Source organism: Cervus elaphus, chromosome 22, assembly GCF_910594005.1.
Source record: "Cervus elaphus chromosome 22, mCerEla1.1, whole genome shotgun sequence".
In the NCBI taxonomy this organism is placed as follows: Eukaryota; Metazoa; Chordata; class Mammalia; order Artiodactyla; family Cervidae; genus Cervus; species Cervus elaphus.
This window is the reverse complement of record NC_057836.1, coordinates 40071521-40189440: the sequence shown is the minus strand read 5'-3', so window position 1 is coordinate 40189440 and position 117920 is coordinate 40071521. Positions and strand designations below refer to the sequence as shown.

The 117920-nt window shown below is 39.4% G+C and overlaps 1 protein-coding gene and 1 pseudogene across 22 annotated transcripts; one reads left to right on the top strand and one right to left on the bottom strand.

The window, feature by feature from the left end:
- Positions 1 to 47050: 47050 nt before the first annotated feature.
- Positions 47051 to 74964, bottom strand: LOC122679968 (annotated as a pseudogene).
- A 365-nt stretch (positions 74965 to 75329) lies between these two features.
- CAPRIN2 (caprin family member 2) lies at positions 75330 to 117681 on the top strand. Of its 22 annotated transcripts, none has more exons than XM_043880726.1 (19): positions 75330 to 75351; positions 76747 to 77012; positions 79017 to 79079; positions 85977 to 86063; positions 92098 to 92336; positions 93543 to 93625; positions 95639 to 95806; positions 96707 to 96750; positions 97634 to 98311; positions 100913 to 101035; positions 102207 to 102288; positions 104548 to 104603; positions 106843 to 106947; positions 108227 to 108373; positions 110864 to 111032; positions 112369 to 112551; positions 113290 to 113390; positions 115560 to 115623; positions 116760 to 117681. In XM_043880726.1, exons 2-19 carry the CDS (start codon positions 76761 to 76763, stop codon positions 117326 to 117328), a joined length of 3213 nt encoding a protein of 1070 aa, XP_043736661.1. In that variant the 5' UTR covers positions 75330 to 75351; positions 76747 to 76760; the 3' UTR covers positions 117329 to 117681. The 22 variants fall into 22 exon arrangements, with proteins under 22 accessions (XP_043736661.1, XP_043736673.1, XP_043736674.1 ...); XM_043880738.1 differs by lacking the exon at positions 75330 to 75351 and adding an exon at positions 75407 to 75633; XM_043880739.1 differs by lacking the exon at positions 75330 to 75351 and adding an exon at positions 75431 to 75673 and having other exon boundaries at positions 112429 to 112551.
- The last annotated feature ends 239 nt before the right edge of the window (positions 117682 to 117920 follow it).

Here is a 117920-nt window from a genome sequence, read left to right as displayed (position 1 = left end):
ATGCAAAGAACTGACTCATTGGAAAAGACCCTGATGCTGGGAAAGATTGAAGGCGGGGGGAGTTCAGTTCAGTTCAGTTCAGCTCAGTTGCTCAGTCATGTCCGACTCTGCGACCCCTTAAATCACAGCACGCCAGGCCTCCCTGTCCATCACCAACTCCCAGAGTTTACTCAAATTCATGTCCATCGAGTCGGTGAAGCCATCCAACCATCTCATCCTCTGTTGTCACCTTCTCCTCCTGGCCTCAATCTTTCCCAGCATCAGGGTCTTTTCCAATGAGTCAACTCTTCGCATGAGGTGGCCAAAGTATTGGAGTTTCAGCTTCAGCATCAGTCCTTCCAATGAACACCCAGGAATGATCTCCTTTAGGCTGTTGGATATCCTTGCAGTCCAAGGGACTCTCAACAGCCTTCTCCAACACCAGAGTTCAAAAGCATCAATTTTTCAGTGCTCAGCTTTCTTCACAGTCCAACTCTCACATCCATACATGACCACTGGAAAAACCATAGCCTTGACTAGACAGACCTTTGTTGGCAATGTAATGTCTCTGCTTTTTAATATGCTATTTAGGTTGGTCATAACTTTCCTTCCAAGGAGTAAGAGTCTTTTAATTTCATGGCTACAGTCACCATCTGCAGTGATTTGGGAGCCCCCAAAAATAAAGTCTAACATTGTTTCCACTGTTTCCCCATCTATTTCCCATGAAGTGATGGGACCAGATGCCATGATCTTAGTTTTCTGAATGTTGAGCTTTAAGCCAATTTTTTCACTCTCTTCTTTCACTTTCATTAAGAGGCTTTTTAGTTCTCTTCACTTTTTCCAAAAGGGTGGTGTCATCTGCGTATCTGAGGTTACTAGTATTTCTCCTGGCAATCTTGATTCCAGTTTGTGCTTCATCCAGCCTAGCATTTCTCATGATGTACTCTGCATATAAGTTAAACAAGCAGGGTGACAATATACAGCCTTGAAGTCTTCCTTTTCCAGTTTGGAACCAGTCTGTTGTTCCATGCCCAGTTCTAACTGTTGTTTCCTGACCTGCATACAGGTTTCTCAAGAGGCAGGTCAGGTGGTCTGGTATGCCCATCTCTTTCAGAATTTTCCACAGTTTATTGTGATCCACACAGTCGAAGGCTTTGGCATAGTCAATAAAGCAGAAATAGATGTTTTTCTGAAACTCTCTTGCTTTTTCAATGATCCAGCAGATGTTTGCAATCTGATCTCTGGTTCCTCTGCCTTTTCTAAAACCAGCTTGAACATCTGGAAGTTCACAGTTACTGTATTGCTGAACCCTGGCTTGGAGAATTTTGAGCATTACTTTACTAGCATGTGAGGTAAGTGTAATTGTGCGATAGTTTGAGCATTCTTTGGGATTGCCTTTGGGATTGTAATGAAAACTGACCTTTTCCATTTCTGTGACCACTGCTGAGTTTTCCAAATTTGCTGGCATATTGAGTGCAGCACTTTCACAGCATCATCTTTCAGGATTTGAAATAGCTCAACTGGAATTCCATCACCTCCACTAGCTTTGTTCGTAGTGATGCTTTCTAAGGCCCACTTGACTTCACATTCCAGGATGTCTGGCTCTATGTGAGTGATCACACCATTGTGATTATCTGGGTCATGAAGATTTTTTTTTTTTTTTTTTTTTGTGAAGATTTTTTTTATACAGTTCTTCTGTGTATTCTTGCCACCTCTTCTTAATATCTTCTGCTTCTGTTAGGTCCATACCATTTCTGTCCTTCATCGAACCCATCTTTGCATGGAATGGTCCCTTGGTATCCCTAATTTTCTTGAAGAGATCTCTAGTCTTTCCCATTCTGGTGCTTTCCTCTATTTCTTTGCATTGATTGCTCAGGAAGGCTTTCTTATCTCTCCTGGCTATTCTTTGGAACTCTGCATTCAAATGGGAATATCGTTCCTTTTCTCCTTTGCTTTGTGCTTCTCTCCTTTTCACAGCTATTTGTAAGGCCTCCTCAGACAGCCATTTTGCCTTTTTGCCTTTCTTTTCCATGGGGATGGTCTTGATCCCCGTCTCCTGTACAATGTCACAAAATCCGTCCATAGTTCATCAGGCTCTCTGTATCAGATCTGGTCTCTTAAATCTATTTCTCACTTCCACTGTATAGTCATAAGGGATTTGGTTTAGGTCATACCTGAATGGTCTAGTGGTTTTCCCCACTTTCTTCAATTTAAGTCTGAACTTGGCAGTAAGGAGTTCATGATCTGAGCCACAGTCAGCTCCTGGTCTTGTTTTTGCTGACTGCATAGAGCTTCTCCATCTTTGGCTGCAAAGAAGATAATCAATCTGATTTCAGTGTCGACCATCTGGTGATGTCCATGTGTAGAGTCTTCTCTTGTGTTGTTGAAAGAGGGTGTTTGCTATGACCAGTGCGTTCTCTTGGCAAAAATCTATTAGCTTTTGCCCTGCTTCATTCCATACTCCAAGGCCAAATTTGCCTTTTACTCCAGGTATCTCTTGACTTCCTACTTTTGCATTCCAGTCCCCTTTAATGAAAAGGGCCTTTTTTTTGGGGTCTTAGTTCTAAAAGGTCTTGTAGGTCATCATAGAACTGTTCAACTTCAGCTTCTTCTGCGTTACTGGTTGGGGCATAGACTTGGATTACTGTGATATTGAATGGTTTGCCTTGGAAATGAACAGAGATCATATTATGTTTTTGAGATTGCATCCAAGTACTGCATTTTGGACTCTCATGTTGACCATGATGGCTACTCCATTTCTTTAAGGGATTCCTGCCCACAGTAGTAGATATAATGGTCATCTGAGTTAAACTCACCCATTCCTGTCCATTTTAGTTCACTGATTCCTAGAATGTCGACTTTCACTCTTGCCATCTCCTGTTTGACCACTTCCAATTTGCCTTGATTCATGGACCTAACTTTCCAGGTTCCTATACAATATTGCTCTTTACAGCATTGGACCTTGCTTCTATCACCAGTCACATCCACAACTGGGTATTGTTTTTGCTTTGGCTCTATCTCTCATTCTTTGTGGAGTTATTTCTCCACTGATCTCCAGTAGCGTATCGGGCACCTACCGACCTGGGGAGCTCCTCTTTCAGTTCCTATCATTTTGCCTTCTCATACTGTTCATGGGGTTCTCAAGGCAAGAATACTGAGGTGGTTTGCCATTCCCTTCTCCGGTAGACCACATTCTGTCAGACCTCTCTACCATGACCCGACCGTCTTGGGTGGCCCCACATGGTGTGGCTTAGTTTCATTGAGTTAGACAAGGCTGTGGTCCTGTGATCAGATTGGCTAGTTTTCTATGATTATGGTTTCAGTGTGCCTGCCCTCTGATGCCCTCCTGCAACACCTACAGTCTTCCTTGGGTTTCTCTTACCTTGGACGTGGGGTATCTCCTCGTAGCTGCCCCTCCTGAACTTGAACGTGGAGTAGCTCCTCTCAGCCCTCCCGCGCCCGCGCAGCTGCCCCTCCTTGGGGGTGGGGTTGCTCCTCTCGGCCGTTGCCCCTGGCCTCAGGATAGCATCACCTACTCAATGAACATGAGTTTGGGTAAACTCCAGGAGTTGGTGATGGACAGGGAGGCCTGGTATGCTGCAGTCCATGGGGTCGCAAAGAGTCAGACATGACTGGACGACTGAACTGAACGGAATGAAGCAGAAAATAGATTTTTTTTTGGAATTCCATTGCTTTTTCTTTGATCCAACAGATGTTGGCGGTTCCTCAAAAGAGTGAAATAAAAAGTTACCACCTAACCTGGCAATTCCACTTCTGGGTATAAACCCGAGAACTGAAAACATATGCCCACACAAAAGCTTGTACAGTAATATTCATAGTATCACTATTCATAACATGTCAAAATGTAGGAACAACCTAAATGTCCATTATCTGATGAATGGATAAATAAAATGTGGTGTATTCATGTGATTGAATATTATTCAGTCATAAAAAAGAATGAAATATTGATTCCTGCTATAACATGGATGAATCTTGAAAACGTTTTGCTAAGTGAAAGAAGTCAGACAGAAAATGTCACATGTAGTGTAATTCCATTTATATAAAATGTCCAGGATAGGTAAATACATACAGACAGAAAATGAACTGTTAATTTTCATGGGGTTTGGGGTGGCAGTTGGGAGTGATTGCTAATAGTATGGGGTTTCTTCTTGGGGTGATAGAAATGTTTAGAATTAGATACTTGTACAACCCTGTGACTATACTAGAAACTTCTGAATTGTACACTTTAAAATTGTACAGAAGTTCTGTTTTGTTAATTTTATCTTGAAAAATTACAAAAAGCAAGGGTATTCAATGCATGGGTATTCACCAAATTGTGACCTTTCACATAAAAAAAAAGGAAGGAAAAAATGAAAGAAAGACATTAAATATTCAACTATGGGCTGTTCTTTGAATGAATTGGACTAGAGCCATATGTACAAATTTGTAGAAATTTATTAATATGAAAAGGTGTTCATGATATTGAGTAAAGAAAAAAGGTACAGAATAATATTTAAGGAATGATTAGATATTTTGAAAAAATAATGAAATCAAAACCAAAATACGGTAGGGAATGAGAGACTGGAAGGGTACATACACAGTTTTCTTCTTCTTGCCTCCTAGTGTTCTTGGATTTTTCCACAAATCCCTTCACTCCCATAACAGATTATGGGGGAAATAATTGGCTAAGATGGAGGAGTTTAGGAATTCTGAAGCCTGGGACCACCTTGACACTCTGACTTGCCCAAAGCTGTGCTTTGCTCACAGTCAGAAAGACATGACTATTGAAGGGGAAGGAATAAGGTCCCTAGGTAATAAAGAAAGAGTTTTAGAAAATGTCATTAGGCAAATGATACCTATAACTGCTAGACTGCCTGCTGCTTGACAGTTTCCTCTTACCCTTCACATTCTCCTAGTGAAGGAGGTAAAAAGACCAGTGTGTTGGCAATAAAATCATTATGGCAGCACTGGGGAGTGCCACCTTAATTATGGGGCTCTGAGTACTTTCCTGCAATTCCAGCTTTCAGATGTTTAAAACTAAGTTGTAAATTCTTTATCCACATTGAAACTTAGCACATTTGACTACTAGCTGCCCAGAGATTTAATTTAGAATCAACAATGCCTTTTAACTGGAGAGAAAAAAAAATAAGCTAAATATTTCTGGAACTTGGAAGGTATTCTCCCACATCATTTTATTTTTTGAAATGAAAACTTTTCTATGACAGTCTTTTTGTATACTTAGGAGGCTTAAAAACAATATGAACATCTTAATATTTAAAAAAGCATTTTAAGATGCATTGATGAAAGTTGTACATTTCTAAAACCTCCAGTAAATTACAAAATAATTTTTACTTATTGACCACAAGGAAAATAGAGGAACTTTTACCAGCTGTTTACTAGCTGGTTTGCAACTTTGGGAAATTTACATAAACTCTGAGCTTTATTTTTCTTACTGAAAAATGGGGATGACTATAAAATCCACCTCTTTGTGAGAATCATGATGTACAGCACTCAGATCTCGCTTCAAGAAAGGACTTGCTCTTGAATTCTAAGGATTGTTAGCACCTTCAGGATCAACCTCAAGTTCTGGGGTGAGATCGCGATGTTCTGGAGTAGCCCCTAGCCAGTGGCTGAGCTCAGTGGTGTACAGGGTAATCATTTCAGCCCAAGATGAGACTCCTCTAAAGGGGAACATTGCTCCAGAGTTCCTGATGGCCAAGACTTTGTCAGACTGCCGTGTGGTCAGAGGCTGGCCCGGCCCAGCCTGCTTACTCTTTAACATGTCAGATCTGCAGTGTGGTCTGAAGACTCCCTGCCAATCTTGCTCTTCCTTTCTTTTATCAATATCTTTCCTAACTCTATCTGCTTCTTAGAAAACCCAGCTAACATATTTGAATTTGTTGTAAGACTTAAGTGTGATAGTACATGATAAAACCTAGTCAAAGCCTGGTGCACAGTAAGCCCTAATGTTTGACATTACTAGCGTTATGTAATTGATTTTAAAATTAGTTTGTTAAAAAAGTAAATAAATAAAATTAGTTTGTATTTTTGTTCACCACTATTTTCTCATTTATTCTTGGTTGAGTTTCCACCAGCCTTTTCTATTGGCATATAAATACAAGATTGCATATATACTGATTTTTTTAAATAAAAATTTTATCATTTGATGTCCTATGAAGAGAAAATTTGAAATGAATATTGACTAGTATTGGGCAGAAAAACTTAAAGAAATTAAAGAGAAGAAAATAAGATGTGCACGAAGTGAAGATAACAAATTTTGAGGACATAATTTTATTTAATATTTAAACAATGCTACATATCATATTCTTTAACCACTCACCTGCTCCACCCCTGCCTCATAGGAATTCTTTGTCAGTATTTAAAAGTTCTGTTTTTAAGGAAATTCTTTTTTAAAAATTTATATTGGACTATAGTTGATTAACAATGTTGTGTTAGTTTCAAGTGTACAGCTAAGTGATTCAGTTATGTATATTCATGTATCTATTCTTTTTCAAATTCTTTCCCAATTTAGGTTATTACAGAGTATTAAGAAAAGTTCCCTGTGCTATAAGTAGGTCTTTGTTGGTTACCTGTTTTAAATATAGTAGTATGTACATGTCAATCCCAAATTCCCAATCTATCCCTCCCCACTACCCTTCTCCCATAGTAACTATAAATTCGTTCTCTAAGTCTGTGAGTCTGTTTCTGTTTTGTAACTCCATTTGTATCATTTTTTTTAGATTCTACATATAGTAATATCATATGATATCTATCTTTCTCTGTCTGACTTACTTAGAATGATAATCTCTAGGTTCATTCATGGTGCTGCAAAAAGCACTGTTTCATTCTTTTTAATGGCTGAGTAATATTCCTTTGTATGTATGTACTATATCTTCTTTATCCAGTCATCTGTCGATGGACATTTAGATTGCTTCCATGTCTTGGCTATTGTAAACAGCACTTCAATGAACATTGGGGTGCATGTATTTTTTTGGACCATGTTTTTCTTCGGATAATATGCCCAGGACTGGGACTGCTAGATCATATGGTTGTTCTAGTTTTGGTTTTTTATTTTTGTTGCCACTGGTTTTTCATAGTGTACCAATTTATATTCCCATGAACAGTATAGGAGGGTGCCCTTTTCTCCACATCTTCTCCAGCATTTACTGTTTGTCGACCTTTTGGTGATAGTCATTCTGACCAGTGTGAGGTGATACCTCATTGTAGGTTTGATTTGCATTTCTCTGATAATTAGTGATGCTGAGCATCTTTGCTTGTGTCTACTGGCCATCACTGTGTCTTCTTTGGAGATATGCCTTCTTAGATCTTCTGCCTAAGTCGTCTGCCTTTTGTTTTTGTTTTTTGATATTGAGTTGTATAAGCTGTTTGTATATTTTGGAAATTAATCCCCTGTTGGTTACATTGTTTGCAAATATTTTCTCCCATACTTTGGATTGTCTTTTTGTTTTGATGATGGCTCCTTTTGCTTGCACAAGCTTTTAAATTTAATTAGGTTCCACTTATTTACTTTACCCTTATTTCTTTTGCCTTGGGAGACTGATCTAAGAAAGTATTGCTACAGTTTATGTCTGAGAATGTTTTGGCTATATTATCTATCTTCCAGGAGTTTTATGGCGTCATGTCTTATATTTAGATTTTTCAGCCATTATGAGTTTGTTGCTGTATATTGTGTGAGAGTGTTCCGTGTTCCTATATCATTGATTTACATGTAGCTCTCCAGTTTTTCCAATGCCACTTACTAGACTGTGTTACCTCCATTGTATATTCTTGCCTCCTTTGTTGTAAATTGTCTGTAGGTGTGTGGGTTTATTTCTGGGCTCTCTATTCTTTTCCATTGATCTATATGTCTCTTTTTGTGCCAATACCATGCTATTTTGATTATTTTAGCTTTGCAGCATAGTTAGAAGTCAGGAAGGGTTATGCCTCCAACTTTGTTCTTTTACCTCATGATTGTTTTGGAAATTCTGGGTCTTTTATGGTTTTATATAAATTTGAGGATAATCTGCTCTGGTGGTGGTGGTTTAGTCACTCAGTTGTGTCCGACTCTTGCAACCCCATGAACTGTAGCCTGCCAAGCTCCTCTGTCCATGGTATTCTCCAGGCAAGAATACTGAAGTGGGTTGCCATTTCCTTCTCCAGGGAATCTTCCTGACCCAGGGATAGAGCCTGGGTCTCCTCCATTGCAGGCAGATTCTTTACAAACTGAGCTAGGAGGGAATTTTGTAAAAAGTGTTACAGGTACTTTGACAAGGATCTATTAAATTAAATCTTAAAACTTAGATTAAATTTGTAGATTGCTTTTGGCAGTATGGTCATTTTAATGGTCCTAATTCTTCCAGTTGAAAGAGCATGGCATATCTTTCCATTTCTTTGCATGTGTACTTAATTGATAAGGTGTGTCTGCCTCTTTGTAACCCACAGAAAAGAGACTCTATAACAAAGTTCATAAGAAAGACAGAGAAGGCCACTAGATAATAAATGAGGACCAATACAAGGGGATATTACATTTATATTCATTAACATATATTCACCAAATATAGGAGTACCTAAGCATATAACACAAATACTAACAGACATAAAGAGAAAAGTTGACAGGAATATAATAATAGTAGGAGACTTTGACACTCTGCTAACAGCAATGGACGAATCTTTCAGACAGAAAATCAATCAATCAACAGAGATTCTAAATGACACAATAGACCTGTTGGACTTAATTGATATCTGTAGGATACTACATCCAAATAAACCCAGAATACACATTCTTTCGAAGTGCATGTGGACCATTCTCTAGGTTAAACCACATTCTAAGTCACAAATAAGCCTCAACAAATATAAGAGGATAGAAATTATTTCAAGTATATTTTCTGACCACAATGGTATAAAACTAGAAATTAACCTTAGGAAGAAAAATGGCAAACTAACAAACAGATGGAGACTAAACAACATGCTACCAGAAGAACAGTGGGTCAATGATGAAATCAAAGAAGAAATAAGAAAATACCTTGAAAAGATAGATTTAAAAAATAAAGAAAATACCTCAAGACAAACAACAAAATGAAAACACAGCCTTATAAAATCTATGGAATGCAGCAAAAGAAGTTCTAAGAAAGAAGTTAGTAGTGATACAGGTCTTCCTCAAGAAAAAAGAAAAACTCAGAAAAATAATCTAATCTATCACTTGAAATAATTTAAAAAAAAAAGAAAAAACAAAGTTCAAAGTCAACAGAAGGGAGGGAATCATAAAGATCGGAGAGGAAATACATAAAATAGAGATAAAAAACAAAAGAAAAGATCAAGAAAATCAACAGCTGGTTTTTGAAAGGAAAGACAAAATTGAGAAACCTCTAGCTAGACTCACCAAGAAGAAGAGAGAGAGGGCCCAAATAAACAAAATAAGAAATGAAAGAGGATAATTACAACTTATACAACATAAATAAAAAAAAATAGAATACCGCAAACAATTGTTATTGTTATTCAGTTGCTTAGTTGTGTCCGACTCTTTGTGACCCCCATAGACGGCAGCACATCAGGTCTTCCTGTCCTTCACCACCTCCCAGAGTTTGCCCAAGTTCATGTCCATTGAATCAGTGATGCCATCTAACAGTCTCATCCTCTGCTGCCTTCTTCTCCTTTTGCCTTCAGTCTTCCCCAGCATCAAGGTCTTTTCCAACGAGTCTGCTCTTCGCATTAGGTGGCCAAAGTATTGGTGCTTCAGCTTCAGCATCTGTCCTTCCAATGAGTATTCAGGGTTGATTTCCCTTAGGACTGACTAGTTTGATTTCTTTGCAGTCCAAGGAATTCTCAACAGTCTTCTCCAGCACCACAATTCGAAAATATCAGTTCTTCAGCATTCAGCCTTCCTTATGGTCCAGCTCTCATGTCTGTACCTGACTACTGGAAAAACCATAGCTCTAACTATACGGATCCTTGTCGGCAAAGTGATATCTTTGCTTTTCAATATACTGTCTAGGTTTGTCATAGTCTTCCTTCCAAGGAGCAAGAGCCTTCTAATTTCATGGCTGCAGTCATCATCCATAGTGATTTTGGAGCCCAAGAAAATAAAATCTGTCACTGCTGCCACTTTTCCCCCTTCTATTTGCCATGCAGTGATGGGACCAGATGCCATGATCTTAGTTTTCTTAATATTGAGTTTTAAGCCAGCTTTTTCACTCTCCTCCTTCACCCTCAGCAAGAGGCTCTTTAGTTCCTCTTCACTTTCTGCCATTAGAGTGGTATCATCTGCATACCTGAGGTTGTTGGTATTTCTCCTGGCAATCTTGATTCCAGCTTATAACTCATCCAGCATTTTTCATGATGTACTCTGCCTGGAGAATTCCCGTGGACAGGGGATCCTGGTGGACTACAGTCCATGGGGTTGCAAAGAGTTGGACATGACTGAGCAACTAAGCATAGCACAGCACTCTGCATGTAAGTTAAATAAGCAGGGTGACAATACACAGCCTTGCCATACTCTGTTCCCAGTTTTGAACCAGTCCATTGTTCCATGTCCAGCTCTAACTGTTGCTTCTTGACCCATATACAGGTTTCTCAGGAGACAGGTAAGATGGTCTGGTATTCCCATCTCTTGAAGAATTTCCCACAGTTTGTTGTGATTCACAGAGTCAAAGGCTTTCACATAGTCAATGAAACAGAAGTAGATGTTTTTCTCAAATCCCTTGCTTTCTCTATGATCCAATGAATGTTGTTGATCTCTGCTTCCTCTGCCTTTTCTAAATCCTGCTTGTACATCTGGAAGATCTCAATTCAAGTACTTCTGAAGCCTAGCTTAAAGGATATTGAGCATAACCTTATTAGCATGGGAAGTGAGCACAACTGTCCGATAGTCTGAACATTCTTTAGCACTGCCCTTCTTTGGAATTGGGGTGAAAACTGACTTTTTCCAGTACTGTGGCCACTGCTGAATTTTCCAACTTTGCTGACATACTGAGTGCAGCACTTTAACAGTATCATATTTTAGGATTTGAAACAGCTCAGCTGGAATTCCATCACTTCTACTAAGGTGGTAATGCTTCCTAAGACCCGCTTGACTTCACACTCCAGGATGTCTGGCTTTAGGTTAGTGACCACACAATCGTGGTTATCTGGGCAAAGACCTTTTTCGTACAGTTCTTCTGTGTATTCTTGCTACCTTTTCTTAATCAGTTAGATGCCAACAAATTGGACAAACTATAAGAAATGGACAAGTATCTAAAAATAAACATCCTGCCAAAATTAAATCAAGAAGAAAGAGATAATTTGAACAAACCAATCAGTAGAAGTGAAATAGAATCCATAATTAAAAAAAAATCTCTACAAACTAAAGTCCAGGACCAGATGGCTTCACGGGAATTCTACCAAACATACAAAGAACTTATCCTGCTCAAACCATACCAAAATATTGAAGAGGAGGGAACACTTACAAATTCATTCTATGAAGCCACCATCACCATGATACCAAAACCAGAAAAAGACACTAACCAAAAAAAAAAGAAAAGAAAATTACAGGGCAATATATTTGAAGTTATTTAAAAACTATTTTCTGTGTCATGATTCCTAACATTATCCAGATTGGAAGCATCTGCTGGATACTGATGTATGGAGTTGGCTATCAGATATTTTAGAAATCTTTTGTTCTTTCAGGTAAACCTAACAGAAAATGAGCAAGGCAAAGTCCACTGCATGAACGTAGGCATTTAAGTTTGTTCCTTTTTATGGTGGATCACACTTTATGAGTAAGATCCATCAGAGAACATGGTTAGGCAGGTTTTTGCCCTGAACATCTTTGGTACTTAGTTGGATGAAATTTTGTCAAAAATATCTTTCCAAAAATATAACCTTAGAGACTACCATGTACAGTTTTGGCTTCTTGAGTCTTGTGACTAATATCAAACATTGCTGGCATTTTCCCATCGTGTCAGTCTAAACAGTATCATCTGTTTTATTCTTGCCCCTTTTTTGTTTGAATGCTTTTCTGTAATATGCTAGCTTTTCCTTGCCATGATTGTTACTGATCAGAAAATCAAAATCAGTCTATTTCTTAGTCAAAGGGCAATGGGAGAGTAAAAGTTACCATTAATCTACAGAAAAGGCATAGCACCCTAAGCTTCTTAAGGACAGTTATTGTTGTATATCTAATTGTATTTTTTACAATTCTTACCCTTATTGATATGCATGTTATAGTTTCTGAAAATAAATGTAGGGAGTGTGTTAAAATATATGTGCATGTGAAACAGTGTCAGACTTCATATTTTTGGGCTCCAAAATCACTGTGGATGGTGACTGCAGCCATGAAATTAAGATGCTTACTCCTTGGAAGGAAAGTTATGACCAACCTAGATAGCATATTAAAAAGCAGAGATATTACTTTGCCAACAAAGGTCCGTCTGGTCAAGGCCATGGTTTTTCCAGTGGTCATGTATGGATGTGAGAGTTGGACTGTGAAGAAAGCTGAGCGCCGAAAAATTGATGCTTTTGAGCTGTGGTGTTGGAGAAGACTCTTGAGAGTCCCTTGGACTGCAAGGAGATTCAACCAGTCCATCCTAAAGGAGATCATTCCTAGGTGTTCATTGGAAGGACTGATGCTGAAGCTGAAACTCCAGTACTTTGGCCACCTGATGGGAAGAGCCGACTCATTGGAAAAGACCCTGATGCTGGGAGGGATTGGGGGCAGGAGGAGAAGGGGACGACAGAGGATGAGATGGCTGGATGGCATCACTGACTCGATGGGCATGAGTTTGAGTAAACTCCAGGAGTTTGTGATGGACAGGGAGGCCTGGCGTGCTGCGATTCATGGAGTCGCAAAGAGTCGGACACGACTGAGCAACTGAACTGAACTGAACTGTAAATTGTGGAGTGAGCCATAGTAGTTTATGGATTTTTGTGTGGCTCTTATAAGGTTAACTGAAATACACACACACAAAACATGAATTTGATTATTTTAAACACAGTACCGAAAGGTTGTTGCTGAACCTCAAAAAGACGCCGGGATTCTTGGCCTCCAGAGGAGAATTCAATCCCAGGCCAGAGACAAGGCTTGATCACTCAGAGCTTTTGTGTAAAAAAGTTTTATTAAAGTATAAAGGAGATAGAGAAAGTTTCTGACATAGACATTGGAAGGGGGTAGAAAGAGTACCCTCTTGCTAGTGTTAGCAATGGAGTTATATACGCTTCAATGAATCCAAAGAATGTCTGGAGGTTGTAAAGACCTCACCAGACCTACTCCCATACTTTACATTTCAAGATAACAGAATTAGCCAGAAGGTTTAATCCAGAGACAGTCCTCAGGCAGGATACATCATTGTTATATAATCCTTGTAAAGACCAGACCTACTCCCATAATTTACACCTTAAGATAACAGAATTAGCCAGAAGGTGTTTTTGTTTTTGTTTTTAAGGTTTTTTCCTCTTTTTAAAAATTTTTTATTTATTTTTTAATTAAAAAAATTTTTTTTCATTTATTTTTATTAGTTGAAGGCTAATTACTTTACAATATTGTAGTGGTTTTTGCTATACATTGACATGAATCAGCCATGGATTTACATGTATTCCCCATCCCGATCCCCCCTCCCGCCTCCCTCCCCATCCCATCCCTCTGGGTCTTCCCAGTGCACCAGCCCTGAGCACTTGTCTCATGCATCCAACCTGGGCTGGTGATCTGTTTCACCATAGATAATATACATGTTTCAATGCTGTTCTCTCAGAACATCCCACCCTCGCCTTCTCCCACAGAGTCCCAAAGTCTGTTCTGTACATCTGTGTCTCTTTTTCTGTTTTGCATATAGGGTTACTGTTACCATCTTTTAAAATGCCATATATATGTGTTAGTATACTGTATTGGTCTTTATCTTTCAGCCAGAAGGTTTAATCCAGAGACTGTCCTCAGGAAAGATACATTATTGTTATATAATCCTAAGGAATGTAGAGGGAAAAAAGTCTGTCCTTTCTTCCTCCTTGAGAATTCCAGACCCCTCTCTCCTTGGGGACCCCTAGACTTCTTATCAACCTGTCTAGGAAATGACTCTCTTAGTACACTCCTTGCTCTTTCAATATTATCTGGTTTACAACTGTTAGGAAATCTTCAGCTGTGTTAATCAAAGTCATTTAAAATGTTGCCAAAATGTTGCCCAATCAAAGGTGCACAGTTTGCTTTGCAGAGAGATGAGCCTCTATTCTCTGGGGGAACTAGAGAGGCTGGTCAAGGACAGGACAATAGGAGCTGATGGCCTCTCAATAAGCTCTGTTATAAGGAATGCATTCTTCATCCCTTGCAACATTCAAGCCAAAATTAATTGACCACTTCTTAGAATCCTGAAGTGGTGATTTGTATATGAGAGTAGGACAGGAGGAGAAGACTGCTAAGATTTTTTCTGTATGAAAAAAAACTGTCTTTGAGAATTAGATTTATAAAATTAGCAATGTTTAATGCTTTATCAAGGACATTCTTAAATGGAACTTTTGTGTGTGTGTGTGTGAGTACATGTCAGTGAAGAAAACAATAGTTATTAGTACAGTTTAGTGTCCCTGCCTTGACTTGGGCTATGGTTCCAGCTGATTTGCCCACCATTGCTTTTTCCACCATAGTGCAAATGTCAACAGAGACATTTTCTGGTAAATGTCATACTTTCATTATGAACACAGAATCATTTTAAAATCCAGTCTGACAACCATTCTCTTTTAGTCTTTTTACATTTACTATAAGTACTGTGTGTTTGGATTTAGATCTATCATTTTACCCTTTACTTTCTTATTTTATTCCATGTATGCTATCCTCCTTATTCCCTCACTTTCTCTGCTTTCTTTTGAAGTAATTATTTTTTACTAATCCATTACTGCCCCTACTTGCCCTGTTAGGTTGTTACTTGCTTGCATTAGCTTGTTAGTTATTCTTTTACTATTCTTTTTTGTTAAAGAATCCACCTGCCAAGATCCCTGGATTGGGAAGGCTCCTTGGAGATGCAAAGAGCAACTCACTCCAATATTCTTGTCTGGAAAAATCACATGGACAGAGGAACATGGCAGGCTACAGTCTGTGCGGTCGCAAAAGAATGAGACGAGACTAAGGGACTGAACAACAACAACTCTTTTAGTGGTTACTCAAGAGATTAAACATGAATCCTTGATCAATCAAACTTTTAGTATAAATAAGTACTTTTGCTACTTCCCAGACAATACGAGAACTTTGACCATTTTTACTCCATTTACCATCCTTCAGCCTTTAAACAATCTTTTTCTGAAAAAATTTTTACACCTTCAAAAAGTTGCAGTAATAGTATAATAAACTTCTATGTACACAAATATATATATTCTTATAGATTCACCAGTTGTGGATGTCTGTCTCTTTCTGTCTTAGTTTTGCTCATAAGGACTTTATATTGATTAGATGAGGCCCACCCAGATTATCAAGGATAATCTCTAGTATTTAAAATCAACTAGTTGTAAATGTTACTTATCTAAAAAATACTTTTACTTAGATCAGTGTTTAATTGAATAAATGGGTACAATGGCTTAGCCAATTTGCACATAAAATGAATCATCACAAAGCGCATCAAATTTCTTTCTTGTTCCAGGTCAGAGGATATAATAGCCATTTACACTTACCATCTGTACATTCATGTCTTCATTCATTCATTCATTCATTCATTTATTCAAGAACTATTTCTTGAGCACCAGCTATGTTCCAAACACTGTGATAGATACATGGATACATTTTCTAAGATCCAGACAACTGACAATAGTTATAAATAACTGTTACAATACAACCTAATTTTTGTTAAGCTAGGCCCCTACTGTGTATTTTTAAGGCTATTGTCTTATTAATTGTCCTAAGGACATAGACAAGAATATATTCATTTTCATGACTTTCCTAAATCTCCTTGCATAATTGCTTATCAGGTTATATATAAAAATACTTCCTGTCAAAAAATAGCCTTTTAATTAAATCAATAGTTTTAAGAAAGGTTGAAAGGTTGAACTCAATGGTTATTAAAATGGAGGGGAAATCTCAGCTCTATTTAGAAGCTTATTTCCAAAAGCTACAATAGAGGATCAGCCCCAGTGCATAATTGCTTCTCAAACTTCTGCTTGCACCTCATTTGTTTATGTCCCATGTTACAAAGCAAGTCACAAGACCAGTCCAGGTTCAGGATGTGGGGAAATAGACCCTATATCTTGATGGACATTGCTGCAAAGAATTCACGACCATTTTTCCCCTCCATGGTTTGAAGGTAAGGTGAAGCATATGACAGTTTTTTTTGCAGAGGTCACAATGGTGTAGCCCAACTGGACATATTCTGGGATACATGGTACCTTCCCTACCATACTATCATACCTGGTCACTTTTAAAGTTGAAGTATAAATGAAATGACTTACAACGTTATATTAGTTTCAGGTGTACAACCTAGTGAATTTAATACGTCACAAAATGATCACCATGACATATCTAGCTACCACGTATCACCACACAAAGTTATTACATTATGGACTATATCCACTGTGGTATACATTATATCTCTGAGGCTCATTTATTTTGTAATTGGAAGTCTGTATCTCTTAATCTCTTTCACTTATTTGCCCACCTCAACCCTCCTCCCCTCTGGCAACCATCTATTCCCTATATCTACAAATCTGTTTCTGTTTAATATGTTTGCTAATTAAAAAAAATTCCACATATAAATGAAATTATATGACATTTGTCTTTGTCTGAATTATTTAACTTAGCATAATACCCCCCAGGTCCAGCCATGTTGTGGCAAGCAGCAAGATTTTATTCATATTTTATGGTTGAGTAATAGTCTGTATGTAATGGAATGATATGCCTGCAATGCAGGAGAAGAGATGGCAACCCACTCCAGTACTCTTGGCTTGAAAATCCTATGGACGGAGAATCTTGGTAGGTTATAGTCCGTGGGGTCGCAAAGAGTTGGACACGATTGAGTGACTTCACTTTCACTTTCAATGCAGGAGACCCAGGTTCAATCCCTGGGTCAGGAAGATTACCTGGAGAAAGAAATGGCAACCCACTCCAGTATTCTTGCCTGGAGAATCCCATTGACAGAGGAGTCTGGCAGGCTACAGTCCATGGGATCACAAGAGTCGGACATGACTTAGTGACTAAACCCAAATATTCCATTGTGTATATACCACAATTTTTTTGTCTATTGATCTATTGATGGACATTGACTTTGCATCCATATCTTGACTATTATGATTAATGCTGTTATGAACATAGGAGTGCATATATTTTTTCAAATTAACATTTTGAAAAAAAAATGTTTTTGTTTTCTTCAGAAGAATACCGGTAAGTGGGATTGCTGGATCATATGACATCACCGACACAACGGATGTGAATTTGAGCAAGCTCTGGCAGTTGGTGATGGACAGAGAAGCCTGGCATGCTGCAGTCCGTGGGGTTGCAAAGAGTCAGACACGACTGAGCGACTGAACTGAACTGATGGCTGTTCTGGGCTTCCCTGCTGGCTTAGGCGGTAAAGAATCTGCCTGCAGTGTGGGAGACCTGGGTTCTATCCCTGAGTCAGGAAGATACCCTGGAGAAGGAAATGGCTAAACACTCCAGTATTCTTGCCTGGAAAACCCCAGGGACAGAGGAGCCTGGAGGGCTACAGTCTATGGGGTCACAGAGTTAGACACGACTGAGCAAGTAGCACTTTCACTTTCACTTCATGGCAGTTCTATTTTTATTTTTTTGAGGAAACTTTATGTTGTTTTCATTGTGGCTGGACCAATTTATATTCCTACCAACAGTGCGTGAGGGTTCCCTCTTTTCCACATCCTCACTAACATTTATTATTCCTTGCCTTTTTGATAATAGCCATTCTGACAGGTGTGAGGCAATATCCCATGGCTGTTTTGATTTGCATTTCCCTGATAATTAGTGATGTGTACCTTTTCATGTACCTGTTAGCCATCTGTATGTCTTCTCTGGAAAAATGTCACTTCGGATCCTCTGCCCTTTTTAAGTCAGATTGTTTGTTTGTATTTTTTTGCTATTAAATTGTGAGTTCTTTATATTTTGATTATTAATTCCTTATCATTTGTAAATATCTTCTCTCTGACCATAGACTGATTTTTTTTTTTGACCAGAATCGACTCAATGTGGTTCAGAAATCATAACGAAATTCTAGATAAAATAAGCAACCAAGGACATAGACTGATTGTTAAAAATTTTCTTGGTCATGTCCTTCACTGTGCAAAAGTTTGACGTAATCAGTCCTATTTTTAAATTTTTGCTTTTGTTTTCCTTACCTGAGAAGACATATTTACCTGGGCACTTTTTAACATAAAGGGTAAAAGCTGGTGATTTTTTTATGTACTTAAATAAGACAAACTAGACAGTTCAAGCATGAAAACAAAAATCTCCTTTGAAACCTGAATTATTGGTTTTTCCATTACATCAGCCAGGCACCTTGTCAGCTGTTCCCTTTGTTTTGAAGACATTAGATCTGCAATCTAAATCACTGCCTCTTTCCTTTATTCCTATGCACATAACCATTCCTTCAACCCTTGGAAAGATGTCAAAATTTCCTTTTTTTCCTTGATTATATACTTTCTAAACGATGCTTGGTCATTTAGATTCAAAATAAAACATTTTACTTACCTGGAGATACCTTTTAATTTTTTTTTTTTTTAAATAAGTAGAGTAGAAGATATGTAATAGGTGCTATGGTAGTTGTTTTCCTCTCATGGGAAAATTATTTAGTTTTTGCAATAAGATGCTATGCTTTAAAATTTGGCAAGAAATAATGAAAGTATACCCTTCAACAAAGTTCCAGTGTGGACAACTGAGTAGCTAAGATACTTAGTGAGGGAAATTCAACCATAAGCTGTCTAATTCAACTGAGCATGAAAGCTCAGAATCTTGCAGTGTGACCCTATTGACCTGAAAGTATGTGTGTACCTTTAAAGATTGAGCAGATTACTTGCTTCCCATCAGCAGGTTTAAACTTGGTATTTTCATGGTTGTGTAATAAAGCTTTAAAAGCAACACAGTTAAAAAAAAAAAATAAATAAATAAATAAAAGCAACACAGTTAAAATGATAACCACTAGTTGGGGAAGGAAAAGATTAAAATTCAAACATATTTCACTTCTCTTAAACAAATTCTGCCTGGGGTGTGCACATATACAATTGGTTGCTTTCCTCAGTGAATGTTGTACAATCACACACCCTAGAAGAATTTGGCTGTGTTCAGTTCCAATTAACAAAGAGCCTTTTTTTCAAACATCTCAAGAGTGATATAAATAGCTGGGAAGGGTGTTAATTGCAGAAGTACAATGGTTTATCAAATGAATAGCTATGTGAATGAGCTCTGTAAACTCTACAAAACACTCTAAAACTTTGTTGTCATTCTTTTATACTTGTGTACATAATACAAGAACACAGTCTAACATTTCACCTTCCACAAATTGGCTTTGCAGTGTGTTGGACTGAAAATGAAATTACTTTGGTAGTGCTCTTCCTAGACGAATGAATTTTTAAATTTTGCTTTCTTGTCACTAGAATCTAGACACAGTTCCCAACAGTATGAGTAGTTTCTTAAAAGGATTATTTCTGATGATCTGCATAATATGTACCCATTTTAGAAAAATTTGAAAATGGAGGAAAGTATGAAAAATAAAGTGAACAATCATTCACAATTTCATAATCTAGAGGTGCCCTCTGTAATCAGTCACTCAGTTGTGTTCAACTCTTGGCAACCCTTTGGAATGTAGCCTGACAGGCTCCTCTGTCCATGGGGTTTCCCAGGCCAGAATACTGGAGTGAGTTGCCATTTCTTCCTCTAAGGGATCTTCTCCAACTCAGGAACTAAACTTGGGTCTCGTGTGACTCTTGCTTCACAGGTAAATTCTTTACCACTGAGCCACTGAGGAGGCAGTAGTCATTAATATTTTAGCATTTTCTTCTCATTTTTTAATATACATATAATATACACAGAAATATGAAAACTATTTCTATTTACTATAATATATGGGGCTTCCCCAGTAGCTTAGCAGTAAAGAATCTGCCTGAAATGCAGGAGCCGCAGGAGACATGGGTTCAATTCCTGGGTCGGGAAGATCCCCTGGAGAAGAGCATGGCAACCCACTCCAGTAACATTGCCTGGAGAATCCCATGGACAGAGGAGCCTGGCGGGCTACTGTCCACAGGGTCGCAAAGAGTCAAACAAGACTGAAACAACTTGGCATGCACACACGCACTATAATACTATGATATTATGTATGAGGCAATATAGTATAGTGGTTAACACTGTCAGAATATTGGGTTTGAATTCTGGATCCTCTACTTTCTAGTTGGGTAATCTGAGCAATTTATTTTCACTGTAACTCACTGTGTGTGTTAATTACTCAGTTGTGTCCGACTCTTTGCAACCCTATGGATTATAGCCCACCAGGCTTTTCTGTCCATGGAATTCTCCGGGCAAGAATACTGGAGCAGTTTGCCATTTCCTCCTTCAGGGTATCTTCCCTACCCAGGAATCGAACCCTGTTCTCCTGCACTGCAGCCAGATTCTTTACCATCTGAGCCACCAGGGAAGCTGTTTCCTTAGCTGTAATATGGAATAATATTAGTGACCTATTTTGTAGGGGTATTTTGAGTATTAAGTGAATTGATGCACTCAAAGCACTTAGAACATTGTCTGCTGTCACGACTGCTAAGTCGCTTCAGTCGTGTCCGGCTCTGTGTGACCCCGTAGACGGCAGCCCACCAGGCTCCCCCATCCCTGGGATTCTCCAGGCAAGAGTACGGAAGTGGGTTGCCATTTCCTTCTCCAATGCATGAAAGTGAAAAGTGGAAGTGAAGTCACTCAGTCGTGTCCGACTCTTAGCGACCCCATGGACTGCAGCCCACCAGGCTCCTCCGTCCACGGGGTTTTCCAGGCAAGAGTACTGGAGTGGGGTGCCATTGCCTTCTCTGAGAACAGTGTCTAGTACATTATAATTGCTCTTTTTTTTTTTTTTTTGGCGATGCCACATGGCTTGTGGGATCTTACTTCTCAGACTAGGGATCAAAACCCATAGTGTGAAAGTGCCAAGTCCTAATCACTGGACCACCAGGGATTTCCCTAAGTGCTGAATACTGTAAACCATTTTTATCATATAACACCAGGGCATAAGCACTTTCCAAAATAATTTAAACATTTAAAGATCGTGCTTGCTTGCTGTTGCTTCCGTCATGTTCAACGGTTTGTGACCCTGTGGACTGTGGCCCACCAGGCTCCTCTGTTCACGGTTATTCTCCAGGCAAGAATACTAGAGTGGGTTGCCATGCCCTCTTCCAGAGGATCTTTCCGACCCAGGGATTGAACCCATGTCTCATGTCTCCTGCATTGGCAGGTAGGCTCTCTACCACTAACGCCACCTGGGAAGCCCATTTAAAGAACATATGATTGAATATATTCCACTGGATAGATATGTCATAGTATACTTATCCAGTTTCATTGTTGAATGTTGTTTCCAAATTGTTACAATTATAAATATCGTTTCAATGACCATATTAATACATACAACTTTATTGCATTTCAGGTGATTTGATTAAACTGGATTCCTACAAGTAGACTCTGGTGACCAGCCCCCATTATGGTCCCCAGTGATCTCCCTCTTCTGGTATTCTGGCCCTTGCTTAAGACCTCCCCATTCCCAACCTCACAGTAAATACACAGAGCAAAATATTGCAAACATGATGAAGTGTGACTTCTGAGGCTAGATCACAGAAGTCGTCATGGGTTCTTCCCTGTCTCTCTCTGTTTGATCAGGCTCTCTGGCAAAGGATAACTGACACTGTAAAGACACTTCAGCATCTCCTTGAAGAAGAGCATTATGAAGAAGTCCGCATGTTGAGGAACCGATGCCTCATGCCAACTGCTATGTGAATGAGTTGTCCTGGAAGCAGATCATGCAGCCCCAGATGACCAAAGCTGTGGCCAACAGCTTGAAAACCTTGACCCAGAACCATCTAGCCCAAGCTGTTCCCAGATTCCTGACCTGCAGAAACTGTGTGAGATGATAAATGTATTGTCTATAGTGAATACAGACAACACTAGTCTATTATAATCATCAAACCTGCTAAAAGGCTAGAACCTAATTATTCCAAGCACTAAAAAAAAAAAAAAAAATGATAAGTATTTCATGTGATGGACACGTTTATTGCTTCAATAGCAGTCACACTACAATATGTAAATGCATGAAATTAATATGTTGTACACCTTAAATTTGGGGCTTCCCAGGTGGCACTAGTGGTAAAGAACACTCCTGCCAATGCAGGAGCTGTAAGAGACATGGGTTCAATGCCTGGGTGGGGAAGATCCCTGGGCGGAGGGCATGGCAACCCACTCCAGTATCTTGCTGGAGAATCCCGTGGACAGAGGAGCCTGGAGGGTTAACGTCCATGGGTGGCACAGAGTTGGACATGACTGAAGTGACTTAGCACACACACACACACATCTTAAATTTACACAATATTATATGTCAAATACATTTCAATACAGGAAAGTTATTGTCCTATAAGCTATTAAATTTGGGGGTACTTTGTTATGTAGCAGTAGATTAGTAATATACAGACAAACTGGATTAAAAGGTAGAATATTTAAACATGTTTGATAGGGTTAAATGGCTTTCCAGAAATGGTGTATTGATCAACTCCCATCAGAAGTATGTGAGAATAATTACATAATGGTACCTTCATCACCACTGAATATTCAACTTTGTAATCACTGAGTAATCTATCTTTTTTAATTTCATAGAAAAAGCAGGTATTTTTCCACTGAAAAATTTTGCTTTCATTTACTCTCTAGTGAGGTTAATATTTTTTTCTTACAGTCTTCTTTTTAAGACAAATTTTTTTTTGAGCAGTTTTAGGTTCACAGCAAAATGAGAAAAAGATACAGAGATTTCTCATATATCCTCTGCTCCCACACACACATAACTTAGCCCATTATCAACAAATCTCATCAGAGTGTTACAGTTTTTACAACTGATAAACCTATATTGATACTTCATAACCACCCAAATTTCACAGCTCACTTAGCTGAAGCATGCGGGATCTTCACTGAGTCATGCAGGAACTTTTGTGAGATCGCCTGGACCCCCTCTTCTGGTGGGAGGGCTCAGTAGTTGGGGCATGTGGGCTTAGTGGCTTGGCATGTGGGATCTTAGTTCCCTGACTAGGGATTGAACCTGCATCTCCTGCAATGCAAGGTGGATTCTTAGCCACTGGACCACTAGGGAAGTCCCTCATGTCTCTTTTCTATTTGTATTTCCTCTTCTTGGAAACCTCTTCATATATAATTTGATCAATTTCCTATTGAGGTCTTAGTGTATTTCTAACAATTTGTGTGAACTCTATAAAGGATATTAACCAGTTTATGCTTGTCACATTTTCAGCTGGCTATTCTTTTTATGGTTTTATGTTTAATGATATGTTGATGTTTTAAATTTTTATACAGTCATTGGACTGTGATATTTTCTTCAGTGTTTAAGCCTAGAAAGTCCTATTCTATTCAAAGAGAAGACAAACATTTATGTTAGTTTTTTAAAATCTGCAATTCCCAACTTTTTTGGCACCAGGGATCAGTTTCATGGAAGACAATTTTTCCATGGACCAGAAGGAGGGGAATGGTTTCAGGATAATTCAGGCTTATTACACTTATTGTGCACTTTATTTCTACTGTTATTACATCAGCTCCATCTCAGACCATCAGGAATTCGATCCCAGAGGTTGGGGACCCCTGACCCACATCGCTCCTGCCCCCACTATGTGCAATAGCCTCCCCTATGTTATAGTTTTTGATTTTGTTTTATATTTGGGTCTTCAGTTCATTTGAAATTTATAGTTTTTTTTGTATCACTAAATAGCTAATTTTAAAACAATTTATGAAATAAATAGAACAGTTTTCCTCATTTCTATCAATCAATGATTATGATAAATTAAGTTTTTTAAAGATCTTGTGCCTGTTTCTATGTTCTCTATTTCACTGAAAAGCCCTTCCTGTGTCACTATCACTCTGTTTTAATTAATGTGGTCTATAATGTTTTAATAACTGGAAGGACTAGTTAGTAGAATGACCTTAGTAGCATGACCTCATGGTCTATCAAAGCCACAGAACTTTCCAGAATGCAATCAGATACCATTCAAAATTGTTTAAAAGTTGGGTGACATTTCACAGAACAATATGAAAGAAGGCGAAATTTCATCAAGGTCAGAAGTCCGTGGAGCTGGGCAGAAAAAACATTTTAACTTTCTAAGAACCAAAGAAATAAAAAGTCCAATCAGGAGTTTTAGCAATCTGGTGAGAGTTGTAGACTTCCAGGAGTCAGCAAAGAAAGAGGGCAGATGGATTCACACACAGGAATGTGAATGAATTCCGCTGCACAAACTAAGCTTGGCCAATAAATTCATTTCATATTTTTGTGTATCTTTGTCAAACTCTGGAAAGTTTGAAATAATTCAACTGCAAAAAAAAAAAAAAAACCCGAGCTCAAAAAAAAACCTGATCTTGGAAAGCTTGAAATAATTCACCTGCAAAAAAAAAACCGAGCTCAAAAAAAACCTGATCTTGGAAAGCTTGAAATAATTCACCTGCAAAAAAAAAAAAAACCGAGCTCAAAAAAAACCTGATCTTGGAAAGCTTCTTGAGACATTCAGCTTTGATAACCGAATATTTTCTTCAGCTTTCTATTATTTTGAAAATAGTTTGATGTTATATTTGTTTTCTTCTCTTCTTCTCAACATTGTTTTACTTAAAAAATGAAACCCTGGGTAAGCAAACCACAGTTCTCTTTCTCTCTTCATTTATGTTTCCAAAAGTGGAGCAACTCTTTTTTGTTCTTTTCCTCCCTGAAAATAATTTTTCAAAATTATGCCATTGAAGAATTTTAGGAAAAGTAATAGAAATCATTGATTTTGAGACATTCATTTCATTTACTTGATACTTCTCCCTCTTGACTGACATTAAACCAACTGGTTTTGAGAATAAAAGTTCTAAGCCGTCATGGCTGAATGAAATGTGTTAAGTGAAAGCCTCAGGTAAACGGATATTTTTTGGCATCAGCTAATTTGTGCTACAGCTAATATCTTGGATCCATGATTCAAAGCAGAAATGTAACTGAAACAGCTGTTTAATTTACCTAGAGCACAAAGTAAGCAGCGTATCTGGTGACAGGAGAAAGGTACAGGTGAAGGTCATAGAATCTATGAGAAGGAGGCGGCCAGGTGATCGTCATCTGAGAGAAAAGAGGAGGCATGACCCCATTTGTTGAGCCCTTCAGTCTCCACAGCGGCAGTGCCTGGGGGTGCACGTCACTTATTGCTGCCAGGGATTCACTGTAGCCAGTTACTGCGGTGGCCTGTACATGCCTCCCACCATCTATGTGAACTCTGGGCCCACTTAGATGGAGGCACAGCCTGGAGCATTAATATGTACTCTGCTTCCTCTCCTGTATGGCTGAACCATGGCATGTGGACTCTTTTAAGTTGTGGCTTGGGGATCATGTGGGATCTTTTTTTTTTTGACCTTTAAGGACAACGACAGGTGGTATGAATTTATTTTGTGTATTTGTGCTCACTCAGTCATGTCCAGTCTTAGCGACCCCATGGAATATAACCCACCAGGCTCCTCTGTCCATGGGATTCTCCAGGCAAGAGTACTGGAGTGGGTTGCCATTTCCTCCTCCAGCATGTGGGATCTTTAGTTGTGGCATAAGGGATCTAGTTCCCTGTCCAGGGATGGAACCCAGGCACCCTTCAGTGGGAGCATGGAGTCTTAGCCACCGGACCACTAAGGGAAGGGAAGGCCCTTCACTTTACAATTGTAAGGTCTAATCTTCTATTTTCAATAGAAACTATCTGAGCTTTAAAAACCCATATTGACCAGAAAGATTTAGATACACAGCAAAGTATGTGTGTGTGCTAAGCCATGTCTGACTCTTTGCGACCCTATGGACTGTAGCCCACCAGGCTCCTCTGTCCATGGGATTCTCCAGGCAAGAAAACTGGAGTGGGTTGCCATGCCCTGCCCCCAGGGATCTTCCCCACCCAGGAATTGAACTCACGTCTCTTACGGCTCCTGCATTGGCAGGGGTGTTCTTTACCGCTAGCACCACCTAGGAAGCCCTTCACAATTAAATATTGTTGTTGTTCAGTCAACAGGTTGTGTCTGACACTGTGACTCCATGAACTGCAGCACTCTAGGCTTCCCTGTCCTTTACTACCTTCCAGAGTTTGCTCAAACTTATGTCAGCTGAGGCAGTGATGCTATCTAATCATCTCCTCCTCTGCTGTCCTCTTCTTCTCTTGATCATATTGGACACCTACCAATCTAGGGGACTCATCTTCTGGTGTCGTATCTTTTTGCCTTTCATACTGCTTATGGGGTTCTGAAGACAAGAATACTGCAGTGGTTTGCCATTCCCTTCTCCAGATAAGTACACATCTGGAATATTATTTAAACTCAGAAATTGAAGCTGTGTAAAAGTATTTATTTGTAACTAGCTCCCCCTAGTGATAATTATTTTAAATAGCATAATTCATTTCGGAATTTCTCTGGTAAAATATTTTGAGTGATTTCAAATTTTTAAATTTTATTCTGTATCGAATCCCAGATTGTAAACTAGTAGATTTTTATTATTACAGGGTCTATTTTATAAATTTATGATGGAAAATAATCCAAAGACACACAAAATTAATTGTCCATGTCTCAACACCATAATCGCAACTTTTTGGATAAACAATAAAATTGACTTTCAAAGATAAAATTCTTGGTAGGAAAGTATAATACTGACTGCCCTTGAGATAGAAAGTGAGTGAGGGACACAGCAGAAAGATGGTGATGAGATTGCTACAGAATTCAGACTAAAAATAATAACCTTGTTAACAGTTCCAAATTGCTTGTATTAATACTTGTTTTTTCATTTGCTCTTTTGGGTATCCTGTGAGGTAGGTATCATTCCCCTGTTTTGCAGATCAGAAAACAGTCTCAACAAGTGAAGTGCTGTGCCCAAGTTCACAAAGTACCGTGGATGCCGTGCGTGTGCTCAGATTCCCAGACTCTCCTTCAGGGCAGGGGTAATTCTTATTTCTCCGGTTGCTGGGAGAGTTTTGGCTAACGCCTCTCAGCTAGAACCTTTTCTCAACCAAAGAAAGACACTTTGCCCAAGGTTATGCTCTCTTCCCGGGGACAGTGCACATCTAATGACTGGTTCATGTGGGGGACAAAGACTTGTTCACTTTGCCTCAATTTGGAATATCACAGAAGGGCCATCCCAGCTTCAGAACTCCCCATGGGATCTTCTGTGGCCTCAGTTGCAGCCACACTGCAGTTCGACTTTTCTTCTCTGTCCCATCTTTCTACCCTCACCACTCACAGGTGCAACTTCTGCCAGGGTTCTCCATTCACCTCTGCTCAAAAACCTCAGTCCTTCAGTCTGCTTCCTGGGAAACCCAACCAATGACAGTTGGTTCTGGATGTGCTCCCAAAGTGGGATTTTGTTGCTGGCCCTGGCTGGCTGTGATTAAGACCCCATTGCTGTTAGTGAGAGGAACATTAATAGCCCCAGGCAGGCAGTTCCAGTGCTAGTGCTAAAATTTTACAAGTGGTAAACGGAAATGGATACCGATGGGAAGCAATCCACTGGCAGATGCAATATCTCAGGGGTTTGAGAGTTTCAGGGGAAATTAAGTAAATATAAGAATTTTGAAAATTAGCTGACTTGTTTGGAAGTAGATGGCCATGGATGTTTTAGAGAGAGGCAATGAAAGACTGAGGATGATTACTCACCAGTACATGGTGCAGTGTGAAGCCAGAGTGCTTCCTTTCTGTATATAAATGGATTCCCATCTCCTGCAGCCTGGGAGGAGTAAACTGAAGACGTCTACATTTTAAGAGTAGCAGAATTCCCGAGAATGTTAAATTCTCAGCTCGAGCTGGTCTGCTGTTTCTAGATTAGGGCCCTGATTTGGAAGGCGTGAGAGCCTGAGGTTTTGGGTGGGGACATTTGCGTTGCGCACTAAAAACTCCATGACTCCTCTGGACCATCTGGACCTGCAGAAATGATTCACTCCTCCCTACTTAAGGCTACTGCCTCTTATTTATTTGCAGATAATGCAAGCTCTAAACAGGGGCTCTAGAGGGGTGGGATGGGGAGGGAGAATGGGAGGGAGGTTCAAAAGGGAGGGGATATATGTATACCTATGGCTGATTCATGTTGAGGTTTGATAGAAAACAACAAAATTCTGTAAAGCAATTATCCTTCAATTAAAAAATAAATAAATTAAAAAAATAACCTCATGCCCTGCTCAGGATATATCTCTACCTCCTCTGGTGGCCATCAGACCCATAACTAGGGTCAAGTTAATCCTAACTCAGCCAGAGAAGTGCTGGGCCTGCTAAGGGGGAAAGGGACTGTCCCCTGAAGTGAAGTGACTACGGGAGCTGGTCAGCATGTACTTTCAGAAATCGGGACTTGTATGTGTGGGGCTGGATTCTGAGGGTACTGAATCAAGGGGCACAGAATATAATATTGGAAAAGGGAGTTTGTTCTGAGTGTTCTCTAATGGTATAGGACTTACACCTTGGCAAGGATGCCAGGAGATGGTGCTAATATGTTGCAAGTTTGCCTCAGACACTTGGTGGGGGAAAAAGTATGCATTAGCTTAAATGAAGTAAGGTATTAGAACTGGAAGCACTGCTGTGGAAAATAGTGAAAGAAGAAATCAAAATGTCCAGAGATGTGGGCGAGCTAGACTGAATACACCACATAGGCCTGAAACCTCACCAGCCACAACTCTCTGCGGGAACCCAGAGGACACTCCATTTACCTTAGAAATAAAGCAGGTCCTTGGGGAGAAGCTCTGGGCTGCTGGTAGGAGATGCTGTTACAGAATGGGCTCACTGATTGTAATGCGGACAATGGGGAGCTGAAATAATGGAGGCCAGGTGGCAAGCCTAACTGCTGTAAGCCAGTTGGAGGCAGCTGAGAGCCTGTTGGCTGTAAAAAGCAGAAAGACAGGCAGTCAGCCAGGACAAGGTCCCAGCCCCACCCCGATTCTCCACCCAGGACTCATAACACTTAAGTGATTAAAGTTCGGAACTCCACTTTTTGTTTTAAATGTTAGGCTCCAATTCTTGTTTTTTGTTATTGTTAGTTGTCTTTTTTTTTTTTTCAAATGCTTCGCTTTACCAGAGGCCTTTGTCAACCAGATCCAAGAGCAATTCAGCTGCAGCGCTGCTGGCATCTCTTGCAGGGCGGCATCTCAGGCTTACAAGCCCAAGCTGGAGGGGAAATCCTGACTCTAACTTTTTACATTTTCTTGCCCTGTCTTTCTGGCGGCTCAAGCTAAACACCTATGAGCCATCCTCAGTGCCTCTGATTTCTTCATTCAGTAAATTCAGTAAATTCTTTGGTTCAGCCTCCAAAGTGCATTTCTGTACTCCAATTTTTTTCACTTAACTACAGCTTTCACACTGTAGTCTAAAGTTTTGTGTCTATTATTAGCTTACATTTATCGAGTGCTTGAGTATTGTATTAATTACTTATTGTGGCATAACAAATTACCCCCAAACATAGGGCCTAAAATACTATTTTCTTGCAGTATCTGTGGGCCAGCAATCTGGAGTGGTATAGCTGGCTTTTCTGGCTCTGGGACCCACAGAGTTACAAGTGTCTCAGGACTCATTTGGGAAGGATCTTCTTCCCTGGGCCCTGGTGGTTGCTGGCAGAGTTCATTTAATTGCAAGTTGTTGGACTGAGCCTTTAGCTCCTCACAAGCTCCTAGCTAGAGGCCTCCTTCAGCTCCTTGCTGCCTGGGCCTCTCCACAGAGCATCATCTCACAAGATGAGATCTGACTTCATCAGTGAGAGTGTCAGAAGAGGGAGTGCTAGCAAGACAGAAGTCAATCTTTTGTAACTTAATCACAGAAGTGATAATTCATCATTGTGATCATATTCTGTTTGGTTCTAGAAGCAAGTCATTAGGTCCAACCCACTCAACGGGAAGGAATTAACACAAGGGTTGAATACCAAGAGTTGGGGACCATTGGGAGCGATGTCAGAAGCTGCCTACCACAGACATGTAGGTACTCTTCTAAATGCTTTACACATCTTAATTCATTTAGTCCTCATAAGAGACCTTAAGATAAATATGCTATTACTGTGTTCATTTCACAGGCAAGTAAGTGCCAAGCAGTCAAGTAACTTTTCCAGGGTCAGATAGCTAAAGTCAGTAGGATACAGAAATTTGAACATAACTGTCTGGCTTTTGCATGTGTATTCTTTTTTCTCATGCTGCTTTTTAAAAAGTTGAGATATAATTAACATGTAAAATTATATGTGCATATTGTGGAATGATTACTGCAGTAAATCTAGTTAATATCCATCACTATACATAGTTGCCCCTGGAGAAAGAAATGGCAACCCACCCCATTATCCTTGCCTGGAAAATTCCATGGACAGAGTAGCCTGGCAGGCTATAGTCCATGGAGTCGCAAACAGTTGGACACAACTGAGCCACTAACACAGAGATACATAGTTGCTAGTTTTTTTCTTATGGTGAGAATTTTGAAGATCTCAATCAGTAACTTCCAAATATACAATACAGTATTGTTAACTATAGTCATCATGCTGTACATTACATCCCCAAGACTTTACGGGATTTTGTAACTTTTGATCACTTTTGCCCATTTGACGCCCCCTGCCCCCACTCCTGAGAAGGCAATGGCACCCCACTCCAGGGCTCTTGCCTGGAAAATCCCAAGGACGGAGGAGCCTGGTAGGCCGCAGTCCATGGGGTCGCTAAGAGTTGGACACGACTGAGTGACTTCACTTTCACTTTTCACTTTCATGCATTGGAGAAGGAAATGGCAACCCACTCCAGTGTTCTTGCCTGGAGAATCCCAGGGATGGGGGAGCCTTGGTGGGCTGCCGTCTATGGGGTCGCACAGAGTCAGACACGACTGAAGTGACTTAGCAGCAGCAGCAACCCCCACTCCTCAGCTCTGGCAAAAGAAACCTGTTTTTTTATTTTTGTTTTTAGATTTCACATGTAAATGAGATTTATTTTTCTCTGACTTATTTCACTTAGCATAATGTCCTTAAGGTTCATCCATGTTGTCACAAATGGCAGGATTTCCTTCTTTGTTATTGCTGAATAATATTCCACCTTGTGTACGTATGTATGTATGTATATACATATATGTATATGTATACACACACACACATACATACAGCACACCAATGTCAGCATTCAAGTGACAGGTGGCATCTGGACTTCTTGGAAGAAGATTGGTCTGGCAAAAGATATTTAGAAGATGAAATTGACTAATTTGAGAAAAAGAATCACTACTGATTCCCAGCTTGTTTCTGTATAGTACCCAGACTCCTCCAGTGCCAAGGAGTTAAGGAAAAATAGATTTAAAGCTCTTCTTCTGTATTTTTTCCTTCCTTTCTCTGTCCCCCCTCCCCCTTCCTTCCACAAATACTCACTGCCAACTATGTGCTGGGGAAAATACTAGATCTTGGGAATGTATTTTTTTAGCTCTCCAGATGCAAAACATATATTATTTTGAGCAGTTTATGAACAACCTGTAGTCTTCCCTGAATCATCTACTTAACGGTCACATATTTCAACTTAAACGGTCTTCCTGTTAAATGTACCAAAATTAAGTGTTGTGACAGTACTAGAAAATAAGCAATTTGTAAAGCATATGCACAAATTCTAACCAGGCTAACTATTCTGGCTTTCTCTAATAATTTTAGCAATTCCTTAATTTAACATATGCTGATGAAAATAATTTTACAATATTTCCAATTAAGTTAATCTTCACATCGCTTTTGTGTCCTTTGTCATAACATGTAGAATGATAAAATTCTGTTTTGCATATTATTAATGAATATGGGGCATGTTTTTCCATCTGGGTCATTAATAGCTCGCTTTTATCTAATTTCAGAAATGAGTTCAGTACTCAGTCTACAGATTATACAGTAACCAACTTCTCCCAATGAACCACAGTTCTGTTTATCTCCCAACCCACTTTTTTCTACACTTGTGCCAATCTATAACAAGCCAAATCCTGATGTTCTACTTCAGCTAAGTTGGTTGCACAAAATTTAGAAGTCATTAGCAAGAAATCTGACCCAGAACCAATATAGGCTCTCACACACATGAAGAAAAGATGAAAATAACAAGATCCTATTGTATAGCAAAGGGAACTATATTCAATATTCTGTGATAAAACCATAATGGAAAAGAATATAAAAAGATAATATATACATATAACTGAATCTTTTTGCTGTACAGAGAAATTAACACAACATCATAAAGCAAATATACTTCAGTAGAACTAAAAAAAAGTGGGTTACAAAAAAAGAAAAGATGAAATTGCACAATCCACATTAACCAATCCACATTAGATTGGGTAGATCTAATCCACATTGGTTAGATCCACATTAACCATTCCCTAGTTTATGACTTGAGAAGATCATTGAAGTGGCAATCCTGCTTCTTATTTATAAATGACCTTAAAACAATGGGAACAGTAACTGTTCTATTTTCAGCTTCTGCTGAGTATTTAGATGATTACCAAGAAAAGCATGTTGTAAACAGCAGCCTATAGAAAATATCAGGAAAGAAAGCAGTGTTGCTTGGGAAAATCTAACCTACTGAATTTTGAATAGTGTGGGCTACCGATTTAGTGCTAGGATATTCTGATAAAAGACAACTATTTCTAAGGGATCTCTCTGAAAGAGTCTCACAATAGCTCCATTTGGGCATTTAAAAAGTTGTCGTGTTGTTGCCATGGAAATATTCTGATGATTTACAGGGCTGTGTCAGAGCACTTTTATTTGTCTATTAGAATTGTGAGAACTTCCTTTACAAAAGTGCTCAATTTTATGTGCCTAAGAAGCCAATTCCCGGTCAGAGAATAGCTTACTGTATTTTGGAGAAGGGAATGGCAACCCACTCCGGTATTCTTGCCTAGAGAATCCCACAGACAGAGGAGCCTGGTGGGCTACAGTCCACAGGGTCGCAAAGAGTGGGACATGACTGAGAGACTAACACACAAGAAGCCAATACAGATATTCTCCAAAGAGACTGTCATCATGACTCAAATGAAATTAGCATACGAAAGGATTTGTATTTAACTGCTGGAAGTGCTCTCTGGGTCAAAATCAGTCTATCAGACAGGCATGCACGCTCAGTCATTTCAGTCGTGTCTGACTCATTGTGACCCTGTGGACTGTAGCCAGTCAAGCTCCTCTGTCCATGGAATTCTCCAGGCAAGAATACTGGAGTGGGTTGCCATTTCCTCCTCCATCTGGCAAGGCTTTAAGAAAGCCTGACTGAGAGCCTAGCGTACTTCTAGGTACCCTGGGGTTGTGGAACACCACATGTGGGGCACACCAAGATCTAATGGGGAGCTTTATCAAATAAACGAACATACATGGTGCCAAACCTTAAGAGTCTTATTGGTAGGTTCTGGCACCAGCCTCCTGGGAATCTGCTTTTATTTTTATTTTTAACCTCCCAGGTGATTCTAATGATTTATCGGAACTGGGAGCTATTCCTGCAGAGATTGTCAAAGTCTGGTCCCTGGACCTATATCATCAGCATCCCTTGGGAATTTGTTAGGAATACAAATTCTCAACCCCATTCAGATTTATCATAAATCATAGACTCTGGAGATAACAATCTGCGGTTTTTTCCCAAGAGAATTTATTTATTTTTATTTTTGGCTTTGCTGGGTCTTCGTTGAGGGATGGCTGTCTTGCCGCTCACACTGTTCACTGAACCTGGGTAGATAAGGTGCGACCAGGGAAGCTGGAAAAAGACTTGCAGAGCCACAGGGACTGCAGACTTGTTTATTCTCTCCGGGGGAGCAGCAGTGATAGCTATGGAGAAATAAGCATTAGCTAAGGCCACCACTTAGTGAGAAGTGCCCAGGGCTGTAGCTAACTGGTCTATCAAGTCATGGATTGAGGCACGCAGCATGCGTAGGTGGCACCACTTTATTCAGCTCCCTGCAGTCCGCAGTCATCCACCAAGAGCTGTCAGGCTTCCAGACGGGCCACAGAGGGAGTTGAATGGGCTCTGCAGAACGCACAGTGTCCACTTCTGCCAGCTCAGCAGTGGTTGCGCCGATTTCCTAGTGGCCGCCTGGTACACGATATTGTCTTCTAGTCACTGCCCTCTGGGGTGTTGGCAACACATGCGGGAATGCTTTGCGTATCCCCTCACAATTGCCTTCACAACACGCACTCAGAGATGGAATTCCCCCACAGAGGTCTGCAACACAAGACCTTTTAAGACATCTATCCCCGAAATATATTCCAGAATTGGGGACACGTACACAGTGTACATGGCATAGAAAGCCGTCCAATTTCCAGTGCTAAGGACACAGCCTTTACTTCAGTGCTTTGGCCATCGTAGCCATCCATATATGCCCTGTGGCCAGGAAACTGTTCTGGTTTGCCATGTACCAGGCTGCATTCAGCATCAGTGTCAACCAGGGCCATTACCCTTTGTACATTGATCGGTGACCAGTGAATTGCAAGTTCCACATGGGGCCTCTGGTCCCTGCTTGGGCTCTCTGGATGGGCATCTTGGCCTGAGCCCTATTTAAGTGGAACAGGGCATCAGCAGAGACATCCCCAGTTGGCATTAAGTCCTTTAGTTGAACAGCCCGTACTTCATGCCATGGGCACTTTTTACATTGGGTAAACTGCTGCTCCGGGCTCAACTGTTTCCCTAGCTCTAAGAATATAGCATTAAGTTGCTTATCAGTTTTATTTCTGTCAAGTCCCGCTGTTAGCGAATCAGCCCACATTTGTAACCGTGTCAGCCGGGTGGGGCCTTATGTTTATTCTTTCCGGGCAGCAGCAGCCAGGAGTCTTCAAAGACTACTGATACACTAAGACAGACAAAAGTGGCGCATGGCCAAGCGGGCACGCAGGCACAGTGCTACCAAGGTCAGCAATATCTTTGTTTATAGAACATAGGTATGAGGCTGTGAGAGAGCAGGGCAGGAGAGCCTGACTGATGTTGTCAGTTAATCTCTTCATAACGGCTTTTCTCTAGCAGTGCTGAGCTGGGGCTGCTCTCCAGTTGTGATGCACAAGCTTCTCATTGCAGTGGCTTGGGAGCACAGCACAGGCTCGAGGGTGCAAGGGCTCAGTAGTTTGGGCTCACGTTCTGGAGCCTGGGCTCAGTAGTTGTGGCACACAGGCTTAGTCGCCCCAAGACACCTGGGATCTTCCTGGACCAGGGATGGAAATTGCCCTTTCATTGCAAGGTCGATTCTTAACCACTGGACCACAAGGGAAGCCCGACAATCTGTGTTTTAACAAGTCCACAAGGTGACAAATTCAGAGGATCTTGGCCTTTTCTCCAGACTGAGATAGATGCTGAATTTTCTTCTTTCTTGGCTGCAGAGCTAAGGAACTAAGATGGACTTTCTCTCCCTAGTAGGTAGCCAGTCACTCTCTCCTCTTCACTCTGAGAGTGTCTGAAGAAGTGTGGACTGAAATATGCTTCCTCATCCCACTTCCTTGCTGCTTGGTAAGAGGATATGTAGAGAGAGGCCCTTTTGTTTTCAGGGAAAATGGAAAGAGGATTACAAACAATAACCAACATAGGGAAGTGGCAGAAGTCCTAAGATTAAAAAAAAACCCTTCTGTCCAGGCCCAGGGCCTTCTATCTTCTGTTTTGACTCCTGAATATGGAGCTCACATCCTCCCTATTTCTCACTTCACCTTCAGCAAAGCCATATGACTCTTCACAGTAACTCAAGGCCTAAAAATAAATAAAACCATGCAATAAATATCCTCTTTCAACACAAAAGTTTTCTTTTTACTTTTAATGAAAATCACTCTAAAATGAATTTTGTTCAGTATATTCTGGATTTTTCTTGATCATCTAGTGTTATTATAATGAACATTAATTTTATATCCTACAACAATCAATGATATCATGGATTATTGGAGACACATTTGCGTAGTAAATAATCTCAGATGTCTAGGATTTTTTTCTTGTATTCTAAATTTTTGTCTTTCCTCTCACTCTGAAGCTATCAAGTATCTTTTTCAATATTCTTCACCTTGCTCCTAATTTTTTACTTTTGATGTGTGGGGGCAGGGAAATCAGAAAACAAGTTTGTTACATCTATGTTTTAAAAAAGGGTACAACAAATTGGGAAATTTTATTTTTCACTGATAATACTCAGTGTTAATGAGGTTCTATTAAAGCTAATATATCCTGATATTGTACATAAAAATGTGACATAATCCTTTGGGAAAGCAGTATGGCACTATAAGCCAAGATCCTTTAACTATTCATACTCTTTAATAAAACATTTTAGGAATTTTCCTGGTGGTTCAGTGGTTAAGAATCCACCTGCCAAAGCAGGGGACATGGATTCGATCCCTGGTCCAGGAACCAAGATTCCACATGCTGTGAAGCAGCTAAACCTGTGTACCACAACTGCTAAAGCCTGCGTGTCCTAGAGCCCATGCTCTGCAACAAAGAGAAGTCACCACAACGAGAAGCCTGCGTACCATACCTAGAGAGCAGCCCCTGCTCACCGCATCTAGAGAAAGCCTGCGGGCAGCAACAAAGACTCAGTGAAGCCAAAAAATAAATAACATTTTACTTCTAGAACTAATATAAGAAAATAATTTATCATAAAAACATTTATCCACGATGAAGTTTCTTATTTTATCATTTAAATAGGAAAAAGCTGGAAATGATCAGAATATTTAATAGTAAAAGAATTTTTAGGTAAATTATTTTTTTAATTCTTTGATTAATGTTTCCTAAACTGATAGATAAAAAGATTTCTGAAAAAAAAAAAAAAAAAGATTTCTGAAATAAGCTTAGCTTATGTGCATATAACATTAAATGAAAGAGACAATCCTCTTACGTTTTGCAGAGCTTAAAAATAATATAATAATAATGGCTAATTACTTCATATATGTTAACTCATTTAAATCTCATTAAAAAACCACTTTAAGTAAGTAGTATTATAAACTTCATTTAATAGATGAAGAAATTGTTATTAAGAGAGAATAATTGCCAGAGCTGGTATTCAGACCCAAGCAAGGTGGGTAAAAAAGCTCATGCTTCTAGCCACTAGGGCTTTAAATAGGAACATCTCAGGTTATGCTTGCTGAACTAGAACAATTATCCATGGTGCCCCATTTCATCCTCAGAAGTCCTAATTGAGAGGGTAAGTCATAAGGTTGCACTAGCTATAGGTATACACAGCCATCTCAACAATTCTCAGAGAATCAGAAACTGTGAGGGTTTTCTGACACTGAATACATATGGAATAAAATAGGAGAGGGACCCAGAACATGACTAATGCAAGGGCATGTGTGATCACAAAGGATCAGTGACTAAGTGGGCCTCACGCCTGGAGTCTGTCAAAGCCAGAAGAGGGTCCAGGGGAAACTAGTATGGGGGGTAGTGGGTTCCTACGGCAGGAAGAGTGACTTCAGTTATAATAGATTGCAAAAATGGTCACCATTCGTCTTCCACCAAGGAGTGGTATCTATTTCCTCCCCAATCCCCTTGAATCTGGGCCAGCTTCATAACTTTCTTTGACCAAAAGAATGTGATGAAAGTGACACTGGGTGAGTTCTGAACACTGCTACCATGTGAACAAGCCTGAGTTAGCCTGGTGAAAGATGGAGAAGAACCAAGTTGCCCCAGCCAAGAGCCAGACACCTGTCAGACATGCAAGTGAGGCCACTTAGGATCAGTAAGACTCCGGCAGACCAGCCAGCTGACTGCACACCCAGCAGCTGACTACAAATTCATGAACAGGACCATGGAATGACTGCCTCCTGAGCCCAAATTGCTGAGCCACCAGAACTGTGAGCTGAATAACTCAGTGTTATTTTAAGCCACTGAGATTTGGAGTGGTTTGGGATACAGCAAAAGCTAACTAACATTTCAGGAAATCCTTGCAAATATTTTCAGCTCCCACTCTTCAGAGGTCTAGGCAGTGTTTCTCTGGACAGGAGAAATGCTTGGGGCAGGGGTGAGATCTGTGGGTCTAAAGTTACTCAGGAAAAAATATGAAGATCACTGAGTCTGGAAAAATCAGCCGTAAGATAATATACAATAAGACGTGTTTGGTCATTTCTTTCAAAAAATAAATAATATATGTTGCAAAATGTGATAAGAACAGATGAAGTTTTGCCAAATTTCTGAGAGAAATTTCTTTACCCAGAAATTATTTTTTTTGTTTTTTAATGCAGTTGTTGAAGAGGAACTCATCAGACCTGCTCCTCCATGTAATTCAAATGCTAGAATTACAACTGAATGTTACCACAGCCCGTATAACTTTTGCCTCAAGAGGTTATAAAGGAAGAACACATTGCCTCTTTGAAGCAGACTCTTGTTCATGCTACAAGTTTGGCTGTAAACTGCAGACAAACATCTGTTTCATTGCCAAGATAAATAAATGAGACCAGAACTGCTTCAGTTCAATTCAGCCACTCAGTCATGTCCTACTTTTTACGACCCCATGAACTGCAGCACACCAGGCCTCCCTGTCCATCACCAACTCCTGGAGTCCACCCAAACCCATGTCCATTGAGTCTTGTTAATAAGTTTGCAAAAAGTAATTCATCTCTCAAGCAGAGGTAATGTCTAGCATTGTTTTATGTATTTATTTTTTTGTTGAGGTATATTTCACCTATTACAGAATTAACCATTATAAAGGGTACAAGTCAGTGGCATTTAGTGTATTTACCATGTTGTGTAACTATCACTTCTGTCTAGGTTCAGTACTTTTTTTTCACCCCTTCAAAACACCCATACCATTAAGTAATCACTGTGTCCTGCTCTAATCCCCTGATAACCACTAATATACTTTTTTATATCTTTGTGGATTTGCCTATTCTGGATATATCATATTAAAAGAATCATTCAATATGTAACCTTTGTGTCTAGTTTCTTTCTTAGTGTAATGTTTTCATTGTTCATCCAAGTTGTAGAAAGTATTCAGCCCAGTTCAGTTCAGTTGCTTAGTCGTGTCCGACTCTTTGCAATCCCATGGACTGCAGCATGCCAGGCCTCCCTGTCCATTGCCAACTCCCGGAGTTTACTCAAACTCATATCCATTGAGTCGGTGATGCCATCCAGCCATCTCATCCTCTGTCGTCCCCTTCTCCTCCTGCCTTCAATCTTTCCCAGCAAAAGGGTCTTTTCCAATGAGTCAGTTCTTCACATCGGGTGGCCAAATTATTGAAGTTTCAGCTTCAGCATCAGTCTTTCCAATGAATATTCAGGACTGATTTCCTTTAGGATGAACTGGTTGGATCTCCGTGCTGTCCAAGGGATTCTCAAGAGTCTTCTCCAACACCACAGTTCAAAAGCATCAATTCTTCAGTGCTCAGCTTTCTTTATAGTCCAACTCTCACATCCATACATGACTACTGGAAAAACCATTGCCTTGATTAGATGGACCTTTGTGGGCAAAGTAATATCTCTGCTTTTTAATATGCTGTCTAGGTTGGTCATAGGTTTTCTTCCAAGGAGCAAGTATCTTTTAATTTCATGGCTGCAATCACCATCTGCAGTGATTTTGGAGCCCAAGAAAATAAAGTGTGTCACTGTTTCCATTGTTTCCCCCTCTATTTGCCATGAAGTGATGGGACCGGATGCCATGATCTTAGTTTTCTGAATGTTGAGTTTTAAGCCAACCTTTTCACTCTCCTCTTTCACTTTCATCAAGAGGCTCTTTAGTTTTTCTTCGCTTTCTGCCATAAGGGTGGTTTCATCTGCATATCTGAGGTTATTGATATTTCTCCCAGCAATCTTGATTCCAGCTTTTGCTTCATCCAGTTCAGCATTTCTCATGATGTACTCTGCATATAAGTTAATGAGCCATTAACTCGTATAAGTTAATGAGCCATTGCTGGGGATAAAATGTTGAATCAGATGTCATTGTTACCTTCTAGGAGTTCAGTTTGGTGGGGCAGACAAACAGGGAAAAGGGGGAATTTTTGCGCAGTGTGTTGAGATAAAAGTCAGGGTGTTTTGGGACCTTTCTTTTTTTTCTTTCAAAAAAATTTTACTTTATTGAAGTATAGTTGATTTACAATGCTGTGTTAATTTCTATTGCACAGCAAAGTGATTTATATACATATATATTATATACATGCACATATACATACACTTTATAGGGGCTTTCCTGGTGAGTCAGTGGCAAAAAATCCACCTGCCAATGAGGGAGATGAAGGTTTGATCTCCGGGTCAGGAATATCCCTTGAAGAAGGAAATGGCAACCCACTCCAGTACTCTTACCTAGGAAATCCCATGGACCGAGTAGCCTGGTGTGCCACAGTCCAAGGGGTTGCAAAGAGTCAGACACAACTTAGTGACTGAACCACAACCACCACCACCACAAAAATATATGTGTATAATTTTTTCACGTTATTTTCTATTACGGTTTATCACAGGATAATAAATACTGTTATCTCTGTGCTATACAGTAAGGTGTTGTTTATCCATTCCACATGTAATGCTTTGCATCTGCCAGTCCCAGACTCCCAATCCTTCCATCCCCTACACCTCTCCCTTTTGGCAATCACAAGTCATTTCCCTATGTCTTCAAGGCTGTTTCTGTCTCCTAGAGAAGTTCACTTGAGTAATATTTTAGATTCCACATGAAAGTGATATCATATGTATTTGTCTTTCTCTGTCTGACTTACTTCACCAGTATGAGAATCTCTAGGTTCATCTGCTGCTGCTGCTGCTGCTAAGTCGCTTCAGTCGTGTCCGACTCTATGCGACCCCATAGACGGCAGCCCACCAGGCTCCACCATCCATGGGATTTTCCAGGCAAGAATACTGGAGTGGGTTGCTATTGCCTTCTCCCTAGGTCCATCTATATTGCTGCAAGTAGCACTATTTCATTCTTTTTTATGTCTGAGTAATATCATATATATAAATATAGCTGTTGTTCAGTCGCTGAGTAGTGTCCGATTCTTTGCGACCTCATGAACTGTAGCACACGAGGCTCTTCTGCCCTCCTCTCCCTCCCAGATTTTGCCCATATTCACGTTCACTGAGTCAGTGATGCTGTCTAACTGTCTTTGCCTCTGCTGCCCTCCCTCCTTCTGCCTTCAATCTTTCCCAGAATCAAAGTCTTATCCAATGAGTTGGCTCTTTGCATCAGGTGGCCAAAGTATTGGAACTTCAGCTTTAGCAACAGCCCCTGCAATGAATATTCAGGGTTGATTTCCTCTTATACCACATCTTCTTTATCAATTCATCAGTTGATGGACATTTGAGTTGTTTCTGTCTTTGTTGTTGTAAATGGTGCTGCTATGAACATTGTGGTGTGTGTATCTTTTTGAATTATATTTTGTCTAGATATTTGCTCAGGAGTAGGATTGCAGGATCATATGGAAAATCTATTTTTAATTTTTTTGAGTAACCTTCCTAATGTTTTCCATGGTGGCTGCACCAATTTACATTTCTACCAAAGAGCCAAGAAGACGCTGCGGAGTAAGAAATGCCTCGGTTGAGACTTAAACTTGACTGTGAGTGAGCCAGAAAAAAAGAGAGGAGGGGAAAATCTTCAGGCCAGAGGTCCAATGTGTAAAAATTCCCACAAATGAGGGAGAGCTTGGCCAGTCCAGGGAATCATTCAGCATGGCTGGAGGACAATATTCTATTGGGAGAATAAGGAGCAGTAAAGGTGCAGAGGGCCCTCTCTGCAGGGTCCTCTGATATTTCTCATTAATTCTGGGCCTTATGAAAACAGCAGTAGGGAGCAATTGAAAGATTTTAAATGAAGGATGGGGTAAGAATGAAGGTTAGAAGACTAGTTTGAGAGTGGCCATAAGTTAGATGAGACGTGATGATGATGTAAATTAACGAGTGAGTAGAGAAGTGAAAAAACAATGAATGGAATTGAATGATATTAAAGAGACAGGTTTTGGAGATTTACCTTGTGTGTGTGTGTGTGTGTGTGTGTGTGTGTGTGTTAGGGGTGGGGACAGCTAGTCAAAAGAAGTTAAGGGTTACTGGCAGGCTTCCTATCTATGCCTGAGAAAGAAAATAAGTTACCGAGAAGAGTAGTGTTGAGTGTGGCAGAAGTCAAGTTCAGGCCTACTGGGTTTGGGGGCCTCTGTGGCAGCTATTTAACAGGCATTTGGATTTATGAATCTGGAGTCAGGTGAGAGATTTAAGCTGAGGAAGCTTTGGGAATCATCCCCATATAGATGGTGACTGACCCCATGAGTCCTTCCCTTCCATGTCTGAAAGTCTGTCGAAGGATAGAGGAAGAGGGGATCCCATTTTCCTCAAATTAACCTACACTTCCTCCTCCAAACTCCCTTCACTGACGTCTAAGGTGTCAGGAGCACCTTGTGAGAAGCGCATTCACCTTCGCAGGAAGCACCTACGGTCTGAGGCTTCAGGGACCTCACGAGGGGGCAGAGGGCCTCCCAACCACTGGGAACACTTCCTTCACTGGTGGTCAGATCAGCAGTTTCTAGTACTACCAAGATTCCAAAACCTGCTAACTGGAAGAAGAGCAAACAACCAGGTGCCAAGCTCCGTCCCTGGAGAGGGGCCATCCCTGCACCAGAGCCACAGGGAGTGAGCCAGGAGCCTGGAGCGAAGGCACAGGGCTGTCAGGGTCTGGGCGCACAGAGGCCCAGAGGGCCCAGGACTCTGGTTGCCTTCCCAGGGAAGGGCCACCACCCCAGAGTTGGGACCTGCGGCTCCAACAAATGTGGAGCAGGAACGGATATCAGGAAAAGGCATCTGAAGGGCTGTTATGGAAGAAACTATAGCAGGAGGGACTTCTCCCCACTTTCTGCAGCATTGGAGCCTGGTGCAGGGGCTCCGGGAATGCAATTCTTGTGCTGGTCGTTGCTTCCTTTCTGTTCCTCTAAGCCTGCTCCTGGAAGAAACTTCTGCTTCATCTTGTCAGGGATCTCAGAGGCCAGTGAATTCTGACTGCTAGAAGAGTTTCTGACTGCCAGAAGAGTTCCAAGGCTGTATATTGTTACCTTGCTTATTTAACTTAAATGCAGAGTGAAAGAGTGAAAAGTTTAGTTGTTCAGTTGTGTCTGATTCTTTCTGACCTTATGGACCACCAGGTTCCTCTGTCCATGGAATTCTCCAGGCAAGAATACTGGAGTGGTTGCCATTCCCTTCTCCAGGGGATCTTCCCAACCCAGGGATTGAACCCAGGTCTCCAGCATTGCAGGCAGATTCTTTACCATCTGAGTCACCAGGGAAGCCCTGAATACATCTTGTGAAATTCTGGGCTGGATGAAACACAAGCTGGAATCAAGATTGACAGGGGAAATATAATAACCTCAGATATGCAAATGATGCCACTCTAATAGTAGAAAGAGAAGAGGAACTAAAAAGCCTCTTGATGATGATGAAAGAAGAGAGTGAAAAAGCTGGCTTAAAACTCAACAGTCAAAAAACTAGGATTATGGCATCTGGTTCCATCACTTCATGGCAAATAGATGGGGGAAAAACGGAAACAGTGAGAGACTTTATTTTCTTGGGCTCCAAAATCACTGCAGACAGTGACTACAGCCTTGAAATTAAAAGACGCTCCTTGGAACAGAACCTATGACAAACCTAGACAGCATATTAGAAAGCAGAGACATCACTTTGATGACAAAGGTCCATATAGTAAAAACTACGGTTTTTCCAATAATCATGTATGGATGGATGTGAGAGTTGGATCATAAAGAAAGCTGAGTGCCAAAGAATCGATGCTTTAGAACTGTGATGTTGAAGAAGACTCTTGAGAGTTCCTTGGACAGCAAGGAGATCAAACCAGCCAATCCTAAAGGAAATCAACCCTGAATATTCATTAGAAGGACTGATGCTGAAGTTGAAGCTCCAGTACTTTGGCCACCAAATGTGAAGAGCTGACTCATTGGAAAAGACCCTGTTGCTGGGAAAGATTCAGGGCAGGAGGAGAATGACAGAGCATGAGGTGATTGGATGGCATCACCGACTCAATGGACATGAGTCTGAGCAAATTCCAGGAGATAATGAGGGACAGGGAAGTCTGACTTGCTGCAGTCCATGGGGTCGCAAAGAGTTAGACATGACTGAGCAACTGAACAGAAACAAGAAGAGTTCAGTTTCAAAGTTCACACGTCCTCCCAGTGGTAACTGTTATTTGGAGAACCTTCAGCCCTACAATAATAAGTTCTGTATAGAGTATTTTTGTATATCTGTTAAAATAAATTTCGATACTGTAAAGGTGATCTCTGTTGAGGGAAGACTCTCCCTAGGATGAAGAAACATTTGAAAATATAGAGTAGTAAAACAATGCAAAACAAAACAAACAAACAAACTCTGTTTATTAGCTGGTTGTACCCATTGTTCAGGCTATACACAGTAAACTTCTCTGAATCAAAGGTTGCAGGAAACACTTGTTTCTGGATCCAGATGCTTATATCCCTTACATCTTAGGTACCCTTAAATTTGCCCTGATGAATGAATGTTGAACGGATTTTGTACATGCTTTAGCCCCCCCACAGGGCTCACTAGAGCAAACAGCTCGTGCGTGGGTGCTCAGTGGCTCAGTCATGTCTGACTCTTTGCAACCTTATGGACTGCAGCCCGCCAAGCCTCCTGTCCACGGAATTTTCCAGGCCAGAATAATGGAGTGTGTTGCCATTTCCTTCTCCAGGGGATCTTCCCAACCCAGGGATCAAACCCAGGTCTCCCACATTGCAGGCAGATTCTTTACCATTGAGACACTGGGGAAGCCCTGCAAATAGCTCAGGTCTTTTTAATTCAGACACAGTTGCCCTTGGCACATTCCCTTATCTGTCCACAGGGCACATCCCGTGTGCCAGGCATGGTGATAGCTGCTGAGATCTGCCAAAGGAAAAGACTACTATTCAATATCTAAACAAAAAACCAAATGTAATACTTACTGAAGCACAGTCTCTTCCAGCAAAGCAAGGAGCTGATTTTATATAGAGTTTGGGAAGTGGAGTTGAGGGATTGGTGGACTTTCAGGGGCAGGAGTGGGTTGATGCTAGCTGTGAAAACCTGCTTGCTTAGATAATGGTGTGGACTGGCTGGTTTTCAAAAGCACAGGGCTGTTTCTGGCTAACTTTCAAAAGTGTGTTCATTTAGGCAAGTTGCCATTGATTCATTAATGCAGTTTAGAACTGGTTCTGGTGGTTGCTTATTGCAACAGCTACAGAACATTTAATCTTTTCCTAGGAGTGTGGGAAATCTTTTTATTTTCAGGTCATGGCCTTCAAGAAAAATCATAATCTATGTAGAGGATAGTTACGCAGGCTATACATAGAGGAGGGACTTCCAGGTGGTGTAAAGAATCCACCTGCCAGTGCAGGAGACGCAAGAGACATGGGTTCGATCCCAGGGTCAGGAAGATCCCCTGGAGGAGGGCATGGTAACCCACTCCAGTATCCTTACCTGGGAAATCCCAAGGACAGAGGAGCCTGGCGGGTTAGAGTATATGGGGTTGCAAAGAGTTGGACATGATGAGCGACTGAGAACACACGCACGTACACAGAAGCAGCCTAACAGAGAGGTTCAAAGAACAGTATTCTTGCTCAGCCCAGAGGATTGGATACTTTGCATTTACCTCTGTTCCTTCCTAAATCTCCAACCAGATGGTACTTAGGGGATTAAAAAAGACATAAACCTGTAAGAAAAAGGAGACCACGAGAGGAGACAACAGTAGGATGTAGAAGAGCAGTTGAAAGATGTCAGTCCAGTTTTGGAAGCCAAAAGGCAAATGGGCAAGACCAGCTGATCTGGCAGACCAGGGAAATCTGAACCATATTGCCTGCAGGAGAGAAGCCAAGATGAAAAACCTTGCTTTAAGAGCCTGGAACATCTCAGGAGGTGTGGTGCCAGTTATCTCTGAAGGCAGGGGTGAGGCGTGGGGCTGAAGACAGAAAAACTGAAATTCTGTAAAGGAAACAGTTAGGCTTTTGTATCCCTTTTTATACCCCAGGCAGCCAAATAACTTGCTCCAACAGAAAATGGAAGGGCATTGAATTAGGCACTCCAAGTTCAGGCATAGAGGAAGAGCAGAGAGCTCTGTGGAAAGCAAGGGGATTAAATTGAAATCAGTTCTTGTGAAGTAAGATTCTAAAGCCTCTTTACCAACTTGGCTCCCAGAATTGACACTCATCAAGGTAAGAAACTAGTGGGAGAGTTTCCCCTGGGGAAAGTGACCATTCCAGGGGAAAAGACCTAGAGATGCTAACACATTTGGGAGGCTGGGTCCCTTAGCAGATGGCTTGGCTCCTGCCTGTCATTCTGCAATGAAGTCGACAAATCAGTACTTCCTATTTCTCCACTCAGGTCTTCTTATTGGGTTTTAGAGCCCCACACTTAACCATAAATGAATCAGTAAGAATTGCCAAATGTTTGAGAAAAGTCTTCTGCATGAAAAAGTCTATAGATAAAAGCAAACAGAAAAGAATTTTGAGGAAACAGAAGAATAAAAAACAATAACAAAAGCAAACTGAGACATACAGATCATTTTTATCACTTGCTATTTTACCATATTATAACAGAACAGTTATCAGTTTGTTTTTCAGTTTTACCATACAAATAAGCTTATCTGAATAGTTGATACTTTTAAACATGTTGGCTTAGAAAAAATTAGTCTATATAAACAACATGGAAAATCAAGTTATTAATTCAAAAGTACTTTTAAAACTAAACAGTAGGTATTTACATGGAGGACCAGTGGTTAAGACTTCGCCGTCCAAAGCAGGGGGCGAGGGTTCAATTCCCTGGTCAGGGAACTAAGATCTCACATATTTTGCAGGCAAAAAGCACAAAACAGAAGCAATACTATAACCAATTCAATAAAGATGTTTTGAAAATAGGCCACATCAAAAAATCTCTTTTTAAAAAAACTAAATAGTAGTAATTATTTCTAAGAAAAAGAAGGCAGTGAGAAATTCATGAAGCCTATTGCCAGTTGCCTTTTTTTTTTTTTTTAAAGAATAAAAAACATTTAAATATAGTTCAGATTAGCATGCCTGGTTCATTTCAGCTTCTTCACTGCCAAACCTGTGGAAGGGACAGCTTTCTGGTTTCCCTGACTTCTCTTGGTCTGTGACAATTAAGGTTTAGAAGTATCTGCTATATCAAACTTTAAACTCTGAATTATCCATGTTTCTCTTCATCTTGACAGATTTGGCATTCTTTCACTTGGCTGTGAGCACAAAGTCCTTGATTTCCTCAGTTTTATCGGGCAAACAGGAGAGTGCTCAGGCCAACCAATCCCAGAGTGGGAGGAAGCAAGAAAAATGGGAAAAAGCTATTGTAGCTATTGTGATGTTTTAACTCCAAGAGCCAGGTTGGGGGTTGAAACACATTCATTTTTCAAGAACTTTGTACTCAGCACCTAGTGCCATGTGTGGCGCTATACTAGGTGCCGGTATTTATTTTTTTCATAATTGCATTTTAAGAAATATAAAATGATTGACTGAAAAACTTTTTAAAAAGTAAGATGACAAATTAAAGGTGAGGAAATGTCTCTGAAAGTAGAACAAAAAAACAAAGCGATGAAAATTAGGAAAGCAGATAGAAGAAATTCAGAAAATCAGCCCAAGAGACAGAACATCTGAATGATAAGCATTCCGCGGAGAGAGAAAAAGCAAATTAGAGAGGAGGCAGTTATTGGAGAAATAATTTAAAAAAAAGTTTCTCAGAATTGAATGTCTGATTGGTGGGGTCCACTGAGTATACTAGGCCACTTCATTTAGAAATTTCAGGACCCTGGATCAGAAAAGCTTTCAGGTTTAAGACAATATCACCTGTAAAGGATTCAAAATCATCATGGCTACTCAACAGCAGCACTGAAAACTGGAAGACATTAGAACATTGTCTTCAATATTCGGAGAGAAAAAAAATCATCAGCCTGGAATTAAAAAGTAGGCACTCCATTGCTGCCCGGCAAATAGACTCATCAGGTCTATCTTTCTAGATTCTATATATATGCGTTGAGATATTTGTTTTTCTCTTTCTGACTTGCTTTACTCTGTGTAACAGGCTCTAGGTTCATCCATCTCATTAGGACTGACTCAAATTTATTCTTTTTATGGCTGAGTAATATTCCATGCGTATATGTACCACAGCTCAAGGAGCTCAAGTCAGGGGCTCTGTGACAACCTAAAGGGGTGGGAGGTGGGAGGGAGTTTCAAGAGGGAAGGGACATTTGTATATCCATGGCTGATGAATGTAGTATGGCAAAAACAACACAATATTGTGAACCAATTATCCTCCAATTAAAAACTTTTTAAAAGGTAGGCACTCTATCAATCACGTGTGAGGATAAAGTTTTAATCTCTAGTAGTTGAGTTATAGGAAACTAACTGAAGAAAATGGATAAGATCCAGAAAATAGGAAATCCATAACAAAAAAAGAGGCAAAGGGATTCCCAGGTGACCATGAAGATAAAACCTCAGGTATCAGCACCTGAGAGCCTGCAGCCCAGACTGCAGCAGCTTAGAAAGCTTTAAGAGAGGTGTCTTCAGGAAAACGAACTCAGAAGTACCCGAGGTGTTGGCATGTGCTGAGATAGAGGCAACTGGATGAAAGCTCAGGGATGGTATAGTGATTGAAAATTAAATGAGGCCACCAGAGAAAGAGTAAAACATACATTTCTTTTGTTTTCTAGTTTTCTAGGCAAACACAAATATTAGGCAGTTTTAAATTCCAGAGCAAGCACACACATGTACAAGTGTGTATATAGTGTACTACATGCAATTAGTCCACTGCAACTGTGCCCGGCACACAGGACGTACTTAGTAAGTTGTAATTATGTATACTATGTTGAGTGGTATAAGAGAGAAATGTATAAAGTTTCAATATTTTTAAAGAAATATTCATTGATTTGGCTGCGCTGGGTCTTTCTTGTGGCATGTGGAATCCTTAGTTGTGGCATGCAAACTCTTAGCTGTGGCATGTGGAATCTAGCTCCTTGATCAGGGATTGAACCTGGGCCCCCACGTTTCAAGTGCTGAGTCTTAGCCCCTGGACCATCAGGGAAGCTCCTAAAGTTGCACTATTGAAAATAGAACTTAACCCTGTCAGGAGGAGATAGGAATGCTTTTCTAGTAGTAGAAAGCCCAGTTGGCTGAATAGAGTTTGACAGATGACAAGTGAGAAGGACATTCCAGGTAGAGAAAAGTTATAAGCTGGAACACAGAAGTTTGGAAATTCATTGTGTGTTAAGCCAAGAAAATGTGTGCCAAAGATTTATATCCTGCCGAGCTGACTTTCAACTCTAAAGGCTATGGGCAAACCATTATGAACACTTAAACACTCAGAGAATATTGTTTCCACGAACTCTTCCTTAGGAATATACTAGAAAATTAGCCTGAGATAATCAAAGAATAAAGAGACCTTGCTTGATGCTAAAGACTACAGCTATGATCACTCATAGCTGTACGTCACACAAAGAGAGGTGATCAGATATTATATACTTTCTAAGAAAAGGGCTCAGACTTGTGAAGCGACTGTGTCATGACAATTGAACCTGAATCTAACCTTAAAGGAAACCTAAGAAAGGTCGAGACTATTCGAGAGAAAATTTGGAAGCACTTAGATGCTTGATTCCATAAGGAGAATGAGGGAATGGTGAGAGTCTTCTAGTGTTGGTCAGGAGGGAGGAGGGACCAAGGAGGGAGCCTTCTAGTGTTGGTCACCTTCTAGTATTTAATCCAACACTCACTATTAGGCTAGTGATACTTTCTGACGTCTCCTATGGTCTCTGAACCACACGATTTTGTTTGGCTTTAGTAAGTGCAGAAGACTTAATCATACAGCCCAATTGTAGTACATTTATCTAGACTCCATCAGTAGTCTGAGCAAGGTCCTTCTCTTGTTTCATTTATGCCCTCTTACCTTCATTCCCACTTGTATCTCCTTCCCCTCCTATATGAAAGAATTCTAATCTATTTAACTTTAACGTGGTTCTGTCTTTTTGTATTGTTCTTACAAAATGTGTATTTTTATTTATAAAAATGTGCATCTTATGCTTCCAAGTCTTGGGTGCTATGCTTTCAGTCCAACTGTATTTCAGTGTGAATATCTGATCTGTTGCTTCTAATTGCTGCACAGTGCTCCTCGCGTGCATCTACCATATTTTACTAATCAATCCTCCCAGTGATGGACATCCAGATTACCCCCCACTCACTGTACCGCAAATACAGTTACAGTGAACAACTTTGCATATACCCTTTTATGGACCTGAGATCATTTTATTACTGGATGAAGCTTAAATATTGCCCAGTGCTCATTCGGTGATAACGAGTGTTTATGGAATGTTGCTGGGCACTGTTTTTAGGTTCCAGGCACACAAGGTAGACAAGATCCTCTGTCTTGTATAGCTCCCGTATTCCTTCCTGGAGAATCCCATGGACTGAGGAGTCTGGCAAGCTACAGTCCACAGGGTTGCAAAGACTCAGACATGACTGAGCTACTAATATAATAGCAAGGTAAGGAAACTAAATAAATTTTTACTGGTAGTAAAAAGCTTTATGCAGAAAACTATAACAGTATAATGTGCTAATGTCAGGGTTGCTACTTAGTTAGGTAGATAAGAATGAACACTACAGTTGAGACCTGAATGGCAAGATAAAGTAGACTAAGTGAAGAGTTGGGTTAAGAAGCTCCAAGACAGACAACATGGCAAGTGTGAGGGCCCTTAGGAGGGAATAACCTTGACACACGGGGACAGCCTCAAAAAGGCTCAGTGCAGGTAGATTACAGAGGATGAGAAGTGTGGTGGAAGACAAGAATTACCTATTGTTGCATTAACAATACTACTGCATATTTATCAGCTTAAAATGACACAGTTTCTGTGAACCAGAAATCCAGGCACAGCTTTGCTGGGTCTTCTGCAAAGCTGCAGTCCAGGTGTCATGGTGAGGGCTGGGTTCTCATCTGAGGCTCATCTGAGGATTGACTTCCAAGCTCATGAAGTTGTTGACAGATCTCAGTTCCTTTTAGGCTGCTGGACAAAGGGCCTTCATTTCTTGCTGGCTGTCAGCTGGAGGCTGCCCTCAATTCCTTGTCATGTGAGCTTTTCCTACATGGCTGCTTGCTTCCTCAAAGCTAGCAAGGGAGAGAGAGTCTCCTTGTAAGAAGGGTTACAATCTTATGAAATGTTATTGGTGAAGCTGCATTCTATTGAGTAAAAACATGTCCAGGCCCCATCTATTCAATGGGAGAAGATTACACACGGTGTGAATACCAGAGGAAGGGGTCATGGGGGCCACCTCGAACTCTGCCAGCCACAACAAAGTAAGAGAGGTTTGGCAGGGGGAGGTTAATATCATGAGGGTCGTTATAAGCATGGATATTTTTTCTAAGTGGGGTAGAAAACCATTAGGAGCTTTGAACAGGAGATTGCATCAAATTTAAATTGCTACATATTCCTCTGCTTCGGTATCTCAGATAAATTGTAGTGGGGCCACAGGTTGGATGCATGAGACAAGGGCCTGGTGCACTGGGAAGACCCAGAGGGATCGGGTAGAGAGGGAGGTGGGAGGGAGGATCGGGATGGGGAATACATGCAAATCCATGGTTGATTCATGTCAATGTATGACAAAAACCACTACAATATTGTAAAGTAATTAGCCTCCAACTAATAAAAATAAATGGAAAAAAAAAGACAAAAAAAATTGTAGTGGGGCCAGCAGAGAAACAAGAAAGCCAGAGGAAGCTGTTGCTAAACTCTAGGTAGGAAATTAGTGGTCTGGCTTAGGTGATAGTACATATAGAAAGAAGTGGGTAGATTGAGATATACATTGGAGGCAGAGTTAACAGTATTTGCTGATAATTTATTAGATTATTATTCACAGATAAGTAAGTTTGCCCAAGTTAACAAACACTGTCATTGAAAGAGCCAGAATTAGGCCTGTGCCTGCACAGTTCTTATTTCTTAGTTCTGCTATGCCATTGTAGATGTCATGATGCACACAGTACATACTTTCTCTATGACTCCCATTTCCTATCCTCCAGCTCTCACCTTCAAATATTGCTTTTGACAAACAAACCAACAAAGCACAGTTTGCTCTGAAGAAGAGGTGGTCTTCCTGCATCTCTAGAAGGTATTTTTGAAATTGGTAACGTTAATATTGCAAGTGGTAGATAGGAATAGCAAAAGCAATGATCTCAGAGGGTAGAATATCCCTGCTCCAGTACTGCAATTTGTTCTTGTTGTTCAGTAGCTCAGTAGTGTCCGATTCTGTGACCCCGTGGACTGCAGCATGCCAGGCTTCCCTGTCCTTATCTCCTGGAGTTTGCTCAAACACATGTCCTTTGAATTGATGATGCCATCCAACCATCTCATCCTCTGTCATCCTCTTCTCCTCCTGCCTTCAATCTTTCCCAGCAGTAGGGTCTTTCCCAATGAGTTGGCTCTTCACATCAGATGACCAAAGTATCAGAGCTTCAGTTTTAGGATCAGTCATCTCCTTTAAAGCTTTAATAAGAGGTGCATGGTTTCAGAGAAGTTAGTTTCCAAGAGACTGAAAAAAAAAAATCAATGTTGTGATGAGTCTGAAACAGATATAGGGACATTCAGACCAAATAACAAGAAGCAGCTCCATTATTTGGAGGGGGATGTAGAGCTTTCTCCACCTAATTTTGCCTGATTTTAATTCCAGACAAAAAGAATACAAAGAAAATACTTTCAGTTGGGCAGCTGGGAGGGAACACTGGAAAGGGCAGTAGAGAAATGACACAGAAAAAGAGAGGAAAGTAATGAAAGGTACACTATTAAATTAGTTATCATGTGGAAAAACTCTGAGAGATAATGCAACATACCAGTCTCAGGCTTGTCCTACCCAAGGGAAGAAGGACCTGAAAAGTCATGGGTGAAAACTGCCCCTTGTGTGTGCATGGGGGGTATGACTGAAAAATATAGCCTGCCATATTAGTAACAAAATTTGCAGCCATCAAGCCATCACATTATAGCCACTCCAAGCCTTGAGGGAACTTAGGATAGAAACAAGATGTCCACATCTCTACAAATGACCCAATTTCATTCCTTTTTATGGCTGAGTAATATTCCGTTGTATATATGTACCACATCTTCTTTACCTATTCCTCTGCTGATGGACATTTAGGTTTCTTCCATGTCTTGGTTATCATAAACAGTGGTGCAATGAACATTGGGGGTACATGTATCTTTTGGAATTATGGTTTCTTCCAGATATATGCCCAGAAGCGGGATTGCTAAGTCATATGGTAGTTTTATTTTTAATCTTATAAGGAACCTTCATACTGTTCTTCATAGTGGTTGTACCAATTTACACTCACACCAACAATGCAAGAGGGTTCCCTTTCTCCGCAACCTCTCCAGCATTTATTGTTCGTAGATTTTTTTAAAGATGACCATTCTGACAGGTGTGAGGTGATACCTCATTATAGATTTGATTTGTGTTTATCTAATAATTAGTGATGCTGAGCATTTTTCATGTGTTTTTTTTTGCTATCTCTATGTCTTTGTAGAGACATGGATGGATGTAGAGACTGTCATACAAAGTGAAGTCAGTCAGAAAGAGAAAAACAAATATCATATATTAACACAAATATGTGGAACCTGGAAATGGTATAGATGATCTTATTTGCAAAACAGAAATAGAGACACAGAGACACAGAGAAAAGCACTGAATTCCTTAAATTGAGAGATCTGGTTTTCTTTAACTAACAATGATTTTTGATGTTCCAACTACCTGGTCTTTCTTACAAAAACTCACGTATCCTGTGTGGGCATGTTCAGTTGTGTCTGACTTTTCGAGATCCTGTGTATTGTAGACCGCCAGACTCCTCTGTCCATTGAATTTTCCAGGCAAGAATACTAGAGTGGGTTGCCGTTTTCTCCTCCAGGGGATCTTCCTGACCCAGGGATTGAACCTGCGTCCCCTGTGTCTCTTGCGTTGCAGGGATATTCTTTACCACTGAGCCATGGGATCCTGGCTTCTCCCTTATTTCTTTGGAGCAGTATCTCAGAGCGACCTGAGATGCTGTGTCTCAGGCTTGAAGTCCTCAGTTTTGTCTGATGAATAAAAACTCTCTGGGAAAGATTGAGGGCAGGAGAAGAAGAGGGCAACAGAGGATTAGAAGGTTGGATGGTATCACCAACTCAACGGAGATGAGTTCAAACAAACTCTGGGAGATAATGAAGGACAGGGAAGCCTGGGATGCTGCAGTCCATGGGATCACAAAGAGTCCAATGCGACTGAGCGACTGAACAACGAACAAGAGTTAATTAACAGTGTTGTGTTAGTTTCAGTAGCACAACAAAGTTTCAGTTATACACACACATGAATCTATTCTTTTTCAAATTCTTTCTTTTTTTTTTTTAGTATATGTGCTGCCGAAGCGAGCACTCTTTTTCAAATTCTTTTCCCATTTAGGTTGTTACATAACATTGAGCAGAGTTCCCTGTGCTATACACTAGGTCATTATTGGTTATCTATTTTAAATACAGCAGTGTGTACCTGTCAACCCCAAACTCCCTAATTATTCTCCCCTCTTACTTTTCCTCCCTGGTAACCGTAAGTTCAGAACATTTTATCTTGATGGCAGATGTTGCTGTTCAGTTGGCAAGTACTCTCTGACCCTTTCCTACCCCATGGACTACAGCATGTCAGGTATGCCTGTCCTTCACCATTTCTCGAGTTTGCCCAAGTTCATGTCCTTTGAATTGGTGATGTCATCCAATCATCTCATCTCATCTTCTGTTGCCCTCTTTTCCTTTTGCCTTCAATCTTTCCTACCATCAGGGTTCTTTCTTTCTTTCTTTCTTTTCATTTATTTTTATTAGTTGGAGGCTAATTACTTCACAACATTGCAGTGGGTTTTGTCATACATTGACATGAATCAGCCATGGAGTTACATGTATTCCCCATCCCGATCCCCCCTCCCACCTCCCTTTCCACTCGATCCCTCTGGGTCTTCCCAGTGCACCAGGCCCGAGCACTTATCTCATGCATCCCACCTGGGCTGGTGATCTGTTTCACTATAGATAATATACATGCTGTTCTCTCGAAACATCCCACCCTCGCCTTCTCCCACAGAGTCCAAAAGTCTGTTCCGTACTTCTGTGTCTCTTTTTCTGTTTTTCATATAGGGTTATCGTTACCATCTTTCTAAATTCCGTATATATGTGTTAGTATGCTGTAATGTTCTTTATCTTTCTGGCTTACTTCACTCTGTATAATGGGCTCCAGTTTCATCCATCTCATTAGAACTGATTCAAATGAATTCTTTTTAATGGCTGAGTAATATTCCACGGTGTATATGTACCAGAGCTTCCTTATCCATTCGTCTGCTGATGGGCATCTAGGTTGCTTCCATGTCCTAGCTATTATAAACAGTGCTGCGATGAACATTGGGGTGCACGTGTCTCTTCCAGATCTGGTTTCCTCGGTGTGTATGCCCAGAAGTGGGATTGCTGGGTCATATGGCAGTTCTATTTCCAGTTTTTAAAGAAATCTCCACACTGTTCTCCATAGTGGCTGTACTAGTTTGCATTCCCACCAACAGTGTAAGAGGGATCCCTTTTCTCCACACCCTCTCCAGCATTTATTGCTTGTAGACTTTTGGATAGCAGTCATCCTGACTGGCATGTAATGGTACCTCATTGTGGTTTTGATTTGCATTTCTAGGGTTCTTTCTGATGAGTGAATCCCAAACTCCTTACCTATCCCTCCCACTAGTCCTCCTTCCTGGCAACCATAAGTTCAGAATATTTTATTTTGAGGACAGTTCAGGTCAGTTCAGTTCAGTTGCTTGGTTGTGTCCAACTCTTTGCGACCCCATGAATTGCAGCACGCCAGGCCTCCCTGTCCATCACCAACTCCTGGAGTCTACTCAAACTCATGACCATCAAGTTGGTGATGCCATCCAACCATCTCATTCTCTGTCGTCCCCTTCTCCTCCTGCCCCCAATCCCTCCCAGCATCAGGGTCTTTTCCAATGAGTCAACTCTTCGCATGAGGTGGCCAAAGTATTGGAGTTTCAGCTTCAGCATCAGTCCTTCCAATGAACACTCAGGACTGATCTCCTTTAGGATGGACTGTTTGGATCTCCTTTCAGTCCAAGGGACTCTCAAGAGTCTTCTCCAACACCATAGTCCAAAAGCATCAATTTTTCGGTGCTCAGCTTTCTTCACAGTCCAACTCTCACATCCATACATGACCACTGGAAAAACCATAACCTTGACCAGATGGACCTTTGTTAGCAAAGTAATGTCTCTGCTTTTTAATATGCTATCTGGCTTGGTCATAACTTTCCTTCCAAGGAGTAAGTGTCTTTCAATTTAATGGCTGCAATCACCATCTGCAGTGATTTTGGAGCCCCCCAAAAATAAAGTCTGACACTGTTTCCCCATCTATTTCCCATGAAGTGATGGGACCAGATGCCATGACCTTAGTTTTCTGAATGTTGAGCTTTAAGCCAACTTTTTCACCCTCCTCTTTCACTTTCATCAAGAGGCTTTTTAGTTCCTCTTCACTTTCTGCCATAGGAATGGTGTCATCTGCATATCTGAGGTTATTGATATTTCTCCCAGCAATCTTGATTCCAGCTTGTACTTCTTCCAGCCCAGGGTTTCTCATGATGTGTTGAGGACAGTAGGGAGATACTCAAATTTTTTTTTTTGATCTTTCATTGATGATAAAGTGACATAATGAGCAGACACGTTAGGACAGACTGGCAGTCAGGAGGCATGCAGGTTTTAGGACAGTTTATGACTGGATAAAGTTTAGTTCCCAGGGTAAGGCTCCAGACAATAAGTGAATATTATTTTGCCATTACATCACTTAGGCAATGTACTTGAGTAGATAGAAGACTCAGTCTGAGATAAAAAGTAGTTGGATATCTGTTTTGGGTTTTCTGAGATTCTATATTTCTATCCTATATTCATTAACTACAGTTAAAGTGTTTACCTCTCTCCTGAAAGTCGGCTTGTCTGGAATTTACTTTCTTATTTAACTCGCATGTACCAAGCCAACATTTCCCCTGCCCTAAATCTTCCCATGGCAGAGACCACCCCTGTAACCAAAAGCCCACTTAAATTAATCAAAATAGCCAATCTTAAACCGTGTGCTCTTAAACCTTGCCTTTCCCACAGAAATCTCAGTTAAGGCTGTTTCTGCCTCCTTACCAAAATGTGGTGCTTCCCACATGTTGGGCCTCTTGGAAAACATAACACAATTTTTTTTTTTCAATGCATTGACCTCTCCACGTTATCACTTAGTCACCTCTGTAGATTGAAATCCCAAGGGTATAAATGAAACTGTGTTCATTTTGGATAATAAACATTCAGTTCAGTTCAGTAGCTCAGTTGTGTCCAACTCTTTGTGACCCCATTGACTGCAGCATGCCAGGCTTCCCTGTCCATCACCAACTCATGCAGCTTGCTCAGACTCATGTCCATTGAGTTGGTGATGCCATCCAACCATCTCATCCTCTGTCATCCCCTTCTCCTCCTGCCTTTGATCTTTCCCAGCATCAGGGTCTTTTCCAATGAGTCAGTTCTTTGCATCAGGTGGCCAAAGTATTGGAGTTTCAGTAATAAGTAATAAACATTACTTGGGGAAATTTTCATGTGTAGGAGAATGTAGACTATCTTACACTGCCTTCTAGTCCAGTCTGTTCCAAGGAAATCTGAGGATCTATGATAAATTGAGGAAATAAATGAAGTAAGAAAATGGAGAGAAAAAGGTTGCTTTGTTTGTGGCCCAGTAACAGAAATAGATGCAGGCGGTAGAAGGTTCCTCAGATAAGGAAGAATAAAAGATTTAGGAATGACTGAATTACACTACTGGCTGCCAAGACAGTTTCATATGCAATAAAACGTTAAGTTCATATCCTCCAGAGAAAGCTACATGGTTAGGGAGTTCTTTGTCTTCTAAATGTCCAGTGGTTTCTGCCTCTAGAGTATATAAATTTCCACTTATGACAAACTAAATCTAGAACCCTTAAAACACAGAACAAAATAGAACACCTTTATTAGGATATAACTCACATGCCATATGTATTAGTTTCCTGGCTCTGCCAAACAAATTACTATACCACAAACTAGCTGGCTTAGGACAACATTTATTCTCTCATGATTCTGGAGACTACAAGTCCCAAATCAAAATCAAGGTGTCGGCAAGGCCAGTGAGTGAGTGCCTGCTCAGTCGTGTCCAACTCTGTGCCCCCCTGGACTAAAGCCTGTGCATGGAATCTTCCAGGCAAGAATACTGGAGAAGGTTGCCATTTCCTCCTCCAGGAGATCTTCCCAACCCAGGGATCGAACCTGCGTCTCCTGCATTGCAGCTGGATTCTTGACCACTGAGCTACCTGGGACAGCCTCTCAGCAAAGCCACAGTCCCTCTAAAAGCTCTGAGGAAAGATCCTTTGTCTGCTCCTAGTTTCTGGTGGTTGTCAGCAATCCTCGCTGTTCTTTGATTTGTAGCTCTGTGGTTTCAGTCAATGCCTGTTCTCACATGGCTTTCTCTCTTTTTTCAGTTATATATATCTATCTACATACTTTTCAGATTATTTTCCATTATAGATTATTATAAGATATTGAATATACCCCCCTGTGTTATATAGTAAATCCTTTTTGCTTATCTATTTTATGTGTAGTAGTTTGTATCTATTAATCCCGTACCTCTAATTTATCCCTCCCCGACTCTTTTCTCCTTTGGTAACCCTAAGCTTGTTTCCTATGCCTGTGAGTCTGTTTCTGTTTTGCAAATTAGTTCATTTGTATTATTTTTTAAAGAGTCCACATATAGCGGATAAGCATATAAGTGACAGCATGTGATATTTGTCTTTCTTTGTCTTACTTCACTAGCTATAATATTCTCTAGGTCCACGGCAACATTTCATTCTTTTTTATGGCTGAGCAATATTTCTTAAGCCAGTCATCTTAAGTCGATCATCTGTTAATGGGCCAATCACTTGTTGATGGGCACTTGGATTGTTCCCACGTCTTTGTAGTTGTTCAGTTGCTAAGTCATGTCTGACTCTGTGACCCCACGGACACACAGGCTCCCCTGTCCTTCATTATCTCCCAGAATTTGCTCAGACTCATCTCCATTGAGTCAGTTATGCCATCCAACCACCTCATCTTTTGTTGTCCCCTTCTCTTGCTCTCAATCTTTCCAAGCATCAGGGTCTTTTCTAATGAGTCAGCTCTTCTCCTCAGATGGCCAAAGTATTGGAGCTTCAGCTTCAGCATCAGTCCTTCCAATGAATATTCAGAGTTGATTTCCTTTAGAATTGACTGGTTTGATCTTCTTGCTGTCCAAGGGACTCTCAAGAGTCTTCTCCAAAAAGGGAACCCTCCTACGCTGCTGGTGGGAATGTAAATTGATACAGCCAAGAAGGTAGTATCAGCCATGAAAGTCAGTATGGAGATTCCTTAAAAAACTAGGAATAAAACCACCGTATGACCTAGAAATACCAGTTCGAGGCACATATCCTGAAGAAACCAAGACTGAAAAAGACATGTGTACTCCAGTGTTCACTGCAGTACCGTTTACAAAAGCCAAGACATGGAAGCCACCTAGACGTCCATCTACAGATGAATGGATAAAGAAGCTGTTGTACATATATACAATGGAATACTATTCTGCCATAAAAGGAACGTATTTTAGTCAGTTCTAATGAGTTGGATGAACCTAGAGCCTATTATACTGAGTGAAGTAAGTCAGAAAGAGAAAAACAAATATCTTATATTAACACATATATATGGAATCTAGAAGGGTGATACTGATGAATCTGTTCGCAGAGCAGCAATGGAAATGCAGACATAGAGAAGAGACTTATAGACAAGGGTGGGGAAGAAGAGAGAGAGGGTGAGATAAATGGAGAGAGTAGCATGGATGCATATACACTAACATATATAAATAGATGGCCAATGGGAATTTGTTGTATGATTCAGGGAACTCAAACTGGGGCTCTGTAATGACCTAGAGGGGAGGGAAAGGGTGGGAGGTGGGAGAGAGACTCAAGAGGGAGGTGACATATGTACACCTCTGATTAATTCATGTTGATATATGACAGAAATCAAACCAATATTGTAAACCAATCATCAATCAATTAAAAATAAATAAATATTTTTAAAGAAGAATTCTCTAGCACCATAGTTTGCAAGCATCCGTTCTTTGGTGCTCAGCCTTCTTTATGGTCCAACACTCACATCCATACATGACTACAGGAAAAACCATAGCTTTGATTATACACATATGGACCTTTGATGGCAAAGTGATGTTTCTGCTTTTTATTTTATTTTTTTCTTGTTTTTTTTCCATTTATTTTTATTAGTTGGAGGCTAATTACTTTACAATATTGTGGTGGTTTTTGTCATACATTGACATGTATCAGCCATGAATTTACGTGTATTCCCCATCCCGATCCCCCCTCCCACCTCCCTCTCCACCTGATTCCTCTGGGTCATCCCAGTGCACCAGGCCCGAGCACTTGTCTCATGCATCCAACCTGGGCTGGTGATCTGTTTCACCCTAGATAATATACATGTTTCGATGCTGTTCTCTTGAAATGTTTCTGCTTTTTAATATGCTGTCAAGGTTTTCATAGTTTTCCTTCCAAGGAGCAAGCATCCTTTGATTTCATGGCTGCAGTCACTGTCCACAATGATTTCGGAGTCCAGGTGTAGGAAATATGTTATGCACAGGCCTGTACTATAATTAACAGGGCTTCTTTGAAAGATAAGAATGACTTTCTCATCACCCCCAGGCGAAGGGCTGGGAGCAGTAAACAGTACATCGTGCAAAGACATCTTGAAAACAAGATGTTGAAGTACTGATGTGACTGATGGAAAACCATTAGTGACTGTTCCTGTAACCAGAGCTTTGAGGGAGTTGCTGAGAAAGGGCGTCACTAGCTGAAAGGCTAAACAAGGTCATGAAAGACCTGAAGGTTTGACACTGAGGACTGTGCATTGTATATCTTTACCCCCGATCTGAGATTGTAAAGAATAGATATCCCTAGAGCACAAACAAGGAAGTAGAAGTTAACAATAAAAGGCATGCAAGGATTAGTTAAGTTCAGTTCAGTAGCTCAGTCGTGTAGGACTCTTTGCAACCCCATGAACCGCAGCACGCCAGGCCTCCCTGTCCATCATCAACTCCCGGAGTCCACCCAAACCCATGTCCATCGAGTTGTTGATGCCATCCAACCATCTCATACTCTGTCATCCCCTTCTCCTCCTGCCCTCAATCTTTCCCAGCATCAGGGTCTTTTCCAATGAGTCAGATCTTTGCGTCAGGTGGCCAAAGTATTTGCAAAGGTTAGGATCTGGGCTTTTGCCTGCGAATAACATCAGCCCCCTGATTCCCACTTTATTTCTGAGTCTTCTTTTTCTTTATTCTTCTGCGGCACTGCTCCCTCAAGTTGGTTCGTTGTTGGGCTGGTCCCGACACCAGGAGAATAAAATTTTTCATTGCTTCCACTTTCCCCCTTTCTATTTGCCATAAAGTGGTGGGACCAGATGCTATGATCTTAGTTTTTTGGAAGTTAAGTTTTAAACCAGCCTTTTCATTCTCCTCTTTCGCCCTCATCAAGTGGCTCTTTAGTTCCTCTTCACTTTCTGCCATTAGAGTGCTATCATTTGCATATCTGAAGCTATTGATATTTCTCCCAGTAATCTTGATTCCAGCTTATGATTCATCCAGCCCAGCATTTCGCATGATGTACTCCATGTCATGGATACTGTAAATGATAATGCTATGAATTCTGGGGTACATGTATCATTCTAAATTAGGGTTTTCAACTTTTCTGGATATATGCCCAGAAGTTGGATTGCTGGATCATATGGTAGCTCTTTTTTTCATTTTTTAAGGAACCTCCATACTGTTTCCCATAGTGGTTGTACCAATTTACATTCCCATCAACAGCATAGGGGGGTTTCCTTTTCTCTACATCCTCTCAAGCATTTGTTATTTGTTGACTTTTTGATGATAGCCATCTGACCAGCATGAGGTAATCATTCATTGTGGTTTTGATTTGCATTTCTTTAATCTTTGGAGATATTGAGCATCTTTTCATGTGCCTATTGATCATCTGTATGTTTTCTTTGGAGAAACTCCTATTTAAGTCTTCTGCCCATTTTTTAATTGGGTTGTTTGTGTTTTGATATTGGCTTGTATGAACTGTCTGTATATTTTGGGTATTAACTCTTTTTTGGTTGCATCTTTTGCAAATATTTCCTCCTTGTCCTTAGATTGTCTTTTTGTTGTGTTGATGGTTTCTTTTGCTATGCAAAAGTTTTATTTATATTAAAATTTTTTCTTAAGTATAGTTAATTTACAATGTTCTGTTGATTTCTGCAGTTGAGCAAAGTGATTCAGTTATATATATACTTGTATGTGTATATATATATATATATAAACATTCTTTCCATATTCTTTTTTAATTTTCTTTTCCATTATGTTTTATCACAGGATATTGAATATAGTCCCCTGTGCTATACTGTAGGACCTGATTGTTTTCCATCCTATATATCAGAATTTGAATCTACTAATCCCAGACTTCCAATCCATTCCTCCCACATCTCCCCTCCACCTTGGCAACCACAAGTTCTCTATATCTGAGAGTCTATTTCTGCCTAGTAGATATGTTAATTTGTGTCATACTTTAGATTCCACATATAAGTGATACCATATGGTATTTGTAGTGACTTACTTCACTTAGCATGATAATCTCTAGGTTCATTCATATTGTTGCAAAAGGTATTTCATTCTTTTTTATATCTGAGTAATATTCTGTGTGTGTGTGTGTGTGTGTGTGTGTACACATGCACATGCTCAGTCATGTGTGACCCCATGGACTGTAGCCAGCCAGGCTCCTCTGTCCATGGAAATTTCCAGACAAGAATACTGGAGTGGGTTGCCATTTGCTACTTTAATATTCCATTATATGTGTGTATATATATATATATATACACTCACATTTTCTTTTTTTTTTTTTTATGGTGTTTTAAAATTTATTTATTTATTTTTAAATGTGAAAGTATGATAACACATTTAAAGGAGACTTGGAAAATACAAAGTTATATATCAGTCAGTTCAGTTCAGTCACTTAGTCATGTCCGACTCTTTACGCCCCATTGACTATAGCACGCCAGGCCTTCCTGTTCATCACCAACTCCTAGAGTTTACTTAAACTTATGTCCATTGTACACTCACATTTTCTTTATCCATTTATCTGTCCATGACATTTCAGTTGTTTCCATGTCTCAGGTATTGTAAATGCTGCTGCTATGAACATACAGGTGCATGTATCTTTTCCATTTAAGAGTTTTGTCTGGGAGTGGGATTGATGTATCATATAGAAACTCTGTTTTTAGTTTTTTAAGGAACTTCCATATTATTTTCCATAGTGGCTTTGTTGTTGCTTAGTCATTAAGTGGTGTCTGAGTCTTTGCAACCCCATAGACTCTAGTATGCTAGGCTTCCCTGTACTTCACTCTCTCCTGGAGTTTGCTCAGATTCATGTCCATTGAGTTGGTGATGCTATTTAACCATCTCATTCTCTGACACCCTCTTCTTCTTTTGCCTTCAATCTTTCCCAGCATCAGGGTCTTTTCCAATCAGTTGGCTCTTTGCATTAATGGTGGCCAAAGTATTGCAGCTTCAGCTTCAGCATCAGTCATTCCAATGAATATTCAGGGTTGATTTCCTTTAGGATTGACTGGTTTGATCTCCTTGCAGTCCAAGGGACTATGTATGCAAGTGTGCTAAGTCTCTTCAGTCATGTCCGACTCTGTGACGTTATAGACTGTAGCCCATCAGCCCTCTCTCCATGGGATTCTCTAGGTAAGAGTACTGGAGTGCATTGCCATGCCCTTCTCCAGGGGATCTTCCTGACCCAGGGATCAAACCAGGATCTCTTACATCTCTTGCATTGGCAGGTGGGTTCTTTACCACTAGGCCACCTGTGAAGTGCCCAAGGGACTCTCTCTCTCTCTCTCTCTCTCTATATATATATATATATATATATATATATAATGGCTAAATCAATTTACATTCCCACCAACAGGTAGGAGAATTCACTTTTCTCCACACCTCCTTCAGCATCTGTTATTTGTAGAAAAATCTTTTAAGTTTGATTAGATCCCATTTGTATATTTTTGCTTTTATTTCTTTTGCCTGGGAGACAGATGGAAGAAAATATTGCTACAATTTATGTCTGAAGAAGTTTTGAGTGTTCTCTTTTCTGAGAGTTTAATGGTGTCAAGTCTTATGTTTAGGTCTTTAAGTCATTTTGAGTTGTATGTGGTGTGAGAGAGTGTTCTTATATCATTGATTTACATATAGCTGTCCAGCTTTCCCAATATCATTTGCTAGAGAATTTTTCATAGTCTATTCTTGTCCCCTTTGTTTTAGATTAATTGGCTGTAGGTGTGTAGGTTTACTGCTCTCAGGGCTCTCTGTTCTCTTTCATTGATCTATGTCTATTTTTGTGCCCAAACCACACTGTTTTAATTACAGTGGCTTTTCAGTTTAGTTTGAAGTCTGGGAGAGTTATCCCTCCTGCTTTGTTCTTTTTCCTGAGGATTGTTTGACAGTTTTGGGTCTTTCGTGGTTCCATGTAAATTTTAGGATTATCTGTTCTAGTTCTGTGGAAAATGTCATGAGTATTTTCATAGGGATTGCATTAAATATGTACACAGCTCTGTGTAGTATGACCACATGATATTCACTCTTCCAATTGAAGAGCATGGTATATCTTTCCATTTATTTGAATCATCTTCAATGTCCTTTATCAGTGTTTTATAATTTGCAGTGTATTATCTCCTTGGTTAAGTTTACTCCTAAGTATTTTTGTGTATGATTTTAAATAGTGTTTTTTGTTTGCTTGTTTCCTTCTCTGATATTTCATTGTTAGTGTAAAGAAATGCAACAGATTTCTAGATATTAACCTTGTATCCTGTTACCTTTCTGGATGCATTTATTAGTTCTAATAGTTTTTGTTTGAAGACTTTAGGGTTCTCTACATAGAGTATTTTGTGATCTGCAAATAGGGACAGTTTTATGTATTTCCTTTCCATTTGGATACCACTTATTTCTTTTTCTTGTTTGATTGTTGTGTCTAGGGCCTCCAATACTAGGTGGAACAGAAGTGGTGAGAATGGGTATCCTTGCCATGTTCCTGAATATAATGAGAAGGCTTCAGCTTTTCACCATTGAGTAGTATGTTGGCTGTGGGTTTGTTGTAAAAGGCTTTTACTATGTTCTCTCTATATCCCTTTGGTGAAGAGTTGTTTTTATTATCAATGGATGTTGAATTATAGCAAAAGTTTTTTTTTTGCATCTATTGAGACAACTGTGTGGTTCTAATATTTCTTTTCATCACTATGGTGTATCACATTGATTGATTTGCTTGTGTTGAACTAGCTTTGTGACCCTGGAATAATCCAACTTGACTATGGTGTATGATCCTTTTAAGGGGCTGCACAACACGGTGGAGTAGAAGGATGTGTGTTTATCTCTTGCAAGAACTCCAAAAGTACAACTTGCTGCTGAACAACCATAGACAGGAGAATGTTGGATCCCACCACAAAAGGACACCCATGTCCAAGGGCAAAGGAGAAGCCCCAGAAAGGTGGTAGGAGGGACAAAATTGCATTTAGAATCAAACCCCACATCCACCAGAGATGCTTATAGGACTCAAATAAAACTTTGTGTGCACCAGGACCCAGAGACCACACAGACTGAGCCAGACCATCCTTTGAGTGTTTGAGTGTCTCCTGCAGAGATACAGGTCAGCAGTGGCCTGCCACAGGGGAAGGAACTCTGGGTGCAGCAGATCTGGGTCACACAGCAGGTGGCATAAGCCCTCTTGGAGGAGGTCGCCATTAACTCCACTATAGAGCCACGTAGCAGATGACCCACAAACTGCAGAAAAATTATACCAAATAAATTCTTGCACTGCTAAGAAAGTTCTAGGACCCACAACAGATTTCCTAACCTAGGTGTCTGACAAAGAGATTGAGAACCCCCAGGGAGCTGACTTTGGCGGTGAGGGGGATTTGATTACAGAACTTACACAAGACTGGTGAAACAGACTCTTGGAAGGCACGAACAAAACCTTGTGTGCACCAGGAGAAAAGAGCAGTGACCACACAAGAGACTGACCCAGACTTGCCTGTGAGTGTCCAGGAGATACGACACTGAAAGATGAACTCCCCAGGTCAGTAGGTGCCCAATATGCTACTGGAGAAGAGCAGAGAAATAAGTCCAGAAACAATGAAGAGACAGAGCCAAAGCAAAAACAACACCCAGCTGTGGATGTGACTGGTGATGGCAGTATGGTCTGATGCTATGAAGAACAATATTGCATAAGAAGCTGGAATGTTAGGTCCATGAATCAAGGAAAATTGGAAGTGGTCAAACAGGAGATGGCAAGAGTAAACATTGACATTTTAGGAATAAGTGAGCTACAATGGACTGGAATTGGAAAATTTAACTCAGATGACCATCATATCTACTACTGTGGGCAAGAATCCCTTGGAAGAAATCAGTAGCCCTCCTAGTCAACAAAATAGTCCAAAATGCAGTACTTGGGTGCAATCTCTAAAATGACAGAATGATCTCTGTCTGTTTCCAAGGCAAACCATTCAATATCACAGTAATCCAAGTCTATGCCAAGTCAACCAGTAATGCTGAAGAAGCTGAAGTTGAATGGTTCTGTAAAGACCTACAAGATCTTCTAGAACTTACAAACAAAAAAGATTTCCTTTTCATCATACGGGACTTGAATGCAAAAGTAGGAAGTCAAGAGATACCTGGAGTAAAAGGCAAATTTGGCCTTGGAGTATGGAATGAAGCAGGGCAAAAGCTAACAGAGTTTTGCCAAGAGAACGCACTGGTCATAGCAAACACCCTCTTTCAACAACACAAGAGAAGACTCTACACATGGACATTACCTGATGGTCAATAGAGAAATCAGACTGATTATATTCTTTGCAGCCAAAGATGGAGAAGCTCTATACAGTCAGCAAAAATAAGACCGGGGCCGACTGTGGCTCAGATCATGAACTCCTTATTGCCAAATTCAGACTTAAATTGAAGAAAGTAGGGAAAACCACTAGACCATTCAGGTATGACCTAAATCATATCCCTTACGATTTTACGGTGGAAGTGACATATAGACTCAAGGGATTAGATCTGACAGACAGAGTGCATGAAGAACTATGGACAGAGGTTCACGACATTGCACAGGAGGCAGCGATCAAGATCATTCACAAGAAAAAGAAATGCAAAAAGGCGAAATGGTTGTCTGAGGAGGCCTTACAAATAGTTGAGAAAAGAAGAGCGGAGAAAGGCAAAGGAGAAAAGGAAAGATATATTCATTTGAATGAAGAGTTCCAAAGAAGAGTAGAGATAAGAAAGCCTTCCTTAGTTGAACAATGCAAAAAAAAAAAAAAAAAAAAAAAAGGAAAACAATAGAATGGGAAAGACTAGAGATCTCTTCAAGAAAATTAGAGATACCAAGGGAATATTTCATGTAAAGATGGGCACACTGAAGGAGAGAAACAGTATGGACCTAACAGAAGCAGAAGATATTAAGAAGAGGTAGCAAGAATACACAGAAGAACTATATTAAAAAGCTCTTAATGACCCAGATAACCATGATGATATGATCACTCACCTAGAGCCAGACATCCTGGGGTGCAAAGCATCACTATGAACTAAGCTAGTGGAGGTGATGAAATTCTAGCTCATCTATTTCAAATCTTAAAGGATGATGCTGTTAAAGTGTTGCACTTAATATGTCAGCAAATTTGGAAAACTCCTCAGTAGCCACAGGACTGAAAAAGATTGGTTTTCATTCCAATTCCAAGAAGGGCAATGCCAAAGAATGTTCAAACCACTGCACAATTGCACTCATCTCACATGCTATAAGATAATGCTCAAAATCCTTCAAGCTAGGCTTCAACAGCATATGAATCGAGAACTTCCAGATCTTAAAGCTGTATTTAGAAAAGGCAGAGGAAACAGAGATCAAATTGCCAACATCTGTTGGATCATAAAAAAAGCTACTGAATTCCAGAGAAGCATCTACTTCTGCTTCATTGACTAGACTAAAGCCTTTGACTGTGTGGCTCACAACAAACTGTGGAAAATTCTTCAAGAATGGGAATATCAGACCACCTATCAAGAAGCAACAGTTAGAACCAGACATGGAACAACAGACTGGTTCAAAATTTGGAAAGCAGTATGTCAGGCTGTATATTGTCACCACACTTATTTAACTTATATGCAGAGAACATCATGCAAAATGCTGGGCTGAATGAAGCACAAGCTGGAATCAAGATTCTCAGGAGAAATATCAATAACCTCAGATAGGCAGATGATGCCACTCATGACAGAAAGTGAAGAGGAGCTAAAGAGCCTCTTGATGAAGGTGAAAGAGGAACGTGAAAAAATTGGCTTAAACTCAGCATTCAATTGCCCTTCCCAGGTGGCACAGTGGTAAAGAATCTGCCTGCCAATGCAGGAGACAGAGCAGATGTGGGTTCAATCCATGGGTCAGGAAGATTCCTTGAAAGAGGAAATGGCATCCCATTCCAGTATGCTTGTCTGGAAAATTCCATGAACAGAGGAGCCTGGTGGGCTATTGTCTAGGGGGTCACAAAGAGTCAGACACGATTGAGTGACTGAGGATGCAGCATTAAAAACACTAAGATCATGGCATTCGGTCCCATTATTTCATGGCAAAATAAATGGGGAAACAATGGAAGCAGTGCAGTGACAGACTTATTTTCTTGGGCTCCAAAATCACTGCAGATGGTGACTCCCAGCCATGAAATGAAAAGATGCTTGCTCCTTTGGAAGAAAAGCTATGACAACCCTAGACAGTGTATTAAAAATCAGAGCCATTACTTTGCCAACAAGTGTCTGTATAGTCAAAGCTATAGTTTTTCCAGTAGTAATATATAGATGTGAGAGTTGGACCATAAAGAAGACTGAGTGTCAAACAACTGATGCTTTCAACCTGTGGCGCTGGAGAAGACTCTTGCGAGTCCCTTGGACAGCAAGGAGGTCAAATCAGTCAATCCTAAAGGAAATCAGTCCTGAATACTCATTGGAAGGACTGATGCCTAAGCTGAAGCTTCAATACTTTGGCCACCTGATGCGAAGATCTGACTCACTGAAAAGACCCTGATGCTGGGAAAGGCTGAAGGCAGAGGAGATGGGGATGATGGAGGACGAGATGGTTGGATGGCATCGCTAACTCAATGGACATGAATTTCAGGAAGCTCTATGAGATGGTGAAGGACAGGGAAGCCTGGTGTGCTGCAATCCACGGAGTTGCAGAGTCAGACACGACTGAATGACTAAAGAACAACAATGTGTATTATGTTTCTTTCCTTTGTTTTTCATTTGTCTTTCTGTTTGCTATTCTGATCTGTCTTCCAGCTCACTTATTCATTTTTCCTTTGTTATTATTATTTAGCCTGCTATTGTGTTATTTAGTCTGCCCTTCATTGTTTCTTGGTGGGTTTTTATCTCAGCAATTGAATTGTCCATAGTTTCTATTTCCTTTTTACTATGATCTGCTTTTCTTTCAATAATATTTCTTAATCCCTTCATCATTTCTATTATCTCCTTTTTGAACTCTGGGTCTAGTATAGTAGCGAGGTGTGTTTCATTATTCTTTCAGGGGATTTCTCCTGTTCCTTTGATTGGAAGTATTTCCTTTGCTTTTTCATTTTACATGAATTTCTCTGCCGTGGTCTTGAAGCAGTGTTTTAATGTGGTAGCATCCCTGTCTAGACTTCTGTGAGTGCAACGTTTTGGGTGAAAGTTCTCCTTTTTCCTGCCTACCAGCCATGTCTTTTTTCTGAGTGTGCCAGTTGCTATCCCCTTGACAGGGGATATGATTTGTACTGTGGTGTCCAGAGCCTGTGCCGGACGTGTGGGTAGAGCATCCTCTGCTCTGCTGCTGTCACTGACCTAGTGGGGATGGGGTCTTCTCCCGATTGTTGGACTATAAGCCCTGAGGGTTGGGTTCTATCAGGCATTGTCACCCTTGAGTGCATGCCCTGCCTCAAAGGAGGTGACTGTTGAAGCAAGTGAGGCCTCTGTGGTCATAGCAAACCTATGTGTTCCCCATGCAAGTGTCTGCAGTTCTGCCCCAAAGCAGCTGAAGGCTGCATCCTTTCTCTGTTGTGTTTTTCCCAGACCTAGGTCAAGGCTGTGGTATGGAATTTGCTGGGGTGAGGAACAGCAAATTTTATATCTTTTATAACTGATTCTTTTCTTGTAGCATAATGTTTTCAAGACTCATCCATGCTTTTGCATCTATCAGCACTTCATTTCTTTTTATGCTTCAGTAATATTCCTTTGTATGGGCATACCACATCTTATTTATCTATTTATCAGTTGATGAACATTTGGGTTGTTTCTACTTTGTGGTTATATGAATAATGCTGTTGTGAAAATATGTATTCAAATTTTTGTGTGGAGATATCTTTTTATTTCTCCTGAGTATATACATATGAGCACATACTTGGAAAACATATACTTAGAATTGTTGGCCTATACGGAAATTGTATGTTTAACTGTTTGGGGAACTGCCAAACTGTTTTCTGAAGAGGGTACAGCATTTTAGATTTCCACCAGCAGTGCACAAGGAATTCCAAACAATTTCTCCACATCTCATCAATATTTATTATCTGTTTTGGTTATAACCACTCTAGTTGGTGTGAAGTGGTATCTTACTGTATTTTGATTTGCATTTCCTTTATGACTAATGATATTGGGTGCCTTTTCACATACTTATTGCTATTTTTGTGTCTATTGCAGAAATGCCAAATCAGGTTCTTTCCCCATTTTTAGACTAAAAAAATATTTAGTTGTATTCTTCTTTGTATATTCTCATATAAAAATTTATAACATTGATGTATATAGTAAAACATATGCTGATGATATAAATACCTTATCAAGTACGCGATTTGAAAATTTTTTCTCCAGTTGTTTGAACTTTTTAATTTTTTTGATGGTGCCCTTTGAAGCACAGAAGTTTTCAGTTTTGATAAGTCCAATTCAATTTTTTCTTTTTTTTGCTCTCCATGTGCTCTCCATGTCTTGTATTAAAAATACAACTCTTTTAAGATGTATTGATTATTAAAAATGAGTAAATTTATGTGAAAAATTCTGAGGTAGTATGATCATGGATAAAAAGTAGTTTTTCAAGTGACAAAATAATTTGTACTATTTTAGGCTTTCTTTTAGGGTCACTTTTTCATGTTTCATTTAGGATTCTTGCCCTTTTATGGAGGGAAGAATTATACGAATTACCATTTATTCAAATATTTACTATTATATATTATTTTTATGGTTCCTGTTTGGACAATTAACATTTCTGTTAAATTATCTCAATGATACCTTGTGTCATTTATTGTTTTTCTAACTTCTTATTTGTTCACAGCAAAGTAAAAAGAAGATAATTGACATCATTCAAAACTATAGTACCCAAACCTAACTCAAAATTAAAATTTAAGATTTACCTATTAGTTAATAATTGTTATTTAATTATTATTTAATAATCATATTATTATTTCATTTGGCTGTGATGGGTCTTTGTTGCTTCATGGGGGCTTTCTCTGGTTGTGGTGAGTGGGGACTATTTTCTCATCGTGGTGCGTGGGCTTCTTATTGTGGTGGCTTCTCTTATTGCAGAGCATGGGGTCTAGCTGTGTGGGCTTCAGTAGTTGTGGCTCATGAGCTCTAGAGAGCAGGCTCAGTAGTCGTGGGGCATGGGCTCAGTTGCTCCATGGCATGTGGGATCTTCCCGGACCAGCAATCAAACCAGTGTACCTTGCATTATAAGGCAGATTCTTAACCACTGGACTACCAAAGAAGTTGAAAATTTGTTTTAATAAAAAGAGGTGTAGCATGTTTTAAGTGAAAATGATAGAACTGCCAAATGTGTTTACTATATTTCCATTTTTGTAAAAAGATTATATAGATATTTGCTTGGAAATAAAGTCTAGATGGATGTAAGAAGAAAATTAATAGTCATAGTTTTCATGTTTTGGGGAAATTTTTTTGGTCTACTTTGCTCTCTAAAATAAACATATGCTATAAAAATAAAGAGGAAAATATCATCTAACCTTTTCCATGAATATTTAAAATTAAATGTTTTACAAAATTACAACTGTATTCAATAATGTCTTGTGTACGTGCTCAGTTGCTCAGTTGGGTCTGACTCTTTGCAACCCCATGAACTGTAGACTTGTAGGCTCCTCTGTCCATGGAATTTCCCAAGCAAGAATACTGGAGTGGGTTGCCATTTCCTCCTCCAGCGGATCTTCCCCACCCAGGGATCAAACCAGAGTTTCTTGCATCTCCTGCATTGGCAGGCGGATTCTTTATCACTGTGCCACCTGAGAAGGCCACATGTCTTATATCATGTTATTACCCTGCTTTTGTTTACTTTGTGTAATATCATGCCATTGAATATTTGTACTGCTTGAATTACAATTAGGGGTCAGAGTCTTTATTTAGCTATTTCCCTAGTTTGAATGCCATGGTTTTTGTTCACAGTTTTTCATCACCTAAAAAAAGCTGTGATTAGCATTTTGATAGATAAATTATTGTCTGCATGTCTGATTATTTCCATAGGAAAGATTTCTAAAGTAAGGGGCTACTGGGTCAAAAGATATGACTATTTTAAGATGTCTTGTTCAATAAATTCCTTTGATGATATATTGGTATGTGAAAGTACAATACTTTAAAACAACTTTATTATGCTATCTGTTCCATGAGAATCTTTCTTAGCCATTTACTTATTTATTTTCTCGTTCTCTTTGTGGCAACACTTTAGAAAGCCTTATAGAACCACAGAGAGGCAGATTTCTATCACCCATAACAAAAAATCTAGGATAATTTCTTCTATCTCCACTCATATGCTAGGAGTTTCACAACATCCTTTGGTGAGTTAATCTTTCCAGTTTCAACAACACAAAGCTACATACATTTTAAGAGACTACAGCATAACCTCAAATGGCTCAGTGATAAATCTGCTGGCCAATGTAGGAGACATAGAAGATGCAGGTTTGATCCCTGGGGTGGGAAGATCCCCTGGAGGAGGAAATGGCAACCCACTCCAGTATTCTTGCCTGGAGAATCCCATGGACAGAAGAGACCCATGGGGTTGCAAAGAGGTGGACACGACTGAGTGACTGAGCACGCACGCACAGCATAACCATTCCTGCAGGAACCATGTGTTTACCCGACAATGCATATTTAAAATCTTCACATTTTCAAGGGATGTAAAGTTTGACCAATTTTTACAGACATCAGATGATCCATTATGTCTTTAGTATTTTTGTTAATCTATTTTGAGTTGCTTTTGCTACTTATTCCAACAGCTTTTACTGAATTCCCACGCAGATCCATGAGGTCAGTGGCTACCTCTCTCACTCACCAATATATCCCTAACACATAACCCAAGCCATATTGGACAATAAATACTTGGTTTAGCTAACATAACAATATGTATTTGTTGAATGGGTGTGTTTCTTCCCTCACTGATTTGAAACAACTTTAAAAATCATATTTGAAACACAGTAATTCATTGCTGATCTTGAAGGTGGCTTTCCAAAAATACTCCTCACTGTTTGCAAGGCAAATAAAGGTGTAGAAAATAGGGAGTGGGGAGGGGAAAACAAAGAAAATTGCTAACAAATAAAAATTGAGGGGGCATGTACTTTCAAAATAAACCGGACTCACTGGCTTTAAAGATCTTTTCAAGCAGAAAAGCTTTTTTCTGAATCACCTTTTCCATTTGTTTCAGAAAATATCACCGCAACATTATCTATTGGGTACAATCTCCTACAAATGCTATGATATGCTTATACAGACTGTACTTTACCAGACTTGAAATTTAATTATTTTTGCTTTTGCATTCTTGATTCATTTTCTGAATCATGTTTGGAACTAAAACAGTATATATTTATTCAGAATTATTACATCTAGTGGAATATTTAGGATCCATGGCCAGATCTATATGACCCAAAGGATAGTTTATTCTTGGTCAATTAGAAGACAAACATTTAATGATTAGTATATCAGAAATACTGTTCATTCTTAGATTCACTATTAGTTCAGGCTACCACAGGCATAAACCTGAGCTATAACTTTGTTTCTACTCAATGATACAAAAGTGTGTCCTTCACATGTTTTTACCTTTGTTCATTGTTTTTTGTTTTCTTAACGATGATGGCGTAGTCTTCCTCCCCTGACGTTCAACAGCTTTGTTCTATCTCTGGTTATAAATAATGAAACAAATGGACAACCTATTATTTGTCCGACCCTCAAGGTCGCATGTGGGATTCAGAGATTCAAAGCTAAAATGCAACATAGACTGAAAAGAATGCCACAAGTGGCAAAATCCTGTATCAAGAAATGTTAAACATCATGATAATTTTTGTGTTGAGTTTCCCCAACATTTTTTAAGTTGGAATTTTGTTTCCTTTGTATCCTTCTGATTTTTCAGTGTTCTTCTCTTGCTAGTCTAAATAATTTTTATCAGAGTCCCAGGTACAGGACCTAAAACATTTCTTTTTGGTGTAATAGCTAGACACATGGTAGGTATATCTGGGTTTTTTCTCTTTTCTTTCTTTTCGTCTTTTGGTATGAGAAACGCCATCCCTTCCTGCAGAAATAGTGATGTATTTCTAGCCTTTTCTCTTAATTTGATGCAACTGTACCAAGATTTTTATTAGCTTTTTCTCTGAGTGCCAACGAATTAATGTTTCAAAGTAACAAATGACACAGCCTAAATAAACTAAACCTTATTACTGAAGGTTGCGGAGTCACCCAGTCCGTTTTTATGGCAACGCTGGTTTGAAGTATTCTGCTCCTCTGAGTCCTTTCGGCGGAAACGGTGATTTCTCTCCATCGGACAGTGAAGGATGGAATCTGGAGGTGAGGGGCAGAGGCATGCCTGCACTTCAAAACTGCCCACCTAAGCCACCAAAGGCTCAAGTTCGGTTTAATTGGCAATTCCACAAAGGGCTCTCTGCGCTTTTCGAGTGATCCAAATCACCTGTTCAAGGTCACGCCAAGAGTTACCGGCAGCAATCAGCAAGGTCGCGTAGAGCTGCGGAGTTCGCGGCCGGCCGGCTCTCGGCAACTCAGCGGGCCCACCTGGTGGCCCGCAATCTGCGCAATCGCGGGGAGAACGCGCCCTCTCGCGACGACTTCTAGCCGCAGCTGGGCCTGGCTCAAACGCCCCCCGCCCCGGGCGGAGGCCGGCGGCGGCGGGGCCCGGCACCGGAAGGAGGAGGTGCGCGCGCGTGGGGGCGGGGCGCACCTATATAGGCCCCCCACGGCGTCGAGGGCGGGCCTGGGCTAGAGCGGCTGAGTCGGCGGTGCGCCTGGTGCCGCAGACGCCGCCTGCGAGGGCAGGGAGGGGAGAGGGAGGAGGCGGGAGGAGGAGACACGAGTGCGGGGTGGCGCCGGTCCACCTCCGCAGCTCTCCTGGCTCCCGCCGGCTTTCGAAGGCGGGCCCGGGCTGCGGCAGCGGCGGCGGCGGCGGCGGCGGCAGCGGCCTCGGCGGCCTGCGGAGGTGAAGCCAGGCTGCGGCTGCCTGAGTCGGCGCGGCGGGGGCAAGTGGCCAGCCGGCGAGGGTGGGCCGGGTTGGGCGACCGCTGCCTGGAGTGCAGGACGGCTCGGCATCCTTGGGGCGCGGCTCTGGAGGGCAGGTGGCCCGTGCATCTTACCGCAGATCGGCCTCCCAGAGGCACCTGCAGAAGTGGCCCCGGCCCGCTGCTTCGGCGTCCTGACGACTGTGGGAGGGCGGGGGTCGCTGCCCTCGGGGGGCCGAGGCCCGCCTCGTAGAAGCGCCTCCGGTGCGGGCCTTGCGGGGGCCTGGGGCCTGTTTTGTCCTTGCTCTGGGGATGCTCCTCAAGGGGAGTGGGGAGAAGAGCGCGGATTCGCGGGGCTGGAGGGGGAGCGAGGGCCACGGTCGGGGCGGTGTAAGGCTCGCCAGGATGCGCCCTTAAACTGGTTGACTTGTGAGTGGTTATGGGTTAGTTTAAACAAAACTGAACATCAGCTCGAAGAGGTCGCAGCTTGAGAGTACCTCGCTCCAGTGTCCTGTAGTCCAGTGTCCAGCTTGCCTTGTAGGCCCCAGACCAATCAAAGGGAAGTTAGCATTCTTGTTTAAGAAGTTTCTCCGCACTTAGTGAAAGAGAGCTCTGAAAGAATTGTCTGTGTTTGGGATTTTTTATTAAATGTGGCTGTTAGAGATTGGGGTTGGGGCTGGTGGTGAGAGATAATGTGAAGAGTTTCGAATGGCTGGCTGCCTTGTCCGGATGGGGAAGGCTTATTTTTTGTGTGTGTCATCACTTGACCATGGAAATTATTCAGAATGTGGGTCGCCCTCAGCTCTGAAGCCGCTGTTTGATTAGCAGTTCTTCCTCCCTATGTGGGAAATTGAATTTCTGGAACCATCCCCTATGTTGTAGATTTTTGCCTACGCAAAGGCGCCAGCGCTTGGCACGAACTGCCTTCAAGGTAGTGAAATGAAAGTACATTATTTAAAACAACATTAAGTTTTGAGCTCACTTCTGTGGAAGAGAATTTTGGGGGGCGTGGGTCTAGGCTTTTCAGGGAATTTAAAGCCTGCAGTCGTAATTTAGTTTTATTCCTAACTTTTTTCCCCCCTTCCCTCCTTCAGCCTCATCTGTTTCAATGGTGCAACTCTCTTCATCTCCTTTTGGTTACCAGTCACCTTCAGGCCATTCAGAGGAGGGAAAACAGAGGACAATGAAGTCAGCCAAGCCCCAAGTGAACCACAGTCAGCATGGGGAAAGCCAGCGGGCGCTGAGCCCCTTGCAGTCTGCCCTCAGCTCTGCTGCCTCTCCTTCCCAAGCATATGAGACATACATTGATAATGGACTCATATGCCTTAAACACAAAATCAGAAACATCGAGAAAAAGAAGGTAACTTTTTTCCCTCACCCAGCCCTGTATATACACCATGTTAAATTAGAGTTAAGGAACTTGCATTTTTACTTTCTATCAGGGCTCATAGGTATTCTTCCTAAAGATTTCTTTCCTGAAGATTTAAGTAACCTTGAGGTTTAGCTGACTGAAAATGTACAAGTAGGCTGAACACTGACTGTATTAAACACTTTATATTTGATTTGCCAGAATAACTGAATAAAAATATTCTTCATAGTAAAATTATTGTGCATGCTACTGTTGAAATATTTGAAGAGGTAGCTACTTTAGGTCAGATTAATTCCTTGCATGTAGTGTTAATATTTCTTTGCATAAATGAATAGTATTCTTTTTTTTTTTTTTTAGCTTGTTTTCCTTGTGACTTTCTGCAGCAGTTGATATTGCAGTATAACTGCTGCAGTCATTGGAAGCTTTTAACGATGGCAGAGCCAGAAGATGTTTTAGCACTGATTTTGTGTGTTGCTAGGTGATTGTTTCAGATTGGTTGGTGAAAGCATTGTAGAGAGCCTTGTAAAGATATGAAGGTTGTAACCAGCCTGATGTGACAGTAAATGCTGATGTAAAGATCCAGATCATTCCTCATTTCCTGAGTCATGTAGCCTGTGAAATGGTACTGCACGTAGCTTTGTTGTGTCATGATTCTCTTTTGCTTGTGATAGTAGTTGAGTTACTATCTAGACTGAGGAACTTTTGAATATTTCTATGCCAAGACCTAGTTAAATCTAGGAAAGTTGCTTTGATGGAGGAGGGTGAAGAGATTTTCAAGAGTTTGGTTGACCCTGTTCCTTTTCGTTCCCATTTCCCCATCCCCCCCACCCCCACACACTCTAGGAAAGTAGTGAAGAAGGGCCAGTTACTGGTAGCTTCTCTGTAGCCTTAGTTCTCACCAGTTGTCTTTTGAATGCATGCAGTTGATCATGAGCATGATAAGGTGAGTGTGCCTGGGTCAGCACAAATCCCCTGCCACTGTGGGAAGTTAGAGTCAAAGCAGGATCTGTTCTAAGCGGGATCTTTTGATAGACTCATTAATGTCTTATCCCAGGTGGAGGAACTACATATATATGTGTAATATATATATAATTATACTCTTCAGCTGAACTAGAGTACCTCTTTAATTTTGAATACCAATCTGGTCAGTACTCATACATTTGTTTCAAGCTTCTGAGAAAGTGTTTTAAAGCTATAAAGCCAACATAGAAGGTGCCTAAAATTGCTTTTAGAATACCATAAAGGGTCATGTCATTATTTGGACAATAAATGCAATTTATTCGTCATTTATTTCCTTAAATATCAGATTTTTTAAAATGAAAAATGGCTTCAAGTTGAGGCTACTATAATTCTAGAAAAAAAAAATATTACATTTCTGTACTTCCATTAGGAAGTTTCATTGGACAAATGTTCACATAATTCAGCAGGTAACCATTTAAGCAGGCCTTCTCAGCCTCACAAACACTATTGCCATTTTGTGCTGGATAGTTCTTTGTTGTGGGGGGCTGTCCTTTGCACTGTAGGATGCACTGGAGCATTCTGTAGTTGCCTGGCCTCTACCCACAGGATGCCCACTGGCACCCACTTCCTCCCTCCATCCCCCGAGTGTGCTGTGATAGCCGGAGATACCTCCAGACATTGTCATGTGTCCTTGGGGGACAAAATTGCCTCTGATTGTGCACCATTGGGTTGGGGCATATGATTTATTTGTTAAACCCCGATGTGTCGTGTAATCTAGTTACAGAGGCCATTAAGAGAAAAAGGGTTTATTACCACTTAACTTTTGTAATTCCAGACTAGTGTTGATTATGTGTAATATTTTTTTTTTCCTGACTGGAACTCATCTATAATTGCCTCTTATCTTGTACTAAAATGTTATTCTTATAGATTGGTAGTTTACTGCAAGAACTTTGTTTTCATGAGAAACAGTCTGGTATTTAGTTTGTTTCAGAACTTTGTATCAGACTGTGGTAAATACAAGTTTCTCTTTTGTAGCTCAAACTGGAAGATTACAAAGATCGCCTGAAAAATGGAGAGCATCTTAATCCAGACCAGTTGGTAAGTGGTTTATGATCCTTTGATCAAACGTATTTTCTTAGTAAAACTTTAGATGAATTTGGGGGAGACCAAAGAGCAGGAGGAGAAGGGGATGACAGAGGATAAGATGGTTGGATGGCATCACCGACTCAATGGACATGGGTTTGGGTGGACTCTGGGAGTTGGTGATGGACAGGGAGGCCTGGCGTGCTGCAGTTCATGGGGTTGCAAAGAGTCGAACACAACTGAGTGACTGAACTGAACTGAAAGATTTGATAGGCTAAAAGGGAAGAGTGAGAGTCCACTGGGTTTTTCCAAAGACTTTGTCTTCACCTATCAGGTCTTATATCTTTGACTTTACTTTTGCACTAGTAGATAGTATATGGATGGGGGTGTGTGTTGTCAAATAAGAGTGAAGATGTAGATAATCACAAAGAGTTAACATATGGATTTAATTAAACTTTCTCTAGAGTGGACTGAAGGAGAAGAGCAGGGAATCACCTAGCTTTCTACTATTTACTCACATATTCTAAACCTGACACCTCTTTGCTCTAAAATGTAAAAGGGTAACTACTACAGCTTGCCTTGGTTTTTTCTAGTTGCTTCTCCTTAATTCCTTTGTTGATATCGCCGTGCTTTTCTATTATGTATTGCTGTGTTCCTTCTTAGGAGGCATGTTTATCTGATAGATATCAGGCCTTTAAATATTCACTGTTTATGACAGTTAAAAATACTCTTTACGTTGCCCATGGTATACCTAGTAATTACAAGTTTTATCTAATGGGATGAAGGAGAGTTTTTACAATATGGAAAATTTTAAAAACGCTTTATTGATGTTTGCCTTTTTGATCTGACCACACTTCCTGTGTGACAGCACAAAATTAAAAGTTATTTCATCTAGCATGTGGATCTATTGTCTTTTATGTTATTTAAAGTCTTTGGTTGTGAATCGCAGGTACTTTTTCCTTGCCATGTTGGCTCTTTGTCACTGACCTAGAATTTTTGTGATGTAGTGAATTACTGTTTTGCTGAGACACAGATTTGAATTGTCGAGTTCTGAGAATGATGTGCTCAGATGTCTGGTGAAAGGACTTAGCTGGACATTCAGCGTTTCAACACGGTTTTGTTTTTAAGTAGTCATGGTGTGTTCACTAACTTTTAAAGTGACGAAACCTCTATCTAAACACCCTTGGAGAATGTGTTCTGTTACATGTTTTTGTGTTTTGTGTTTGGGGATGGGAATGGGGAGGCTGGTGATTCTCATGGTAGCTCTCTAAGAAATGTTGAGGAGCTCCAGCCAGGTAAACTTTAATCTCACTAGTCTGAGATACACAAGCTGCTATATGTTGCTTCTGTAGTATTAACTTGGATTGCTTGAGGGATACCTGACAAACTCCAAATTTATATTATCAATAGAGCAGTTCTCTGAACTCTAGATTCCTATGTCCAGTTGCCTTTTATTTTGCTCCACAAAACCTGTTCTCCTTTTACCTTCACTATATCAGTTAACAGCCTGATTTACTAGAAGGATGGTATCACTCAAAACCTTGGAGAATTTCTCATTTTTCTCCTCGCACCTTGTGTCTAGCCCATCAGCAAGTGTGTGGTCAATTCCTCCTTCAAAATAAATTCAGAAACAGACCATTTCTCATAAATTCTGCCTCTGCCTTCCTGTTCCACACCGCATCACCTTTCATCTGCATTACTGTAACAGCTTCCTTACGAGTTTTTCTGTTTGTGCTCTCCCTCCAAGTCTGTTCTTAACACAGTAGCCTCAGTGCGTGTGTGCCTGTGTGTTCACTCAGTCATGTCTGACTCTTTGCGTCCCCATGGTTGCTGGCCAGCCAGGCTCCTCTGTCCCTGAGGTTCTCCAGGCAAAAATACTTGAGCAGGTTGCCATTTCCTTCTCCAGGGGATCTTCCTGACCCAGGGATCGAACCCATATCTCCTGCATTGGCAGGCAGGTTTTTTACCATTGAGCCACCTGGGAAACCCCAGTAGCCTCTGTAGTTCTGTTCAAAAACGAGTCAGATGTCAGTCCTCTGCTCAGAAGTATCCCCTGTTGGTTCCCATCATGGTGCAGAATGTCCTGTGATGTATAGTAAAGTGTTAGTCACTCGTTTGTGTCCGACTCTGTGCGACCGCATGGACTGTAGCCTGCCGGGCTCCTCTGTCCATGGGATTCTCCAGGCAAGAATACTGGAGTGGGTAGCCATTCCCTTCTCCAGGGGATCTTCCCAACCCAGGAATTGAACCCGGGTCTCCTGTATTGCAGGCAGATTCTTTACCATCTGAGCCACCAGTGAACCCCAGAATGGCCTGTAAGGCCCTACAAACAAGTTATGCTCCCCACTTCCTTTTACATTTTTATTGCATTTCCTACACTTCTCTCTTGCTGGCTTCATCCCAGCAGCACAGGCCTCCTTCTGGTCCTCGCATATCGCAGCCGCACTGCTACTGCAGGGTTTTGCTGTGCTTTTCTTACTGCCTGGGGTGCTTTTTCCCCAGATGTCTAAATGGCTCCATTCCCAATCTCCTTCAGCTTTTTCTTTGAAAGTCATCTCAGTAAGGCCTGTCCGGACAACACTCCTTTGCTCCTTCCCATGCTTTAATTTTCTTAATAAAAGTGCTTCTCTGACAAACTAAAGTTTTATCTCTTCTTCCCTTGCAGTGTCTAAGTTCTGTTAAAGTAGAGATTTTGTCTGCTTACTGCAGTTTTCCTAGTACTAGAATGGTTTATTGCATATGGTAGGTATTTAAATACTACATATAGATTTACTAAATGTAAAATGATTGAATATTAGGTTTTTAGATGTGATTATATAGTTAGCAGTACTTTTGAGAAATGTCATCTCGTACAAGGAATGTATACTTCAGACAGAAATTTAGAAAATGCAGATAAGTCAGAAGAAAAAAAAAATCTATAATCTGAGCCCTCAGATACCTCTTGTCAGTAGTATAGTACTTAATTAAAAAGCCCTTAAGTTTAGTTTTTTAAAATTGGAAGTAATTCACATAGTTTAGAAATTAGGAAATGTTAAAAAAGATGTTTTTTCTTTCACCCTGTCCTTCCTCTGTTTGATACTCATCTTATAAAATAGTGATTCTGATAAATTGCTTTGTATCTGTCCAAAGTTTCTTTAAGCCTATATACAGCTTAGCTTAATATAGGTACTTTCGGGGTCTTTTTTTTTTTGGCAGTTTTAGATTCACAGTAAATTTGAGCAGAAAGTGGAGAGAGTTCCTTGACCCCACACATGCACAGCCTTTTCCACTATCAGCGTTCCTTACCAGAGTGGTCCATTTGTTACAGTTGAACCTACCTTGACACAGCATCATCACTCAAAGTCCATACATTACGTTGGGGTTCACTCCTTGTTATTGTACATCCTGTGGGTTTTGACAAATATAAAATGGCATGTATACTGTCATGGTAACACACAGAATAGTTTCACTGCCTTAAAAATCCTCTGTGCTCTACCTATTCATCCTTTTTTTTTTTTTTTTAATATGGTGTCTGTTTCCACAATACTTTTAAATCATTTAAAAGTATTCATTTAACTTGCTCATTTCTGTGATGTAGGTCCTATTGTCTTTATAAGTGCTTGAAAACTGAGATGAGAACAGTTAATGGGAAAATTGCTGGTAAATGAAAAGCTGGAGAAATGGGGGAAATGGAAGTTTAGTGTTACAAAAAACGAGTTGTTTGTAGAGCAGGAGGGTGCCTCTGTGTTGAAATCTTCTGAGAAGTTAACCAAAATGAGAGCTATACAAGATCCACAGGTTTAAAGGATGGGATTGACATCACTGACATTCAGTTCAGTTCAGTCGCTCAGTTGTGTCCAACTCTTTGCGACCCCATGAACTGCAGCATGCCAGGCCTCCCTGTCCATCACCAACTTGCAGAGTCCACCCAAACCCATGTCCATTGAGTCGGTGATGCCATCCAACCATCTCATCCTCTGTTGTCCCCTTCTTCTCCTGTCCTCAATATTTCCTGGCATCAGGCCAGGACAGTTCTGATGGAATGGTGGAAACAATCCAGGTTTATAAGGGCTGAAGAGAAAATGGAGACTGTGTAGACATTTTGAAATTTGTCTGTGACTTGAAGGAAGTGGTTTTCAGAAAGGCACTTTTTATTTTTCTTGTTTAGGTTGGGGGAGACTTGAACTTAAGTGCTGGTTTCAGCATCAACAGAGAGGGAGAGCCTTAAGACATTAAAGAGAGAATCATAGAGTAAGGTCTCCTGTGAATGCAGAATTGAATAGGATCCAGGGCACAGGTAGAAGGATATCTCCTTCGCTGTATAAACAAGGAGAGAGAGAAAGGGTGGATCCACATCTAATGATGGGAAGTTGAGTTAATATTATTTGGGAGCAGATATGAAGGGGTATTGGAGAAGAAAATGGGAGCCCACTCCAGTGTTCTTGCCTGGAAAATTGCCTGGCGGCAGGCTGTCATCCACAGGATCACAAAGAGTTGGACATGACTGAGTGCACACACACACACACACACACACACACAAAGGGGTATTCCTTTCTAGTTTCACGTCCCTTTGAGGACTGTTTACTATGGTTATGTTACCTGTGCGTTCTTGGTTCTAATATTTGAACTGCCTGTTTTATTAAGAAATATGTAGTCCATACAAAATACTGCATGTAAGGTACAGCGCCTAATAAGGCAAGTGTCAGAACCCACTACTCAGCTCAAATAGTATATTAGGAACACTATCGAAGCACCTTCCCTGAACTCCTTCCTGTAACCTGACCTTGAACTTCCCCCATTCATTCCCTTCCTTATGTTTGAAGAGAACTTACTGTCCTTAAATCTGTTAGGGTTACTTTTTTTGAAACTTACAATAAATGTTATACTGTATATTTTGCAACTTATCTTTTTTCATTCATTACATTTAAGATTTTTAATTTGAGGCAAGTAGTTATATTTCATTTGCTTTTCTCTACTGGATAGTAGTCTATAAAAGATGGATGTTTGAGTTGTTTGCGCTTATATTTTGGTAGCCTACTTTGATTGGTCTTACACGTATTAGTAAGATACAGGTGTAAGATTTCTTCAGGGTGTATACTTATCATTGGGCTGTAGGGTACACCCGTAGTTAACTTCACAGTAAAAATGCCAAATTAATTTCCTAAATTATTATACCAATTTATGTTAAAACTATGTTATGTTATAGTACACAGGAATTCTGTTGCTCTATACCTTTACAAAGACTTAATAGTATCAGATTATTTTAAAGACAACTTTCTTGAGGTATCGTAAATATAACATTAACTCCTTGTAACTGCACAATTTAATAATTTATAGTAAATTTGTAGAGTTATGCAACTATTACAACAATTGAGTTTTATTTACTTTAAAAAATATTTATTATGTTGGCTCCACTGAGTTTTAGTTGCTACTTGTGGGAACTTTGTTGCAGCAAGTGGGTTTCTTCGTTGTGGCATGCATGAGGGATCTAGTTACTCAACCAGGGTTTGAACCTGGCCCCTGCATTGGGAGCGCGGGGTTTTAACTACTTGACAGCCAGGGAAGTCCTAGCAGTGAGTTGTAGAACATTTCCATAACCCTTTCAAGTTCTCTTTTGTGCTGTTATTTGCTTTCTGTCTCTATAAATTTGTCTTTTCTGGATATTGCATAGAAAGTAAAGTCTTGTATCTGTCGTCTTTGACTTACCATTATGTTTTTGAGGTTCATGCATGTTATAGCATGTATCAGTAATTCATTTCTTTTTGTTGCTAGTCAGAATTCCTGTGTATGGTTATAACACATTTTGCTTATCCATTTACCAGTTGCTGGATATTTGGATTGTTTTTATTTGGGGCTGTAATGAATAATGTGCTGTATAAATTTGCCTTCAAGTCTTTAGGTGGGTATATGCTTTCATTTCTTTTGGGTAGATATTCAGAAGTGGAATATTACACTATTTTAACTGTAGAGGCTTTGTAATATGTCTTTATCTGATTAGAGGAGTTCCCCATCTTGTTCTGTTTCATATTGGCCCTTTGTTCTTCCATGTAGATTTGAAGTAAAGGTCATATAAACCTGCCCTTTCTCTAATTATTTACTTTCGTCATCTGAAATTGCAAAGAAAAATTTGCTTCTTTAAATTTACAGGAATTCCCTAGTGGTCCAGTGTTTGTGACTCTGCTTTCACTGCCAAGGGCCTAGGTTCAGTCCCTGGTCAGGGAACCGAAATCTGGCAAGCCACATGGCATGCCCTCCAAATTTGCAGTATTTCTGTTACAATACTTAATTTGTTGTTATAGGTAATTATTTACAAGTTTTTCCTACCATAGTGTAAATTTCTCGAGGTTGCTTCGTCTGTGATTCTCACTGTGCTACTTGTGTAATATATTTGTGTAGTGAATGAATATTGACAGAGGAATCCTATTGGTTCAGTGCTCTTGAAACCCTCAGGCCTCTCCGACCTTAGACTTTTATGGATAGTCAACTTCATTATTATTATTATGGTTCAGATTTCTAGCATAAAAATTGAATTTTTGAATTTAACTTTATGTAGCTTCTACTAAATACTTTCTCCTTACTTTTTTGGGTATGTGTAGTAAATGTGTGCTGAGTCGTGTCTGACTCTTTGCAACCTCATGGGCTGAAGCCTGCCTGGCTCCTCCGTCCATGGAACTTTCCAGGCAAGAATACTGGAGTGGGTTGCCATTTCCTTCTCCAGGGACTCTTCCTGACCTAGGGATTAAAGCTGTATCTCTTGTGTCTCCTGCATTGGCAGGTAGATTCTTTACTATGTACCACCTGGGAAGCCCATGTGTAGTAAATGGCTAGTTCCTAATGTGTTACATTTCTTCTCCTGTTATCAAGGAGCACTTATTTTGACATATTTGTACTTGGAAATTCACAGAATTGATGTTTTCTTATCTGGTTTGGTAGGAAGCAGTTGAGAAATATGAAGAAGTGCTACATAACTTAGAATTTGCCAAGGAGCTTCAGAAAACCTTTTCTGGACTGAGCCAAGATGTAAGTATATACTTTTTTTGCTTTTCTTAAAACCGGCTTAACTACTGATCTTGAAGAAACTGTTAGTGTCTGATAATGGTGCTTCATTATTGTTCATCTAATTCCTGCTGATTTTTAATTCTGGGAGGTGGGGTGGAGGATAGCTACTGAAGAACTGAATACAAATGTTATCTGAATATGAAACATTGTGAATAAAGCATTCATTATTGAATGTATACTATTTCACTATGGAATTATAGAAATCACTGAGAAATGGAATGAAAACTTTGACAGATTCATTTGTAAAGCATTTTACAATGTGGGCTTGAAAATTTATATAATATTGGCTTGTGTGTTTAGCATTATTTGACATATTATGAAACGTAGAATTGGTAGATCCTTCTTGAGGGCATGACAGTTATTACCAGGCAAATTTATGGTTCATAATTTAAATAAAGTTAAGTGTGGTCTCACTGATATAGTTTGAATTACTCTATATTGGCAATTCAAGTTTTTTTCTCCTATAAATTTAACCAGTAATTAATATGAAGTCTTAAGCTTTCATTAATGAGGTATGCTTCATTGCTTCAGAGTCTTAGTTTTAGAAAGATGGACCTTTAGAGATCCTGTTCTAACAACTGAGGAAATATTTTAGTAAATTCATTTTGGGGTAGGGAGAATGTCTCATAGACTTTTCTACTTTTTGGGTCTTGTACAGTGAATTAAAATTCTCTTCTTCATTCCCCTGGGATCAAAAACAAACAAAAAACACAAAATGTCATTCTTAAGTTGAAGACATCTACCATCTTAATCCTTGTATTATATAATTCTGAATTGCTCTCTTCTGGATGTCTGACTTTTAAAAGGTAGTGTGAAATCTAAAATAGCCTAGTATAGAGATACTTCTTTCTGTTTTCTGAATACTTCTGTTCATGCAACTCTAGGATAATATTAGACTTCATGGCATCTTATATCATGATATTAGATATTCATGGCATCCAGTCCCATCACTTCATGGCAAATAGATGGGGAAATAATGGAAACAGAGACTTTATTTTTGGGGGCTCCAAAATCACTGCAGATGGTGACTGTAGCCATAAAATTAAAAGATGTTTGCTGCTTGGAAAAAATGCTATGACCAATCTAGACAGCATATTAAAAAGTAGAGACATTACTTTGCCAACAAAGGTCTGTCTAGTCAAAGCTACGGTTTTTCCAGTAGTCACGTATGGATGTAAGAGTTGGACCATAAAGGTGAGTGCTGAAGAATTGATGCTTTTAGGCTGTGGTGTTGGAGAAGATTCTTGAGAGTCCCTTGGACTGCAAGGATATCAAACCAGTCAATCGTAAAGCAAATCAGTCCTGACTGTTCATTGGAAGGACTGATGCTAAAGCTGAAACTCCAATAGTTTGGCCACCTGATGGGAAGAACTGACTCATTGGAAAAGACCCTGATGCTGGGAAGGATTGAAGGCAGGAGGAGAAGGGGACTACAGAGGATGGGTTGGTTGGATGGCATCACTGACTTGATGGACATGAGTTTGAGTAAGCTACAGGAGTTGATGAAGGACAGGGAAGCCTGAAGCGTGCTGCAGTCCATGGGGTCACAAAGAGTCAGACACGACTGAGTGAATGAAAAGATATTAGCTTTGTTATCCATAGGGCACTTTAAACTCACGTTCACTTTTTCATTACTTAATTTTAATACTTTCTGTTGGTTCCATGTCTCTTAAGTATTTCTAAGCTATTTCATTATATTTATTTTTTTGGCTATACCATGTGGCATGTGGGATCTTAGTTCCTCAATCAGGGATGAAACCCGTGCCTCCTGCATTGGAAGGGTGGAGTCTTAACCACTTGGCTGCCAGGGAAGTTCCTCTAGACTATTTTATTATTTTAAAAACTTTTTATTCCTCTAGGCTATTTTCAATACAGTGTTTTTAAGGTTTTTTTTTTTTTTTTTCTGATACATGGGATTGTTTTATCCCTCTCCCAATATGTTGAGTTTATTTAGTTTTGGTCCATTGTGCTAAAAGAAAGATCTTTATGTTTACCTTCTGTTTGGAGGTTTGAAGTATTCAGTTCAGTTCAGTCGCTCAGTTGTGTCCGACTCTTTGCGACCCCATGAATCGCAGCACGCCAGGCCTCCCTGTCCATCACAAACTCCCGGAGTTTACTCAAACTCATGTCTGTCGAGTTGGTCATGCCATCCAGCCATCTCATCCTCTGTCATCCCCTTCTCCTCCCGCCCCCAATCCCTCTCAGCATCAGAGTATTTTCCAATGAGTCAACTCTTTGCATGAGGTGGCCAAAGTTTGGAGTTTCAGCTTCAGCATCCAATGAACACCCAGGACTGATCTCCTTTAGGATGGACTGGTTGGATCTCCTTGCAGTCCAAGGGACTCTCAAGAGTCTTCTCCAACACCACAGTTCAAAAGCATCAATTCTTTGGTGCTCAGCTTTCTTTATAGTCCAACTCTCACATCCATACATGACCACTGCAAAAACCATAGCCTTGACTAGATGGACCTTTGTTGGCAAAGTTATGTCTCTGCTTTTTAATGTGCTATGTAGGTTGGTCATAACTTACCTTCCAAGGAGTAAGCGTCTTTTAATTTCATGGCTGCAATGACCATCTGCAGTGATTTTGGAGCCCAAAAAATAAAGTCTAACACTGTTTCCAGTTTCCTCATCTATTTCCCATGAAGTGAATTATATATATTAAAGTATATTTCTATAATACTTAATAATTTCTGTTAACTCTTTTCTCAGAGTTAACCCTATCAAATTTTAATTTTCTACCCAGGTGTTTTTTTCAGTGTATGATGTTCTTTTTAGATTTAAATCTTGTTTTAAACATCATCCATGTGCCAGGCACTATGGAGTTTGACTATTTTTATAATGAAGTATCTTTCAGCCTATTGGATTTTTTTTTTTTAAATGAAGTCTTTGTTTTGTTGGGGTTTCCCTGGTGGTTCAGTGGGTAAAGCGTCTGCCTGCAATGCAGGAGACTTGGGTTTGATTCCTGGGTCAGGAAGATCCCCTGGAAAAGGAAATGGCAACCCACTCCAGTACTCTTGCCTGGAAAATCCCATGGACTGAGAAGCCTGGTAGACTACAGTCCATGGGATCGCAAAGAGTTGACATGACTGTGCAACTTCACTTTCTTTCTTTTGTTAGACCTCTTCTGTGAGATAGCCTGTTTGCAGTTTGTGTAACACTTTCTTCTTTCCCTTCAAATTAGAGTTGGGAGCCTTCCTATTCAGTCCACATCTCTCTGTTTTTTTGATATGAGCTTTGTCCTTTGATGGGAATTTATCATTCAGAATCATGGTTCAGAAAATAAATTTTATGGTTTGGTATTATTGGTTGATAATAATTTACTTCATTTCTTTTTAACCGGTCCTCAACTGAAAGAAGATAAGTAACCTGACTTACTAGTTTCCACATGAATAAGGAGAAATCAGCTGCTGTCAGTGGTTTGCATGATATTTGATTATGACCTGCTTGTTGTTCAGCTACTAAGTCGTTCTGACTCTTTGTGACCCTATGGACTACAGCATGCCAGGCTCCCCTGTCCTTCACCATCTCCCAGAGTTTATTCAAACTCATGTCCTTTGAGTCGATGCCATTCAACCATCTCATTCTCTGTCATCCCTTTCTCTTGTCCTCAGTCTTTCCCAGCACCAGGGTCTTTTCCAGTGAGTCAGCTCTTCATGTCAGATGGCCAGAGTTTTGGAACTTCAGCTTCATCATCAGTCCTTCCAAGGAGTATTCAGGGTTGATTTTCTTTAGGATTGACTGGTTTGATCTTGCTTTCCAAGGGAATCTCAAGAGTCTTCTCCAGCACCACAGTTTGAAAGCATTAATTCTTTGATGCTCAGCCTTTTTTATGGTCCAACTCTCACATCTGTACATGGTGGTAGTTTACTCGCTAAGTTGTGTCTGACTCTTGTGACCTCATGGACTGTAGCTTCCCAGGCTCCTCTGTCCATGGGGATTCTCCAGGCAAGAATACTGGAGTGGGTTGCCATTTCCTTCTCCCACAACTGTACATGACTACTGGAAAAACCATTCCTTTGACTATATGGACCTTTGTCAGCAAAGTTCTGTCTCTGCTTTTTAATACGCTGTCTAGATTTGTCATAGCTTTTCTTCCTAGGAGATCTGGAAGACAACATATTCCTTACTTTATTAAATCGATAAATATTTGAGGTCCTGTCACATGTCAGGGTCTATGTTGGGTCCTAGTGATATACTGGTGAACAACAGAGATAGAGTCCCTGTCATCATGGAGCTGAAGCCTAAGGGGGATGCAGTTCTAGAGAAAGATAAACATTTAATGCAAATAGATACTTTGATAGGGAGGGTTCAGTGTGACCTGAGTGTTAAGAACACCTAACCCAACCCTGGGAGGTGCCTAAAGAGAGATCTGAGGTAATCATGTGATATAGTCCCAAAGTGTCCTCAGCACCTTTGTGTTTTCTTATACCATCATGAGTTTGTGTCCAAAGGAATCCCACTGTCTTGGAGAGCTAGAATTACCACCTCTTTTGTTTCTCCCCCTCTCAAGCAGAAACTGAGTTTGATAAGTGCTGTTGAGGTCCATATTGAGGTCTTGGAAAAAGCTTTGCTCAGCCTCTGCCATCCCTTGTTCACATAACCCCCAACCAGTCTATTTCTCACTCTCAACATTTTATCTTCACCCATTGTCTCTTATCCCTGGCGGTAGTGCAAGTCATAGTTGGCGTTCATACCCTGTAGAAAGGAATTAATAATGCCATGATGAATCTTTTTCCTGAGGTGTTTTTTTTTTAACCACCATCTTAGTTGATTAGGATTTATGAACATCTTTTTTGTAGAGTTCTGAATCAAAGTACTTTAATTCACTTATAGGAAAAAGCGAAAAGATTTTTTTTTCTGTTCTCTAACTTTTCATACCTTGGAGAATATCCAGTATGATGGAAGCATTACAGACAGAAAAACAGTTATGGGGAGAAAAGACCGTTTAGGTTTCTCAGAGGAAATAGATGGTACTTTTTATTGTTGATATTTTATAAATGAGCAGTCACTTTTGGGACCCACATATTATGTCAGACTTCAAAGTATTATAGTTGTGAGCTTTTGAGTAGACTCTAAGCTACTCAATCTATACATACACACATATTCATTTGAGGGAAAACTTACATTCTGCTAATTTTCCGTATGTATTTTGTCAACTAAATATTGGAAGATACAACTCTATCCAGATTGACAACATTTGAAAATATCTCTCAGTTTTGCTTAAAAAATCCCTATGTGCTGTGGCTGTTTTTCTGGTATTTGTAAGACATTTTATTTCTGTTTGGTTTTCAATTCTTCATGTTTTAACCAGTCATTTTTGGTTGGTTGAAAATTAGCCACTTTAGTTTAAATATACTTCCCCTGGAAAATGAGATTAAAAAAACAACCTCAAAATTAAACTGAAGCATTTTCTTAAAATACTTAGCCTAAAAAGGCTTGGTATACATGATATGGAAAAGTAAAACCTTGGGATTATATGGACATTAATGGTAGATATTTTGCTTCTCATGATGATGATAGAGGTACTGGATTCAGCCTGGAGTTGGGAGTCACATATTTGGACTTCCTTGGCTCTATTGCACTGAGACAAACCAGTTTAGTACCTGGTGATTTTGTCAGTTTCACAGTCAGTGTTATATATTAGAGATTTATCATCCAATCTCAACTCTTTGGGATTAGACTTTTGTAGACTAATGGAGGGCTTTCTAGGTAGCACAGTGGTAAACAATCCACCTGCCAATGCAGGAGACGCAAGAGATGCAGGTTCAATCCCTGGGTCAGGAAGATTCGCTGGAATTGGAAATGGCAACCCACTCTAGTCTTCTTCCTGGGAAAACCCCATGGACTGAGGAGCCTGCTGGGCTACAGTCCACGGGTTGCAAAGGGCTGGACATGACTGAAGTGGCTGAGCAGCGCACACACAGCACAGAGTATAGACTGCTAATATGGATTGTGGAGAGTTGCTCGCTTTAATTAACATTTGTTTTAACAGCTACTTAAAGCGCAGAAGAAAGCCCAGAGAAGGGAGCACATGCTAAAACTTGAGGCTGAGAAGAAAAAGCTTCGCACTATACTTCAAGTTCAGTATGTATTACAGAACTTGATGCAGGAACATGTACAGAAAGACTTCAAAGGGGGCTTGAATGGTGCAGTGTATTTGCCTTTAAAAGAACTTGACTACCTCATTAAATTTTCAAAACTGACCTGTCCTGAAAGAAATGAAAGTCTGAGGTAAGTTAATAAAAATGTTTTCCTAAAACAAGACACATGACACTTTAGCTTTTCAGTGTATATGTTCAGCATTGGAAACATTGGCTGTCCAGGCTCTCAGAAGGTTGATAGCCTGTCTAGTAGGAAAGTGAATTTGAATGGTATCATTAACCTGCTTCTTTACTGTAACACTGATCTTTAAAATGTCTTATAGTTTAGCCTTATACTGGTATTAACCATAATATTAATTATGTATACTCGTACACTTTTTTTTGTAATTGTGTCAGACTGTTGTATGACCTGAGAGTCTTTGTCTCCTTACTGCTGTACCTAAGTGGAGGTAAATGAAATTTAACTTGATCAGTATCACTCCGCTGTCAAAGTTAGAATTATTTAGTGTTCTTCTTTTGCTGTGAATAAATACTGAGGAATAAATTTGATAATTTAAAATAAAAAACCAGCAAATTGAGGCATCTCAATTTTTTTCTTCTACAGCTATCTATTTGCTGTTTTTGCTTAAATGGAACATGGAGTAAATCAGCTAATGAGCAGAGCCCTGTGCTTTTGATTTGTTAGATTCAGGTCGTTTCAATGTTGTGTTTGTTAGCCATGCAACAGCAGAGTTAGTTTCAACTGTTGTTAGAAATTACCCTATCAGTTCAGGAAGAAACCTTATAAAACTCTTTAATTACCTATGTATAGCCATATATTTATTTATTTACTCATTCCTACCCGATAATCTACTCCACAGTCATCATCTATTTGGTTGCTTCCTTCTCACGCTTCATTTTGGTAGATCCAGGGAATAAAGCTTACTTTTAATATTTGAAATGTAAGTGAAACCTAATTTGAGAAATGAGCTGCTCCCTTTAAAGTCTGATGTAGCTCTTAATATTTCCATTTCACTGTTCTTTTATCTAGGATGTATACTTGGTAATGAATGATACCATACTGATTGCTTTAAACTCTTTTTTTTGAGTCTATTCCTTAATAGCTGTATTTCTTAAAATCTTTATTTTAGTTGTTTTAAGGAAAAATGCTTATAGAGGAAGTCCATAAGTGGGCATTTAGTCATCTTTTATAAAATCTCAATTTTTTATTTCCAGAGAGTAAAAAAACACAAAATGAACATTGAATGTCTTAATTGCTGATGGGTTATATTGTATAAATCGTTCTGTTCCATGTGCCTCTAAAACCACTTTTTCTGCTGCTGTTTTTCCTTGTCAGTGTTGAAGACCAGATGGAGCAGTCATCCTTGTACTTTTGGGACCTTTTGGAAGGTAGTGAGAAAGCAGTGGTAGGAACGACATGTGAGTTTTCTCTACTCTGGACTTATGCAGTAAATACTAAATTTTATGTTAGGAGTTTAGTATGATATCAAGGGCCAGAACTGTGTCAGTCCATCAGAACTTACATGTCTGACAATACTGGATTCATTGACAGAATGATAGCTTTGTTTTATTCTGTTAGAGGCAGCTCTTGTTTAATTGTACTCACTAAAATGGAACCTATGGTGAGTTTTGAGGTGGCAATTCACTATAATTTGGGAACAGAGCTATAGACTAGAGCTTGACCATCTTGGGGTTCACTTCTCTGTTCTGTGTGGTAGTACCCATTCTGTTTAGGAAACTTAAATCCACGCATTGTTAATGTCAAAGCTTATTTACCAGACCTGCTTAAGAAAATAGGAATGGTTTGGCTCCATAGTCTATTGAAACATTGTTGTCTACCGATCTGGAAATGATCTGGAGAGAAAGAGTCCTTTCGGCTTTGTAAGTAGGCTTTGACCAGATGACCAAGTACAAATGTCTGGACATGAAGTACATAATTTTATGTACTAGTTTAGGATAATGAAAACTCACTGGAAGCTGGTAAACATTTTTATTACTTCCTTTAAAAAAATATTTGAGTATGGATAACTATCTCAATTTCTTAAGTCCTTTCAAATTTAAATCACAGTTATTTATTGCTTGGTTAGAATTCAAAGTGATACAAATACTTTGGAAACTAGTTTGTCAGCTTTTAATAAAATTGTGTACACTTACTATATCACCAAGTAGTTACACTTCTAGTACCCAAGAGAATTGAAAACATGCATTCATTTAAGTACTTGTGCATGAATGTTCATACCAGCTTATTCCAAAGAGTCCCTAATTGAACCCAGTCTGGATGTACATCAACTGATAATTAATAAACAAAATGTGATATATCCATACAATGAAATCATTTCAGCAGTAACAAAGGGATGAATTATTGATACTTTAGCAGCATGTGTGAATCTCAAAATAAATTATGCTGAATGAAAGAAGCCAGACAAAAAATGAGTGCATAATGTATGATTCCATTTATATGAAATTCTAGAAAAGTCATAATGTGAATGATAGCGGGTCAGTGGCTCCTAGGGAGTAGGGGGAAGAGATTGTTTATAAAAGGGGAGTAAGGGAAATTTTTGAGTTGATTAAAATAGTCTATTGTGGTTATGGTGGAAGTAACATGACTATTACACACTTGCTAAAACTGTACACTTAAAATGTGAATTTTGTTTCTTGTAAATTTTACCTCAAAGTTGATTTTAAAAGAAAGGTAATCTGTGTCATAGTATTCCTCTGAAAGGAATAGTAGACCCAAATCAAGTTTGAGAACTCTGCTTTATTTGGGAATTATGTTTTTAGTGGCTATCAAAAGTGAAATAGACTTTAGATCTGTTTATGATTTTTAATGTCATTTTAAGGTTTTTCTTGATTATCAAAGGGTGATGTGATAGGAGTGAAATACAGCATAATTCAAGAGTAAAATCTTAATCATGGAATTTTGTACTTTGAACATTGTTTAGAGATTGTCCAAGATAGGTTTTACTGAAGATTATGTTTGAGGAACTCTGTTGTTTTACTTCTCCAAAGCCGTAGTTACTTGGAGAAGGTAGAGTAATTGCTTATTGTGATGTCTTGGGGGTGGATGGGAAAATTCTATTTTCTCCCAGCTCAGGGAATACATATGTGCTTTTTTGACATACTAGAGTCTTCAATTGGAATCTCTGATTTTTAGTCATTTTCCAAATGGTGGAAATGGAGGTCCAGAGAAACTTAAGTGACTTGTTAAAACTTTGGGATTCTGACTTTTAAAATTTATATTCATTCAGTAAGAGGTAATGATGGACTGCATATTTCCTTTTTGTAGTATGACCAGTTCTTTAAGTATCCCCAATGTAGAATGTTATAATGACATATATCTAGGATAAAATTACATTAATATTTCTATTTCAAATAATCTTCCATGAACTATTCAGCTTTTGTGATAACTAACTCTTAATCACTTTTTGTTAGACAAACACATGAAAGATCTACTCTCTAAATTGCTGAACTCAGGCTATTTTGAAAGTATCCCAGTTCCAAAAAATGCTAAGGAAAAAGAGGTATCATTGGAGGAAGAAATGCTAATAAAATCGGAGAAGAAAAAACAGTTATTGAAGACTGAATCTGTTAAAGAGTCAGGTTTGTTGTGATCTCTGAGATTCTTTATAGTGGTTGCATTTTTAACACTTAACCAAATGAGTCAAATCATCGTAAAATGATTGCTTTGTTTTAATTTTATTTTCTACATACATAGAAATCTTTACTAGTCCCAGGATAAGCCTAGGTTTAGGAAACATCTCTAGGCTTTACTACCATGATTGGCAGAGTGAATCTCAATAGAAACTTTAGGTTACACTTTGCTACAAGAGAGTATACTGTTAAAATGAGGCATTTATGGAATTTGAATGAATCTTTTCATTAAACTATTAGGATCATTCATTCCATTTAAAGCTGTTTAAATGTAGGTTATAGTAGAGATCAATACTGTAGGCCAAGAATATAAATAATCTAAGGTTAACATACTGATCAAAGGAAAAAAATGCCAAAATCAGTTAAAGAAGTATGTTTTTCAAAATTCTACTTTTCTTGGAGAAGAGATACTTTAAGTAAGTAACACGCTTACTAATGATTGTTGAGGCTGGAAAGAAATATTACTTCTAAGAAGGTAGTCCAAGCAGCTTTCTGGTAGCCACTAGCAAGATTCGAGTGTTTCTCATTTATACCCCATGATACCAGAGCTGGTGTTTGTGGGTAAGGGAGGTAGTCCTATTTTCAGTCAGAAATCAGTTTGTAACTGCAGCTTGAATTCAGAAAACTGTCTTGCGTAAGGAGAGTGAGTAGCTCCAACTAGCTTCAGCCCACGTGCTTTTGACCAATACCCAGTAGTGAGAATTAACTTCTTCCATAAATATACTTTATTGTTCCATCCTTTTTCTATTAACTCTTCTGAAATTTGTTTATTAAATGAATTATAGTGTAATCAGTCTGAAAACTTAGGGTTTACCTGGTATTTATTTAATATTTCTTTTATTTTCTCAGAGTCTCTTATGGAACTGGCACAACCAGAGATACAACCACAAGAGGTAAGGTACTAAAAGGCAATTTTCAGTCAACTTTGGGTTTTGAGACTTGTGGGTAGTGTTGTGGTTAGAAACTGAGGCTCTGGATCTAGACTGCATAAGCTTGAATCCTGGCCTTGCAGCTTATTAGCTTAGTGACTTTGGGCGAGATACCTAGGTCAGTTGTGTCTGTTATTCTCCTGCATAAAATGGGGATAATGATAATACCTACCATATATAGTTATTGTGAGGTTTGAAGGATTTCACTTAAATTCTAAGTTACTTACACTTTGGCCTGGCATACAAGTTACAAGTGTTAGCTGTTGCTGTTTTTGGCTCCTGTACTGGAATTTAAAGATGAGTAGGATTTTGCTTTTGCCAGAATTTACTCATATTGGTAACAGAAGAGGGTATTTGTTCTCTTTCTGAAGTGACATTTTAATTCACGGAGGCTGAAAATAATGGAAGAAGCAGAATCACAATATGATTGATACATAGTGGGAATAAAGAAAAGGCTGGTAGTTCAGGGAACATAAGGCTTCAGTATAAAGAGAATAACTTTGTATAGTTGAACTATCCTCTGCCTTAACATTTAAGGGAGTCAGGTGGTCCGAAGGTGGCAGAGGCAGAATAACCTTGGTAAAAGAGCCTGAGTCAAGCAAATGTGGCACCGTGATGTGCTCTGCTTGCCAGTCTCAGGTGAGTCAAATGTCGATCACTGCTTTTGAAGTTTGTCTTTCTGTTAATTGAGGGGAAAGGAATGGACCAAAAAGGAGGAGACTCTCTTCAAGTAGGTTAAGGACAGAAATTTCCTGTTAGCACAGTGGTTCAGACCAGTGGACATAGGAGTTTAGTACTGCCCCCAAGTTCTACAGACTGACTTGAGCACGTTTTCCCTCTGCTTTAGTTTCTTAACAGACGCTACATGACAGAAGTAGATTATTCAAGTAAACAAGATGAAGAGCAGTCTTGGGAAGCAGATTATGCTAGAAAACCAAATCTCCCCAAGTGTTGGGATATGCTTACTGAACCAGATGGGCAGGAGAAGAAACAGGAAACCTTCAAGTCCTGGGAGTCTTCTGTGAAGCACCAGGAGGTATCAAAGCCTGCGGTTTCCTTAGAACAGAGGAAACAAGAGATTCCAAAACTCAGGTCCACTCTGCAGGAAGAGCAGAAGAAGCAGGACGTCTCCAAAACCAAACCGACTCCTGGCCAGTGGAAGCAGGAAGCTTCCAAATCCAAAGCAGGATACGTTCAAGAGGAACAGAAGAAGCAGGAAACACTGAAGCCTTGGCCAGTTCAGCCACAGAAAGAACAGGAGCCAAAGAAGCAAACGCCAAAGTCTTGGACACCATCTGTACAGAGTGACCAGAACATCACCAAGTCATGGACCTCTCCCACGTGTGAAGAACAGGATTCAAGACATCCAGAGACTCCAAAATCCTGGGAAAACAATGTTGAGAGTCAGAAACACCCTTTAACACCACAATCACAGATTTCTCCAAAGTCCTGGGGAGTAGCTGCAGCAAGCCTCATACCAAATGACCAGCTCCTTCCCAGGAAGTTTAATACAGAACCCAAAGATGTGAGTTGATTCGTTTCAGCCTGTTCCTGTCATTGTAGGCATAAATAGAGATTTGTGATAATGATAATTTAAAATTTCTCTTTAGAAAAAAATCAGTAAAACCCATGTTAATATATAAAGTATTTCACTTAACCCTTTAGTGCATAGTGTGTTTTTCCTAGAAAATTGGAAGCAGACTTAGTCTGTCTTTTGTGCCTAACCTGAAGTGAAATTTCTATAATTAGAAAATACTGGTTTAATGCTCAAGTTTTAATGACATATATGACATCAAAATAATGATAGTTCAGAGAAGACTATAATGTGAAGTGAGATATGTAAATGCATATCAAAAGGTGGGAGACATTTTTCTGATGCAAGTTACATTTTTCTGTATTCTCTTCCTTCTCTTTCACTGACTTATAGTCTGTCCTCTTTGAATAAGGAACAAATGGACAGGAGAAGAAACAGGAATCTTTGATGTCCTGTTTCTGAAGAAGTAGTGGTTGGGGAGGGAGCTGGATTAGTTGTCTGTTTCTGTTTCAAAATAAGAATTTTCTGCAGATGAAAAGTATAGGTGTTTACCATTCTATAATTAGGTTTTGGAGTATGAGATTTGGTTCAAATATGAGGCCTCATTCTGTTAATAATAAATAACCCATGCTAGTAATATAAGGCTTATAATGAATAATCCTTAGATAAAGTGCTAGTCTTGTCTTTTATTAAAAATTATTTACCACTATTTCAATGCAAACTTGTTGAAGACTTGTTATCACCTTGTTTGCTAAGAAGTGTGAACTCACCAGTGTTCTCCCTGTCCATCTCGTAGTGTTCCTGAGCTTCCATTCCATTTTAGCCAGAAGTGAAAGTGTTAGTTGCTCAGTCGTGTCCAACTCCTTGCGACCCCATGGACTAGTCCGCTAGGCTCCTCTGTCCATGGAGTTTCCCAAGGCAAGAATGCTGGAGTGGATTGCAATTTCCTTCTCCAGGGGATCTTCCTAACCCGGGGATTGAACCCAGATATATTGAGGACCATGTATCTTTGGTCCTTTAACAGTTTGAAGAATATTTTTCTATGTTGCACAGGGAACTGTACTCAATAGTTTTTAATAACCTATAAAGGAAAAGATTCTGAAAAAGAGTGCACACACATACATATATATAAAACTGAATCACTGTGATGTACACCTGAAACTAACATGATATTGTATATCATAAATCAACTATACTTCAACTAAAAAGTGAGGGGGCAGAAAACATTTTTTTTAGGGAATTCAGATCATTGCATTTTATAAATTATGCCTGCCTCAATTCTACTTTTTGGGAAGAGAATTTTAGAGTTATTTGTCTCCTTTTATTTTCCTTTCTTCCTCTTTAAGTGGTGATGTAATTTTAGCTTCATCCTGACCTTGCAGAAGATTGATAGCCTTATTTCATTAACCAGATATCATATGACAGTAATTTTTACATGATAGCTATCAATATTTTGGGAAATTTATATTTATAAACCAAATTTAATATTTCAATAAAGTTGCTCAAAAAACACAGTTAAAAATTCCAGTAGGTATAACAGTGCTGAGCCTTGACCATATTTAATATTGATACCCTGCTGTTTTTTGAATAGTATTTAAAATCAAGAATGTTTAATTGTAAAGGTCAGAACTCATTTATTGTACCTTATGGCACAGACATCATATATTGAAGTTATAGGGTCTCTCAGTGACTGCGAGGATGTGTGTCTGCATAAACACATATTTGCCTCTATCTACATTGCAATCTCCACTGTCTTTAATATGGCTAAGTACAGTCAAGGGCAAACAAGAGTTCAAAGCCAAAAGACTAGATACATGAAATAAATCACCGAAGTTCATACTTTTCTCCTAAAAGAGCCTTTCATATATTTCCTTAGGGTCTATTAACTATTATTTTATAACACTGTTGACATAGCTTAGCTGTGCGATTTCTTAGTGAATTAGAAGGTGGAGAGGAGGAGCTGGTAGGGATCAGTTTGCTGATACCTGTAAGAAATCACCATAAACATGAGGTCTGTTTCAGCAATCTTAAGAAATTTAGCTGGAGGGGGACCACATTCTAAACATCAGTTGGCCCGCCAAAGTATACTTACTTTATAACAAAATATAACAATGTATTTCCTAAACTCTAGGATATATGTGTATACATTTTTATACCTTAATGTTTCTGAAATCAGATATATATTAAAAATGGGATATATATTTAATGTGATAGTAACTTTTTTCCTTGGAAAAAGGTCATTGAGGTGTTTTATATTGTAGGCAGTGGCATCATATGGCGGACGTAAGGTAACCGATGTCCACAATGAAAGAACTTTTTATCAAGGAAGTTCTGCTGTTATCGGCCTTCCTTTTAAAAAGATGATGTTTAGCAACAGTTCCCATTAAAGTTGTACTGAAGGGGGAAACATTTAAAGTTTGTTTAAATTACTTAGAAGAGGCATTTATGTGGAAATACTTTACCTGAGATAAACCTATAAATGAACACTGCTATGTATTTTGATTACATTAAGATGCAGTGATAAGCTAAGTTTCCTGAATCAAGCTGTTGAATTTGAACTTCACTCTTACACATTATGGGTTTATCTTGTAGGTGCCTAAGCCAATGCATCAGCCTGTAGGTTCTTCCTCTACCCTTCCAAAGGATCCAGTATTGAGGAAAGAAAAACTGCAGGATCTGATGACCCAGATTCAAGGAACTTGTAACTTTATGCAAGTATGAGTCATGATTAAGTGAATCTTAAATGCTAGTTATGGGGCTACTAGCTTCTGGTCTGAAGCATTAAATGAAGTTGCTAAGAGCATAGATTCTGGTGTTCAGAATGAGATAAATCTCGGCTCTGCCACTTGTTCGCTCTGAGTTTAGGCAAGTTACTTAACTTTCTGCCTCAGTTTCTTTTTTGCAAAATAAATGAGGATAATAGTTCCTGTTCCTGTTTGTTGTGAGTAATGAATTAAACATGTAAGAAGCTTTAAGTGCTCAAACGGTATTGCTCCTGTAGCTCATCAGTAGTTTCTGCTCAGACTGAGAACCTGTACTGTGCTTGGTATTTGGTAGATGCCATTGTGTGTAAATAATCATGACATTGATTGCCCTCAAAGAGTTTATATTTCATTTTATAAGATTGTAAACTTGAGTTAAGTCAATAGTTAAATGTCAAATTGTGTTATACAAACACATGCAGAATTTCAAAATATTGTGATGTTATTGAGCTAGGAAGTAGGCAATAGAGATTTTTGTGTGTTAATAGTGAAAAGATCTTGCTTTGGAGTTAGACCTGCATTTAAATCCACTTCTACCAATTACCAGTTATATAATCTGACAAACTCCCAACCTTCTACTTTTTTATTAAGTGAGAGAACTGCTTACTTCTTCAGATTATTTGATGATAAATAAAGGACCTAAAATATCACTACAAGTGTGTAAGTTAAGTACATTGGAAATATTTCCAGGATAACCAAGATAGGCACATGGGAGAAGAGAATGGCTTCTTGTCATGAAAGTATCTAAGAGCATGAGTTAGTTTAGTGGTTGAGATAAAATAATTAGAACTTCTCATTGGTTATAATAAAAATGAGGGCTCAGTCTATGCTAGGATTAATATTTATGTTTAAACCTTCAAGTGAGGAGTTTTCCTAACTTGGCCTTAGAATTACTCTTAGAGTTTTAATACTTGATAGTCTTAAGGTTTGACAGTTACTTTAGATTTACTTTTAATTTCTTCTCCTAAAAGACAAGTTATTAACATCTTAAGATAGTTATTAGATAAATTCCTATAGCTAATAAGCAGGGGTTTATGACAAGATCATAAATAATTTAATGGTAATAGGTTTACCAACAAATGGTGATCTTTGTTTCCACTCATTATTTAAAATCTTATCTTTAGGAATCTATTCTGGATTTTGACAAACCTTCAAGTGCAATTCCATCGTCACAGCCGCCTTCAGCTACTCCAGGTAGCCCAGTAGGTATGTCCTCATTCTTAAGACTTGTTATACCTACAGTTGTTTGTTCCAATTGTTTCTTTTATAAATAATTTTACTCTTGACTTGCTTCACTCCTTTCAACTCTGTACATCTAGTGTTGAGGCTTTCATCCTGTGAGTGAAATTATATCAGTGGTATTTAGTGCACTGATTAACACTGCTTAACACTGGTTAACACAGGCCTGGAAAAGGTCAGTTTTCATTCCAATCCCAAAGAAAGGCAATGCCAAAGAATGCTCAAACTACTGCATAATTGCACTCATCTCACACACTAGTAAAGTAATGCTCAAAATTCTCCAAGACAGGCTTCAACAGTATGTGAACTGTGAACTTTCAGGTGTTCAAGCTGGTCTTAGAAAAGGCAGAGGAACCAGAGATCCAATTGCAAACATCCGTTGGATCATTGAAAAAGCAAGAGAGTTCCAGAAAAACATCTATTTCTGCTTTATTGACTATGCCAAAGCCTTTTTTTTTTTTTTAATGCCAAAGCCTTTGACTGTGTGGATCACCACAAACTGTGGAAAATTCTTAGAGATGGGAATACCAGACCACCTGAGCTGCCTCTTGAGAAAACTATATGCAGTTCAGGAAGCAACAGTTAGAATTGGACATGGAACAACAGACTGGTTCCATATGGGGAAAGGAGTATGTCAAGGCTGTATATTGTCACCCTGCTTATGTACTTCTATGCAGAGTACATCATGAGAAACGCTGGGCTGGAGGAAGCACAAGATGGAATCAAGATTGCCTGGAGAAATATCAGTAACCTCACATATGCAAATGACACCACCCTTATGGCAGAAAGTGAAGAAGAACTAAAGAGCCTCTTGATAAAAGTGAAAGAGGAGAGTGAAAAAGTTGGCTTAAAGCTCAACATTCATGAAACTAAGACCATGGCATTTGGTTCCATCACTTCTTGGCAATTAGATGGGGAAACAATGGAAACAGTGACAGACTTTGTTTTTTTGGGCTCCAAAATCGCAGATGGTGGTTGCAGTCATGAAATTAAAAGACGCTTACTCCTTGGAAGGAAAGTTGTGACCAAGCGAGACAGCATATTAAAAAGCAGAGACATTACTTTGCCCACAAAGGTCCATCTAGTCAAGGCTATGGTTTTTCCAGTAGTCATGTATGGATGTGAGAGTTGGACTATAAAGAAAGCTGAGCACTGAAGAATTAATGCTTTTGAACTGTGGTGTTGGAGAAGACTCTTGAGAGTCCCTTGGACTGCAAGGAGATCCAACCAGTCCATCCTTAAGGAGATCAGTCCTGGGTGTTCATTGGAAGGACTGATGCTGAAGCTGAAACTCCAATACTTTGGCCACCTGATGTGAAAAACTAACTCATTGGAAAAGACCCTTTTGCTGGGAAAGATTGAAGGTGGGAGGAGAAGGGAGGACAGAGGATGAGATGGTTGGATGGCATCACCGACTCAATGGATATGAGTTTGAGTAAACTCCGGGAGTTGGTGATGAACAGAGAGGCCTGGCGTGCTGCAGTCCATGGGGTTGCAAAGAGTTAGACACAACTGAGTGACTGAACTGAACTGACTGAACTGATTAACACTGCACTAACACTGGTTAATCTGAATCTGGTCTGACACTTCAGAGTTCAGGCTTTTTGTTCTGCATTAGTTTATCTTAGGGGTGGAATGACATAATCAAAGCCATAGTTCAGCCGTAGTAAGCAGTATACACCAACGAGAAGATTGGTGCAGTAATTCCTGGGTCGGGTAAGGAGAAGGAAGAGAGAGTAATTAATACAAGTGATAGACATTAACAGGAATAAACCAAACTGAAACTATGTAATTGAAAAATATATTTAATTTACATGATCAAAGAGAAAAAAAAAAAATGAAGAGACAGATGACTCCCCGCAAGGACTTACTTTGAAACTTGTAACAAAAAGTGTATCAGCTAATTACTACTCATGATAGCTCAGATTTTATCTTTCAGATTACAGTTGCTGGTTTTTAAAAAGTCACAGTTCTTTTCTTTTGGAAGCCTTGAAATGCTGCTTTTGTCCATTTAACCATAAAACATTTTAAATATCACAGATGGAACTAGGATCCTTTCTCTCTATAATCCTCTAATTTTTTAAAGTTCTAATAGAGAGGACTTGAGACCCAGTTCTTCTAGATACTGCTTGGTTTTATAAAATATGAACTTTAGTCTCCATCCAGTTGGTATGCATAAACTTTTCTCTTCCCTCAGTAGTTTACTGTTGATTTCACTCTCCACAGCATCTACAGAACAGAATCTATCCAATCAAAGTGATTTTCTTCAAGAGCCATTACAGGTAACTGCTCCAGATTCATCTTTCATTTACTCTTTCAGGGGAAACTCTTGCTTTGGTATGAACAGTCAGACTCACTGATTCTAATATTCCTAACTAAATTATTGAAAATATTTTAAGGATATCTAGTTTTTTAGATCAAGTAAAACTGGTCCTCAAAAAATTCCCTAATGAACATGGGCAAGTCATCTGTTACAACAAAGAAGGACATTTTAGTAAGGAAAGAGCAAGCCTGAAGAATTCAGAGGTACTTTGGGAATCTTACTTTGCTGTTTAAGCTACCGAAGTCACTTAGTATATTGGCATAGTGTAAAGAGTCTAAAGAAAGAAACGAATTTTTCTTAATTCATGGTTAGTCCCTCACCCCACTCCCTGCTTTAGCTAAAGAATTCCACATTATCTGTTCTAGCTATTAGATTTTGTATGAGGCTTTCAGTCAACAAGTTAAAATTTTTTTTTTGATAAACCAGTAGTCTAGGCTAATTGTTCTCAGAAGCATGCCTCTGCAGTGGCTGCATCAGAATCATTTGGTCACTTTAATAAAAATACATACAGTTGACCCTTGAACAATATGGGTTTGACCTGCTCAGGTCCTCTTATATGTGTTTTTTCTCCCACTAAATCCATACAGTACTACATATCCGGGGTTGGTTTAATCTGAAGGTGCGGGACCACAGGTATGGAGGGTCAACTGTAGGGTGTGAGCATCTCCGAATTTTGGTAGCGCAGCGAGTCCTGGACCCAGTCCCTGTGGATGCTGAGAGAGGACTGTATTGTTAATGACCACCTCAGACCTGTGAGGTTGGCATGTTCAGGGGTGCTGTCTACTCATCTATGTTTTTAGTCTGCTCCTTCGGTGAATCTGCACGTTGATTTTTTGGAACCACTGGCCTCCATCATCATGCTTACTCAGAAATACTTAAACTCTAACTGGTCTACTTAAAGAGCAGTAACTTGGAAGCAAAAACTGCCTTAACTTCTCAATAAATACTAATGTAAAGAATGCTTATCTTTTTTAACCTCTTAACTAAAATTCAAAGTCTCTTAAAGCTTAACTATCAGGTGCGCCAAATTGTCTTAGCTTGGTATCTGTGAATTTTTTGGCAGTTGACTTAGTTGTGTTCCCACAACAGCCAATAGCATTTATCTTGGGTGGTTGTCTCATTGTTTTAAAGAGGAGGCCAGAAGCAAGGCCTAGGTTTAAAAACACTTCTGTTTTATAATAGTTTGGTCAGATCTAAATTATACCTGTTTAAATATATAAAATGCTCTAAAGGATTAAAAAATTTTTTTCATAAGACCTTTTCCATGAGACTTTTTAAACCTGGTCCCCATCTCCTTCCCAAGAAGCAGCATATCATGATGAACTCTTGGAGAAGATGACTGAAACATAACTGCTCTGTTAGCATTGGGTAACCCATTTATTACTTGGGCTTCTGAGAGCTGAACTGAAGCATTTAGATAAAAGGAGTGGATTTACTGACACTTCGGACCTTGTGATTGCTAGAATTTTATGGATTTCTGTTATATTCCAATAACTGTTATACCATAGAATTCTTTCTTATCTGCTTTCATAGTTTTTTTTTATTGGTTACAGTTATCAGACTTAGTTCCTAAGTGCCTTCTCCCAATTTTCATTTTATACATATTAGCTTTAATTTTTGTTAGGATTTTGGTGCCATTGTGATTTATGTAGAGCTTATCCTTTTTATTTATACTTCTTCCTACTCCTTTAAGACACTGAGAGCACTTAGAGGGAAAGATGGTTGTCATGATTCTGGCAGACCCACGCTTGGAGCGTTAATGTACCCTGGGCTCATTGCCCAGGGAGCTTGCTGTAGAGTGCCTGATGGAAAATCTGGCCCCGGATTTCCAGGGCCAAGAATCTTGATAAATGAGGATGGGATTAGATGTGTAGCTTTGGTGACTAGGCCTGGAAAGGCAGTGTAGCTGGCTGCTTGGGTTTGAATCTCAGCTCTACCCCTTAATTTTAAAGTGATCTTGGGTAAATTATTTAACTTTCTTTGGTTCTGCCTGACTATGAATAAAATGGGAATAGTTGTACCTATTGCACAGGGTTATTGTTAGGAGTAAATATATTAATATGTGTTGAAGTGTTAAGCATAGCAGTTGGCACTGCTGAGTGTTCAGTGAGAGTGATGTGTTAGGAAGGCCAGGGCCTGTGAAGTATAAAGTGAACAAATTGTGCCTTTTACAATGTTTTATATCTTCCTGTGTCTAGGCTGCTTCTTCTCCAGTTACTTGTAGCTCAAATGCTTGCTTGGTTACTACTGATCAGGCTTCTTCCGGATCTGAAACAGAGTTTATGACCTCAGAGACTCCTGAGGTAATAAGAGACCAATTGTCTTAATTTCATTTCTGACTTAAAGAATAGCAGAACCAGCTTAACGTGTGAATTACAGGCATGATCAACTTAATGACTGAACATTTATACTTTACTAATGCTTGCTTTCTATTGATGTTGTAGTCCTGGAACTTACACAGGTAACTTTAACTTTATTGTGACTTTACCATATAAATAGACTTAATAGTGTATTAAATAGACTGAAAAGTGTATTGCCTTTTCAGATACAATAAATTATATCCAAAATGCTAATATCAGAAAGATGAAAATTTCTAGGTAGGGGTAGGATTAGCTATTAGTTCAAGTTTCTAATTATATTTATATTGAAGGACTCCTTAGGAGAAAAATCTTTGATACATATAACTGAAGACTCAGTAACTTTATAGTGTTAATATTAGCACTGACTCAATCAGAATGAGTTCCATCCTCTTTTTGGCTAATTTTGTCAAAGCATTTTGACAGTATTATGTTTGTACTTTTGATAGTCTTTACTGTGTTTGAGCAAATCCTTGAGATAGATATAGCATGGTAGGTAGATTTTTTTTATTAGTTTAGCAACTCAGGTTTTATTATTATTTCTTGTTAACTATTATATAAGAATATGTATTCATTATATAAGAAAATAGTTTTTATGATATTGATTTGGTCTAAATTTAAATTAAGTGTTTGCCTCCTAATGAGTCACACCTGTCTGCTTCATTCCCTCATTGGGATTGTTTTTTTCCTACCTTTTAAGTATTTGGCTTTATAATCTGTTGTATCAAGGAGTTGCTAATTCCTTTAGTTAAGAGTTATTTACATTAGCTCAGGTTTGGTTTTTTTTTTTAAAGGCAGCTGACTAAGGAATCCACTAGTAAGACTTTGAAATAGAAGAAAGTTAACACTGACTAAGCAGCTCACCCAGGGTTTTTCTTAAGCCCAATTCTTCTGTATAAGTTTGGAATAATATTAGATTCTGAACTAGAAAATATCATTACAGAGTTTGAAAGGGACTAGGTCCTCATAAAAAGTTCAACCCCTCGTCTCTTAGACTGATTAGTAGTAAGATTCTCACTTAGTCAGCAAGCTGTGCAAAGCAAATACTAGTGTGCATGCTCAGCAATTGAGATTTGAAATTGTAAGCAGAAGCTGTTCTTTTGCATTCCTGTGTCCAAATGTCATCCTATAGGACTTGCTGACTTATGCCATCCTGGGGTTTAGTGTAAGTTAACTACTTGTTGTATGACAGGTGATTGGCTGATACTGCATTTCTCCTCCCTAGGCAGCAGTTTCCCCAAGCAAGCAACCGTCTTCACTAGCTTCTCCAAATCCTCCCATGTCAAAGGGCTCTGAACAGGGCTTCCAGTCACCTCCAGCAAGTAGTAGTTCAGTAACCATAAACACAGCACCCTTTCAAGCCATGCAGACAGTGAGTATAAAACATGAATGATGATTGCAGTTGATTATTCCATTTAAAAAGCTACTGTTTCTTTAATATTGGGTACTATGTGAAAAAATTTGCCTTTTCTATTACTCTTATTTGGACTGATAGAATTTGCATTTGTTCAGTGGAAATATTGTTTGTGGAGGGAGGAGTGTTAAATCCAAAGCCTCAATAATTTTGAATGGATATTTTGTCAGGACATTTACCCTTCTGAAAATTAGTGATAGGCAAAGCTGAGGAGACCCATATTAAAGAAATGAAATGTAAGTGAGAAACATAATTTTCTATAAATAGCTTAATAATACTAACAATTACTAATATCACAGTTCTGGTATTCCATGTCATCAATACCCTGAAATATAGGACACATACTTGTGTGTTCTATTACTGTTGAAACTTTCATTTGATTTCATCTTCATGTATCTCATTCTGGGTTTTGGAGAATTATTCAAGATTTGTATGGTATTTTGAATTACATATTTGTCTACAAGTTGTAGCTTAAAACTTTTTAAGATTATATTATAACTAAGTTTGTATATTTATTCTCTAAACCTAGAATAAATATAAAACTTTTCTTTAGAAGAACGCAGTCTTAGCCAATAAGTACTCTTCCTGATGGTGCTTAACGTCCCACTGCACATCCTTTTGAGTGACGGTGGTGAGATGGGGCCAGTGACGTGGCAGTGGGAAGCAGACACAACGCAGGGAGATGGGCTGCTGAATTCAGACACATGAATCCACCAATCTTATTACTCCTTGCTTGGCCACCTAGAAAGAGCTCAGTGTCCTTGCTTTCCCTCTATGCCTGTCAATCCATCCTACACAGTATTGTTTTTTAGTTAAAAAACCCAAAAAACCAAGCTACATTGGTTTTACTAAGTTTTCCTTATTCCTAATTAAAAGCGAATAGTGTTCCATTATTAAATGAAATGGAATGTCCTTTACCTGACACTCAGTAACTTTTGAAGCCTGGTATAAATTGCCAGACTAGTCCCCTGGACTTGCCCTGTACATTCTTATCACAAATACCTCTTTTGCTCACACCGGTCTGTCTTCTCTACCTGTTTGGTTCCTATTCAGTACAAATTAGTTATTTGTTCATTTACTCATTTATTCAACAAACAGGTAGTTACAAGGCCAGGCACTGTTCAACAATGCTTGGGTTGTAACAATGGAGAATAGATGGGTCTTTGTGCTTAAGAAGCTTATACTTTATTATGGAGGTGGGAGGGCTAGAGAGAAAAATACTCATATATATATTATATCATATGCTATATGTTTTGAGGAAAAATGGAGCAGGATAAGGGGCTCGAGAGTAACAAAAGTGCTTTATTATACTCAGTGACCAGAGTCTGGTCAAATCACTGTCCTGCCACGTGGTAGAAATTCAGTAAATGGCAGGTTTTTTGATTCATCCTCAGTTTCTAAAAAGTACCCTCTTCCCCTATGAAGTTGTCATTCTCAATAAGCAGCATTATGATAATGTAATATCAGGAGAGTTAGTTTTTGTACTTGATTTAACTTCTGTCAGAAATCAAGTAGGATTTCTTTTTTTTTTTTTTTTTTGTGGTAAAGTGTGCATAAAGTTTACTGTTTTAACCATTTAAAAATGTATAATTCAGTGGCATTAAATACATCCACAGTGTTGTACAGCCATCAGCACTGTCTTTTTCCAGAACTTTTTCATTATCCCCTTCTCCTTAGCCCCTGGTAACTTCTATTCTACTTTGTCTCTATGAGTTTGCCTATTCTTAGGTACCTCATATAAGTGGACTCATGATATTTGTCCTTTTTGTACCTGGCTTATTTCAGTTAGCATAGTATTTTTAAGGTTCATCCATCCCTGTTGTAGCATGGATCAGAATTTCATTCTTTTTTATGGTGAAATAACATTCCATCGTACGCATATATCACATTGTGTTTACCATTCATCTGCTGATGGACACTTGTTTGTTTCCACCCTTAGCTCTTGTGAATAATACTATGCACATAGGTGTACACATATCTCTTTGAATCTCTGCTTTCAGTTCTTTGGGTGTATGCCTGGAAGTGGAATTGCTGGATCATATGTTAATTCTACATTTAGCTTTTTGAAGAACCACCATACTGTTTTCTACAGTCAGCTGTACCACTTTACGTTCCAGTCAGCATTGCATGAGGATTGTAATTTTACCCCACCCTCAGTTATATTTAGATTTTCTGTTTTTTGTTTTGTTTGTGTTTAAGTAATAGTTGTCCTAACGGGTGTGAAGTGGTATCTCATTGTGGTTTTGATTTATTTTTTTATCTAATGGCTAATGATGTTGGGCGTCTTTTCATGTGCTTATTGGCCATTTATTGTCTTTGAAGAAATGTCTGTTCAAGTCCTTCGCCCATCAGACAGAAGTTTTTGAATGTTGCAGAGTTTTGCCGAATGTCATCCTTCATTATTTTCTATGAAACTTTGCAAATGACTCAGTGTACTCTGTCTTTAAGGTATTTAATGTTAATGCACCTCTGCCTCCACGGAAAGAACAAGAAGTAAAAGAATCCCCTTATTCACCTGGCTACAATCAAAGTTTTACTACAGCAAGTACACAAACACCACCCCAGTGCCAACTGCCAGCTATACACGTAGAACAGACTGTCCTTTCTCAAGAGACTGGTAAGATCTTTGTGTATATTTTGAAGACTTAGATGAGAGCTAATTAAATGGAAAGCAAGTCTGTAGTGACATTTGAGCAGTTCTTTCCCGACTAGTAAGCATTATCTTTTCTCCTGTTCAAGTGCTGAGAAATGCTTAATGCCTTTTCCTCTCTTTAGTTAAGCTCACCTGTTACTTTTAACTTTTGTAGAGGTAGAACTTAGATGGCTGATTTAACCTTGGAGTAGGCTTCAATTTTTAAATCTGATTGCTTTGATTACCATCAGCAGTGGTAGAGGTACGTAAGGCACTATGCAGCTGCTGTTATGAAGGTTTTGAAATCATTGTTAACTCTGTGTTAGCACAGACACATGGCTATCTCACCATTTCTCTTTTCTTCTCTTGAAATAGAGCGATGATTAATGTGAAGATATATATTTAACTTACTATGCTTATTCCATCTTTGCTTAGAGATGGGAGGCCCTTTTGGTCTTTCATGCTATTATAATAGGTACATGAAAGAGCAGCCGACTTTGTAGTCATTTCCCAATCATAAGAAGTATTTGTAGATTTTTAATGTTGGTATTTCAGACCCTTGTTGGGTTTCCTAAAACTTAAGCCTGAGCAAACGAATTGAGCGTTCTGAGCACTTGGTTAATTGCAAGAGGTGGTGAATATAAATCCCTGGACCTAGCCACAGATGACCTCCTGTTCTCACCTGTGCTGTGAGAACATGACGGGCAATGTACGTAAAGGATATTGTTTGTCATATGCCTTTTCAATTAAAGCATTAATAAAAGTTCACTTTCTTTTTCTCCATGAGGTGAAATATTTAGCCTGTTTTTTTTTTTCTTGTAAAAATATACATAGCAAAATTCATTTGAGACATTTGAAGTATATAGGTTTTATGGCATTAAACTTAATCCAGGTTGTTGTGTGGCCAGCACCACCATTCATCTCTAGAAATTTTGCATCTTCTCTGTTTGGCACTACCTTCCCATTTCCCTTTGCTTCCAACCCCTGGCAGCCAGCATTCTACTCTGTGAATCTGCTCTAAATACTTATCTTATATAAATGGAATCATACAGTATCTGTTCTTTTGTAACTGACCTGTTCCATTTACCATAACGTCTTCAAGAGTTATCCGTGTTATATTGTAGAGTGTGTCAGAATTTTCTAAGGCTGAATAATGTTTTATTACTTAAACATCTCTCTATATATACACATGCATATCTATGGCACCTATTTTTTTAAAAAAGGGTTGTATTAAAGGTTTGCTCTTCACTGACTTCTAAGTATAAAGAACATTAAATTTTTATTACGTTTAACTCTTGGACTCTAAAACTGTTTCCTTAAGCAGCAAGTTTTCCTGATGGAACTATTCAAGTAAGCAATGGTAGCCTTGCCTTTTACCCAGCACAGACGAATGTATTTCCCAGACCCTCTCAACCATTTGTCAATAGCCGGGGATCTGTTAGAGGATGTACTCGTGGTGGGAGATTACTAACCAATTCGTATCGGTCCCCTGGTGGTTATAAAGGTATGCTCTGAATAAAATTTAATTATACTGAATTATTTTGTCTATGTATTTACTTGACTCAAGCTGTTTTTACTTTACCTTGTTCCTTTTTGTTGTTTCTGTTTATAATGTAGTAGAGAATTCCCTATTTCTGCAAAATACAGTATTTCTAATATATCTTTTGTCTATAACAGAGGAACTTTTTGTATGAAAAACAGATTGATCCTGTGACTTACTGAAGTAAAAGGTTGAACATTTTGTTTTTTTTCCAGGAATTAATTTTGGTTTTCATATTTGAATAATTTCTTTCTTTTGTTAATTGACCTGGCTGGCTCAAAACATGTTATAGTTAAGACAATACCCATTTCCTAGTTTTTTTTGTCAGAGTATACCACAGATGATAACTTTGAGAGTATAATAGTGATACTCTTTTAAGTTAAATATGGTTCCAGGTATTCCAGTCAGTGCATGATATTAGCAAAAGTATGCTAGACCAAGGCTTTAACCACCATCCTTTCCCAACCCCATCTGTATCCCAGCAATAGTAAAATTCTACAGTTGGCTTATTTGAAGTCTGTGATATCTTTATAAATGTGTGTTTTATTGTGGAAATAATATTAAAGAGTTTGCTTAAAGAAGGCATAAATCTAGTGATGGCTTTATAAGATCAGTTTAACTTTTTAAGTGGTATAGAAGAGACTATTTAAAAGATTAGTGTAATTTTGCCCATAATTTTAATGTAAGTTGTTTATTTACTAGGTTTTGATACTTATAGAGGACCTCCTTCAATTTCCAATGGAAATTATAGCCAGCTACAGTTTCAAGCTAGAGAGTACCCTGGAACACCTTATTCCCAAAGGGTAAGAATAATTGTTATAATTGAACAACTGATGTGAAGTACAGTTGATATGAAGCTAGTGATTAACTTATAGCAGAGTAGTTTTGTAATGGCACTTTTATTACTATGGAGAGTTGAGTTGGGAGCTTTTCTAATAACCCAAGTAGGATACTGACAACTGCCTGTTACATGGAACTCAGGAGGTCTTCAGTGTGTTAGTTGCTCAGTCATGTCTGACTCTGCGACCCTATGGACTGTAGCCTGCCATGCTCCTCCTTCCATGGGATTCTCCAGGCAAGATCTCCACTACCCAAGAGGGGATAACCATTTCCTCCTCCAGGGGATCTTCCCGACTCAGGGATTGAACCTGGGCCTTCTCCATTGCAGGCAGATTGTTTACCTTACCCTGTGAGCCACCCGGGAAGCCCAGGAGGTGTTAAGGACTTGATTAAGTTTGCATTCACTCATTTACTTCACCACTCTATAAGGGAAACTGGAGTTCAGAAACAAGTAACTTGTATAAGGTCACTCAGCAAATAAATGGTAGAAATTATATGCAAGTTTCTTAACTCCATGGCCCATAGCCCATTACTATATTGCCTTCAGTTTAACTTTTCTAGATATCTAGTATAGGAAAGTCCTTTTTATTAAAAGTTTAATTTTTTGGTTAATTCTTTTTTTGAATAGTTTAGATATTCTTTACTGTATGTGGTAGAAGATTGATAGGAAGATGTTAGACTTTCACTTTAACAGTCCTTGGAAACTGCCTGTCTCTGATCATATCTGGATATGAATTTATACTACATTAGCATTTTAAGTTTTGAAGCTTTACAAGCCTTCAATTACATATGTGGTATTTTACTGAGTTCTGTTGTTAATATACAAAGGATCTGTACTTGAAGCGCTTACAGTTACATGAGGTAAGATAGATGTACAGAGGCAGTATTAAAGAACACACTTTGGAGAACACACCATGTCACCTGAATGACTTGGGTTTGACCCTTGATCTTATCACTCCTCTTGTTGTGTGACCTTTGACATGTTATATAAACTTTTTGAGCTCTAGTTCCTTATCTTTCTTTTTTTTTTTTTTTAAGTCACTCAGTCATGTCCGACTCTTGGCGACCCCATGGACTGTAGCCTACCAGGCTTCTCCATCCATGGGATTTTCCAGGCAAGAGTACTGGAGTGGGTTGCCATTGCCTTCTCCATAGTTCCTTATCTTTTAGATGGAGACTCATCAGTTTGAGTTACTTATATCTGAAGTGTTGAGGATTACTCTGAGAGAGTCTGAGGATTAAATGAAGTGATAAGACATAAGTGCTTTGTATGAAAATGCCAGGCATATATCAAGGATTCAGATACTATTATTACTTGATTGTCAATACTGTGTGTGAAGAGAATATGTTGACTAAAACAAACTTCAGTAATAGCACATTTGTTCTCAGTACCAGTATTCTAGTATTTTTTGGTGCTGTTTTCAGTTTCTTATTGAGGAAACATAAGATATTGGTGATAGTAGTGTTCTTGGGAAGAGGATGAGGAGTTTGGGGTAGGAATATTAATTATTATTTTTATTGTGTATTTTCTTGTCCTATTGAAACTTTTTATTACGTGTTAATAATTAATCTAATGACAACATTATTCTTTTCATGAATTGTACGGGGGCTTTTACCATACTTGGGAGTCAGTTTGAAATGTTTTTTGGACATTTTTTTGTAAGGATTCCAGGAAATAATATGTTCATATGTTATAATTCTTACCAATTTCCCTGTCAAAACAAAACCCTTAACACAGTTAACAGTTGTCATCACACTTTGGTTTATAAATAGACTGAATTAGTCTGTATTTTTGCTTTATTATGTCCTTTTGTATTGAGATGAGGCACAGAGGACAAGGCCATATTTCTGAATTTCCCTCATAACCTAGAATTGTGTCTTTTATGTAGTGTTATCTAAATGCTTTCTTGTTTTTGCAAGTATTAACATATCTAACCTGTCAAGTTAATTAACAGATGAAGATACATGTTACTGTGACCCTTGTTTTGTTTTTCTTGGTGTAATCTGAGCCCCTTTGGTTGTTGTTGAAGTCCAGATCAAAGGCTCAGAGCACTTAGTCTTACAGATTTATTTGCTAGTAATAACTATTTTGCATTTTTTGTGCTGAGGTAAATATTATGTGTTCATTTTAGGATAATTTCCAGCAGTGTTACAAGCGAGGAGGGACATCTGGTGGTCCTCGGGCAAATTCGAGAGGTAAGGATAATTAACTGAGGAATTTATTTGCCCAAAACATACCTCTAAATCTTTCTTTATCCTCTGCCAAGTTGTTCCCAAAGTATGTTGTTTTCAACATTTATCTTTTGAGGTTTTTGGTTTGCTTAAATGTAGTACGGAAGACCCAAGGGAGATATATTGGACTACTAGAAAGACTGTGGAGATCATTTGTCACTTTTAAGTGTATGTGGGTGTTGTATATGTTTTAAATTTGTTTGATACCAGAGCATAATTTAACCTTAGGCGCATATTCACTATACCAACTTGGAATAGTTTTGGGTGATGTTTCAGGATGGTGGTTGTGGAATAATGGGCACTCCTAGATACTCTAATGCCCCTTAGTACACTGATAGATAGGAATAAACAACAATTAAGACATCATGACTTGAACAAAAGCAGGATACTTTAAATACTTCTAAAATGTGAAAGTACAATTAAAAGATTCAGTGTAACTGAGAAAATAAAAAATGAAGATTAACTTTGTCACAAGAAAAGGGAATCTTTTTCTTTTAAGAAAGTAGCCACTATTCACATTATCTTTGCCTTCTATCTGAGCAGTGTTTTTGTACAATACTGAAACATTAAAACTTTATGATATCACATTAACTTAGAAATAAAGAATAAACATTTATTATGGAACTTAGTACCATAACAAAATGTTTGAATGTCTAGTTCTAAAAGTTGCTTCTTTTATGTAATCTCAGTTTTCTTGAGTCCTTCTCTGTTAGATACTTGGAGATTTATCACTGAGGAATTGATAACTCAGAAATATGGGCGAAAGATAAAGAATAGAGTGTTCATTCACATCTGGGTTTTACACTTTGCCAGTTGTAGCTAGTGTTAAGTTATCCAACCTTTGGGGGCCTCATTTTCTTAAAATTAAAAAATGAAGCTACTGGACAAAATCATCTAGGTCCTTTCTGGCTTTAGAATAGTAGTATAAAAACCTATTGTCAGAGAAATCTAGAAAAGTATACTGTAGCTCTACTTTATTGCTTTTTAAAAAACTTACTATAAAATGCATTTTTATCTGTTTCAGTAGCCGACTAATGTTAAATATTGTGTTCAAAGCTAACTGCTTCATTATGAGAAACTCACTGTTGCTAATAAAACAGCAGGGTGGAGTGATTCTTCTCAGGTGAGCAGCCCAGAAAGAGACAACGAAACCTTTAACAGTGGTGACTCTGGACAAGGAGACTCCCGTAGCATGACCCCTGTGGATGTGCCAGTGACAAACCCAGCAGCCACCATACTGCCGGTACATGTGTACCCCTTGCCTCAGCAGATGCGCGTTGCCTTCTCAGCAGCCAGAACCTCTAATCTTGCCCCTGGGACTTTAGACCAACCTATTGTGTTTGATCTTCTTCTGAACAACTTGGGAGAAACTTTTGATCTTCAGCTTGGTAGATTTAATTGCCCGGTGAATGGCACTTATGTTTTCATTTTTCATATGCTAAAGCTGGCAGTAAATGTGCCACTGTATGTCAACCTCATGAAGAATGAAGAGGTCTTGGTATCTGCCTATGCCAATGATGGTGCTCCAGACCATGAAACTGCTAGCAATCACGCAATTCTTCAGCTCTTCCAGGGAGACCAGATATGGTTACGTTTGCACAGAGGAGCAATTTATGGAAGTAGCTGGAAATATTCTACATTTTCAGGCTATCTGCTTTACCAAGATTGAAAGTCAGTACAGAATCGACAATGAAAGGATATGGTGTTCTAATTAGTGGGAATAAGCAAAAGTAGTTCTTGCCCTTGTGACTGATTGGTTAAGGAAAATGTTTTCATTCCTAGAAGGAGGAGGAGGTCCTTACTTTTTTTTTCCTCCTCATGGTGAAAAATTTCAAGCTGAATGACAATTAGCACTAATCTGGCACTTTATAAATTGTGATGTAGCCTCGCTAGTCAAGCTGTGAATGTATATTGTTTGCACTTAATCCTTAACTGTATTAATGTTCAGCTTACTAAACTAACTGCCTCACGTTCAGGCAAATTATAATGCCTTGTTGTGCCTCAATAAAAAAGTTACCTGCATCTTCAGTGTTCTTATTTGATTAAACATTTAGTTAAGAGGTAAGATGTTTAGTTTTTAGTGTTCATCACTGATATCTCACAGATGGGAGTCTTCATGGGTTCATACTGTTTATTTTAAAATAAGCCTTTTATATATGAGAGCTCCTTTGAGTTACTTTTTTGTTACTATACATATCATTCATCAAAATATTTCATCTGTTTTCCACTGCCCAAACCACATATTCTCCTTGAAGCTACTT

Coding starts and splice junctions, on each gene's coding strand:
- CAPRIN2 (XM_043880726.1), top strand. CDS start 76,761: ATGGTGCAACTCTCTTCATCTCCTTTTGGTTACCAGTCACCTTCAGGC. Junction 79,080..85,976: donor ATCTTAATCCAGACCAGTTG/GTAAGTGGTTTA, acceptor CTGGTTTGGTAG/GAAGCAGTTGAGAAATATGA. Junction 102,289..104,547: donor TACTCCAGGTAGCCCAGTAG/GTATGTCCTCAT, acceptor CACTCTCCACAG/CATCTACAGAACAGAATCTA.